The sequence below is a fragment of the Esox lucius genome, chromosome 11 (genome assembly GCF_011004845.1).
Source record: "Esox lucius isolate fEsoLuc1 chromosome 11, fEsoLuc1.pri, whole genome shotgun sequence".
Taxonomy (NCBI): Eukaryota; Metazoa; Chordata; class Actinopteri; order Esociformes; family Esocidae; genus Esox; species Esox lucius.
Genome location: NC_047579.1, coordinates 8,771,461 through 8,893,356, shown reverse-complemented (window position 1 = coordinate 8,893,356; position 121,896 = coordinate 8,771,461). Strand labels below are relative to the sequence as shown.

Below are 121,896 nucleotides of genomic sequence, written 5' to 3'. Positions count from 1 at the left end.
TTGAGGTCAACAGCTGCCCACCTCTACTGTAAACAGCGTTAGTAGGGCACTGTTTCCCTCTCCTGAGGCGCCGGACGGTTTGCCAGAATCTCTTCGAGGCCAGCCGATAGTCCTTCTCCATGGCCTCACCGAACTCCTCCCAGGCCCGAGTTTTTGCCTCCACAACCACCCGGGCTGCAGTCCGCTTGGCCTGTCGGTACCCGTCAGCTGCCTCAGGAGTCCCACAAGCCAACCAGGCCTGATAGGACTCCTTCTTCAGCTTGACGGCATCCCTTACTTCCGGTGTCCACCACCGGGTTCGGGGATTGCCGCCTCGACAGGCACCGGAGACCTTACGTCCACAGCTCCGAACGGCCGCTTCGACAATGGCGGTGGAGAACATGGTCCACTCGGACTCAATATCTCCAGCCTCCCTCGGGATCCAGTCGAAGCTCTGTCGGAGGTGGGAGTTAAAGATCTCTCTGACAGGAGACTCGGCCAGACGTTCCCAGCAGACCCTTACCGTACGCTTGGGCCTGCCGAGTCTGTCCAGCTTCCTCCCCCGCCATCGGATCCAACTCACCACCAGGTGGTGATCAGTTGACAGCTCCGCCCCTCTCTTCACCCGAGTGTCCAAGACATACGGCCGCAGGTCAGATGAAACGACAACAAAGTCGATCATCGACCTGCGGCCTAGGGTGTCCTGGTGTATCTCAGGCTCCTTCCCCGCCAGCGAGGTGACGTTCCACGTCCCTAGAGCTAGTTTCCGTGTCCAGGGATCGGGTTGCCTAGGCCCCTGCCTTCGACTGCCGCCCGATCCTCTACGCACGACCCCTTATGGTCCCTCCTGTGGGTGGTGAGCCCACAGGAAGGCGGCCCCACGTCGCTCCTTCGGGCTATGCCCGGCCGGGCCCCATGGGGAAAGGCCCGGCTACCAGGCGCTCGCGTGCGAGCCCCAACCCCGGGCCTGGCTCCAGGGTGGGGCCCCGGCTGCGCCATACCGGGCGACGTCACGGAACTCAAATAATTTTTCATCATTAAGGGGTGTTTTGAACCGCTCTTAGTCTGACCCGTCGCCTAGGACCTGTTTGCCTTGGGAGACCCTACCAGGGGCATATAGCCCCAGACAACATAGCTCCTAGGGTCACTCGGGTACTCAAACCCCTCCACCACGTTAAGGTGGCAGTTCATGGAGACAAATTGCCATCTCAGTGCTTACATGCCTAACAAATGACAACTATATATTTGTGTTCCTTGCATACAGGCCTGGTGCACTGGGGCAGATCTTGCACCTCGTCCTCTTCACTTGTCCTGCCTGTCTGAGGTCCACCTGTGGCTATGTGGTGGCTGTATTTAGTTTTTTGATCCTACGTCTTCCCATTGCCTTCGTAATATGCTTTTGGAGGTGGGCTGTGACCTCCATGCGTCTCTTCATATGTGACATGACAAGCTGTTTGCCCAGCTCCTAAATGAACAGCCTCTGTGCATTGATCACACCACCCATGCATTCAGGGTGTTGTGCAGAGAAGTTGGTCAGTGTTCTCCACTTACATGTGTAAATGCGAACCGTCTGATCCACTGTGTCCACTGCTTTTGTTTTCTTATAGTACTGGGTCAATTCTGGTTTCTCCTTCACACTGTTGTCATCAACCCACTCTCTTCCTTTTGCATACATATAACACGGGTTCACACAATGTCGTGCTATGCATACGCCAAAGTCATTTTTTGCGTGCAGTTGAGACGCGATCTCCTCCCATTAATAATAATGGTGGTCAATAAAATCGTTTCATTGACACGCACCAACTGAAACTTATTTGACGTCACCATCATCGAGGCACGGATTTCCTGAAAAGTGACTTATCGTTTAAAAGCCGTAGATTAACCTTTTTGTTGAAAGAACGTAAAAGGGTAAAGGTAAAACTTTAATATCGCATTTATTCACCATTGTTCTTATTTGGAGGAGATCGCGTCTGAACTGCACGCAAAAAAGTACTTTGGCGTATGCATAGCACGAAAATGTGAAGTGTAAACCCGTTTTATATGTACGCAAAGGGAAGAGAGTGGGTTGGTTGTCATCCACTGCGTTGTCACTGTGCACGGTGCTCAGGAGGACAAGTCTTTCCCTTCTTCAGGACACATCTCACCATGGTCATGTTGCCATTTAATCCAAATTCTGCGCTATGCAACTCCCTCGATTTGGATGGCTTCATGAAAGGGCGGTATGTCCAGTTTGTTCTGGCGAAGACCCCACAATGCTCAGGTTCTTCTCAAGGAGCTTCTCAGCCAGAGGGACACTGCTGAAGAGGTTGACCATTATAATGTTGCGACCTATGATATATGAATAGTTGTCCGTAGTGAATATGTTCCTAATTGCAAAACATTTACAAATATAATAATTTCCAAAACATTTCCAAATATCAAATTCCATAGTGAATACATATGGGAAATGTCTTACCCATGTGTAAAATGTATGTAGAAATTATTTATGTTGAAGATATTTAATAAATACCTGGAATATTAATACTATAATACATTTATTAAGATAATATAGCTAAGAACCACTAAATCATGCATAAAATTACATAGGGAATGAATATGGGTCATTTTTGACCCATGTTGTTCATTAGAAGGATAGTGATAAAAAAAAATGAAAACAAATATTTGTGATGATAAATAAGTTAATTGCGGAATAAAAAAATGAAAACAAATATTGAATGAAGAAAATAATTTACTGCAAAGATATAGAAAATAAAATCTCAGTCGGGTCACTTTTGACCCATGTTGTGCATCAAAGGGTTAACACAACAAATAAGTGCTGACTTACTGAACAAAAGAAGATAGGAAGTGATGCCTGTTTCTGATGGGCCCCACACATCCTGTCCATACCTCCTGATAGGAGTTTTCCATGTGATTATATGAATAGACCCATGGACCGTAGGTTGGAACATACTATAAAAGGGTATTTTGTAGGATAAACCTTTCTTATTGGAGGATAATGGACTGTGAAATGGTTTGCTGTGACCACTGACCACCTCCTGTGTGTCCTGGTATTAAATAATATGTTCACTTTCAACTCTTTGCTTTCTGGGCACCACCATCAGCCAGGACCTCAAGTGGGAGCTGAACATCACCCCGCTCACAAAGAAAGCTCAGCAGAGGATGTACTTCCTGCAGCAGCAGAAAAAATTCAACCTGCCAAAGACTATGATGGTACAGTTCTACACTGCCATCATAAAGTCCATCCTGACTTCCTCCATCACAGTCTGGTGTGCTGTAGCCACTGCCAAGGACAAGGGCAGGCAGCAATCTGACAAATCTTTACAAGACCTACACACCTCCAGGATGCGGAGGCGAATGGCAAAGATTGGGGCTGATCCCTCTCACCCTGGAAATTGATTATTCAGACCTCTCCCCTCTGGTAGAAGGTTTAGGTCTATCAGGACCAAAACCTTTCGTCACAAGAACATATTCTTTCCTACAGCAGTAGGCCTTATGAATATGCCCCTGAAGTCAGACTGACTATAGCCCACTCCCCACCTACCCACACAACCCCCAACTGGACAATTATTCCACCCTACATATTTTTCGTAGTATATTTTAATAGTTTATTAATGCTCATTCTACTGTTTTTATGCTCAGTTCACCATTCTTATTTGTTTTTATTTCTTTTGAACAAAATTGCTATACCAACTAATAAGAACAAATTCCTTGTTTGTTGCGAAACTTACTTGGCAATAAAACGTTCTGATTCTTATTGGAGGATAAAAGACTGTGTAATGGTTGGCTATGACAATTGCCTGCCTCCTATGTGTCCTGGCATAAAAGACTGTTAACTTTATAATTATTGGAGAACATGTAAGTACTATGGAAGACCAACATCTTGGATTCATGCAAGTAAAGTTCTTCCCTGACTTCTGGTTTCATGATTTTGTTCATGGATCAAAAATGGACAGACGATAACAGCACGACTATGATAGTTGGATTTTGCACTCTGATGGTAAGTCAAACCACACTATATGGAAGAACAAGTCAGTTTAAAGAGCATGAGCATCCAGATTGACAGATCTGGAACAAGAGGACCTAGAATGTGTTTTTGCCATGTAAACCCTTGGTGAAGATACTTAAGACTTACATTGACACTGAAAGATGTGTGTGCTTCAATCCAGTGGAAGTACTGGAAAAACAAAGTCCTCATAGGCCACTTTTATAGTGATGAAACCTTCATGTTATCTGGAAGTCATTGATAAAAGAGTATAATGTTTGTACAAAAAAAACATCGTAATTAAAATGGTGACTGCAGCCTCAGATGTTGTAATGGTGAAAATGGCAAAATCATTGGCTGATGACATCAAAAAGAGCTTGTAAATAGATGACTTTCACCAAGAGATAATACAGAAATATGCCATTGTTCCAGATATATTTTAAAATACAGAAAACTTGGGAAGAATTTTAATGAATGCCTGAAGAATAAAAAAAAGTGTGGTTGATTTGTTATCAGACATAGAAAAATAGAATGATAAATTCCTCAAAGATGGTCTTGAAAGAACTGTTAAGAAGGGGAAAGAATTTGGGGCGTCGGCTGAACAAAAAACTGAACTGGATAAGCTTGATTACATTTAATAATGGTTAATGGTATGGCTTTACTTTGAGTTTAGCATTTTTAAAAACTTCCTAAAGGAACTCTGAATTCAAGACAAACTGTTGGTTCGCAGTATAGCTTAAGTGGTGTCTTTTATATTAATCTGATAGTCAACCATTTGCTCAGTAAAGGTGACTTCCTGACATTGTCAGAACACAGCTATCTGGGTAATAACTATGTGCTTAAAAGGTAATTGAGGAAGGTAATTATATCTGAAATTACAATATTCACAAACACACTCGAGGCAGCCGAGGCATTTCCGGATTCTTCAGACAACCCAGGGGACTGCGGTTTGCACTGCATGGTGAGTTAAAGAGAAAGTATGACCAAGAAATACTGTGTGTGGGGTAGCAAAAACTCTCACAATGTGGACTCAGATACAGCTAAGAAATGCACAAGAAAGGCACAGATCCAAAGATTAAAGCAAGAAGAACCAGTAGACAATGCAAGTTTGTTATGCCTGCCAGGTGGCCTTGTGTACAAAGGAACAAGCTCCCAGAAGTGGGAGCATTCAAACCGTCATCATGTGTGTGGGAGGCACTTGTCACAAGCAAGTTGACAGAATACATTTTTTACTTTTATTTATTTTAAGTTGGTCAAAGATGCTGTTCAGGCTAAGCTTGCACGTGTCATGCTTGTGTGGTAGCTAGTTACTGAAGTCAAGCAACTCAATGTAAATAAATTGCTTGTTATGCTACCTGTTCTTGTCATCTTGGTAAAATAATTAAGTAGCGATGGCCATTCGAGGCTTCATTACCGTTCTTCTAGCAGCAGGACAATTATGTTAGCATCGCGATCTCAGATTGTATTTTTCAAATTAAAAGCAATCATTGTAATATACACTCAGCTAAAGGATTATTAGGAACACCATACTAATACTGTGTTTGACCCCCTTTCGCCTTCAGAACTGCCTTAATTCCACGTGCCATTGATTCAACAAGGTGCTGAAAGCATTCTTTAGAAACGTTGGCCCATATTGATAGGATAGCATCTGGCAGTGGATGGAGATTTGTGGGATGCACATCCAGGGCACAAAGCTCCCGTTCCACCACATCCCAAAGATGCTCTATCGGGTTGAGATCTGGTGACTGTGGGGGCCATTTCAGTACAGTGAATTCATTGTCATGTTCAAGAAACCAATTTGAAATAATTCGAGCTTTGTGACAAGGGATGGACATGGTCAGAAACAATGCTCAGGTAGGCCGTGGCATTTAAACGATGCCCAATTGGCACTAAGGGGCCTAAAGTGTGCCAAGAAAACATCCCCCACACCATTACACCACCACCACCAGCCTGCACAGTGGTAACAAGGCATGATGGATCCAAGTTCTCATTCTGTTTATGCCAAATTCTGACTCTACCATCTGAATGTCTCAACAGAAACCGAGACTCATCAGACCAGGCAACATTCTTCCAGTCTTCAACTGTCCAATTTTGGTGAGCTCGTGCAAATTGTAGCCTCTTTTCCTATTTGTAGTGGATATGAGTGGTACCCGGTGGGGTCTTCTGCTGTTGTAGCCCATCCGCCTCAAGGTTGTGCGTGTTGTGGCTTCACAAATGCTTTACTGCATACCTCTGTTGTAACGAGTGGTTATTTCAGTCAAAGTTACTCTTCTATCAGCTTGAATCAGTTGGCCCATTCTCCTCTGAGCTCTAGCATCAACAAGGCATTTTTGCCCACAGGACTGCCGCATACTGGATGTTTTTCCCTTTTCACACCATTCTTTGTAAACCCTAGAAATGGTTGTGCGTGAAAATCCCAGTAACTGAGCAGATTGTGAAATACTCAGACTGGCCCGTCTGGCACCAACAACCATGCCACGCTCAAAATTGCTTAAATCACCTTTCTTTCCCATTCTGACATTCAGTTTGGAGTTCAGGAGATTGTCTTGACCAGGGCCACACCCCTAAATGCATTGAAGCAACTGCCATGTGATTGGTTGATTAGATAATTGCATTAATGAGAAATTGAACAGGTGTTCCTAATAATCCTTTTGGTGAGTGTATAAGGCAATATAGTTAATCTACTCAGTACATTTTATGTTTAATGTCCATTCCAATGTTGTTTTTGTCAGTTCTTTTTTTACAGACTATATTGTTAACTATATCGCCTTGTAAATTTCAATAATGGATTTTATTTTGAAAAAGAAAATCTGAGTGCTGCCAGCATAATATCCCACTGCTAAAATAATGCTAATGAAGCCTTATTTGGTCATCACTATTTTTAAGTCAGCATGTTTAACTATGATTCAGAGAGAACACTTTTAAAGTTGACAAGACCCATTCTTATTGATCAAATGTGAGTTTCATGTAAACCAATGTTGCGTCAAAGCACCCAGATTTTGCCCCCTCTTTGTTTCTTCATCCAGAGGATTATGCATGCAGCCCAAACACTCTGAAGAATCTTCTAAAAGAACACTGGATCGGTAAGACAGGGCAGTAGAGATAACATCCTGAGCTGAACAAAGACCCTGAAGCAGTTAATGGTCCTGGCGTTGCAGACAACTTGGATCCAGCCACAGTAGTAGAGATGGTGTAAGCAGATGAACAGGAACAAGGCATGTGTTCCTGTGATGTCTTGAAGAAAGACTTGCAAGATTTGCAGAATGGCATGATGCTTTGCAGGATGAGGCTGTTTGCCTGAGATCTGAAAGAGACTTTTAGAAAGCATCAAAATCAATTTGTTCTGTTGACCCCTCTTACCATCCAGGTGGTGATAAGAAAAAACAAAAATGTTAAGAGAAAATAGTTTATTTTCATATTACTCAGGTGTTCCCAGTATGGCTGTTTTTTTGTGGATCTTTAATATTGGGCAGGCAGCAATCTGACAAATCTTTACAAGACCTACACACCTCCAGGATGCGGAGGCGAATGGCAAAGATTGGGGCTGATCCCTCTCACCCTGGAAATTGATTATTCAGACCTCTCCCCTCTGGTAGAAGGTTTAGGTCTATCAGGACCAAAACCTTTCGTCACAAGAACATATTCTTTCCTACAGCAGTAGGCCTTATGAATATGCCCCTGAAGTCAGACTGACTATAGCCCACTCCCCACCTACCCACACAACCCCCAACTGGACAATTATTCCACCCTACATATTTTTCGTAGTATATTTTAATAGTTTATTAATGCTCATTCTACTGTTTTTATGCTCAGTTCACCATTCTTATTTGTTTTTATTTCTTTTGAACAAAATTGCTATACCAACTAATAAGAACAAATTCCTTGTTTGTTGCGAAACTTACTTGGCAATAAAACGTTCTGATTCTTATTGGAGGATAAAAGACTGTGTAATGGTTGGCTATGACCATTGCCTGCCTCCTATGTGTCCTGGCATAAAAGACTGTTAACTTTATAATTATTGGAGAACATGTAAGTACTATGGAAGACCAACATCTTGGATTCATGCAAGTAAAGTTCTTCCCTGACTTCTGGTTTCATGATTTTGTTCATGGATCAAAAATGGACAGACGATAACAGCACGACTATGATAGTTGGATTTTGCACTCTGATGGTAAGTCAAACCACACTATATGGAAGAACAAGTCAGTTTAAAGAGCATGAGCATCCAGATTGACAGATCTGGAACAAGAGGACCTAGAATGTGTTTTTGCCATGTAAACCCTTGGTGAAGATACTTAAGACTTACATTGACACTGAAAGATGTGTGTGCTTCAATCCAGTGGAAGTACTGGAAAAACAAAGTCCTCATAGGCCACTTTTATAGTGATGAAACCTTCATGTTATCTGGAAGTCATTGATAAAAGAGTATAATGTTTGTACAAAAAAAACATCGTAATTAAAATGGTGACTGCAGCCTCAGATGTTGTAATGGTGAAAATGGCAAAATCATTGGCTGATGACATCAAAAAGAGCTTGTAAATAGATGACTTTCACCAAGAGATAATACAGAAATATGCCATTGTTCCAGATATATTTTAAAATACAGAAAACTTGGGAAGAATTTTAATGAATGCCTGAAGAATAAAAAAAAGTGTGGTTGATTTGTTATCAGACATAGAAAAATAGAATGATAAATTCCTCAAAGATGGTCTTGAAAGAACTGTTAAGAAGGGGAAAGAATTTGGGGCGTCGGCTGAACAAAAAACTGAACTGGATAAGCTTGATTACATTTAATAATGGTTAATGGTATGGCTTTACTTTGAGTTTAGCATTTTTAAAAACTTCCTAAAGGAACTCTGAATTCAAGACAAACTGTTGGTTCGCAGTATAGCTTAAGTGGTGTCTTTTATATTAATCTGATAGTCAACCATTTGCTCAGTAAAGGTGACTTCCTGACATTGTCAGAACACAGATTGACAGCTATCTGGGTAATAACTATGTGCTTAAAAGGTAATTGAGGAAGGTAATTATATCTGAAATTACAATATTCACAAACACACTCGAGGCAGCCGAGGCATTTCCGGATTCTTCAGACAACCCAGGGGACTGCGGTTTGCACTGCATGGTGAGTTAAAGAGAAAGTATGACCAAGAAATACTGTGTGTGGGGTAGCAAAAACTCTCACAATGTGGACTCAGATACAGCTAAGAAATGCACAAGAAAGGCACAGATCCAAAGATTAAAGCAAGAAGAACCAGTAGACAATGCAAGTTTGTTATGCCTGCCAGGTGGCCTTGTGTACAAAGGAACAAGCTCCCAGAAGTGGGAGCATTCAAACCGTCATCATGTGTGTGGGAGGCACTTGTCACAAGCAAGTTGACAGAATACATTTTTTACTTTTATTTATTTTAAGTTGGTCAAAGATGCTGTTCAGGCTAAGCTTGCACGTGTCATGCTTGTGTGGTAGCTAGTTACTGAAGTCAAGCAACTCAATGTAAATAAATTGCTTGTTATGCTACCTGTTCTTGTCATCTTGGTAAAATAATTAAGTAGCGATGGCCATTCGAGGCTTCATTACCGTTCTTCTAGCAGCAGGACAATTATGTCAGCATCGCGATCTCAGATTGTATTTTTCAAATTAAAAGCAATCATTGTAATATACACTCAGCTAAAGGATTATTAGGAACACCATACTAATACTGTGTTTGACCCCCTTTCGCCTTCAGAACTGCCTTAATTCCACGTGCCATTGATTCAACAAGGTGCTGAAAGCATTCTTTAGAAACGTTGGCCCATATTGATAGGATAGCATCTGGCAGTTGATGGAGATTTGTGGGATGCACATCCAGGGCACAAAGCGCCCGTTCCACCACATCCCAAAGATGCTCTATCGGGTTGAGATCTGGTGACTGTGGGGGCCATTTCAGTACAGTGAATTCATTGTCATGTTCAAGAAACCAATTTGAAATAATTCGAGCTTTGTGACAAGGGATGGACATGGTCAGAAACAATGCTCAGGTAGGCCGTGGCATTTAAACGATGCCCAATTGGCACTAAGGGGCCTAAAGTGTGCCAAGAAAACATCCCCCACACCATTACACCACCACCACCAGCCTGCACAGTGGTAACAAGGCATGATGGATCCATGTTCTCATTCTGTTTACGCCAAATTCTGACTCTACCATCTGAATGTCTCAACAGAAATCGAGACTCATCAGACCAGGCAACATTCTTCCAGTCTTCAACTGTCCAATTTTGTTGAGCTCGTGCAAATTGTAGCCTCTTTTTCCTATTTGTAGTGGATATGAGTGGTACCCGGTGGGGTCTTCTGCTGTTGTAGCCCATCCGCCTCAAGGTTGTGCGTGTTGTGGCTTCACAAATGCTTTACTGCATACCTCTGTTGTAACAAGTGGTTATTTCAGTCAAAGTTACTCTTCTATCAGCTTGAATCAGTCGGCCCATTCTCCTCTGAGCTCTAGCATCAACAAGGCATTTTTGCCCACAGGACTGCCGCACACTGGATGTTTTTCCCTTTTCACACCATTCTTTGTAAACCCTAGAAATGGTTGTGCGTGAAAATCCCAGTAACTGAGCAGATTGTGAAATACTCAGACTGGCCCGTCTGGCACCAACAACCATGCCACGCTCAAAATTGCTTAAATCACCTTTCTTTCCCATTCTGACATTCAGTTTGGAGTTCAGGAGATTGTCTTGACCAGGACCACACACCTAAATGCATTGAAGCAACTGCCATGTGATTGGTTGATTAGATAATTGCATTAATGAGAAATTGAACAGGTGTTCCTAATAATCCTTTTGGTGAGTGTATAAGGCAATATAGTTAATCTACTCAGTACATTTTATGTTTAATGTCCATTCCAATGTTGTTTTTGTCAGTTCTTTTTTTACAGACTATATTGTTAACTATATCGCCTTGTAAATTTCAATAATGGATTTTATTTTGAAAAAGAAAATCTGAGTGCTGCCAGCATAATATCCCACTGCTAAAATAATGCTAATGAAGCCTTATTTGGTCATCACTATTTTTAAGTCAGCATGTTTAACTATGATTCAGAGAGAACACTTTTAAAGTTGACAAGACCCATTCTTATTGATCAAATGTGAGTTTCATGTAAACCAATGTTGCGTCAAAGCACCCAGATTTTGCCCCCTCTTTGTTTCTTCATCCAGAGGATTATGCATGCAGCCCAAACACTCTGAAGAATCGTCTAAAAGAACACTGGATCGGTAAGACAGGGCAGTAGATATAACATCCTGAGCTGAACAAAGACCCTGAAGCAGTTAATGGTCCTGGCGTTGCAGACAACTTGGATCCAGCCACAGTAGTAGAGATGGTGTAAGCAGATGAACAGGAACAAGGCATGTGTTCCTGTGATGTCTTGAAGAAAGACTTGCAAGATTTGCAGAATGGCATGATGCTTTGCAGGATGAGGCTGTTTGCCTGAGATCTGAAAGAGACTTTTAGAAAGCATCAAAATCAATTTGTTCTGTTGACCCCTCTTACCATCCAGGTGGTGATAAGAAAAAACAAAAATGTTAAGAGAAAATAGTTTATTTTCATATTACTCAGGTGTTCCCAGTATGGCTGTTTTTTTGTGGATTTATAATATTGTATCAGAGTTTATCATGGATTGGAGGTTTCTTTCAAAACAAAACTCTGACAGCTACCTCCACTCTCCACGCCGTTCTACAAACCCACCTGAATACTTTCACCCTAATACCTCACCAACCGTACCCACTTCATCTCCCTCAATGACACGCATACCTCACCACTTCATCTCCCTCAATGACACTCATACCTCACCAACCGTACCCACTTCATCTCCCTCAATGACACACATACCTCACCAACCAGACCCACTTCATCTCCCTCAATGACACTCATACCTCACCAACCAGACTCACTTCATCTCCCTCAATGACACTCATACCTCACCAACCGTACCCACTTCATCTCCCTCAATGACACACATACCTCACCAACCAGACCCACTTCATCTCCCTCAATGACACTCATACCTCACCAACCAGACTCACTTCATCTCCCTCAATGACACTCATACCTCACCAACCGTACCCACTTCATCTCCCTCAATGACACTCATACCTCACCAACCGTACCCACTTCATCTCCCTCAATGACACTCATACCTCACCAACCGTACCCACTTCATCTCCCTCAATGACACACATACCTCACCAACCAGACCCACTTCATCTCCCTCAATGACACTCATACCTCACCAACCAGACTCACTTCATCTCCCTCAATGACACTCATACCTCACCAACCAGACCCACTACATCTCTCACAATGACACTCATACCTCACCAACCGTACCCACTTCATCTCCCTCAATGACACGCATACCTCACCACTTCATCTCTCTCAATGACATGCATACCTCACCAACCAGACCCACTTCATCTCCCTCAATGACACTCATACCTCACCAACCGTACCCACTTCATCTCTCTCAATGACATGCATACCTCACCAACCAGACCCACTTCATCTCCCTCAATGACACTCATACCTCACCAACCGTACCCACTTCATCTCCCTCAATGACACTCATACCTCACCAAACAGACCCACTTCATCTCCCTCAATGACACACATACCTCACCAACCAGACCCACTACATCTCTCACAATGACACGCATACCTCACCAACCAGACCCACTACATCTCTCACAATGACACTCATACCTCACCAACCGTACCCACTTCATCTCCCTCAATGACACTCATACCTCACCAACCGTACCCACTTCATCTCCCTCAATGACACACATACCTCACCAACCAGACCCACTTCATCTCCCTCAATGACACTCATACCTCACCAACCAGACTCACTTCATCTCCCTCAATGACACTCATACCTCACCAACCAGACCCACTACATCTCTCACAATGACACTCATACCTCACCAACCGTACCCACTTCATCTCCCTCAATGACACGCATACCTCACCACTTCATCTCTCTCAATGACATGCATACCTCACCAACCAGACCCACTTCATCTCCCTCAATGACACTCATACCTCACCAACCGTACCCACTTCATCTCTCTCAATGACATGCATACCTCACCAACCAGACCCACTTCATCTCCCTCAATGACACTCATACCTCACCAACCGTACCCACTTCATCTCCCTCAATGACACTCATACCTCACCAAACAGACCCACTTCATCTCCCTCAATGACACACATACCTCACCAACCAGACCCACTACATCTCTCACAATGACACGCATACCTCACCAACCAGACTCACTTCATCTCCCTCAATGACACTCATACCTCACCAACCGTACCCACTTCATCTCCCTCAATGACACTCATACCTCACCAACCGTACCCACTTCATCTCCCTCAATGACACTCATACCTCACCAACCGTACCCACTTCATCTCCCTCAATGACACACATACCTCACCAACCAGACCCACTTCATCTCCCTCAATGACACTCATACCTCACCAACCAGACTCACTTCATCTCCCTCAATGACACTCATACCTCACCAACCGTACCCACTTCATCTCCCTCAATGACACTCATACCTCACCAACCGTACCCACTTCATCTCTCTCAATGACATGCATACCTCACCAACCAGACCCACTTCATCTCCCTCAATGACACTCATACCTCACCAACCGTACCCACTTCATCTCCCTCAATGACACTCATACCTCACCAAACAGACCCACTTCATCTCCCTCAATGACACACATACCTCACCAACCAGACCCACTACATCTCTCACAATGACACGCATACCTCACCAACCAGACTCACTTCATCTCCCTCAATGACACTCATACCTCACCAACCGTACCCACTTCATCTCCCTCAATGACACTCATACCTCACCAACCGTACCCACTTCATCTCCCTCAATGACACTCATACCTCACCAACCGTACCCACTTCATCTCCCTCAATGACACACATACCTCACCAACCAGACCCACTTCATCTCCCTCAATGACACTCATACCTCACCAACCAGACTCACTTCATCTCCCTCAATGACACTCATACCTCACCAACCGTACCCACTTCATCTCCCTCAATGACACTCATACCTCACCAACCGTACCCACTTCATCTCCCTCAATGACACACATACCTCACCAACCAGACCCACTTCATCTCCCTCAATGACACTCATACCTCACCAACCAGACCCACTTCATCTCCCTCAATGACACTCATACCTCACCAACCAGACTCACTTCATCTCCCTCAATGACACTCATACCTCACCAACCGTACCCACTTCATCTCCCTCAATGACACTCATACCTCACCAACCAGACTCACTTCATCTCCCTCAATGACACTCATACCTCACCAACCGTACCCACTTCATCTCCCTCAATGACACTCATACCTCACCAACCAGACCCACTACATCTCCCTCAATGGCCATAATTCGGATTCCACTGCAGACACTCAGGTCTCTGTTCTTGGCCCCTTGCTCTTCATCATCTACATCCTCCCCCTTGGTCGGATCCGCCGTCACATGAAACTTGACTTCCACTGCTATGCAGACGAAACTCAAATTTACCTAAGCACCAAATCTCTCACCAACCCACCTTTGGACCTTTGGTCTCTCACTTGCCTGTCAACAATAAAATAATTTCCTCAAGCTCAACAGTGATAAAACGGATCTATCACTCATAGGCACTAAATCCACATTGACCAAAACTGGGACCTTCACTCTCACCCTTTGACGACACTGTTGTCTCTCCTGCTCGCCATGCACACAACCTAGGCGTCATTCTGGACTCCTCCCTCAGCTTGGAACAACACATAAAACAGTCAATTCCTCATTCTTTCACCGCCGCAATATTGCTAAGCTAAAGGCCTCCCTCTCCTGTACCGCCGTTGAAACCTTAATACAATAGTCTAAGCAGGAGATGAATGCAACTCGCTGACTTGAACTCTTCATCTCTCCATATGCTAAAAATGGTCCAAATCTCAGCAGCCAGACTTCTCCTGGCAGCAAAGCACCCCTATCCTCACTCGCAGACGTTTCAAAACAACACGCCCAAAGATCCCGGAAGAGTGGCTGTTTTGTAACGTCACAGTAATTTCTCTTAGAGAACAAATTAGGCAAATTTGTCATTGTGAGATAAATAAAGGCCATGAAATTAGTTTCAAAGTAGGTTTATAGACTTTGTTAGTGTTTGAAAAGCTTTATTAGAAAATATGAATGCGAAGACAATTTTAATGTCAAAGAGACTTAAAATAGAAAAACCTGGGCGTGATCCTAAACCATCCCACTCAGTAAGACACAAATCAGTATAAAATTACCAATAAAGCATTGGTTGCCGAAACCCTGTTATAATTCAAAATATTGATTTCAATTACTTTAAACCCTCTCTTCGCATGGATGACTTTAATACCAGGCCCAAAGCTGGTCTCCTAGATAATACAATTATTTTTCCTAGAGAAAAAAGTTAATAGTTCTCATAAAAACTCAAAACATTGGCAGAAAAAAGTCAAACATAGCCTGAAATTTGTCTTTTAATACATTACCTACTCTGAAATTGCTAAATATTTATTTAAAAAAACATTATCACTCAATGGAATTCACATCAGTCTGATTTCCTGTTCAGAAGTGTAAATTAGGGAATGTAAATACCAATTTAGTTTTGCATCAGTCAAATATTAGACTCGGAACATGATTGATTGATGCGAGGAAAGGTTTAGTGATTGCAACTCTTCAATACGTAGCCCCCTCTTTTTCAAGGGACCAAAAGTAATGGGCCAATTCACTAAAAAGCTGTTTCAAGGACACTTGTGGGATATTTTTTTGTTATCTCTCAGTCAATTAAGCAGGTAAAAGTGCAGTTGATTCCAGGTGTCGCGTTTGGAAGCTGTTGCTGTTAACACACAACATGCGGTCAAAGGAGCTCACAATGCAAGTGAAACAGGCCATCCTTGTGAAACAGTCCAAAAAAAAGAAAATCCATCAGGGAGATAGCAGGAACATTATGAGTGGCCAAACCAACAGTTTGGTACATTGAGAAAAAAGAACACACTGGTGAGCTTTGCATCACAAAAACCACAGAACAACCACGGAAGACAGTTCATTTCCATAGCAAAGAAAAACCCCTTCACAACATCCAGCCAAGTGAAAATTCTCCAGGAGGTGGGCATATCATTATCCAAGTCTACCATAAAAAGAAGACTTCATGAGAGCAAATACAGAGGGTCCACCACAAGGTACAAACCATTCATACGCCTCAAGAATAGAAAGGGCAGATTAGACGTTACCAAAAAACATAATAAAAGCCAGCCCAGTTCTGTACGGAAGTGGATTAGTGCCAAGCAATAAAAAAAAAAAAAAACATCTCGACATTAAAGTCATTATAATGAGAGATTAAACTTGTTACATTTCGAGAAATAAAGTCGAAATACAATCTTGAGAATAAACGAATTAAATATTGAGAATAAATTTGTTGTGTTTCGAGAAAAAAGTCAAAATACAATCTTGAGAATAAACTCATTAAATACCGAGAATAAAAGTTGAAATTAAATGTAGAGAATAACGCATTCGATCAGTGTGCATTGCATAGCCTACTGATAGAGGACATGGCAGAGTTGGATCAATTAGTCAAGCTATATTATAGACTTTCTTTCAGTAACAAAGAAATACTATCAACTTTAGCTTATTATGACAGAATTATAATTAGCATATGAACTTTAAAGAGAATTTGCAAGCGGCTAGGTCTTTTTAGAAGAAAAAATATTTCCAATTTGCTCTATGTACTAGCTTTTGTCCAACATGAATTGACAACCAGTGGACAAATGCAAGGTTATCGCTGGCTTCACCTACGCGCGATTCATCGAGGTTTCGTAGTTTCCCAGGATACCATAACACGGATTATTAAACTTTATTCTAGATATTTAATGAGTTTATTCTCAAGATTGTATTTCGACTTTTTTCAAAAAAGATTACGAGTTTAATCTCGAGATGGTATTATTTTTTTTATTATTGCTTGACACTAATCCTCTTCCGTAGTTCTGTCCAACGAATGCTGTTCCAGATTAAACTAAGATCAACCTGTAAAGGGAAGAAAAAAGTATGTAGAAGGCTTGGAACGGCTTATGATCCGAAGCATTCCACATCATCTCTAAAACATGGTGGAGGCAGTGTAATGGCATGGGCATGTAAGGCTTCCAATGGCACTGGGTCACTAGTGTTTATTGGTGTGACAGAAGCAGCCGGGTGAATTCTGAAATATATAGGGATATATTGTCTGCTCAGACTCCTACAAATTCAGCATCCAAGTTGATTGGACCACGCTTCCCTTTACAGATGGACAATGACACAAAACATACTGCGAAGGTAACCCAGGGGTTTTTAAAGGCAAAGAGGTTGAATATTCTGCAATGGCCGAGTCAATCACATGATTTCTACACGATCAAGCAAGTATTTAACTTGCTGAATACAAAACATAAGGCAGAAAGACCCACAAACTGAAGACAGCTGCAGTAAAGGCCTGGCAAAGCATCAGAAAGAAGGAAACCCAGCATTTGGTGATGTTCATGCCTTCCAGACGTCAAGCAGTAATTTCCTACAAAGGATTCTTGACAAAGTTTTTTTTTTTCTGATTGTGCTATTTTGTCCAATTACAATTAAGCCCCTGAAATAAGGAGACTGTATGAAAATGGTTGCAATTCCTAAACGTTTCATGCAATATTTATGTTGAACTCCTTGAATTAAAGCTACAAGTCTGCACTTCAATTGCATCTCGATTGTTTCATTTCAAATCCATTGGTGACGTGCAGAGACAAAATTATGAAAATTGGGTCAGTGTCCAAATATGTCCAGCCCTAACTATGTACTGGTGAGCTTTAAGGACAGCTAATTGAGAGAAACTCTTCCCACAGTCAGAATAGGAGGAAGTCTTCTCACCTGCATGCACTCTCTGATGTCTAGTAAGATCAGATGATCTAGTGAAACACTTTCCACAGTCAGAACAGGAGTAAGGTTTCTCACCTGTGTGCACTCTCTGATGTCTAGTAAAATCAGATGATCTAGTGAAACACTTTCCACAGTCTGAACAGGAATAGGGCTTCTCACCTGTGTGTACTCTCTGATGTTTAGTAAGTTCAGATAAAGAAAAAAAACACTTCCCACAGTCAGAACAGGAGTAAGGCTTCTCACCTGTGTGAACTCTCTGATGTCTAGTAAGTTCAGCTAATGTAATGAAACACTTCCCACAGTCTGAACATGAGTAAGGTTTCTCTCCAGTATGCATGCGCTGGTGAGCTACAAGGCTACCTGATTGAGAGAAACACTTCCCACAGTCAGAACAGGAGTAAGGCTTCTCACCTGTGTGCACTCTCTGATGTGTAGTAAGTTCAGATGATGTAATGAAACACTTCCCACAGTCTGAACACAAGTAAGGTCTCTTACCAGTATGTATACGCTGGTGAGCTTTAAGGTGACTTATTTGAGAGAAATGCCTCCCACAGTCAGAACAGGAGTAAGGCTTCTCACCTGTGTGCACTCTCTGATGTGTAGTAAGTTCAGATGATGTAATAAAACACTTCCCACAGTCTGAACACAAGTATGGTTTTTTTCCTGTATGTATGCGCTGGTGAGATTTAAGACTACTTAAGTGAGAAAAACTCTTCCCGCAGTCAGAACAGGAGAAGGGCATCTCCCCTGTGTGCACTCTCTGATGTCTAGTAAGTGCAGATGATCTAATGTAAACCTTCCCACAGTCAGAACAGGAGTAAGGTTTCTCACCAGTATGTATGTTAACATGTCTTTTGAAAAGTGATAGAGATGAGAAATGTTCTTCACAATGGGGACAGTGGTGAGACTTCTTATGATTGTAGTCTTCTTGTTGTTTCTCTCCAAGTGTCTCCTCTTTAGGAATCCCATCTGTGTGACAGACATCAGACGAGATTTATGGACACATTTTGGGACACAATATTATCAAGGATTCAATTAACTAGCGATATTCGGCAGCAAAGTGATAGACCTTAATACTGCAGTTAGGGTACTTTAATTGTTACATGATTTTGTGGCAAAGAGACCCCTTGGACAGCTTTGAGACAAAGCCATTTTAAGTGTACCTGGGATTAGCCAAACATGCAGACATGACAACCATCGGAGAATGAAATGCAAACATTTGCTGATGAGAGTAGACAGCAGGATGTTATGTTTGATGGAAGACAAAAGTTTCAAATAGATATGTTTAATGTTGCCATTAAATCTCACAAAAAGGCCAAGAGAAACCTGGACAATTTGTTTAATTGTATTACCTACCGGCCTGTGAAACAGTTTTGAGAAGAAAAAATAATTCACCAGCCCATTGTTATTCATCTGAATATGAATTTAACATTTACACATTACAATGGACCTGCTGTATGTTTTCATCACTGCCTTTTTCTGGCCAGAAAATTATTTATGATTAACAAGTTACAAAACAAATGCAGCCCTTCATTTAATTTCATGTGGCTCCCGAGCCAAAAAAATTGCCCTCCCCTGATTTAGCTGATCAACTTGTTCAGAAAAGTTCTCAAGGCACTTTCTCTTATGGCAATTGAAAATGAACTCATAAATACATTGGACTTTGATGACATTGTGGAGGATTTTGCAAGTAGCAGAGCCAGGAAAAAAGGCATCATACAAGGTAAGTTAATTTACGGTGTAATATTAGCTGTGATTTTACTAATGGTTTAGAGAGGTATTGTGTTAATGAGCTGTTTGCTTTGAGTGTATAAGTTCTACATTGTAAATCCAGTTTCTGAGATACAGAGGAGCCCATTGTTTCTTTATCTGTCTGACTGTATAAAGTGTTCAACCTTTTGTTTTATCATACAACGCTTAAACATACCCTTTATTAATAAAACAAATCTACTTTCCAATCTTAAAAAACATCACCTCTCTCCTGTTCCCATCATAAGATACTATTTCTAATTCACCCCTTACTACTTTAATACAATTGCTTCTACAAGAACTCTAACCCTTCATTAAGTTAACATCACCACTTCCTAGTTGTACATGAGTCCACTATATTCTTTCCCACCACTTCCTCTGCTAACACTCAATATTAGAAAAATCTATACTTTAAGTGAAAAATGGTGAAGAATTTAGTTAAGATTAAAAGAAAAACGTATTTAGTCAGATGACAAATCTAATAGATTACAGATTTTTTCTCCAGATATTTGAATGTATGAATGAATGATAATTGTTCAGTGATCTTTCCTGCCCAGCCGGTGTTTAAGGAAATCTGCATTAAACTTGATTTTGTACATCAATTAATTGTATGTATGTGTCAAAGGGTGTTTGTTGCTCCATGTCTTCCAAGGTAGATCCACTTCCATTTCTGGATCCACTTTCTAATACCGAACAGTGGTCCAAGAACTAAAATATTCATTTCCACTGCTTTGGTTTTTATACTTTTTACTTACGTAGCCAAGCGGGAAAAACAAAGTCAGATTTGTTTAGTTCCACTAGAGAGTACTGCCCTTGGTAGAAATGTTAGGCAAGGGCTGATGGGATTGCCCCTGCACAATGGGTTGGGAAACCTGTGCTAACTCCTGTCGTTGTACATTGTGGGTCCAACGCTGTTTTGTTTAGTAAATATCATTTATTATTGCTCCCAGGTTAGCTCAGGTAAGATAGTTGCAGATTCACATGAGATATTGGCCAATTTCAAATTAAGGTGTAACAGTACAACACTAACATGTTCTGAAGCTAGATTAATTTGCATTATATGAATTTCATATAAAGCTTAGGTCAGTTGTATTGTTTGGAACTGTACCTTAAAACGTGTTACTGTGATTTATTTTAGTGCTGTTTGGTGATGAAACGTGTGAGGGCACGTTCACTTATCTGAATAGCTCAGTCAACTTTTGAGAAGGCAGACCCGCCAAAGGGAAGCTAATTTACAATACCCGTGGGTCGTCCCAGCCAATTTTCATTAAGGCGCATAGATAAGGCTCAGACCTAGACTGGAGTGGAGAGCATCTTTAAAACATTCCGTATTTCTTCGTTTCTGAGACGACAATAAGTATAATATGAATACTGACAGACAGCATGAAAAATCATCTACCCTTTAATTGGTAAAAACAACAAATTACTACATTGACAATGACAACAGTAAACCAGTTCTTACCTTGATTAAGTAAATGCCCCTCTTCGTTTTTAATGATAACGCCAGCCTTCTCCTCCTCCTCTTCATCATCATCTTCATCTTTAATTGTAACATTCATTCCCAGCGTTTGACTTTTGTCTTCCAGCTTAACGGATGTCATCTCTGAATCCACCAATGACCCCTGAGCTTCAATTTCACAATCCAGGGACTCCAGGGACTCTTGTTTGGGCTCAGTGTGGAAGGGGAGCAGCAGGCTGGGTTTGTCCTCCCTCTGATAAAATAAAGACCAAATCAGAGTCATTCATGACTGATGAACATGTTTGACGGGAATAAAATACACTGATCAGCCATAAAATTATGACCACCTGCCTAGTATTGTCCACCTTTGCCACCAAAACAGCCCTGACCTGTCGAGGCATGGACTACACTAGAACTCCTTGTCGTGTTCCTCAACCCATTCCTGAACCATTTTTGCTTTGTGGCAGGGCACATTATCCTACTGAAAGAGGCCAATACCATCAGGAAATACCATTTCCATGAAAGGATGTACATGATCTGCAACAATGCTTAAGTAGGAAGTACATGTGAATGTGACATCCACATGAATGGCAGGACCCAAGGTTTCCCAGCAGAACACTGCGCTTTCAGCAGTGGACAGGGGTCAGCATGGGCCCCTGACTGGTCTGCAGCTACGCAGCCCCATACGCTACAAACTGCAATACACTGTGTGTTCTGACACCTTTCTATCAGTACCAGCATCAACTTTTTCAGCAATTTGAGCTACAGTAGCTTGTCTGTTGGATCGGACCACATGGGCCAGTCTTCGCTTCCCAAGTGCCTTTTCTCCCCCCATGACCCTGTCACCAGTTCACCGCTTTTCCTTCCTTGGACCACTTTTGATAGGTACTGACCATTGCAGACCGGGAACACCCACAAGAGCTGCAGTTTTGGAGATGCTCTGACCCAGTCATCTAACAAGCACAATTTGGCCCTTGTCAAAGTCACCCAGATCCTTACACTTACCCAGTTTTCCTGTTTCTAACACATCAACTTTGAGGACAGAATGTTCACTTGCTGCCTAATATATCCCACCCAGTGACAGGTGCCATGATAATGAGATTATCAGTTTTATTCACTTCACCTGTCAGAGGTCATAATGTGATGGCTGATGGGTGTATATATTTATATAGATTATCAGTGTTATTCACTTCACCTGTCAGTGGTCATAATGTGATGGCTGATGGGTGTATATATTTATATAGATTATCAGTGTTATTCACTTCACCTGTCAGTGGTCATAATGTGATGGCTGATGGGTGTATATATTTATATAGATTATCAGTGTTATTCACTTCACCTGTCAGTGGTCATAATGTGATGGCTGATGGGTGTATATATTTATATAGATTATCAGTGTTATTCACTTCACCTGTCAGTGGTCATAATGTGATGGCTGATGGGTGTATATATTTATATAGAATATCAGTGTTATTCACTTCACCTGTCAGTGGTCATAATGTGATGGCTGATGGGTGTATATATTTATATAGATTATCAGTGTTATTCACTTCACCTGTCAGTGGTCATAATGTGATGGCTGATGGGTGTATATATTTATATAGATTATCAGTGTTATTCACTTCACCTGTCAGTGGTCATAATGTGATGGCTGATGGGTGTATATATTTATATAGATTATCAGTGTTATTCACTTCACCTGTCAGTGGTCATAATGTGATGGCTGATGGGTGTATATATTTATATAGATTATCAGTGTTATTCACTTCACCTGTCAGTGGTCATAATGAGGAAAAATGACAGAAACAATCACAGTCATAACAGACCTGTGTCGTACATAAGGTGTGCTCTCCTTAACATGACCCCATAATAGAGGGAAAATACTTTTCACTTATATCACAGTTTATCATATCCTTGGCAAGTGACAACAGTTAGTATTTAGAAAATATTATAAAAACAAGCAATATGTTTGGTCACAGACGTGAGCCAACTACATTGCAATGTGTCTCCCATTCCTCACAAGGCTCAACAGGAACAAGCACATCCGTAGGCTGGACAGGTAAACATGTATCAACGCTTAGATCCAACCTTAGATCCAAGCTGCTTGCTGTAATTTAAAAGACATTAATAGAAAACAGGCCTTATTCTGGAGCTTCCTATCAATTATATTAAGCGCTATGGCACCAACTACTTCAGAACGCGTTCCAAACTTTCTAATTCCAGCCAATTGTTCTACATCACAGTACCATACTAGCCAGTAGTCAACAAGCTTTTAATGCACCATGAGTTTACCTCACATTTCTTTTAACAAAAGGTGGCTTTCTGGCACCTACCCATAAAACGCAAAACCTTTCAATGGGAAACACAGCAAGACATTAATGGCAATCCGCTACACAGCAATACGACATTTAACACTATAAAGCGGCAAACCAACTACAACTACTACTACTACTACTATATTAACTACTATATTTTCACATAATTCACAGTCATCAAATGCAAATCCCCAAAAGGTTTTTTCCTTTGAAACTCAGAGCTCCACCCATTGGTTTCCTATGGAGACATGCTGCTATCCTGAGGCGAATATCTCAAAATGTATATTGGTAAATTCCTTCGAGTGGGGCATCATTTTAATCAGGAGAATCTCTTTGTATTGAACTATGGTTTGGCAGCGCCATTTACTGTCAACTAAAAATAGTCAGAAGTTGCATTTTTTTTTATACTAACGCAGGTTTAAGCCCAAATAACACAACTAGCGTAGAAGCTGCAGATAGAATGCATGGGAATAAAGATACTAACACAAGATCAGTGAAAGTATGTCTGAAGAACAGTTCAGAAAACCTCCTTTTTGTATAGGTAACATCTCACAAAACAACTGACATTTCATCAATACATGTTAATCTGGTCTTAACCAGTTAGGTTTATTCCTCTTATCAGTTTATTTCCACCCAAAGGTTTTACCCAAATGCAGGTTGCATTTTACAAATACTTCGACTTCAATTGTCCACCCATGTCTTGTCATGAATTAGCGCAGAGATATGTATGAATTCCCTTACATTAGCCAACGTCTTTTCTTACACTGGCTAAAGTTTTCTGTCCATTACTCCAAAATGTATTTGACCCTCTAATCAGCAGTTTTTTATATACAGTCCCCTAAAACTATAGTTTCCAAACGAAACTACACCTAATATATATACTAACAGAGTTATGTTACAGTCTGCATTAAATCAAACAAACCTACTGATGTGTTCCAGTTCCAGTGAATAAAAAATATCATTGAAAGGAAGCTTAATAAGAATAAATTATATAACATTCACAAAAACTAAACAAAATCCAGCTATCGCATCCATAGATGCAAGACCTTAGGCAATGTCCATATTATTACGATCATTCATTCTTGTTTCCAAAAATGAGCATGTTCGCGTGCTCCGGGAGTACAGTAGACGAATAGGCTTACGTAGTTGGTTGTCTATCAGGCCCGCAGCCGACAAATACCGGGGGGGATTCTGCCACAGAGATGTAGATAAGCGACCTACCGTCAACTTGCTCCCATTTAACGTTGCCATGAGTGGATCTCTTTGGCTTTACGTTGCCGTGAGTGAAATTCTTTGGCTTAACGTCGTCGTGAGTGAATTTATTTGGCTTTAGTATATTACAACTTTTGGTTGTTCATTGCATACTGCACTTGTTATCTACACAAATTGAAGGTTGGGCTACATCAACATTCAAATTCTGCAATTCCTCTAAGAATAACAAGAATAGCTCCTATATTGAGCACTGTAAATTAGAACTTTGAACGTTCAATATATATTGGAAGAACATCAAGACAGTAACTACAGGTATTGGAACTCCACCTTATGGCTCATCCACCACAGCCCAGACATGTGGACCATGAACAGCCATTATTGTACAGGTGTAGCGGAATGTCCTTTTAATGCACTGTATACAGGTGCATTTAAAAAAAAATTAATATTGGTTCTTCCTATAACCATTCTACTAGAATAACTACCAGTTGGAGGAATGGGTTTCTGAGATAACACTATGTCCCAAATATCTCTTGGAACCTAAACACTTTTCATAGTCAGTAAGGGGAGAGTTTGCATGGCCATGAAGGCCTGGGGTCATCAGTCAAGCCATGTTTGACAGTATATCAATGGATAATCCCCCCTCCCCATATGTGGAAACAACCTCTACAGTTCCTGCTTGTTCTTGGTGCCTTTTGCCCTCAGGTTTGTCTCCAGCAAAAACATCCATGCAGGTCAGATGATTGACAGGTGCTTTTTTTCTACAGTCACATCATTGGCAGCCATACATGCACATGCCACTTCACAGAACAGGCGCCATAAAACTTCCTCCAACACGCTTCACAGAACAGGTGCCATAACACTTCCGCCACCACACTTCACAGAACAGGTGCCATAACACTTCCTCCACCACACTTCACAGAACAGGTGCCACAACACTTCCTCCACCATGCTTCACAGAACAGGTGCCATAACACTTCCTCCACCACGCTTCACAGAACAGGTGCCATAACACTTCCTCCACCATGCTTCACAGAATAGTTTATTTGTATTTTTTATGTAACCGTTATTTAACCAGGTAGGCCGATTGAGACAGATTCTCATTTGCAATGGCGACCTGGCCGAGACAAAGCGCAAACGTGCAGGACAACATACAGTTACATACAGAGTACACAGAGTACAAAGTAATAATATCTCAGTGTCAGTTGTTGAATTAAGTTGCCTTTATCTGTTCAAGTTCGAAGTGTTTGTATTTGTCATGAAATGCTTAGTTTAATGTATGATTTGTTCATATCTGTACACATCTGAGCAAAAACTAATTTTCTGGGGGTGTACATACCTATATACAAATGCACCTTTAGCAGCATATATTCTGATTAACCATGAGTAAAAATATATCTTTAATAAACAGAAATGGAGGTTAATTAACAACAGTGTATTTTGATCAATAGTAATACCACATAATTTGTGGTGTATTATTTTTGATATTTTTATTGTTATGTTTGTTAATATGTTTTATAATTGTCTTACTACTTGCGCTGTTTGCCTGGTACACCATGTGGCTAAACAAGTAAACTACACACCGACTGATTACAGCGCCTGTACATTTAGGTTTTGGATTTAGCTGTAAATATGTGGTGATCACTGTACATTTCATTGTATTCTGTAACATTAACTATTCAGTATTTTCATGAATAGAGAGTGTATGTTTCGGCTCAGTGATATTTTGACCTAGGCTTGTGTTATCATTTTATGTTACTAGCTATTCAGACAGTTAACCAAGCAATAATATAAATAGGCTACCTGTTATGAGTAGAATTCCTTATGTTGTAATATCATGTTGTTATAAACTATTTGTGTGACAATTATTTACACTGACTACACTAGTATTTTACAAATATGTTGTTTAACCCATGATGGAAATTTTAAATCATTATTTTCCTACACTTCAGACTTTGCACATAGTTAATCACTCACGGCGACGTTCAGACGTTGCACATGTGAATCACTCACGGCGGCGGCGTAAGAAATGTTGACAACTTCTGAACGTCGCCACCGTGAGTGTAGCAAAATAAAGATTTAACATTTCAACCATGGGGGTTTAACAACATATTTGTAAAATAATTACAAATAATAAAATAATTGTTTACTCTCTTTCCACTATAGCTATGTCACTATCGGTAAGAAAGCAGTGGTAAGAAAGCAGTGGTAATAACAAACCTTTATCGGCACAAAAGGAGCACAAATGGTTGAGCCTATTTTGATTTAATTTTACCTATAAAATATCATTATATATCTAAGAAATCATAGCATCACAAACAAACCAGCACGAACGATTAAGCCTATTTCTCCGTAGATTTGCGCTGGATGGGAGACCATCTTTACACAGGTAAAAACCTTTAATCGCTTCTACTCCAGTTGTGCTGCTGTCATTTTAAGTATTAGTCCTAAAAAATATTTTATAGTTAATTCTAAAGTCACTCAGCCCCCCCAAATCCTCCAAATCCACCCATAAAAGTCTTGTTTGTGCTGCTTTCATCTTTTGAATATGAAATAATATGTTATAGGTCAAATTCACTCAATCATTTGTGTTCCTTTTGTGCCGATAAAGGTTTGTTTTTGCGACTGGTTTCTTACGGATAGTTACAGACCTATAGTGGAAAGTGAGTATAAAGCCATTGCGCTATCCAGCAGGAATAGGTATGTACCAAAAACTGTAGAAGCACAAACAAACCTTTCAGCGGCACAAACCGAGCCTAAATTATTGAGCCTATTTTGAGGCAGTTTGGAGCAGGTTGTGGGGCTGGTGACAGCGATGATTAAATGTATAATATATAAAACGCTGCATCAGCACAAACGAAACTTAACTGCGACCTAAAACATAAGAGATTCACTCACGGCGACGTAAAGCCAAAGGGAATCACAGACAGCGACGTTAAATGGGAGCAAGTTGACGGTAGGTCGCTTATCTACATCTCTGTGGCAGAATCCACCCCCCATAGACAAAACCCTTTCTGCCAGTATAGACACGTCGCCAGGACGCCCAGGTATGCATTCGCTAGCCATGTATTTCCTGTAATTGGCCGTTAGCCAGATTTGTTTAGTCTATAATAATCCGTCAATACTGTCGCCAAGTGAGTCAATCGGTATTACAGATTTTTTTTTGTAGCTTTCGAAAATTTGATTAACTTGTCCATAAATTCCATCCTTGTTTACATGTCAACAATTCGACTATTTGTTCTCACCCCTAACAGTATGAGGTAATATTTAAGACAAAAATATGTCCACTGTTATGTCTATATTTTTGTTCAAATGGTCGATGTCGTTGTGCATATCGTCTCTGCACCGTCGTCTGTTTTGTCGTTGCTGTGTGAGTTTGGTATTGCATTTCCTGTACGTTTATGTCGTTGGCCTTGTTGACTACAGAGTCGCAGTTGTTACCACAGGCATTTGTAAAAATCGTTGTCCACTGAGTCGTTACTCCTTGTTTTACACTATGTCCACGAACTCCCTCACTTTTGATCACGTGACGTGCACTACACCTCTGGATTTACCAACTCATTCTGAAAGGGTTTTTGTTTTACAGTTAAAATTTTGAACGATTTGTTACTCTATGCTCTTAACTTCGGGTGGATTATACTTTATTTTTTACTATGTGTCACTGAACAATTAGTATGAGCTATTAGTATATACAATCAGTATTTGGTTTAGTGCATTAATGATTGCTGTACACACAACCCTGCTACCTGCAGAATGAGTCTCAGGGACAGACATCCTGTACCACACAACAAACCATATAAAAATTCTGCATAATATTTCAATAAAGAAATAACGTGATAATTTAGATCCCACAAAAAACTTGCGCAAATCCTGCATATTGATCTCACTAATCTTGTCAATAGTAATTGCATAAGCATTCACTCCCTTTGTTTCATTGTGTTATGAGTGTGAACTTGAATATCCTACAAATGTTTAGAAATAACTATAGTTGTGGCATATTCATTCAGAATCTTTTGTTTTTAGACAACCTTATGTTTGTTCAGGAGTCAAACTTAGCCAAGTTACATATTCAATTATAGGACTAACATCATCTTTGTCCCCCATATACAATACTTTAATAGTAAGCCTAGATTCAACTAAGTCACATAAAGGAAAATAATTGGGAGATGTTTGACAAAAACAAATAAGACATTTAGTTTGTCTTTAAGCATGGTGAAGTTCAAAATAATGTTCTGGATCATCCATTAAACCACCCAGAGACAGTACTGATCAGAGAATGATAGTAGTTAATTCTCTGATCTAAGCTGAGGACAGTGTGATAGAGACATTACACAACAACAGGAGGGCAGGTCACCATGAGGCTATTGGTGATTATCAATCAACTACACGAAGGCAGGTCACCATGAGGCTATTGGTGATTATCAATCAACTACAGGAAGGCAGGTCAACACGAGGCTATTGGTGATTATCAATCAACTACAGGAAGGCAGGTCAACACGAGGCTATTGGTGATTATCAATCAACTACAGGAAGGCAGGTCAACACGAGGCTATTGGTGATTATCAAGCAACTACAGAAAGGCAGGTCAACACGAGGCTATTGGTGATTATAAATCAACTACAGAGTTCAGTTGTTGTGATGGGAGACAGAAGATTGAAAAGAATATAAATACAGAATTCAACTACAGTACCAAAAATTGTGACATGCCTACTAATTATTTCTACTATTTTCTACATATGGTAGATTGTAGAAGAGATCAAACCTATGAAATAACATGTATGGAATTATTTATTAAACAGAAAGTGTTAAACAAATTAAAATCCCTCCCTGTCTGAGATTACTTCACCCCTTCTCCCCCAGACACAGCACCCACTCTGCTAGTCACACCCACTCTGCTAGTCACACCCACTCTGCTAGTCACACCCACTCTGCTAGTCACACCCACTCTGCTAGTCACACCCCAGTTAAAAATCCCTTACGCAAACACATCTCTGTCACTCCTCCTTTTAAGTTCTCTAACACGTAGCGATTGGAATCAACTACAAAAAAACGATAAAACAATCTACTTTTTTCAACATTCAACATAGTTAAGTGCAGTCTCTCCATGTGCTTGGTGTTAATGTACACAGCTCAAAAAAATTAAGGGAACACTTAAATCCCACATTTGGTCTCGATGAAAGAAATATATTAAAAGATCAAAATCTTTACTGTACATTGTGTAATTCATTGAGAACAAAATGACATAACAATGGCCAATGGCAATCAAAACCCCCAACCGATTGAGGGCTGGATTCAAACTCACCCCAGAAAATCAAAGTAAACAATTGAAATCCCAGGCTGTTCCAACTTGCCTGAATTTCATCACAGCAACTAAATGTGACTCAGTAGTGTGTATGGCCCCCATGTGCCTGTTTGCACTCCAGACAACGTCTGGGCATTCTCCTATATGAGACGACGGATGTGTCCTGGGGATCTCCTCCCAGACCTGGATCAGGGCATCAGTGAGGTCATAGACAGCCTGTGGAGCTACTTGGCGGCATTTGATTCACCGATACATAACGTCCCAGAGGTTCTCAGTTGGATTCAGGTCTGGGGAACGTGAGGGCCAGTTATTGGCATCAATTCATTCATCATCCAGGATCTGCCTGCACACTCTGGCCACACAAGGCCGGCATTGTCCTGCACCTGGAGGAACCCAGGGCCCACTGCACCAGCTTAAGGTCTGACGATGGGTCTGAGGATTTCATCCCGGTACTTTACCGCAGTCAGTTTACCGTTGGCTAGCAAGTGGAGGTCTGCGTGACCCTCCAAGATATGCCTCCCCAGACCATCACTGACCCACCACCAAACTGGTCATGCTGGATGATGTTGCAGGCAGCATACCGTTCAATACGGCCTCTCCAGAGTCCTTCACATCTGTCACATGTGCTCAGTGCGAACCTGCTCTCATCTGTGAAGAGAACAGGGCGCCAATGGCGGACCTGACAATTCTGGTGTTCACTGGTAAATGCAGATCGAGATGCACGGTGCTGGGCTGTGAGCACAGGTTCCACTAGAGGACGTCAGGCCCTCATGGAGTTTGTTTCTGACAGTTTGGTCAGAAACATGCACACCAGTAGCTCTCAGGAGGTCATTTTGTAGGGCTCTGGCAGTGCTCCTCCTGTTCCTCCTCGCAAAAAAGAGCAGATACCGGTCCTTCTACTGGGCTGATCTCCTGGTATCTCCTCATGCTCTTGAGACGATACTGGGAGACGAAGCAAACCTTCTCGCGACGGCACTTATGGATGTGCCATCCTGGAGGAGCTGGATTAGTTGTGCAACCTGAATGGGCTGCATGTACCACCTCATGCTACCAGTAATGACAAGGACACTAGCAAAATGCTAAACTAGAGAAGAATCACTCAGGAAGGATAAGGAGAGAGCAATTCTCTCTGGCCACCACCTGCAAAATCATTCCCTTTTTGGGGGTTGTCTTGCTGTTGCCTCTCCAGTGCACCTGATATCGCTTTCATCTGCACCAAAACAGATTACATTGATTCACAGTCACTTATGCGTCCTAACTGAACAGATTGATATCCCTGAACTTTAATTGACTTGGTGTTATACTGTGCTGATTACGTTCCCTTAATTTTTTTGAGCCATGTAGTTTAGTGAAACTGATCTATATTTTAGTGTAGCGCACTTCACGTGATCAAAAAGTTAGGTCGGGTGATGCAACTAATTAGGAGTGGACAACGATTTAAACAAATGCCAGTGTTAAAGACCGCAAATCCGAAGAAGTCAACAACTCCAACAACATAAACTTACAGGAAATGCAACACCAAATGCACATTGAAACGAAAAAACCGCGACCATTTGAAAAAAAACATTAACATAACAGTGGATTTTTTTTTCCTTAAATGGTACCTCATATCATTCAGCGAAGGTTAGTTTGGATTCATTTGCTGTTCCAGATCAGCCGGCGTTCTTGGGTCGTTTTAGTTGTGTGGGTGAATTTGAATTCGTTCTATTGTACTCCACGGAACCACAAATTATGTGCGGTTGCATAGTATTCCCTACTTAACGTTAGAAAAAATGTTTTAACCCTTACCTAATGTTCTTCATAAAATGTCTTTTGTCACAAAACTACCACGACCAGGACCATAAATCAAAGCAGTACAGATAATTGGACAAAACTTGGACAAAAAAACGATATTTAAACAAGTTGGAGGGAACGGTTACTATGCACAGTATTTGTATCGAATTAAACAAAGACCCCCCCCCAACAACAAAAAAAAAGTACTGTTCTTTAACCACTTACCATTTTAACGTAATAGATTTCTGTTCATATTTCACGAAAAGTCCCTGATGCTTGGAAACTAAATCAACTGCATCAGCGATCAGCGTCTTGTGAGCAACAATAAAGAAACACTTCCGGGTCACGAAAATCTGGACATTTTCAAATTAGAAGAAACCAACGAATTACTTAAAAACGGAGATAAATTTAATTTATTAATTGTTTGAGAACATGTACCTCTCAAAACATTGACAACAATTCAATTATGATCCTATTTAAGAGTAATTTCGATAAAAAGTGGGTGTTAGAACATGTTCCAAGGGTCAAATTCAGACAATGCGTGTAACAGAATATGGAATACATTGCCTCATAGCTCTTAAACTATTGAATATTCCACAGAGAAAGCAGTGTAGGAAATGTCCAGGAGAATGTGTAGAGTAAGACAAACCTGTCTAATCATGGGGAACGGTGTGCTACATCTAGCAACACAATATTTCCACACTCTCTTTTTCCACAATGTAACTTAATGGATATGAAATTTACTCATACAGAAAAAACTATTCTATATGCCTCAGTGAATGTATTGTAGGAAATGTTCAGGAGAGTCTATAGAGTAATTATATGCAAAGAAAATCAAGGGGGACTGTGTATTTGCAATTGTTGCTGGCATTTCACACCGCCCATATCATTGACCACAATGTAACTCAGTGGATATGAAACACATATTGACTTATACAGAAAACTCTATATGCTGCAGTGAATGTATTGTAGGAAATGTTCAGGAGAGTGGATATACAGCTCCGTGAAAAATTAAGAGACCACTCTCTTTCATTTCTTTCCAAAAAAGTTGAAATGTAAGGTCTTGAGTGAGGAACAGAAGGGTTAAAATTAAGAGACTATTGCAAATTGAATGCTTGTCTTCCTCACTCAAACTTTCCTTTTAAACTTTTTTGGAATAGAAAGAAAAATGTACAGTGGTCTCTTAATGTATTTTCTGGTCTAATGCTAGACTGAATCATCCCTATGAATTGGACCAGGGGTGATTCTAGGGTCAGAGCTTTAGGGGTGCTGAGCACCCAATGAGCCCCACTGCCACCACCCACCCTCTTTTCACAAAAAAACAAAAAATATGTCTATTGAAAAATAACTTTATCATTTTAACATTGGTTCAACTAACTCCAAAATCCAGATTATTTTTTTTCTTTTTTTTGAGACCTTTCAGAGCACCAGCCTAATTGTGAGAGTTCACACAGACAACACCCTGTAACCAACACAAAACCTTCTTCACTCAGCTGGTTTCCCTACCGTTAACTCCATGTGCCTCCTTTTATATCAACAGTCATCAGATTGGTTAGATTAGATTCAACTTTATTGTCATTGAACAAAGTAACAAGTACTTGGACAACAAAATGTAATTCATCTTCTGTAAATTATTTACAAATGGCCATCTCTAACATATCTGGTTGCACGCCTGTCTGAACTTTCATAAACCAATATAAGTCATCAATAAATAATAATAAAACAAGAGCAAAAAAAAAAAGAAAAAAAAGAAGGTAAAACCAAAAGGTCCAAAATATCCAGATTATTTACAGAGGTCTTGAAAATACTTAGAAAGTAAATATATAAAAAAAGAAAGAGAGGGAAATCTTTGAAGTACTTCCCCTGAATCCTCATTTGGCTCTACTTTGGGAGAGTTCATCTATGTCGCCACACTTTGAGGGTGGCAAACCAGTCAATTTCAAGCAACACCTTCTCAATAGACATCACAGTTAGGTGCTGGAGTCTGCTTTGGCCTGTGGTCCTCCTGAGCCATGTATGAGCCATTACCTAGATAAGTAATTTGATACAACAATAGATAGCTGGTTTGCATTATCTGTTACTTTTGCTTAACACTTTTCAGAAGAAAAAAACTAAACAAGACAGAGGTCATTATGGACTGTCCCTAGTCTCTCACTTGAATCTGTCTTTTTTCTTTTAAAGAACTGTCGTATGTCCATTGCTCAATGGCAGGCCACACACACACAGAGAGAGAGAGAGTAATGCTAGGAGTTCAGGGGTTAAGCCTGGTTCAGGTTAAATCCTCTGTGTGTGAGGAATGAATAAATACAGCAAAAGAAAAACAACTTTCTTTTATTGTCTAGTTTGATAGTCAGCCACAACTGAAAAAGAACAGATATACATTTAGGAATGACTAACAATTCATTTAAAAAGCCACAGTGAATGTTTTCACACATACTGGTGGTATACAGTGATATGTTTGTTTTCACTCTGGTCCAAACGCCAGGGATTCATGTTTCCATGACGACTGACCAGTTTTCATGTTTACATGACTCCCGATTGTTAAAATGAGTATCAAATTAACGATAAACTTTAACAACAGAGACACACGTAGGCACTACACAGGTACGCAGCTCATTTGTCGCGCTGCTGTTTTTGTTTCACGCTCTAGCAGTTAATAAACAGAACTGCATGCGTCTTGCGGAAGAACATTGTAACTGGCGCTTCTTCTCTCCGTTTATGACTATGGATGAGGTCCTGTGCTACTCCACAGCGGAGGGAACCCGATGGACTAAAATAGTCCGAAAATAAACACTTATTATAGGTGTACCGTGATTCAGGATACTGACTCCAGTACTCACAGATATGGTTTCGGAATCAGAACAACTCTAGGTAAAAGGAAAGAAGTGTGAGACACAGTTTTGGAGCAACTTAGTTGATTATCAACACTACATAACGGGTTCTCACTCTGCGTGTTTCGCGCTGGATGACGGTCGTGCTGAGCGGAGATGTAGAAGTAGAAGAAGAAGAGAAGAGGACGACACCATTTGCTAAGCGGGGATGTTTTAATTTTCATCCTTAACACACATTTTAAACCACAAACTACGGAGTATGTTTTGGACATTATTCAACCTTGTCAAAGACGACAACATTTTTAGAATAACAACATTACTTACTCCAAGTTTTAGGGGTGCTGATCTCCTTTTTAGGGGTGCTGAAGCACCCCTAAAAAGGGGCTAGCCTCGCCCATGAATTGGACATCATTTAAAAAATATATATAATCATATTTCTACTATGTACTGTATGTTTGCATGGTAATGGTAATACCTGAGTATAGCCCTGTGTCTATCTTGAAAGGATCATATACTATGGACATGTAGTGCCAGGGAAAGGGTGTGGCCCCTGGGACAAGGGGGTGGCTCCCTGAGCATTAAGACAACTTTTCTTCATTTGTGGTAATTTCCAAAAATTTATTTTGTAAAACACTGGCTTATCCACTCTGTTAAATGTTCAATATTATTGTCCAGTATATATGTGCTGGTGAACTTTAAGGCAACCTAACTGAGAGAAAACTATTCCCACAGTCAGAACAGTGGTAAGGCTTCTCTCCAGTGTGTGTGCGTTGATGAGCTTTAAGGCCATCCATTTGAGATAAAACACTTCCCACAGTCAGAACAGGAATAAGGCTTCTCACCTGTGAGCACTCTCTGATGTCTAGTAAGTTCAGATGATGAAATAAAACACTTCCCACAGTCAGAACAGGAGTAAGGCTTCTCACCCGTGTGCAGTCTTGTATGAGTAGTAAGAAAAAATTATCTTAAGAAACAATTCCCACAGTCAGAACAGGAGTAACGCTTATCAACAGTATGCACTCGCTGATGTCTAGTAAGTTTAAATTATGTTTTAAAATACTTCCCACAGTCAGAACAGGAATAAGGTTTCTCTCCAGTATGTATGCGCTGGTGAGTTTTAAGGTGACCTAACTGAAAAAAACTCTTCCCACAGTCAGAACAGGAGTAAGGCTTCTCACCTGTGTGCACTCTCTGATGAACAGTAAGTGCAGACGAAAAAATAAGACATTTTCCACAGTTAGAAAAGGAGTAAGGCTTCTCACCAGTATGTATGCGCTGGTGAGCTTTAAGGTGACCTAACTGAGAGAAACTCCTCCCACATTCACAACAGGAGTAAGGCTTCTCACCTGTGTGCACTCTCTGTTGAACAGTAAGTGCAGATAAGAAAGAAAAAAACTTCCCACAGTTGTAAGGTTTCTCTCCAGTATGTATCTTAATGTGTCTTTTTAACAGTACTAGAGATGAGAAATATTCTTCCCAATAGGGACAGTAGTGAAACCTATGCTTGTAGTCTTCCTGTTGTTTCCCTCCAAGCGTCTCCACTTCAGGAATCCCATCTGTGAAAGACATCAGAAGGGATTTATGGACACATTTTGGGACAAAATTATCAAGGATTCAAGCAGCTAGCATTATTCCACAGCGAAGTGATATTGACCTTAATACTGCAGTTAGGGCACTTGAAACCTTTAAAAGTATTGCTGGGATTAGCCACGCATGCAGACATGACAACCATCAGAGAAAGAAATGTAAAATATTTGCGGATTAGAGTGGAGAGCAGGATGTTTTGCTTTGATGGAAAATAAAGGTTTCAAATTGATTTAATATATAGTTTAATATTGCCATTGATATGCTTTCTCAGAGTCCCAGACACAGTCTGGAGGCCAAGAGAAACATGGACAATTTGTTTAATGCACTCCTCTGTAGAAAATCTAAGTCCAAGGCCTCAGTGACTGAGAAGCCCCACATATCTGCATTCCCAGATGACAATTCAGGCCAGGGGTAGGCAAATTAAGGCTTGCAAGACAATTCCATCTGGTAGTAAAATTGTTTTGAGTGGAAGTAAAACATTGCTAAACCATTCTTAAAGATCAGAATTTGTGGCCTGCAAATCATTTATGATTAACAAATTACATAACAAATGCGGCCCTTCGTTTAATTTCACAATCTTGATGTGACCTCCGAGCCAAACGGTTTGCCCTCCACTGGTTTAGGCAATCAGTTAATTCAGTTCAAATTATTTAAGCCTATAGATGATAAAATCCCAGCTATTGAAAGTTTTTATAAAAACATTAGACTTTGATGACATTGTGAAGGATTTTGCAAGTAGCGAAGCCAGGAACAAATAAGGTAAGACAATTTAATTATTAATTAAAAACACTTTTTAGAGAGTGAATTCTTTAATAAGCTGTTTGCTTTGAGTATGTAAGTTCAATGTACACCACTTAAACATGCCCTTTACTTTCCTATCAGTTCCAGGCAATAAACTAATCCTGATAAACTTCCTCCTCTCTCCTGTTCTCATTATAAAATACTATTTCTGGTATTTCTAATTAAGTGTCTCCCCTTACTACTTTAATACCATTGCTAACCCTTTATTAATAAAGTTATAACATCACCTCTTCCTAGTTGTACACATGTCCTCTATATTATTTCCCTTTACTTCCTCTGCTAACACTCAATATTAGAGTGAAACATTTTACAGAATTTAATTAGTAGAAAATAATTGTCTCAAAAACATGACAATTAAAAACAAGGCAAGTGTATTTAGTCAAGATGACAGAGGTTTTAGATTATTATTATTTTTCTCTAGATTCATGTTAATTGTTCAGTGATCTCTCCATAACTGCCCAGCCGTTGTTTAAGGAAACGTGCATCAAACTTTTTATTTTATACTTTTGAAATAACTGCATTTATGGGTCAAAGTGTGTTTTGTTGCTCTCCCAAAAACAGATAGCTGAAAGCAACACATTCTTATAGTCTTCCAAGGTAAATAAACAGCGGCCCAAGAACTAAACTTTTCATTACCACTGCTTTGGTTTTTATACTTTTAACTTATGTAGCAAAGTGGGAAAAACTAAGTCAGATTAGTTTAGTTCCACTAGAGAGTACTGTCCTTGGTAGGAATGTTAGGCAAGAGCGGATGGGATTGCTCCTGCACAATGGGTTGGGAAACCTGTGCTAACTCCTGTCGTTGTCCATTGTGGTTCCAACGCTATTTTGTTTGGTAAACATTATTATTTATTATTGTTCCCAGGTTAGTGCTCAAGTAAGATAGTTGCAGATTAATTATTGACACTGTAATCATTTCATATACAGATGCATCTCCAAATTCGAATATTGTGGAGAAGTTAATCGTTTTCAGTAATTCAAATGAAAAAGTGGCACCATATATTCTAGATACATAACACAGTGAAACATTTCTGTATTACACATTTTTTATTCTAATATTTTGAGATACTGGATTTTTGATTTCCATGAGCTGTAAGCCGTAATCATCAAGTTTGAAACAAAAAAAGGTTTGAAATGTTTTACTTTATGTGTAATGAATCCAGAATACATGAAGGTGTCACTTTCTGATTTGAATTACAGTACAAAATGAACTTTTCCACGTTATGCAAATTCCTTTAGATGCATCTGTAAAGCTTCAGTTCTTTGTGTTATTTTCTGTGTTGAACTATAACTTAGAACTTATTGTCATTTCTTTTAGTGCTGTTTGGTGATGACACGTTCACTTATCTGACAATTTCAGTCTGCTTTTGAGATGGCAACAGAGGGAGTGCACAATAAGACCTGGGAATCCCTGCTGACCATGCCTCCTCTGCAATTTGCAATTCCCATGGTTCTTCACAGCCAGCCAGCAAATCTAGACTGGACTGGAGAACATCTTTAAAATATTCTGTCTTTTTTGGTTTCTGAAATGAAAAAAAGTATAACAATATGGAGAAAACTGACAGATAGTGTGATAAATCATCTTCCCTTTCACTGGTAAAAACAACAAATCACTACATTGACAATGACAACATTAAACACGTTCTTACCTTGAGTGAGTAAATCTCCCTCTGCGTTATTAATGATTCTTCTCCACATTCTTCCCCTCCTCTTCATCTTTAATAGTAACATTCAGTCCCAGCGTTTGACTTTTGTCTTCCAGTTTCACTGATGTCATCTCTGAATGCCCCCTGAGCTTCACAATCAGAATCCAGTAACAAATGTTTGGGCTCAGTGTGGAAGGAGAGCAGCAGGCTGGGTTTGTCCACCCTCTGCTAAAATAAAGAACAAATCAGAGCCATACATGACTGATCAACATGTTGATGGGAATAAAATATAATCACAATGGGGTTTGTTTTTTAATCCTACACTAGGCTTAATCAGCAAAACTGTCCCATAAGGATTTTTTAAAGCAACTTATTGCCAATATTGATTAAATTACCTTGTCCTATATACAGCTCTGGAAGAAATCAACAGACCACTGCACTTATTTCTTTCCTTTCCAAAAAATTTGAAAAGGAAGGTTTTGAGTGAGGAACAGAAGTGTTAAAATTAAGAGACCACTGCAAATTGGACAATTCTGTTCCTCACTCAAAACTTTCCTTTGAAATTTTTTTGTAAAGGAAAGAAAAAGGTGCAGTGGTCTCTTAGTTTTCCGGAGCTGTATATTGACACAGTTAAGAAAACAAGTTGGTGAAAGCCAGAAACACAGACCTTATTTTTCAGTGGGTTTAAAAATCTCTTAAGAGAGAAATTAACGGTAGAATAACGCAAAGAATCAATATCATACAACTTGTCGAAAGGTCTTATGGAGATTATGACTCAAACTGTGCTGCTCAATACTTATGTGGCATTCTATGAAATGCATGTTGTCAGGAAAATATTTTTTAAAAGGCTCTTGAATATTCAGTAGGTTTAGATGGTGCTTTTTGCTATGCCTGTACCAAACATTTTACATATGTTGGCCAAGACTTTGAAGGGCTGGGTAATTCAGCAAAAAATCTAAGAACACCAAACCTTAATCCACCACCTGAACTCTCACTGCAAAACAGGTACGATCCACTGACTTGTGTGTAAATGGACCTAGGGAAGCTAACCACAACACTAACATTAGAGCGAACCAAAATCAAAGAAATAGCCCTAAAAACATTGATAGGATGAGGGAAAGAAGAAATGTCGCTAACTCCACATTTAACAAACCACATACTATCTTGATTGGGGACAATATAACCAAGCATATTAGAATGGAAAACACTGAAAACCTAACCGTGGCTGACACATCGGTCAGAGAGCTAACAGAAATGTTGCCAGTTATTCTCTCTACACATCCAAGCAACATGCAGATTATTATCCACACTGGATCTTTTGACATTCCACAAAGGAAAACTGGATCTGGGATCCTGAAAAATGATTTTTCTATGCTACTGGAGAAAATAAACAACTTTCAACAATATGTTTTAATCTCAGGCCCCATTCCAGACTCCTTGGGCTGAATACGTGGCTGACATCGGCATGCCTCAACCACAGGATTAAGTTTATTGACAATTTCAATATCTTTTGGAACTGTAAAGAACGCTTTAGACCGGATGGGGTTCATCCAAACATCATGGGATGCAGGCTGCTTGGTGCCAACATACGTCACACTCTTGGAATGCCATTTCCAAACAAGATAAGCATGAAGGACGGTACTCATAGGCAGAGTATTCACCCCCCCTCCTGACCCTCTAACTAAAATCACCCAATGATTCCAGAAGTTGTCCTTGTCCCAAATGGGGCACAACAACTCTCACCCGCCCGCTCACCACCACACTCCCCCTCTCCCACACTCACCAATTAGGGAGCTAGTTCTACCCAAACAGAGCAAAGCTCATCTTCCCCTATTGTGGAATCTGAGCATTAACAATTACAATATGAATGTAAGTTTCATTGGAAGTGAATGTGCCTAGATAATGAGAACAACAGAAACCTCTCTGTTTAGATTATCTCTCTGTAGGTTGCGCTCTACTAACCCCAGGAATGTTTTACATTGACCATTTGGCGTGGGGGTTACTGTTTTGGAAACCTGATCTTTGCTAGGTAGACACACCCTTCAATGTATATACATTAGCTTGTAACCAACATTGCAGTGAGAAGAGATTGACTGAGATGAGATTGAGGTTGTGTAAGGAAGACCAGGTCCGTAACCTCATGAACAAGACTTTCTAATGCTGCAATAAATAATATAATTTCTCTCTCCCTTAACAAACGGTTATGCTAATTATTACAACCACTATATGAAACGGCCGATTTCTAACACCACCGTTTAAAATGATTGCTTAGACAACTGTCACATCGTCAACAACCTTGTCCTTTATTTTCACAGAGCACAGAATATATTTGGTGATTTGCTTCGGGTCCCTGCTATTGTGAAAATAGGAATGCAGACTGTTTTGAGTACAAGCTAGGACCCGGTATCTCTATTCCTGTGTTGATTAGAAATAGAAAGAATCGAGTGCATGCAACTTATCAAGTAAACTTGTCTAATCTGTTAACTCTAACTCGTCAACCTACAAGTCCAGGAACCCCTATACATCTATTAAGCTGGCTTTACTTAATATCATATCTGTCGTCAACAAATCATTCTTGGTAAATTACATAATGATAACCTAGAACCTAGAATGTATGTTTCTCACTGAAACGTGGCTAACAGAAGATTGTAGTGTTACTGTTCTTAATGAGACAGCACGTGAAATATTTGGTTATATGAATATGTGTCGAAATGGTAGGAAAGGAGGCTGCCCTATTCAAAGACAGATTTCAGTCCAAAGAAAATACATTAGGCAATTGTATTTCTTTTGAATACCTCTGTTTTACATTGAAGGGTACCCCCAAAAATGTATTTGTATCCATTTACGGACATCCACAATATTCTGTAAATTGTATTGATGATTTTGCAGTTGATTATAACTTGTTTATTATTAGAGGGGATTTTAACATCCACATAGATAATAGTACGGACAATAATGCCAAAGAGCTTTTTGCACTTCTTGACACTTTTGATCTCACTGAACATGTGAAAGAGTGTACACACATTCGAGGCCACATTCTAGATCTGTAAACATTCTAGATCTGTAAAGGAACATATTAGACAGACCATCAGAACTACACAGTCTAACCAAGAAATTGTACCGTCATCACGACCACCAAGACATTACATGGTTATTATTTCAAATTTAATACAATTGATCAATTGATCATCCCTAGAAGAAACAGTTTGACATCTTAAAGATTCAACATGTTTTCTCCAACACACTGTCATCAGACTTTTTTAAAACTCTTTTAACTCCATAACAATGGATCTACAGCAAATAGTTAATAGCTCTCTGCAATCAGGCATTTTCCCAACGTCTCTAAAAACAGCTGCCATTAAGCCCCTATTAAAAAAAGAGAACACTGGATGCATCTATAATGAACAACTATAGACCTGTATCTAATCTCTCTCTTATAGCCAAGATCATTGAGAAGGTTGTCTTCAACTCAACAATTTTGTGAATTCAAGCGGTCTCTGCCCTGATATTTTTGTTTAATGATATACGGCTGAATACTGATTACGATAAAATAACAGTTCTGGTTCTATTAGATCTCAGTGCAGCATTTGACACTGTAGATCAAGGAACACTAATAGATAAGCTGGAAAATTGGGTAGGACTCTACGGGACAGTCCTTGATTGGTTCAGATCATATCTAGATGGCCGGAGTTACTTTGTCACTATTGGTAATCATGAATCTGACAGGGTGGCTATGACATGCAGAGTTCCCCAGGGATCTGTTCTCGGGCCACTTCTGTTCAATCTCTATATGCTACCTCTGGGCCAAATTCTACAGAATAACTACAGGAACCACAGCTATGCCGATGATACTTAAATATACAGGTGCTGGTCATAAAATTAGAATATCATCAAAAAGTTGATTTATTTCAGTAATTCCATTCAAAAAGTGAAACTTGTGTAATGTATACATTCATTCCACACAGACTGATATATTTCAAGTGTTTTTTTCTTTTAATTTTGATGATTATAACTGACAACTAATGAAGACCCCAAATTCAGTATCTCAGAAAATTAGAATATTATTTAAGACCAATACAAAAAAAATATTTTTAGAAATGTTGGCCAACTGAAAAGTGTGAACATGAAAGTATGAGCATGTACAGCACTCAGTACTTAGTTGGGGCTCCTTTTGCCTGAATTACTCCAGCAGTGCGGCGTGGCATGGAGTCAATCAGTCTGTGGCACTGCTCAGGTGTTATGAGGGCCCAGGTTGCTCTGATAGTGGCCTTCAGTTCTTCTGCATTGTTGGGTCTGACGTATCGCATCTTCCTCTTCACAATACCCCATAGATTTTCTATAGGGTTAAGGTCAGGCGAGTTTGCTGGCCAATTAAGAACAGGGATACCATGGTCCTTAAACCAGGTACTGGTAGCTTTGGCACTGTGTGCAGGTGCCAAGTCCTGTTGGAAAATGAAATCTGCATTTCCATAAAGTTGGTCAGCAGCAGGAAGCATGAAGTGCTCTAAAACTTCCTGGTAAACGGCTGCGTTGATCTTGGACCTCAGAAAGCACAGTGGACCAACAGCAGTTGATGACATGGAACCCCAAACCATCAATGACTGTGGAAACTTTACACTGGACTTCAAGCAACATGGATTCTGTGCCTCTCCTCTCTTCCTCCAGACTCTGGGACCTTGATTTCCAAAGGAAATGCAAAATGTACTTTCATCAGAGAACATAACTTTGGACCACTCAGCAGCAGTCCAGTCCTTTTTGTCTTTAGCCAAGGCGAGACGCTTCTGATGCTGTGTCTTGTTCAAGAGTAGCTTGACACAAGGAATGCAACAGTTGAAACCCATGTCTTGCATACGTCTGTGCGTGGTGGTTCTTGAAGCACTGACTCCAGCTGCAGTCCACTCTTTGTGAATCTCCCCCACATTTTGGAATGGGTTTTGTTTCACCATCCTCTCCAGGATGCGGTTATCCCTATTGCTTGTACACTTTTTTCTACCACATCTTTTCCTTCCTTTCGCCTCTCTATTAATGTGCTTGGACACAGAGCTCTGTGAACAGCCAACCTCTTTAGCAATGACTTTTTGTGTCTTGCCCTCCTTGTGCAAGGTGTCTGGTCGTCTTTTGGACAGCTGTCAAGTCAGCAGTCTTCCCCATAATTGTATTTCCTACAGAACTAGACTGAGAGACCATTTAAAGGCCTTTGCAGGTGTTTTGAGTTAATTAGCTGATTAGTGTGGCACCAGGTGTCTTCAATATTGCACCTTTTCACAATATTCTTATTTTCTGAGATACTGAATTTGGGGTTTTCATTAGTTGTCAGTTAATACACTCACCTAAAAGATTATTAGGAACACCTGTTCAATTTCTCATTAATGCAATTATCTAATCAACCAATCACATGGCAGTTGCTTCAATGCATTTATGGGTGTGGTCCTGGTCAAGACAATCTCCTGAAATCCAAACTGAATGTCAGAATGGGAAAGAAAGGTGATTTAAGCAATTTTGAGCGTGGCATGGTTGTTGGTGCCAGATGGGCCGGTCTGAGTATTTCACAATCTGCTCAGTTACTGAGATTTTCACGCACAACCATTTCTAGGGTTTACAAAGAATGGTGTGAAAAGGGAAAAACATTCAGTATGCGGCAGTCCTGTGGGCGAAAATGCCTTGTTGATGCTAGAAGTCAGAGGAGAATGGGCCGACTGATTCAAGCTGATAGAAGAGCAACTTTGACTGAAATAACCACTCGTTACAACCGAGGTATGCAGTAAAGCATTTGTGAAGCCACAACACGCACAACCTTGAGGCGGATGGGCTACAACAGCAGAAGACCCCACCGGGTACCACTCATCTCCACTACAAATAGGAGGCTACAATTTGCACAAGCTCACCAAAATTGGACAGTTGAAGACTGGAAGAATGTTGCCTGGTCTGATGAGTCTCGATTTCTGTTGAGATATTAAGATGGTAGAGTCAGAATTTGGCATAAACAGAATGAGAACATGGATCTATCATGCCTTGTTACCACTGTGCAGGCTGGTGGTGGTGGTGTAATGGTGTGGGAGATGTTTTCTTGGCACACTTTAGGCCCCTTAGTGCATCGTTTAAATGCCACGGCCTACCTAAGCATTGTTTCTGACCATGTCCATCCCTTTATGACCACCATGTACCCATCCTCTGATGGCTACTTCCAGCAGGATAATGCACCATGTCACAAAGCTTGAATCATTTCAAATTGGTTCCTTGTGTTTTCAAGTCATTTATTTTCTTCAGAAAAGGTGTTGCAAGACTCACTAGTCTTTCATTGTGTTCATAAAACTGACACATTCACAGGTGAGATTGATTCACAATTGCTTATACTTCCTAACTGGACAGATTAATATCCCTGAAGTTTAATTGGTGTTATACTGTGATGATTATGCATTCCCTTGTTTTTTTTTAGCAGTATATATCTTTCATATTGGAACAGACAAGTTACTGTGGCCGACAAGTTTTAATATTCACTAAAGGAGCAGCTCTTTTGGGCAAGGCTTTCCAGCGAACACAGCATTCACAGGTCTTGACTTTCACTTTAACTGCTGAGAACATTTTTGGCCAATAGAATCTGGCTCTTGCTAGGTCCACTGTTCGCTGGTAAAATATATGCTTATTTTAAATTTGATACCAGCAAAAGTTTCAAAACGATTAGGACAGGGGCATGTTTATTACTGTGTTGCATCTCCTTTTCTTTTAACAACATTCAGTAAGTGTTTGGGAACTGCAGAGCCCATTTGCTGTAGTTTGAATGTTTAAAATATTTAGCTTGATATATGATTTCAGCTGCTCAACCATTCAGGGTCTCCTTTGTCGTATTCTTCGTAATGAGCCAAATGTTTTCAATGGGGGACAGGTCTGGAATCCAGGAACCCGGACCCTTTTACTACGGAGCCATGCTGTTGTGATACATGCAGAATATGGTTTGGCATTGTCTTGATGAAATAAGCAAGGGCTTCCATGAAAAAGACGTAGTCTGCATGGCAGCATATCATTCTCGAAAATAATGTAACTGAAGATATGCAGATTTCCGGCCTTACTGGCATTCCCAAATGTAACTGCAATTTGTGTGTACTTATGTTGTCAGGACAATCAAGGTATCCTGTACAAAATCTACCTGGGAGATTATGAGGAAGTGATCAGAATATAAATCAGAATACTTTTTTCAATTTTTTCATGGACAAGCTATAACACAAATATTGACGATTGGTGCTAAGAACCCATCATATGGTTTCCCAAACATGTCAACATTATCAGAAAGGAAATGGGGATTGATAGACATAAGAGCTAGAGCTGGGCAAATATTTTAATTAGTGGTGTCAAGAGACAATTCCAAGTGTCTGAATATTACATTATTCTACTGTTATTGCACATCTGTAATTTCTATGCTTTTTGTTCTGCATAGAAAACCATTTTCTTCACTATAAACACAGACATTCTGGTGCCATTGGCTATCTAGGGGACATTCGACCTTGGTTATTATTGCGCAATGCAGACATTCAATATAGTTTATCAGCTGTACATTATCGGATAACATTGCCAATAGGCTGGTTATGTTCCTAACAACCTAAAAATTCATTTGGCACCGAAGCTGATGCTTTATCTCAAGCATAGACCAAACCTGAGCTTACCTTGTAAGAGGAAAGGTATTTGATGAAAATGGATTTTCCAATAAAGATGTTGACTCTCGGATGTCTGGATCGATATAGGTACAGTGGATATAAGAAGTCTACACAACCCTGTTAAAATGCCTGGTTCTTGTGATGTAAAAGAATGAGAAAAAGATAAATCATGTCAGAACTTTTTCCACCTTTCATGTGACCTATAACGTGAACAATTCAATTGAAAAACAAACAGAAATCTTTGAGAGGGAAAAATAAAAACTCACAATAACCTGGTTGCATAAGTGTGCACACCCTCTTATAACTGGAGATGTAGTTGTGTTCAGAATTAACCAATTACATTCAAACTCATGTTGAATAGAAGTCATTACACACCTGCCATCATTTAAACTGACTCTGATTAACCACAAATAAAGTTCAGCTGTTCTAATAGGATTTTCCTGACATTTTCGTAGTTGCATCTCGTAAGTTACTACATTTTGCAGACATGCCATAGTGTTGTGATAGCTATCTATCTATACCCCAAACTATATACCCCAAACTGAACTTATTAATGTAATTGACAAGCATTTTCCATTTAGAAATGTTAGAGTTAAAGGGAAGCATTTACCCTGGATTAGTTCTCACTTAATTAATCTTTTTAAGCAAAGAGATAAGGCATGGGCTAAATATCGAGCTAGTAAATCTGACCCTGACTGGGATTATTATAGATCTCTTAGGAACCAGTGCAAGACTCACACTCGAAATGCTAAATCCAGTTACTACAGAGACTGTTTTCTTAAAGATTTTAAAAACCCTAGACAGTTCTGGGATCATTTGAATCGAGTTCTCAATAGGAATACTAAAAATCCTGTTAATCAACTGAAAATAAATAATGATACAATTTCTGATCCTTCTCTTATTGCTCATGCTTTTAATCAGCATTTTACTGCAATTGGTGATTCCAATCATGTTTATTCTCATACTAATGACCAGGTCTCAACATCTTCTTTTATGCCTGGTTTATTTAAATTTAACAAAATTATGCCCATTGACGTGTTTAATGCTATAGCTGATCTGAAGGAATATAGTAGTGCTGGTCCGGATGGGCTTGAGGCTAGGTATATTAAACTTGCAGCTCCTATACTGATATTTCCACTTGCTGATCTTTTTAATCTGTCTTTAAACACATTTACTGTCCCTGCTACATGGAAATGCCCGAAAGTTATTCCTTTATTGAAAACTGGTGATGCTTCTATTATGAATAATTATCGTCCTATCTCAATTATCTGTTCCACTGCCAAAATATTTGAGAAAATTATTTTTAATCAATTATCGAAATTCATTACTCAGAATAATATCTTATCACCATTTCAATCTGGCTTTAGGCCTAATTTTTCAACCACTACAGCTTTATTAAAGTTCACCAATGATACTTTCTCTGCCTGTGACAAGGGACAGTTAACTGGTGCTATTTTTATTGATCTTTCCAAGGCCTTTGACATGGTGGATCACTACATTCCCCTTGATAAGCTTTATGGAATTGGTTTGAATCAAAGTGCTTTATTTTGGTTCAACTCCTACCTTCATAACAGACGGCAGTGTGTTTTGTTTAAAGGTTCACTGTCTGATTACTTACTGGTTGATAAGGGTGTTCCTCAAGGTTCCACTCTAGGACCACTTTTGTTTTCGATCTTTATTAACGATTTATCACACATTTGCACCATGAGTAAGATACATCTCTATGCTGATGATACAGTGATTTACACTGCTGACCCCGATATTCACCAGATCCAGAATAGGTTACAAGTTGACTTTAATATGATTCAAAAATGGCTTCACAGAAACAACCTACTGCTGAATACTGAAAAATCGTGTTGTATGCTGTTTGGGACGAGGCACAGAAGACCATGTGCTCTTAATTTACAACTGTATTTTGCTAATGGGTCTTCTATGATGAATTCTACAAAATTTAAATACCTTGGGCTGTTGTTGGATTCTGAGCTTACTTTTAAACCTCACATTGACTATATCATAAAGAGAATATACGGGTGTCTCAGTACACTTTATAGATCTGTCAATTGTTTTACATTGGAAGTCAGGAAAAGATTAATTTCTCAGTTGATTTTGCCGATTATGGATTACGCTGATATTATTTATATTGACACCAATGATGCTGCTCTTAAGCCGCTTAATGTTGTTTTTAATTCTCTATGTAGATTTGTTTTGAGGTGTCCTTTTAAAACACATCACTGTGTAATGTATGCATCATTGAATTGGCTTCAGTTGAATGCAAGAAGAGACTTTCATTGGTTTCTTTTTGTTTTTAAGTGTGCCTACTTTGATTGTCCTCCTTACCTGAGAGAACTTTTGGTTCCAAGTAGTTCGCTGTATCTTCTTAGAGATATGCAAGCTCTCGCCTTTACTGTACCAGGAATCTTTTCAGTCATTGGTCGTAAATCCTTTCATTATAAAGCAACCAGTGATTGGAATAACCTTCCTCTTTCCTTGAGGTCTATCTCTTCTTTTCATAGATTTAAGTTATCTATATTCCAATATCTAACTAAGGTGTGTGCATGTTATTAAAGCCTGACTTTCTATTATGTATGTATATACGTATGTGTGTGTGTGTGTGTGTGTGTGTGTGTATGTATATATGTGTGTGTGTATATATGTATATGTGTATATGTAAGTGTATGTTGATATGTATATATGTATATATATATATATGTACATAGGTATATAACTGGATAATTGATTTACCTCTCGTGAATCCAATCTTTGTCCTTTTTATGTGCCACTCATTGTTCAATGAATTGCTTGTACTTTTTTGAAACTGTCATAACATGTCAAAGCTTTGAGGCCTAAGGTAGTGATGTAAGGTGTATATTAGTTGTTGTTGTATTTTTTTTTTTTTTTTTTTTTTTTTTTTAGTGCTGTGGATTTATGTTCTGGTACTTGGACCCTCTTGAAAATGAGATGCTGCATCTCAAGAGGATATCCATTAATACATTGAATTGAATTGAATTGAATATACAGTATCTCACAAAAGTGAGTACACCCCTCACATTTTTGCTAACATTTGATTATATCACTGAAGAAAATGATATTTTGCTACAATGTACAGTAAAGTACAGCTTGCACAACAGTGTACATTTGCTGTCCTCTCAAAATAACTAATGTGCTCAGCGTCATATCCAGAGGTTGTCTTTGGGAAATAGATGAATGAGTGCTCCCAGCATTGCTGCAGAGGTTGAAGTGCTCAGACCATACGCCGCACACTGCATCAAATTGGTCAGCATGGCTATTGTCCCAGAAGGAAGACTCTTCTAAAGATGATGCACAAGAAAGCCCACAACTATTTGCTGAAGACAAGCAGACCAAGGACATGGATTACTGGAACCATGTCCTGTGGTCTGATGAGACCCAGATAAACATATTTGGTTAAGATGGTGTCAAGCGTGTGAGGAATACAAAGACACGTGTGTCTTGCCTACAGTTAAGCATGGTGGTTGTTGTTTTGGTTATTGTGTATTTATGTGTACTGTATATTGCAGTCTGTGACTCTTGTTGAGTGTCCTTTGTGTAAGAGTTTTCTATGAGTAAGCACATCATGAGCCTGTATTATCAAGAGTCAAATTCCTGGCAAAATAAGCTGATTCTGATATGTAGTAGGAATTAAGAAATATATTACATAACAATATACATATACAACTATAACTTCTTAATAACATAAATAGTCACACTTTACAATAAGAAACAAAAATGCCCATAATTAATGTGCTACTGTTATTAGGTAATGCTAATGAAGACTCCACAAGTGTTAATTATCCATTAATTCCTATTCATTTAAAGTTGGAAGCACCGAATTGTCTAAAATGTCTTTGTATCCTGTAGCATTAAGATGACCCTTCACTGGAACTAAGGGGCCTAGTCCAAACCCTGAAACACAGCCCCTGACCATAATCCACAAGCCCAGAACGGCAGGGTTCTCGTCAGCTACAGGAGCTAGGTTTTTCAATGGTTTACTATGTCATGTCTACGAACATTTCTGTGTGTATTATTTTTTGTAGTTCATATGGTATGTGGTTCTCCCACCCTTAAAATGTATGGGCTGGGTTGCCAGATTTCATTGACAGTATACAAAGCTAAAATCCTGTGGAATCCACCCAAATGCTATTTCTTTCTACACTCCCCTATTTGTAGATTGAGCCAATTTCAGTTATAGTCACCGTGAGCTATTTTGCATGCCCCTAGCCCCCTCCTTTGTAGATGTGTTGCAACCCCCCTTTGTAGTGATGTGTGTTGGGATTATCTTTACCATGGTGTGTTAATTCCTATTTACACAGTTTGCTGAGTGTGTCTTCTAACCCAAGATAGAAATGGTTGGTGCCCCTGCCAGTCTTTGGTTCCAATATCTGTATGTGGAGGACAGTCTCCCTGGTTACAGCATGTTGCCCTATGAATTTGTATGTGTAAATAAATATTGTTGGTTTTGTATCCATCATGTGCAGTGGTTTGTCCAAGCTTCTGACTACCAGACCTGCCGGTTTATCGAATGTGGGGGCAGCATTCACGTTCCTTTGCTCTATCCAGTAATTGCTTCACCTGCTGGTGTTTCTTGGTTCATTACTATAGTAAAATTACTTATTGTGGTTTAATTAGATTTGTGTTTGGACTTTTTGGGTTGGTTTCACAGACACGGATTAAGCCTAGTCTAGGGCTAAAAAATTGAGTCCAATAGAAAACTCCAATTAGCTTATTTTTTTAATCCTATAGTAGGCTTAATCTGTGTCTGTGAAACTGGCTCTTTATTTGTATCATAAAGGGATTCATTCTCCAGTGGGTTTCTACATGTATTATGACAAATAGTTTTCAACAGATCAGTCTGTTGAATGGAAAGACTACCTTTAGTAACACTACAAAATGTCTAGCTTTGGAGTTGTGCTAAATGTATTCACTTCAATATGTGAAAGCCAGTCCTCTGTTGTCTATGGGAAAGTCACTTACATTTGTTTCTATGGGGGAAGTCTGGAGTTCACCCATAAATCTCAAATGTGTCTGTAAAAGAACTCTTGGCAGCGTGTCATGGGCCATAGCATAGAAAATGAATGTAATTCCGTACTTCAATTATGCCAGGATCAGCCTTTTAGGACTGTATTCATAATTGCTTTTAGTCCCGGACCAAATGTCCATATAGTTGCTTTCTAGTGCTAGATCAAATCAGACATGTTATGGATCCTTAAGATAATTACAAATAATATGGAGTAAGACTGTACATAACTTAAAACTGTATGTCGATAGTTATATTCTTCTGAACTAACTAAAATTACTATTTCTACCGTCTTTCAATTTATGTTTGATACAAATAAAATGATTTAAAACATTTCCCATAATTGATGAATTGGTGAATAGGCTATCTGATATCTGAAATTCCAACATAGGAAATCATTGAATATACAGAGTGATTTGTAGTTTAAACGGTTCTGCCGAGATGTAAAATCTCAAGCTGCAAATAAGGAATTGGGATAGTAGTTGCTCTGCATTTTGCCAATATCATGAAAACATGAGGAAAATAGAGACCCCTAAGTTGGTGATAATATATATATCTGTTTATAATGGCTACTGAGATGTTAGAAATCCAGATAAAGAACTGCAATTATATTGCAATGGTATCTTTTCTTTGCTGACCATTTTGTTAAACTACTAGAAGAAAACACTTTTCTTTTATAATGAACAGCCAAGTCCAGTGGCTACTCTAAACATTAAGTGCTTTTCCAAATCTTCAAGTTAACATTCAACCTCTTCAAATGTGAGCACTATGTTCTTAGTCATACTTCTCTGGTAAAATAACTACAAAGAAATGTATCCCATTGGCTGACGGTGAATGTCAGCTGATGATCATGAAGAACACTTTGACAGCCCACAGGATGTCTCTTATCTATAAATTATCTTGCATTTAGAAGATGTATTAGTTGTTCTGTATGTAGAAAACTAGCTACCCACTTAAGACATCTATCAGGAGAAAAAAGGACCATCTGAAGACTGTGAGTAGGCTTAATATGCTGTTCTGAATAAACTATCGATGGGAAACGTAGTTAAGAATGTTGCCATTACAATGAGCTAGTTCTTTTTAATTGGTGAGTAATTAACTAAACATCAGGTGTTTGCTTGTCTCAAGAACCTGCACATCCCAATACTTTACATTGACAATTTAACATCATCCATCCATCTTCTTCTGCTTATCCGGGGTTCAGGTCACGGGGGCAGCAGTCTAAGCAGAGATGCCCAGACTTCCCTCTCCCTAGACACTTCCTCTAGCTCTTCCTGGGGGACACCGAGGCGTTCCCAGGCCAGCCGGGAGACATAGTCCCTCCAGCGTGTCCTAGGTCTTCCCCGGGGTCTCCTCCTGCTGAATGTCCGCGTCCACGTCCCACAGAACCGGCGCCACAATGCACAAGGCGGGCAGAATCGGTGTCTCATCTGCCCGCCTTACACCCGCGTCGCACAACCGAGACAACGCGTCTGCCTTGGCGTTTTTCGTACCCGGCACGTATGACAGCGTGAAATCAAATCGGGCAAAAAACAACGACCACCTGGCCTGACGAAGGTTCAGTCTCTTCGCTGCCCGGATGTACCGGGGCCCGGTGAACATTCTCTTAAGGGTGCGAAATGCCTCGTCTGCCTCGGCCGTCCAGGTGATCTGGCTCGGCCCACCCTTTAATAAGGAGCTGCTCCCTTGCCAAAGCCCCGACCACCCTGTCAACACTCTCTGCGACAATGGACCTAGGTTGAGACAATGGCACCAGCGCAATGCGCAGTCTCTGTGCATAACCGCTGTCCATAAAATTCCCAGCTGCGCCTGAGTCTACGAGCGCCTTACACTGAGAGTTAGCAGGAAAATCAGGGAAGGCCACCAAAAGTGTCATGTGCTTCGCAGAGAGCCCTGACAGTGTGTGTGGTCTACTCACCTGACTCAGTGTAGGGGTGTCAGGCTTCCCCCGCTAGACCCTTTCCCGCTGGAAACGGTAGGAGGCAGAGTGTCCCTTCCTCCCACAAAAGGAACACTCCCTAGACCGCACCGTCTCCCTTCGTGCGGCGCCTCCCACTTCCATGGGTTCACCAGACACTCACCGAGCTCCCTGCCATCGGGCGGGTGATAGAAAACGGCCCGAAAGAGGCCGACGAACGCCACATAATGGGCACACTCCGGCCCGTTAGTGGACCAAACGGAGTTGGCCCAGTCCAACGCCTTGCCCCTCAGGCAGGAGACAAGGGCCGAGACCTTCTCCCTATAGCTCCAACTGCAACAAAAACCCAGAGCACTGGGCTGCGTCTCCGCTGAATCCCTGAGGAAGGCTAAGTTGAATGGTCCTCCTCTGCGACGGTGGAGACGATGGCAGGGACACTCCAGCCAGGTTGAGTGTTGGTGGTTGCTGCTCAGGTGGCAGCCTCACCTCCAACCGCCGCACAGCCTGGACCATCTTGGTCCTGGCCTCCCCCAGGTACGCAATCATGTTGCCGTGTTGGTGGAGCAGGTCACTCCCCGCTGACTCCATTCTGGTGTGGTAAACTTGAGTCAAACGCAGGGAGGCGATTAACGTAACTTGTATTTTTAACATACAAAACCAAAGGCACGCTATAAAACTGTGCACAAGCACTAAAACAAACATGCCTATCTCCAGTAATAAGACATAGAACAATACCACACAAAGACACCCAGAAACACAGGAACTAATATAGGCAACATAAGGGAATAAGGGAATGGACACCAGGTGTGTGCAATAACAAGACAGGACAGTGCCGTGGGAGGAGGAGCGGCGTGGCTAGAAGGCCGGCGATGACGCGCGCCGAACACCACGTCGGGAGGGCTGGCGCGTGTCCTACACGCGCGTCCTCGTTACAATTAAGTTCCAATCGAGATTTGGCTTTTGCATTTCACTGAACTTGTCCAATTGTGTTAGGAGCTGAGACAATGAGCGCGGATATGCATTTATAGTTAACTGCCTTGCAGTTAAGGACATTAAATGCATATTTTTTTTCAGATTGTGTTTTCTAATTAGATAGCAGTTCACTGCACATTAAATTAAATGGGATGACTTTTGATATTCACTTCAAGAGAGTAAGCTGGCGTACATTGGCAGGCACTTCTCCAGTTGGGATTTTTTTGATTTCCTGATGTACCCTGAGAAGCTGAGAATCGACCGGCCGATGAAAAAATATTTGCAAAAATGTGAGGGGTGTACTGTACATAAACATGTTATCTAATATTTTTGGGTACTATTAACTATTTTCAAAATTTCACAATTGTGTATGTGGTAATTAATTACTCCTCCAAACGTCTTTCTCCTGACTCGAGATCAAGCGAACCAAGTCTCCAAATGAAGTGAGACATACCTTTGACATATTGAATTTACATAATTCTCTTGGGTTATTTATAAACTAATTTAATTCTGGTTGTTCTCTATTAGTGTTGTTTTTTAATGCTATTATACATGAATGAAATACTCTCAGTGAAATACTGAAACATTCTGTATTTTATCGAACAGATAGCAACCCTAAATCTGAATGTTGCTCTTTCATTTGCTAGATTCTGTACATTTTTGATCCATGAACAAAATAACTGCAATCGGCTTTCAGCGGAGAACCATCTTTATTCAGCATGAGTCCAAGATGTTGATCTTCCATAGTTCTTACATGTTCTCCAATAATTATAAAGTTAACAGTCTTTTATGCCAGGAGACATAGGAGGTGGTCAGTGGTTATAGACAACCATTACACAGTCCATTATCCTCCAATAAGAAAGATTTATCCTACAAAATACCCTTGTATGGTATGTTCCAACCTGTGGTCCATGGGCCAATTCATAGAGTCTATGACAGTAACACAGACAACTCCTATCCGGAGGTATAGACAGGAGTTATGGACAGGATGTATGGACAGGATGTATGGACAGGATGTGTGGGGCCCATCAGTAACAGGCATCACGTCCTATGTATTGTCCTTTGTTCAGAGTTAGTCAACACTTATGTGTTGTGTTAAGTTTCTCTTACCCATATCCAATCATATTGCACAACCTTCACTGTTATGTCATAATTATGTCAGGCAAATGAATCATGGTTTTTGTTAGGAATAATTGATCTTCACACAGTTTATAAAGAGCCTGGCTGCCCAAACTGCTGCTGCCCAAACTACCTCCTGATTTTGCTTGCACTTAATGCAAGAGAAGTGACAATTTGCCTGGTTAATATTGCCTAACATTAATGTATTTTAACCAGATATGCAGGTCTAAATACATTTCTGTTAATTGATTTTAAGAAAGGCATTGATATTTATAGTTAGGGTACATTTGTGCAATGATTGTGCTTTTTTTTCACAAATCTGTGGACTTCTACTCTCCATACCATGTAGCTAGGCAACCCTGTTTTTACGAGCGCTGCCTGGATAACCTCAACTCTTACTTGTGGACTTACTCCATTCCAATGAATGATTGCACCTCCAGGCTGCCTGATGTAAACAGTACCTCCAGGCTGTCTGATGTAAACAGTACCTCCAGGCTGCCTGATGTAAACAGTACCTCCAGGCTGCCTGATGTAAACAGTACCTCCAGGCTGCCTGATGTAAACAGTACCTCCAGGCTGCCTGATGTAAACAGTACCTCCAGGCTGTCTGATGTAAACAGTACCTCCAGGCTGCCTGATGTAAACAGTACCTCCAGGCTGCCTGATGTAAACAGTACCTCCAGGCTGTCTGATGTAAACAGTACCTCCAGGCTGCCTGATGTAAACAGTACCTCCAGGCTGTGTCCATACCTCTCTGGTGCCTGATTTAAACAGTACCTCCAGGCTGTGTCCATACCTCTCTGGTGCCTGATTTAAACAGTACCTCCAGGCTGTGTCCATACCTCTCTGGTGCCTGATTTAAACAGTACCTCCAGGCTGTGTCCATACCTCTCTGGTGCCTGATTTAAACAGTACCTCCAGGCTGTGTCCATACCTCTCTGGTGCCTGATTTAAACAGTACCTCCCGGCACCAAGAGATAGATAAGACAGTTTGTCTATTTAAGCAGAACCCATCTGACTCCCTCAGTACTCCTCCAGCACATTCTTTTACATTTCCTAAACCACTTGTTAAATTCAATAGTCCATTTCATGTTATACTGTACCTGAACTCCCTTCTGCAATATCTAAAGAAATGTAGTAGACTGTGGTCTCTTAAAGTAGTACACATACAAATTCTTATCAATTTTGCTCTTCTGGGAGTGTCCAATGGTTTTTCAGAACTTGTCCATCTCTGCTTTCCAGAGATGTCCCAGCCAGGCACGACCCAAACTTGCCTGACTGGTAAATCATTAAGATGCATCCTCTTACAGAATGTGCTTAACTGAAATGCTAGTTTGTTCATTCCTACATGAGTATATTCTAAGACACGCAGAATTTGTCAATTGAATGAGTCAAATATGAATCCCAAGTGTGTGATTACATTTGGCATGAACAGTAATAAAAACAGTAATGAGGCTTTAATAAAACTTTTATTTAGTTAATAACATAATAACACAATTAGTAAATACTGTTATCATTGGAACAAGCAGAAATGCTCTTCACCATGCTAGCTTTTACCAGAACATTCTATTGATTATATAATTGTACTGTATATTACTGTAGACTATACAGAATTATATAAAGTATTTAGGATTTGATTAAATGAAGACATTGATTGCTAACACCAGTGTCTCTGGTAAATATGATAGGAGTACTACTGCAACATTATGTTATAAAGATGCATGGCATCTTTTGAGAGTGTAGACTTCAACCACAATGCGGAGACTGTTGCACAGAACATCAACACCTGGGTGGAGAAGCAGACTGCTGGTAATGTATTCATTGTATTTTTCTTTGAATGGTTTAATTGTGATAATCAAAAGTACTAGAATTAAGAATTAATTGATTACCTCCTTTTTGTTTCTAAATACAAACCTGATTCCAAACAAGTTGGGACACTGTACAAATTGTGAGTAAAAAAGGAATGGAATAATTTACTAATCTCATAAACGTATATTTAATTCACAACAGAATATAGATAACATTGAATGTTGAAAGTGAGACATTTTGTAATGTCATGCCAAATATTGGCTCATTTTGGATTTCATGAAAGCTACACATTCCAAAAAGTTGGGACAGGTAGCAATAAGAGGCCGGAAAAGTTAAATGTAGAGATAAGGAACAGCTGGAGGACCAATGTGCAACTTATTATGTCAATTGGCAACATGATTGGGCATAAAAAGAGCCTCTCAGAGTGGCAGTGTCTCTCAGAAGTCAAGATGGGCAGAGGATCACCAATTCCCCCAATGCTGCGTCGAAATATAGTGGAGCAATATCAGAAAGGAGTTTCTCAGACAATAATTGCAAATAATTTGAAGTTATCATCATCTACAGTGCATAATATCATCCAAAGATTCAGAGAATCTGGAACAGTCTCTGTGCGTAAGGGTCAAGGCCGGAAAACCATACTGGATGCCCGTGATCTTCGAGCCCTCAGACGGCACTGCATCACATACAGGAATGATACTGTAATGGAAATCACAACATGGGCTCCAGAAAACATTGTCGGTGAACACAATCCACCGTGCCATTCGCCGCTGCAGGCTAAAACTCAATAGGTCAAAAAAGAAGCCGTATCTAAACAGGATCCAGAAGCGCAGGCACCATCAATGCTGACAGTTATATCCAAGTTCTAGAACAACATATGCTCCCATCCAGACGTTGTCTCTTTCAGGGAAGACCTTGCATTTTCCAACATGACAATGCCAGACCACATACTGCATCAATTACAATGTCATGGCTGCATAGAAGAAGGATCCGGGTACTGAAATGGCCAGCCTGCAGTCCAGATCTTTCACCCATAGAAAACATTTGGCGCATCATAAAGAGGAAGGTGCGACAAAGAAGACATAAGATAGTTGAGCAACTAGAAGCCTGTATTAGACAAGAATGGGACAATATTCCTATTCATAAACTTGAGAAACTTGTCTCCTCAGTCCCCAGACCTTTGCAGTCTGTTATAAAAAGAAGAGAGGATGCCAGACAGTGGTAAACATGGCCTTGTCCCAACTTTTTTTTAGATGTGTTGAAGCCATGAAATTTAAAATCTACTTATTTTTCCCTTAAAGTGATACATTTTCTCAGTTTAAACATTTGATTTGTTATCTATGTTGTATTCTGAATAAAATATTGAAATTTGAAACTTCCACATCATTGCATTCTGTTTTTATTCACAATTGTACGGTGTCCCAACATTTTTGGAATCGGGTTTGCATGTTAAATCCAATACGTGTCCATGACATATCTTATTTCCGTGGTTACAGTATTTCATAGGGAAAATCAAGGATCTGTTGCCAAAGTGGATTTTTTATGAACTGACTAAACTGGTCTGGCTGAATGCCATGTACTTCAAAGACAACTGGGAGAATAAGTTCCAAGAGAGCAGCACCAACATTGTCAACTTCAAACTGAATGAGGTAGCTTTTTCCCCACTGAACTTCACAGGACTTAATCCTGACCTGGGCAGTGGAGTGTCTAAAAGAAATCAGACTTTTTTTCATGCCTGCACATTGGTAATCAGTCATTGTAAGTCTTCAAGAAGGCTCTTTCAAAGCGAAATGCAGACTTTCACTGAACCACTGTATATGCATTTATTATGAAAACTTAACTGCAGTGAGTCTGTCATCCCCTCTATGATAATACAAAGTTAGTACTTGCTGCATTTACAACTTCTGGGTGGCTGAGGGTAGACTGCATTGGTAATATATAATGTTATTTGAAAATGAATTCCACTAAAACTGCCTGGCTATAATGTGAATCATTATAGTTATTTAATGAAAGCTTTTCTTCACCAAGATAGGTGGATGTTTTTGAGCAGTATCAGTGTTCACTTCTCTGATGAAACACTGAGAACATTATCAGAGCGTGCTTCACTTTCATGAATAACAATGAGTAGTGTTGAGTTATATGTTCTCATTAATCATATATTTTATGTACCTTACTATTATTTTGTTTGTTTTTTTAGATTATGTTACTGACTGTTGTATAATGTGCAAGAGTTCATTGTGCGCATATGTAAACAAAACGTGACTGTGTTGCTGCTCGCGTGTATGTGCGCTGATGTTCCCTCGTGTGCTGATGTTATGCCAGTGCGTTGAGATGTAAACCAACAAATAAACAACACAAAGAAGTGATATCTGGATTACTCTTAAATAAATGGATGACAACAACATATTGCACATCGACATGACAGATAGAAATGAAACCTTAACAAGTAGCATTTTGTCGCAATGAAAAAGCTGTGTAACAAAATAGTCTATAACCCTCAAATTCAACTCTGGACCTCATGGTCAGTTCCACTCTAATCAGTGAGTTATTCAGACCAGGGACACCGGGTGGGTGACATTAATAATGAGGTAGATCAGAACCAGCAGGATCTGGAACTTTGTGGGGTAAGAGTTGAACCCCTGGTCTATAAGCACATTCTTTTGCTATGTTTTCCGGTACAGAGTGAGAGTAAGCCAGTAGAAATGATGAATCAGAGAGGGAAATTCGCCTTGAACTACATCCCGGAGGTCAACTGTCAGATTCTGGAGCTGGCCTATGTAGGGAACCAACTGAGCATGCTCATCATGCCTCCCAATGACATTGAGGACCACACCACTGGCCAGGAGAAGGTAGGACTCCCAATTTCACACAATTGTCTACAGGATGGGTTTGTGGCCAACTGTACAGCATTCAATTAAAATATTTCCACTGGATTTACCTAATCATGTTGTTTTTAAAGGATTGGTTATAGGGTTGGCTTGCTCTGCAACCAGTCATACTGACGTGTACTGAAATGAGTCTGTAGCCTGAGACATTTAAGAATTGGAGTCTAGGTACCAGTATAACAGAATTAAAACCCTAATAAGCAGTGTGCCTTATTGTTCAGCTGTCCAATTTACACCAAACAGAAGTGCCATGTCTTCCTCAACACAGCTGGAGATGAAGCTGACCTATGAGAACCTTGGACCAGGTGCAGTGGACCAGGTCTGACAACATGAAGACGGAGAAGGTTCAGGTGGGTCTTCCCAAGTTCAAGCTGGAGGAGACCCTGGACCTTGGGGAGATGCTGGAAAGCATGGGAATGACAGATGCCTTTAATGATTCCAAGAGTGACTTCTCAGGAATCTCACCCGCCAAAGACCTGGTTCTTTCCAAGTTGCTTCACAAGGCCATTGTGGAGGTCAATGAGGAGGGTACAGAGGCAGCAGCTGACACAGACGTAGTTTCTAAAGGCACCAGCATGCAGACAAACGATACCATAAAAGAGATTAATTGCCGACCACCCCTTCCTCTTCTTCATCCTCCACAACCCTACCCAGAGCATTGTGTTCTATGGCCGCTACTGTTCCCCTAAGATGTATACTAATATCTCATATGGAGGAAGGAATGGATGTTGAAGTAATGTATCGTAATGTGCCGTAGCTTAAGATTCCAGTCAACACTTTTCCCATTACCTAAGGGAAATCCCTATTCAATAGACTATAACTGACTGACTGTTTAAGCCTTATCATTTGCATTGCTGTTTGATGATATGCATGCCCCTTCAGAATAAAAATCCTACATTCATTTCATGTTGTTGTGCTTTTTACACTTCATCTCTCTCTTGAATTCCTTTGTTTATATCTAATCAGTCTAGCTTTTGATTTCGAGGGCTGGTGGTAATGACAACTTTTCTGTTGACACAAATAATATTTCCAAAGCAGGTCACCTAACAAAAATCATTGACTAAGCAGTAATTAAACAGGTTTCTCTGGACACTGTATGTTTCTTTCGGCATAAATGTACTTACTATTAAAAGTGTGGTATGGCAGGGTTCCTATATCAAGGGCTACCCATTGATTGATGATATTAATGCATGATATAAAATCTTTTACTAAATAACTTTGGTCTGATGATACAGTATGAATTACCTAATACAAATTAGCCTTACCATGTTTTCCTCCATCCATTTTAACACAATGAAGTGCAGCTAGAATAATATACAAGTCTTCTGTTGAATGCTGGCAGTTTTTTCAATCAAGCAACTTTTTGAATGTAAATAGTATGAAATAAATTCAGGTGCATCTAAAAAATCTTGGACAATTACATTTGTTTCTGTAATTCAGATCAAAAACTGACACCTTATATTCTAGATTAATTATACATAGTGAAATATTTCAAGGTTTTTTGGTTTCAATCTTGATGATTACGGCTTACAGCTCATGGAAATAAAAAATCCAGTTTCTCAAAATATAAGAATACATTTTTTTAAATATGGACATGTCGACGTGAGAAGAGCTTTAATCAACTAAATCTTCTAGAATTTATGAAGGTGTCACTTTTTGATTTGACTTACAGTAAAAAATGAACTTTTCAAAGATATTCTAATCTTTTGAGGTATAAGATACCTGTAGATATAAACAAAAGTGTTTCATATCTTCAAACTCTGAATTACAGTGCTGTTTATTAACTAAACGGTATGAACCTTTGGTCTGTGCATTTCGCCAAGCACTACTCCAGCACATTATCACCAGCAAAGTGTCATATGACAATGTTTTGAGTGAAGAACAGAAGCGTTCAATTTGAGGTGGCCTCTTAATTTTAACCTCTCTGTTCATCACTCAAAACCTTCCTTTTCGACTTTTTTGGAGAGGAAAGAAAAAGGTGCAGCGGTCTCGTAATTTTTTCCAGAGCTGTATATTTTGAAGAATGAGCTGTATTTCAAGTGTATTAAAAATCTATATTTCTGCTTGTATTGATAGGCCTACTACCATTTCTTATTGTGGCAAAATATGCCTTTTAATTTGGATTTTATAAACTTTATAATAATTTAATTCAGATTCAAATATGTTACAGGGAGGATGAACAGTCGATCAATTAGGGTTAACTGTCTTGTTCAGGGACAGAAATTTCAGCAATGGCCAAGGTGTTAGAGTCGGCCTGTTTTGGAGTCCCAATTCATGCCAGGCACAGGCCTGTAACTCCTGCAAGAGGAACAGCCCTGACAAGACCTCACCTTTTGACAGCAACTCCAATTGGCAAAAGAGCTTCTTTAGGATGAACCCTGATGAACAGATTACTTCATTTCCGGCACACAACTCTCATACAAAGAACCATGACAAGTGACAGAAAAATGCATTATTACCAAAGAGTCCTAGACTAGAACAGTACAACAGTACAACAAATCATAAGGCACATCTTTCCCCTCCCACAACCTCCTTCTGTATTCCCAGTGGGCACAGCGTAGATTCCCGTGGGTGGCTACCATCCCATCTGCTAAGGCATACAAAAGGCACTCTACACACTCTGCACTCAATATTGTACAGTTAACACTGCAGGTGGGGATTGGTTCCCATTGGCAGCTTCTTGAGAATCAAATCTCCACAAGATAATATACACTGTCTCTGGTATGGAACGCATACAGTCAGCCAACGCTCAGTTCAATACGTCTTCCAATGGTTCTGCCTTTGCCTTAAACAAGACAAGGAAAACCACAGGCATACTGCTAATGGAAAGGTGCTTGTAGTGATGGAAGAATATCTACACCATCGATCCATCAACAGTCGCAGCAAACATACAAGAAACAGGGAGGAACACCAACACCTACAACATTTTGGCCTCCAGGTAACAACCAGGGAGGAACACCAACACCTACAACATATTGGCCTCCAGGAAACCACCAGGGAGGAACACCAACACCTACAACATATTGGCCTCCAGGTAACAAACAGGGAGGAACACCAAGACCTACAACATATTGGCCTCCAGGTAACAACCAGGGAGGAACACCAACACCTACAACATATTGGCCTCCAGGTAACAACCAGGGAGGAACACCAACACCTACAACATATTGGCCTCCAGGTAACAACCAGGGAGAAACACCAACACCTACAACATATTGGCCTCCAGGAAACAACCAGGGAGGAACACCAGCACCTACAACATATTGGCCTCCAGATAACGTCCCATTGTTATTCAATGGGACGCGAGATCAACTAAACAATTAAATTACCCTTCAAATATATTTTTTCCGAAGCTGGTTTCTGTCATTTACTGTAGTTTGTATCACCCTAATGTAAATTCAAGAGTTTGTTTTTAAAATAAGTTTGTTTTTAGTTAGTTATTTAATGCTCTAAAAACGGTGGTGTGACGTCGTGATTCACAGCTGTGATTGACAGCTATCTGAGCCGAGGAGCCACTGAATCTTCGGAGGACTGAGGAGATTGGAACTTTACATTTAATCTCAAAATTTCTATAATTTCACACGGACATAATGGGTTGTTCTGCAGTACATTGTGCTAACCGATCTGGCATTTCCAATAGATCTTTGAATTTTTTTTGGTAAGTTAAATTTATAAGCTATTTAATTAGTAAATAAATGTAATGGGCTAGCTAACGTTAGCTAAAAGACAACAAGCCTCGTTAATAGCCATGTTAATAGCTAGCAGGTGATCGTTAGCTAGAAGTTACCAATTATTTTTGTATTATGCCTATTCTAAATTAAGGTTAAACATGATGTAAGTTAGGCTATAACATATCGTCTAGGTTTAACAAGCAAAGGTTGTACTGTACTTGGACTTGCGATTGATTACGGTATGCGCATTCTGCGAGGGAGAGTGAGGGCGGGGCACAGGGGTGGGGCCGTTGATTTCGCGGCTTTAGGGCTTTACTTCCTTCTCGCTACTGCGCATAACTACTGCGCAGAACTGGTCCCAAGATCGCTATCTGCGCAGACGCAAGTCCAAGATGTCAGCGCCATATCAGGACACTGGTGGCTTCATTTTTCACCAATGGAAAAGAGCGAAAGGGCGTCGTCCATTATATATACAGTCTATGGTTCAGACAGCTATACGATTTCAACGTCCTGTTTTACAAGCAGTGGGCAGCCTGTTGATTATTGTTATTCATGGGATTTAGAAAGGACAGGGCCTAGAGCTGTTTCCCATGAGTTGTTATATGGGCGACTTCAGGAACATGGGTAGGTGCGGCAGTTTGCCATTGTTCGTCCCTCGTAGTTACGTGGACCGTGACAGAACCAACTGAGTGTTATCTGAGGTTTATGGTGTTTGGACATGTGAACAAATGTTTCTTTGAGTGTTATTAGGTTTTCCGGTGGCTGGCGTTTCCGTTCGGGGACGGATGCGTGGCCTGGTTGGAGGATTATGGCCGAGTTGTCATATGGACGTTACAGAAGGTATACTATAAGGTTGTTTGGCAGGGGGATGACAATATACACGTTATTGACTACTGCCTTAGCCGCTATTGCCATCTTGTTTGTTTGTGGTATATTTTTGTCTTGTTTAATAAAAATTTGTGTTTCTAAGTTTGCAACACAGGTGGTCCAGACGCATGTAAATGAGGATACAGATGTTTCAGAGATGTTCCAGTTCCCAAATGACTGGGATGATGATATAAAAGATCATGCTGTTCAAGAGCATTGTCAGTAGTAGTTTGAAGTTTAATGAGTTGATGTTACCTGTTCTGCGAATAATTTTGTTTAATAGTTGCATGGTGACACTACATGTTATTTTATGATATAGGGCGGATTGTTAGGGAAGTTCTGAAACCTGATGTATTCTTACCGAGTAAAGGACAGAGTCCTCATGTTTAGATAAGTAGAGGAATGTGGGAGAGGGGGATCTGGTATTTGTCTTAGGGGGCAGTAGATTGGTATAAGTAGATTATAGGGCTAATCGTTAATCTGCCTATCTGGTGTTTGTCCAGATGCTTTAAGTCCTCCTCAAGGGTTGAGAAGGTTACCCAGACAACATGTGACTTGTGTGAAGTTTAGGAACAAAGGGAATGAGTTGTATTGACATAAAACAGATGGGCAGCATCTTACCACACCCCTTTTCCTCCCTTAAATAATTAGACGATTTTCCTGTGCTAATTTAGTCATTGTTACATTGTAACTTGTGTACTCACTCTTTGCAAGAATAAACTGTTGATTGTGCATTTGAGTTTTCCTCTCTTACCCCAAATTCATAAATCGTTTTGACTTTTGGCCCTAAAACTGGTGGTGAAAGCCACCCAGCAAATCACTGGTACCCAACTCCCAGCCATTGTAGATCCCCAGAACAAGCAGTGTCTGGCACAGGGCGTGTGGCATCATCTGGGACCCTTCACATCAATGCCACAAACTCTCTGTCCTCCTCCCATCAGGCAGGCAGTACAGGTCTCTTCGTTGCAGCACCAACTAGCTCAGGAACAGTTTCTTTCCATCTACTGTAACCCTGCTGAACTTGGACTCATCACTAACCAAACCCACTCTTTGTACTACTGGACTCTGTCACTGCCTTGCAGAGTCTGATACGTTTTCAGTTGTTAAAGGTACATGTCTACATCAGGAACCTCATTGCTGCTATTCCTCCATTTCAGTTTCACATGTGATCTTGCACCTTCAATTTGCCTTCATTGCACATTTAGAATTGCCACTGTACTTGCACTTTTTCTCAGGTGTTACATACACTTCTACCTCGGGAACCTCATCCCTGAATTTCTGTTGCACATGTTACTCTACAACTTCAATTTGCCTCGATTGCACATTCAGAATGCCATTGAGAATTGCCATTTGTACCCACACAACTATTTATCCCACTTGTAACATACACTATACTTAATACTTGTACATTTTCTGACCTCCTCTATTGCCTTCATTGCACATCTAGAATTTCCATTTCTACTGTATTTGCATTCTTTGCATATCAATACATTCCAGTCATCACATTCATACTCTGCTCTCTTCTTTTCTCACTTCTGGTTAGACGCAAAATGCATTTTGTTGTACTGTAATTGTTCAATGACAAAGTTGATCTAATTACAAATTGAAGTTTAGATTAGGATTTAGAGTTTATTAATTTACAGAAAAACAATGACCATCCCTTTAGCACTATCAATCATACAACATTTGTGCTCATCTAATTCCTCTTAAGTCCCTCCCCCAGTCAGGAAATAAATCATATTGCACAGCTCAGTTCCTCTTGATGTGGAGAATTACATTTGATATTTGACCAAATAATGAACAAGCCTTTGTTTAAAGGTCATTATCTGTGAAAGTGATCTTGATGCGACCTGGATCAATAAGCACATAATTAACAGATCATAGGGCTCTCAATCTTTTGATGAGATCTTGGTTTGATCCGAGTATAGGCTTGCATCTATCTTGAAGGTAATTTACAATGAACATTTAGTGTCCTGTGACGGGGTGGCGGTAACCTGGGCAATCAGGTTAGATTCAGTCCACTTTTGATCCATGAAAAAAATGAATGCAACTAGTAGTCAGGGGAGAATCTTTATTTAAAACATGATGTTGATCTTCCATAGTTCTTACATGTTCTCCAATAATTACAAAGTTAACACCGTATGTTATGCCAGGACACATAGGAGGTGGTCAGTGATCATAGCAAACCATTATACTGTCTATTATCCTCCAGCACATCTCCAAAATCTGGCCTGCTTCCACTCACATAAGTGTATTCTATATCCTAACCTTAAATGGCCTGGTATGGTTTAATCTCTTGAGTTCTTGGCTCCACACACGCTTATCAGGTTGTGTGGGGCCCCTCAATAGTGGATACCAACTGTTTGTGACACAGTACCTCCTATCGCACAAGATAACGAAGGACCACTCCTCTAACTAGAGAATAAAACTAAAATACATGTGTATAATCAGGTAAAGACAGGCTTCCTCACAATGGCATGTCCCAACCTACAGTCCATGGGTCACATGGAAAACTCCTATCAGGAGGTATGGACAGGATGTGTGGGACCCACATCCCATCTATTGTATTTTGTTCAGAGTAAGTCAACACTTTGTGTTGTGTTATGTTATGTTTCTCACGCCCATATTCTAACACAACATATCTTCATTTGTGGTGATTTCAAAAACAGACAGTTGAACTGCTTGATGCTGTAAAACACTTATCCTCTCTGTCAAGTCTGTCAAAATTAATCTCCAGTGTCAAATGTCCGGTATTATTGTCCAGTATGTATGCGCTGGTGACATTTAAGATTACCTAAATGAGAGAAACTCTTCCCACAGTCAGAACAGGTGTAAGGCTTCACACCTGTGTGCAGTCTCTGATGACTAGTAAGACTAGATGAACTAGTATAACACTTCCCACAGTCAGAACAGGAGTAAGGCTTCTCACCTGTGTGCAATCTCCGATGACGAACAAGATGAAATGATCTAATGAAACACTTCCCACAGTCAGAACAGGAGTAAGGCTTCTCTCCAGTATGTATGCGCTGGTGACATTTAAGGCTACCTAATCGAGTAAAACTATTCCCACAGTCAGAACAGGAGTAAGGCTTCTCACCTGTGTGCAGTCTCTGATGCCAAGTAAGACTAGATGAACTAGTAAAACACTTCCCACAGTCAAAACAGGAGAAAGGCTTTTCACCTGTGTGCAGTCTCTCATGACTAGTAAGACTAGATGAACTAGTAAAACACTTCCCACAGTCAAAACAGGAGAAAGGCTTTTCACCTGTGTGCAGTCTCTCATGACTAGTAAGACTAGATGAACTAGTAAAACACTTCCCACAGTCAAAACAGGAGTAAGGCTTCTCACCTGTGTGCAGTCTCTCATGACTAGTAAGACTAGATGAACTAGTAAAACACTTCCCACAGTCAGAACAAGAGTAAGGCTTCTCACCTGTGTGCAATTTCTGATGACTAACAAGATGAGAGAAACTAATGAAACACTTCCCACAGTCAGAACAGGAGTAAGGCTTCTTTCCAGTATGTATGCGCTGGTGACATTTAAGGCCATCAATTTTAGAGAAACTCTTTCCACAGTCAGAACAAGAGTAAGGCCTCTCACCCGTGTGCACTCTCTGATGTATAATTAAATCTGATGATCTAATGAAACACATCCCACAGTCAGAACAGGAGTAAGGCTTCTCTCCAGTATGTATGCGCTGATGACATTTAAAGCTACCTCTATGAGAGAAACTCTTTCCACAGTCAGAACAAGAGTAAGGCCTCTCACCCGTGTGCACTCTCTGATGTTTAGTCAAATCTGATGATGTAATGAAACACTTCCCACAGTCAGAACAGGAGTAAGGCTTCTCTCCAGTATGTATGCGCTGATGACATTTAAAGCTACCTCTATGAGAGAAACTCTTTCCACAGTCAGAACAAGAGTAAGGCCTCTCACCCGTGTGCACTCTCTGATGTATAATTAAATCTGATGATCTAATGAAACACTTCCCACAGTCAGAACAGCAGAAAGGCTTCTCATCTGTATGTATATTAATGTGTCTTTTTAACTGTGATAGTGATGATAAATTATTTTGCTTGTAGTCTTCCTGTTGTTTCCCTCCAAGCGTCTCCACTTCAGGAATCCCATCTGTGAAAGACATCAGAAGGGATTTATGGACACATTTTGGGACACAAAATTATCAAGGTTCAATCAACTAGCATTATTCCACAGCGAAGTGAAATAGACCTTAATACTGCAGTTAGGGCACTTGAATCGTTACGTGATTTTGTGGCAGAGGCCCTTTTGAAAACTTTGATACAAAACCTTTAAAAGTATTGCTGGGATTAGCCACGCATGCAGACATCATAACCATTGGAGAAACACAAAACATTTCCTGATGAGAGGGAGAGTAGGATGTTGTTTGATGGAAGAGAAAAGTTTCAAATAGATACATTTAATGATGCCTTTGACATGCTTTCTCTCATGTCCCAGACACAGTGTGGAGGCCAAGAGAAACCTGGACAATTTTTTTAATGCACTCCTCTGTAGAGAATCCAAGTCCAAGGTCTCAGTGATTGAGAAGGCCCACATTTGGGTATCTGCATTCCCAGGTGACAGTTTTGGACAGGGGTGGGCAAATGAAGGCCTGTGAGGAAATTAAATCCGGTAGTAAAATAGTTTTGAAGGCAAGTCAAACATTATTCAAGCCCATTCTTATACATCAGAAACTGAATTTTAAGTATTTAGACATAATTAGACATAAGGGACCTGCTGCATAATGTTTTAATTATTGCCCTTTTGGACTGAAAATCATTTATGATAAACAAATTACCAAACAAATGTGACCTCTAAGCCAAACGGTTTGCCCTCCACTGGTTTAGGCAATCAACTAATTCAGTTCAGATTATTTTAGCCTATAGATAATATCCCAGGTGGACTAGAGAAAATAATGGATTATAGCCTGCAATCTTTGATTGGAAATGTTGTTGTTGCTCTGCAGATATTGCCTATGACTAACTATGAGGGAGAACGGTCTTTCTCATTGGTAAATATTAATTATTGTTCCCAGGTTAGTGCTAAAGTAAGATAGTGGCAGATTAATTATTTGAATTGTATTAATTTCATATATAGGTGCATCTCCAAATAATAATTTCGAGAAAAAGTTAAAAAAAAGTGACACATTCATATATTCTAGATTCATTACACAGTGAAATATTTCAAGCTTTTTGTTTGAATCTTGATGACTACGGCTTACAGCTCATGGAAATCAAAAATCCAGTATCTCAAAATATTAGAATGAAAAATGTACAATACAAAAATTTTGACCAGATTAGAGCTCTAATCAGTTAATTAACTCCCTGAACATTATACCTCTGCCTGGTTCAGTACACACAACCAATCATGGAAAGTAGACTGGAAGGAAAAGGTGTGGTAGGAAAAGGGGCACAAGCAACAGGGTTGACCGCAGCCTTGAGGATTGTCAAGCAAAGCCGATTCAAAAACTTGGGGGAGCTTCATAAGGAGTGGATTGAGGCTAGAGTCGCATTCCTAGTGTCAAGCCACTCCTGACTCAGAGCCAACGTCAGAAGTGTCGTACCTGGGAGAAGGAGAAAAAGAACAGGACTGAAGTGGTCTCAAGTCCTCTCTTCAGATGAAAGTACACTTGGCACTTCATTTGGAAATCAAGGTCCCAGAGTCTGGAGGAAGAGTGGAGAGGCACAGAATCCAAGTGGCTTGAAGTCCAGTGTGAAGTTTCCACAGTCAGTGATGATTTTACCTGTGTGAAGTTGGCCCCCCCCAACGCAAAACGTCGTCAAACTATGCTCGTTCGTTTGTGCTGTAAAAAGTTTTGTTTGTGCTGCTTTCGTTTTTTAGATATTAAAATAATATTATTTGGTCAATCGGAGGTCACTCAGCCCCCCCACATGCCCCAAATTCACCCACAATTGTCTTGTTCGTTTGTGCTTCGTTTGTGCCGGTAAAATTTTCGTTTGTGCTGCTTTGGGTTTTAAAATATTAGACATTAAATTATAGACGATGACGTCACCAGCCCCCACATGCTCGAAATTCTCGTTCGTTTGTGCTCCGTTTGTGCACAACTAACTGAATGGGAAAGACACTGAATGAGGGAGAATTATAGACGGTGCACCAGCCCACTTTTTTTTTAAACAGTAGGCTTGTTGAAGCAACAAGGTAAGACCTAAAGAATCGGCAAACCAAATCACAATATTCACTTATAGGTTACTGTTATCCTGTGCGTTTTCAACGTTTAACGAACTGATGCGGATCACAGGATGTGTGGATGCAACATAAACTTCAAGGTAAGTGTTTTTACTTACTGTATGCTATGTTTTGTTAATAATATAAACATTGTCACAAATACACGCACCATAATCGGTTTGCTGTGTTTATACACGTGTGTATTGTAAAGGCCATAGGCCTATATGTCTCTTAAGCTCACTATGGCTTTTTATTGAACATACTGATATTGTGAAATATTATTACAAGCTATTTGCTATTTTGTAGCTATTTTTGGTTATATATTATATTATATGTATAATTCCAATGTCATTTATTCCTGTGATGTAAAAGCAGAATTTTCTGTATGATTAGACCTACTCCAGTTTTAAATTCCACATGATTCATTAGAAATCATAGTAAAATGTTGATTGTATTATCAATTATTATTGGTGCTCAGTTAAGAAAGGTTCTTAATTTTGATCAATGTTGATCAACCTTTTATTAATTTATTACGTCCTTGCTAAATAATATATATATATACACATAGGCTACATTACTTAACTAAAATCTTTGAATTGTTGTATATATTGGTTTTCAGAAGAAGAAAATAACTCTTTTCAAAATGTATAATGTTTCTTGAGCATCAAATTGATAACATCAGTAGGCTAGCTATTTTAGAATGTTTTCTGAAGGATCATGTGACACTGAACTAATGATGTTAAAAATCAGCTTTGATTACAGGAATAAATTACACTTTACTATATCCATCCATCCATCTTCTTCCGCTTATCCGGGGCCGGGTCGCGGGGGCAGCAGTCTAAGCAGGGATGCCCAGACTTCCCTCTCCCCAGACACTTCCTCTAGCTCTTCCGGGGGGACACCGAGGCGTTCCCAGGCCAGCCGGGAGACATAGTCCCTCCAGCGTGTCCTAGGTCTTCCCCGGGGTCTCCTCCCGGTGGGACGGGACCGGAACACCTTCCCAGGAAGGCGTTCCGGAGGCATCCGAAAAAGATGCCCAAGCCACCTCAGCTGACCCCTCTCGATGTGGAGGAGCAGTGGCTCTACTCTGAGCTCCTCCCGGGTGACCGAGCTTCTCACCCTATCTCTAAGGGATCGCCCAGCCACCCTGCGGAGAAAACTCATTTCGGCCGCCTGTATCCGGGATCTTGTCCTTTCGGTCATGACCCAAAGCTCATGACCATAGGTGAGAGTAGGAACGTAGATTGACTGGTAAATCGAGAGCTTCGCCTTGCGGCTCAGCTCTTTCTTCACCACGACAGACCGATACATCGACTGCATTACTGCAGAAGAGCGGTTCAAAACCCCTTAATGAAGAATAAAATTTTGAGTACCGTGACGTCGCCCGGTATGGCGCAGCCGGGGCCCCACCCCGGAGCCAGGCCCGGGGTTGGGGCTCGAATGCGAGCGCCTGGTGGCCGGGCCTTCCCCCATGGGGCCCGGCCGGGCTCAGCCCGAACGGGTGACGTGGGGCCGCCCTCCCGTGGGCTCACCACCCACAGGAGGGACCATAAGGGGCCGGTGCAAAGAGGATCGGGCGGCAGTCGAAGGCAGGGGCCTAGACAACCCGATCTCTGGACACTTTACTATATATTCACATATAAAACTGCAGTATTATTGGAATAATATTTCACAATATTACTGTATTTTTGATAAAATAAATATAGCCTTCGTGAGCATAAGAGAACATAAAACTTTGAGAAACACTTTAATACTTTTCACTGGTAGGCTACTCTGTGTGTAACTACTACTACCACTACCACTACCACTACTACTACATATGTGGAAACTCATGACTCAATTAAGTCAAAATGATTTAACTTTTCAAATTTTATTATGTACTATCGGACATTCCATTAACCACAAAAGAAATACCTTTAAAAATTTAAAAACACTTAATACTGACAAGTTACAAACGGTCTTCAAAAGATACCAAACAAAATAATAGACTTGAGTGCAAACTTCCATAAAATAGCACACTACTTCTCCTAACAGGAGTAGGAAAACAAGAGACATACAAAATGTTCAACAAAAATAATTAAAAAAATAAATAAAAAATACAATCTGATAAGAAGTTGCTTGATGTTCTATTAAATCATCTTTATTAGCATCTAACATTTTAGAGATTGAATAGACAAAACCGAAATAAAATGCTCATATACTATTGGCTACTGACTAACTTCACAGAAAAATACAGAACTGTCTATAACTATTTTTGATCTTGTGACCATTGATTTATCTATTTTATTCAGTCAGCCTTATTTGTAGCCTATAGGTCTAATAAAAATATTAACATTAATTTGATTTAATTTCTGATATTTTAAAACCCAACGCAGCACAAACGAAAATTTTAATGGCACAAACCCGCACAAACGAAGCACAAACGAACGAGACAATTTTGGGTGAATTTGGAGCATGTGGGGGGGCTGAGTGACTTCAGATTGACCAAAAGATATTATTTTAATATTAAAAAAACCGAAGCAGCACAAAAAAAAATTTTTACAGCACAAACGAAGCACAAACGAACAAGACTATTTTGGGTGAATTTGGAGCATGTGGGGGGGCTGGGTTGACCTCAGATTGACCTAAAAATATTATTTAAATATCTAAAATACTGAAGCAGCACAAACGAAACTTTTTACAGCACAAACGAACGAGCATAGTTTGACGACGTTTTGCGTTGGTGGGGGGGGGGCAACATCACACAGGTGGTGATTTTGGGTGTCCAGTCATCTGCTGGTGTTGGTCCACTGTGTTTTATCAAGTCCAGAGTCAATGCAGCCGTCGACCAGGAGATTTTAGAGCACTTCATGCTTCCATCAGCTGACAATTTTTATGGAGATGCTAATTTACTTTTCCAGCAGGACTTGGCAACTGCCCACAGTGCCAAAACATTTGCTACCCATGTAATACTTGCCACTGTGCTTGATTGTCCAGCCAACTCATCTGACCTGAACCCCATTGAGAATTTGACAAGAGGAAAATGAGATACATCAAACCCTACAACACTGGCGAGCTGAAGGCCACAATCCCAGGCTGATTGCCTCCATGCCACGCCGCATTCATGCAGTAATTTGTGCAAAAGGAGACCTGATCAAGAATTTAGTGCATACATTAACGTTCCTAGGAAACTTTTGCAGTCGTTTTAAGTTAATTAGCTGATTAGAGCTCTTCTCAGATCGACATTTCTGTATTACACTTTTTATTTTCATATTTTGAGATACTAGATTTTTGATTTCCATGAGCTGTAAGCTGTAATCATCAAGATTGAAACAAAACGCTTGAAATGTTTCACTTTATGTGTAATGAATCTAGAATATATGAAGGTGTCACATTCTAATCAGAATTACAGAAGAAAATGAACTTTTATACGTTATTCAAATTTTCTGAGAAGCACCTGTAAAAAGCATTTTGTTCATTGTGTTTCCTTTTGTGTTGAACTGTGCCTTAGAACATGTTATTTCTTTTAGTGCTGTTTGGGGATGAAAAGTGTGTGATGGCATGTTCACTTATCTGACTACCTATGTCAGAATTTTGGATGGCAGAGCCACCACAGGGAGCCGCTAGAGCACAATGAGACCTGGGAATCCTGGCTGTCCCTCCCTCCCTCCCTCCCTCTCGCTGTAATTTGCTGGACAATTTACATTTCCGTGAGTCTTCTCAGCCAATTGTCATCGAGGCGCAGAGACAAGGCTCAGAACTACACCCTGGACTGGAGAAGATCTTTAAAAAATATCTGTATTTTTTGGGTTTCTGAGACGACAAAAAAATAAGTATAACAATATGGAGAATACTGAAAGACAGCATGAACAATCATCTAACCTTTCATTGGTAAAAACAACAAATTACTACATTGACAACATTAAACCAGTTCTTACCTTGAGTGAGTAAATCTCCCTCTCCGTAATTAATGATAACCACATTTGTCTCCTCTTCATCTTTAATGGTAACATTCAGTCCCCACGTTTGACTTTTGTCTTCCAGCTTTACTGATGTCATCTCTGAATCCACCAATGCCCCCTGACCTTCAATTTCACAATCCGAATCCAGTAACAACTGTTTGGGCTCAGTGTGGAAGGAGAGCAGCAGGCTGGGTTTGTCCTCCCTCTGCTAAAATAAATACAAAATCAGAGTCATAGATAACTAAAGGACATGTTTGTTGGAAAAAATATATAATCAATGACAAAAATAATTTTTGACAAAAACAATCACGGTCACAAAATCAAAAACAGACCTGTGGTCTACGTGTTTTCCTTAAATTGATCCCAGAATGGAGGGAGAATACTTTTCACTTACAGCTCTGTAAGTGAAAATTAAGAGGCCGCTAGAAAATTATCAGTTTCTCTGGTTTTACATTTGATAGGAATGTGTTTAAGAAAAATAAAAATAAATGTTTCATTCTATAAACTACTGACAACATTACACCCAAATTCCAAATAAAGTGTCATTTAGAGTATTCTTTTGTTAAAAATAATAAGTGGTCTCAATTACCAAAAAGGTATGCTGTTTTCAGACCTCAAATAATGCAAAAATAAATTAAATGTTAATTTTTCAACAACAAAATACTAATGTTTTAACTTAGGAAGAGTTCAGAAATCAATATTTGGTGGAATAAACCTGATTTTTTTATCACAGCGTTCATGGGTCTTGGCATGCTCTCCACCAGTCTGTCACATTGCTGTTGGGTGACTTGATGCCACTCCTGTCACACAAATGAAAGAAGCTTGGCTTTGTTTGACAGCTTGTGACCATCTTCCGCCTGATCAAATTCCAGAGGTTTTCAATGGGGTTCAGGTCTGGAGATTGGGCTGGCCATGACAGGGTCTTGATCTGGTGGTCCTCCATCCACCACTTGATTGACCTTGCTGTGTGGCATGGAGCATTGTCCTGCTGGAAAAAATATTCTCAGAGTTGGGGAACATTGTCAGAGCAGAAGGAATCAGGGGTTCTTCCAGGATAAACTTTTACTTTCGTCCTTCACAAAGACAAATCTGCCCGATTCCAGCTTTGAGGAAGCCCCCCCAGATCATCACCGATCCTCAACCAAATTTCACATTGGGTGTGAGACACTGTGGCTTGTAGGCCCCACCAGGTCTCCGTCTAACCATTAGACGACCAGGTGTTGGACAAAGCTGCCTACTCCATTCCTCTTTGGTCTTTAGCAAACTTCAGCTTGGCTCTTCTATGCTTCTCATTGATGAAGGGCAATTTTTCTAGATTTGCACAACTTCCGCCCTGCCCCTGGGAGCCTGTTTCGAACCGTCCTCGCCATGCACTTCACCCCAGGTCATCCAACGGTTGTTGAATGACATTCGAATGAGTTGACGTCATCTCGGTCAGTGGACAGATGTTTTAGCCATCTGCCAGTCTGTTGCTTTGTTGTCCCAAATGTCTGTTGCTTGACCTTGTTCTCTCTCAAAGATTTTCTTTTCAACTCTTTTCTTAATTATTTTTATTCAAATTATCTTTGAGGTACTACTTGGACTGTTTTTACCATCCAGCTGGTCCTATTGCAAGAGGATTTTCATGACCACAGCAGTGGTTTTTATACTTTTCCTCTGTAAATTAGATAATGTTCAGGTAATCAAATAATCAGAACCTCATTAAGTAAAATGAGGTGTGCCTGTGTTGGAATCTAACAGACACTGGAATGGAATGGCTGCCATACATGTAGAGATGCGGATTTAAGAAAAATTTTGAGTTTGAATGTTATCCACTGCTCCTATATCACGGTTTATAATTTCCTTGGAAACTGACAACAAAAATAGATTTCTGAATAGTACAGTTGAGAAATGTACAGTTTTACATTTGATTATCCGTTATAAAATAAAAATGAATGCTAGAGCATCCTGGATGCAAGATATTAGGAGAAATAGTTAAAGCCTTGCATTTAAAAACAGTAATTTAATTAACTTCTCTTGGTTTAATGCAGTGAATACAGTCACTATATAGTTAGAAAATATTATAAATAACAAGCATTATGTTAGGTCACAGACATGAGTCAACTACATTGCGATGTGTCTCCTACTCCTTGCTGGGCTCAACATGAAGCACATCTGTAGGCTGGACAGGTGAAAATGTAACAACTCTTTTTCCAGGATGAAACTTATATTGTTTTGTTCATCATGGAGGCCAGTTTCATCATGGAGGCTGAACTAAAGGGAAAAAAATTATTGTTGCGCAGTTTGATGTCAGAATAGGAATGCAAAAAATATGGATTTTTATAGAATATTGTTGTCAAAACCTCCCTTTGAAGCTAAATGCAGGCATTTATGGTTGACAGCCATTAAACAGACTGGACTGATTAAATCATCCGGAATGCTCGTGTCTGCAGTGCTTATTGTATATCAGGCTGTTTATCACACTCAGGCAAAATCAATGATGTAGTTATAATAATAACGATAAAATAGTAATAGCAAGTAACCACAAAGCTGGCATTCTCAGTAGGCTTTTTCACAATGGTAAACACCATGTGTTAGCAACATTAGCTAGCATGCAGGGAGAATTTGCATGCAAACATTCATATTCCTCATACTTAGTTTAGCTTACATCACTCAGTACACAGGTGCTGGTCATATAATTAGAATATTATCAAAAAGTTGATTTACTTCAGTAATTCCATTCAAAAGGTGAAACTTGTATAATGTATACATTCATTCCACACAGACTGATACATTTCAAGTGTTTATTTCTTAAAATGTTGATGATTATAACTGACAACTAATGAAAACCCCAAATTCAGTATCTCAGAAAATTTGAATATAGTGAAAAAGTTCAAAATTGAAGACACCTGGTGCCACACTAATCAGCTAATTAACTCAAAACACCTGTAAAGGCCTTTAAATGGTCTCAGTCTAGTTCTGTAGGAAACACAATCATGGGGAAGACTGCTGACTTGACAGCTGTCCAAAAGACGACTATTGACACCTTTCACAAGGAGGGCAAGACACAAAAGGTCATTGTGAAAGAGGCTGGGTGTTCACAGAGCTGTGTCCAAGCACATTAATAGCGAGGCGAAGGGAAGGAAAAGATGTGGTAGAAGCAACAGGGACACAAGCACTTCATGCTTCCTGCTGCTGACCAACTTTATGAAGATGCAGATTTCATTTTCCAACAGGACTTGGCACCTGCACACAGTGCCAAAGCTACCAGTACTTGGTTTAAGGACCATGGTATTCCTGTTCTTAATTGGCCAGCAAACTTGCCTGACCATAACCCTATAGAAAATCTATGGGGTATTGTGAAGAGGAAGATGCGATACGCCAGACCCAACAATGCAGAAGAGCTGAAGGCCACTTTTAGAGCAACCTGGGCTCTCATAACACTTGAGCAGTGCCACAGACTGATCGACTCCATGCCACGCCGCATTGCTGCAGTAATTCAGGCAAAAGGAGCCCCAACTAAGTATCGAGTGCTGTACATACTTTTCATGTTCATACTTTTCAGTTGGCCAACATTTCTAAAAATCGTTAAGTAATATTGATATTTTCTGAGATACTGAATGTGGGATTTTCATTAGTTATAATCATCACAATTAAAAGAAATAAACATTTGAAATATCAGTCTGTGTGTAATGAATGAATATAATATACAAATTTCACTTTTTGAATGGAATTAATGAAATAAAATCAACTTTTAGATGATATTCTAATTATATGACCAGCACTTGTTTTTGGAAGCAGTTAATAAATAAATGGAAAATATGGTCATACTATATCTGTGATATGAATTTTTCTTTACAAAATAGAGAAGGCGTACGGATGACCCATATTCCTATCATAGACTAAAAGAAATATGGACGTATTAACCATGACATCGTCCACTGGTGTCTGAAGACCTGTTTTGTAGCTCTTTTTTGGTGGAGAAGGCCGTGGCAATCTTGGCAGAGCGTCACTCAGCCTAACTCCCAGATAACCAAAAATGGGCAAAGAGGTGGGGCGTGGGTGCAGCTTAGGTGCCTGGTTGCTGAAACAAAGCTGACCCAACACGACATTACCAAGTTAGCAAAGGCTAAGAAGCTAGGCTAAATGCTACTGTACCAATATGCTACTCTGCGTTGCTAGCGGATGCTAGCTGGAGGTAGATAGACAGCCACCCTAATGTTACCAGCTAAAACTTGAGGCAAGTTCACCTGAAAATATACAACAAAACTCAACTGCTTAAAACACTTCAGCGTTTGTTGTATACATATATGTGGTTATTTTGCAACTGTACATTTTTTTGAGACTATAGTATAGTATAAAAATAGGTTATATAGGTTATGAGCATAGACTATATGTTTACGTTTATTTGGATGTCACTTGATTATAACGTTACTTGTCAGTGACTGGAGTTAGCTGAGGCGATACCAGTAACGACAAACCGTTAGGAGTGACAGTGCCAGCACCACCCGTCACTCAATTGCTCACACCCCCTAAATACAAGACTTAAAGTTGCCTTATGCAGCATTTAACATTTAAAAAAATCCAATAATAACCCTTACATACCATCAGCTAACGTTGAAAATCAGTCTCTGGCAGAGTGTCAGGACTGACACTATCCCCAGTGCCATGGTTGCAAATAAAACGTAGAAGGCTGAGACGTTTGTAGGAATGCACCTACTTGAAGGTGTGTGAGGTGAAAGTCAATGACAGGCTTTGTTTGGGTTCATGTAGCCTACACTGAACGCACCAGAAATGAAAATATACAGAATCATAAGACATAAGAGGGTACATTTTGCATTTGATGGCGAAAGCTGAAGTTTGTGTGAACAGTGACGCAGAGTTGGATACCTTTCTACTTCACAAGTAAGTAAAATTGCCTCATTTAGCTAGTTGGCAAGATAATCAAGGAAATCTATGTGTAAGTTACTAGATTGATGATGTCGGAGAAACAATTATACTACGTAGAAAATCATTCAATGTTCTTGTTCATTCTATTTGTATGAGCGCAGATACGTTTTAGGAATGTTTCTCCACAGTCTCTGGTTGAGACTGATAGGAAACGGCATGAGAAACTTAACACAACAGAGATGTGCTGACTTACTCTGAACAAAGAATGTGTTGCCCGTTACTGATGGGCCCTATACATTCTGTCCATACCTCCTGCTAGGAGTTGCCCTGTGACTGACATAGGCTATATGGATAGATCCATTGAACATAGGTTGGAACATACCATACAAGGGTCTGTTGTAGGATAAACCTACATTGTACTCTGTCATTGTTCTCTTGAATTGGTAGTAGGCTGTAGCAGAGAAATCTACTGTTTTGTTTATGTTGGGCCCGCCTTTTTTCATTGAATAGGCTACTCATCTCAGCTTAAAGTAACTGACTGATTGGTCAAAACAGCAAAGGCAGCAAAGTTTGGTTGGCAAGAATGTGGTCTTATCCTAATTTGACTTTATTGTTGCAATAGGAGCACATTATAAATATAACTTATTAAATGAAATAAACTTTTCAGGGCAATGATGGCAGAATTAGAATCCTTACACTTTAGAAAACACTCGTTAAATAAGAAATGTGAGATATGACCGATTTTTCCAACGATTTGTTTATAGTTACACACTTAAAACAAAATGAAGTCCAGCCAAACGTGGTCATAGATTGCTGCCTTGATGTACAGTTAAAATAAAGCTTTTTCGTAGCAATGAGAATCGAGAGTGCGCGTTCACGCGAAGGGGGGCGGGGATTTCTACACAAACACCCACTTATCACAGATCGGGTGCGCATGACTTGTCTTTTTCTATCACTGTGTTCGCTTAGCACTGTAGATATTCTACTAAACGCCATCAGAGTTCATCGAGTTAACTATACCTGCAGCTTCTTGTAGACTCAGCACTGCCTGACAAGAATGTGAAAGATTTAGCTTTTTGTTTTCCACTACCGATGTGCTGTAAACCTATTTGCGTCGATTTGCCAACCGGATCCATATCTCTCGCGCCCCAATGTGATCAGGTACCTCCCGATTTACAAATTAAGCACTGCCTATATCAGTCTTTATTTTTCAGTTTCGTCATGAAATTAGGTTAAAGTAGTACAATAAGATTTTCTGGTGCCATTTTGAGGAAATTGAGTTTTAAGCTACATCAGCGAAGGTTCGTTTCGATTCATTTGCTATGGTCTCGCGCAAGATCAGCCGGCGTTCTTTGGCCGTTTTACAGGCGCGGGTGAATTTGAATGCGTTCTATTGTCCTCGACGGAACCAAAAATTGTGCCGTTTCATTCCCTGCTAAACATTAACAAAAACATGTTCTTCATAAATGTATTTTGTCACAAAACTATCACGAACAGGAACACATCATAAATCAAAGCTGTAAGGATAGTTGGACTAGACAACTATATTTTAGCAAGTTGGAGGTGGAAAGGTAACAACGCATTGGGTATTTTTATCAAACCAAACAAAGGCACGAAAAAAGCAAAGTTCTTTAAAAACTTACCATTTTAGCGAAATTGACTTATATTTGTATTTCACACAAACGTAGCGTCATGAAAACTAAACCTACTGTTCTAGGATGTACTCGTGCGTTGTTTCTTCTTCTTGTCATTTGTTGGCGGATCGCAACCATACAAAAGGTGCATATACTGCCACCTACTGTACCGGAGCGTGGGGCCGTCCACGGCCTACCTACACTCACCTAAAGGATTATTAGGAACACCATACTAATATTGTGTTTGACCCCCTTTCGCCTTCAGAACTGCCTTAATTCTACGTGGCATTGATTCAACAAGGTGCTGAAAGCATTCTTTCGAAATGTTGGCCCATATTGATAGGATAGCATCTTGCAGTTGATGGAGATTTGTGGGATGCACATCCAGGGCACGAAGCTCCCGTTCCACCACATCCCAAAAATGCTCTATTGGGTTGAGATCTGGTGACTGTGGGGGTCATTTCAGTACAGTGAACTCATTGTCATGTTCAAGAAACCAATTTGAAATGATTCAAGCGTTGTGACATGGTGCATTATCCTGCTGGAAGTAGCCATCAGAGGATGGGTACATGGTGGTCATAAAGGGATGGACATGGTCAGAAACAATGCTCAGGTAGGCCGTGGCATTTAAACAATGCCCAATTACAGTACAGAGAACAGCCCTGTCCTAACCCTCCACACCTCCAGTACAGAGAACAGCCCTGTCCTAACCCTCCTCCCCTCCAGTACAGAGAACAGCCCTGTCCTAACCCTCCACACCTCCAGTACAGAGAACAGCCCTGTCCTAACCCTCCACACCTTCAGCACAGAGAACAGCCCTGTCCTAACCCTCCACACCTCCAGTACAGAGAACAGCCCTGTCCTAACCCTCCACACCTCCAGTACAGAGAACAGCCCTGTCCTAACCCTCCACACCTCCAGTACAGAGAACAGCCCTGTCCTAACCCTCCTCCCCTCCAGTACAGAGAACAGCCCTGTCCTAACCCTCCACACCTCCAGTACAGAGAACAGCCCTGTCCTAACCCTCCACACCTCCAGTACAGAGAACAGCCCTGTCCTAACCCTCCACACCTCCAGTACAGAGAACAGCCCTGTCCTAACCCTCCACACCTCCAGTACAGAGAACAGCCCTGTCCTAACCCTCCACACCTCCAGTACAGAGAACAGCCCTGTCCTAACCCTCCACACCTCCAGTACAGAGAACAGCCCTGTCCTAACCCTCCACACCTCCAGTACAGAGAACAGCCCTGTCCTAACCCTTTCAAGGATAGATTAGAGGAAAAAAGAAGAGAAGTGGGGTACAGGAGAGGGAGGTACAGAGGTAACTGGATCAGAGGGGACAGAGACACCCTGAAACACAGGAGAAGATGTGTGTGTGTTTTCTATCCATGTTTCTATCAGGTTCTGTTCACCTGGTGTGCTACATGGTTCTCTTTCTTCATGGTTAGTAGCCAAGTTAACAGGAGGAGGTTCACTAAGTTTCTGTTGTTGGACGGTCAACTGTCACATCAATCCAATGGCTTTGGTGGTCTGTGTTTAGAAAACTAGTTACAGCACTTTCAGTACACACACACGCACACACACAGAATTATCATTGCTGTTTTAAAACACTTTTATTCTGTCCCATCTGGGACACTAATTCATTTATAGATGCAGGAATGTTTTGTCAACTATTAAATAAATGAACATTCTACAGACATCAATGTTTACTAACACCAGTGATAAACAATAACCAGATTAATGAAGGTTTTACAGACCAGTGTGGTGATTAATTATATTGATTAATGACTCTAGTTTACAGGTTACATCTTAAGTGGTGTTTAATCAGGAATATTTACAACCACATGATATATTTACTCACTACTAAAGAGGTCCACCTGAAAACATCACATATTAGTTCAACCATTTATTGGAACATGAACAACAATAATTTTACAGGTCTTGGCGTTAGGTTCTGGTCCTCTGGGGTAACTCACTGTCATCACATGATCATGTATACGATACTACTAATAACAATATCCACACCATAATTTCATTAATAGTAATCCCCAAAGACAATGAAGAAGGTACTCAGTACAGATCCCCCATTAAAATAACACAGAACCAAACAGGTCGAGGCAGGGATGGAGTCAGGGGGTGTGGGCGGGTTCACACCCTCATGTTAATAAGACCATTAACACATCAGACTGAGGGAGTAACCTGATGATTAAATAGTAAGTATGAAATCTGATATTGTGATTGGATAGATCCCCAACATCAGCTGATATGTCGCTGACCAATGGGGTGTGCGAAGAGGTGTTCTTATCGGGTTTCGCTACTTTATTCTCGGTGTTTTACTACAGTGTCCTACTGAACATGACCATGATTTGAGTGAAACTTCATGTTGTGTTTAATACAGGGACCATCTGACTCAGAGACACTGAGGAGTCATACTTAACCCTAAACCCTGGATAGAGGGGCTCAGTGAATGTGGTGTTGAATGTGTACAGGTGGGTCAGAGTGTCAGAGGAGACCCTGTAGAAGGACAAAGTGCCGGCTGGCCAGTCCAGATACACTCCTACTCTGTGGGAGTCTGAGGAGGTGACAGGTATGACAGTTCTCTTATTATTGTGCCTGACAGAGTAACTGTTACCATCACAGTTCAGACTCCAAGACGTATCATTGTGTCCAAGACAACAGTCACCACCCCCTCCTCTCCTGCTGATTCCTTTATAAGTCACTCCTATATCAGCCACCCACTCACTTGACTCAACCTCCCAGTAACAGCGTCCAGACAGACCCTCTCTACACAACAACTGTGGTCAGTCCTCAAATCTCACTGGGTGATCAGGATACTGCTGCACCTCATTCCTCCATGTCACCTCCCTGTTCTCCTCAGACAGAGAGAGGTTTCTGTTTACAGTGTTTGGGTCCAGTAAGAGATCACAGACATCTGAAGGATGAGACCAAGACACTATTACACATCATCATTCATATTATACACACGCATGCATGTTTTATTTTGTTATTGTCACATACATGGATATTAAGACACACACAAAACACACACGCGTAGTGAAACAAACACACCCTTACACACACAAACAAACATACATACATGTGAACACAAACACCATCAATAAATATGTTCTGTATAATATAAATCACTTACATTTCTTCAGTCCTGATTTCAACCTCCACTCTCCACCATGATCCATACTGTGGAAGAAGCAGAGGAGCAAACTGACATTCAGTGACACACAACTGGTCTTACCCACACACACAAACACTCATACATACACAACCCCCCTCCCCCATCACACACACACACACACCACTGGGGTTGGACGATCAATCTCATGATAAACTAAATTGCGGTGTAGACATGGTCCACATGGTTCTTTAATCCCTTAACCCACTAAACTAGTGTCAAGCTCTAATGGAGACTAGGGATGTGCATAGGACAAGATTTCACCATCTGAAATGTGTTATTACTCAAATAGTATTTGGTTAACCGAAATACATGTTTTTAAAAACTACCAAAACAACATGAGCCCCACTGCATAACGCGCAAAGGAGTGGGTGTCGTTCTCATGGAACATCGGCTCAATAACCGTTTGAGTGAGAAAGGAGCCACCGAGCGTATGGAGGAAGCTGTGTGGTTGACATACAGGACTCGCCTACAGAACTAGAAGACAATATTTACCAACACATAACATTGAGTTTATTGGATGAAAGAATGTAGAGAAGTTAGTTAGCTATGCTAGCCAGCTACAGTAAGGGAAAAAATTATTTGATCCCCTGCTTATTTGGTACGTTTGCCCACTGACAAACAAATGATCAGTCTATAATTTTAATAGTAGGTTTATTTGAACAGTGAGAGACAGAATAACAACAAATAAAACCAGAAAAACACATGTCAAAAATGTTATAAATTGATTTGCATGTTTGACGGTGGGGATGGTGTTCTTGAGGTCATAGGCAGCATTCCTCCTCCTCCAAACACGTCAAGTTGAGTTGATGCCAAAGAGCTCGATTTTGGTCTCATCTGACCACAACACTTTCACCCAGTTCTCCTGTGAATCATTCAGATGTTCATTGGCAAACTTCAGACAAGCCTGTACATGTGTTTTCTTGAGCAATTGGACCTTGCGGGCACTGCAGGATTTCAGTCCTTCAAGGCGTAGTGTGTGACCAATTATTTTCTTGACCTTGAGATCATTGACAAGATCCTCCCGTTTAGTTCTGGGCTGACTCCTCACCGTTCTCATGATCATTGCAACTCCATGAGGGGAGATCTTGCATGGAGCCCAAGAACGAGGGAGATTGACAGTTCTTTTGTGTTTCTTCCATTTGCGAATAAACACACCAGTTGTTGTCCCCTTCTCACCAAGCTGCTTGGCGATGGTCTTGTAGCCCATTACAGCCTTGTGTAGGTCTACAATCTTGCCACTGACATCCTTGGACAGCTCTTTGGTCCTGGCCATGGTGGAGAGTTAGGAATCTGATTGCTTCTGTGGACAGGTCTTTTATACAGCAACTGGGTAACAAACTGAGATTTAGAGCACTCCCTTTAAGAGTGTGCTCTAATCTCAGCACATTACTTGTATAAAAGACACCTGGGAGCTAGAAATCTTTCTGATTGAGGAGTAAGGCTTCTCACCTGTGTGCAGTCTTTTATGACTAGTAAGACCAGATGCTCTAATGAAACACATGCCACAATCAAATCAGGAGTATGGTTTCTCTCTGCTATGTGTGTGTTGGTGAACTTTAAGGCTACTCGTTTGAGAGAAACACTTCCCACAGTCAGAACACGAATAAGGTTTCTCTCCACTGTGTGTGCGTTGGTGAACTTTAAGGCCAACTAACAGAGAGAAAGTCTTCCCACAGTCAGAACAGGAGAATGGTTTATCACCTGTGAGTTTGCGATGGTGAACTGTAAGGCTACCTAACTGAGAGAAACCCTTCCCGCAGTCAGAACATGAGTAAGGCTTCTCTCCAGTGTGTGTGCGTTGGTGAGATTCTAAGCTATGTAACCGAGAGAAACGCTTTGCACAGTCAGAACAGGATATCTCTCCTGTATGCATCTTAACATGTCTTTTTAACAGTGATACAGATGAGTAATGTTTTTCACAATGGGGACAGTGGTGAGACTTCTTATTGTAGTCTTCCTGTTGTTTCTCTCCAAGTGTTTCTACTTCAGGAATCCCATCTGTGTGACAGACATCAGACGGGAATTATCGCCACATTTTGGGACACACTATAATCAAGGTTTCAAGCAACTAGCACTATTCCGCAGCGAAGTGATATAGACCTTAATACTGCAGTTATTGCACTTGCATTGTAACTTGATTTTTTGGCTAGAGACCCTTTCAACAGCTTTGAGACAAAGCCTGTTTAAGTCTACCTGGGATTAGCCATGCATGCAGACATCACAACATTGGAGAAAGAAACAAAAAACATTTGCTGATGAAAGTGGAGAGCAGAATGTTATGTTTTAATGGATGACAAAAGTTTCAAATCGATATGTTTAATGATGCCAGTGACATGCTTGATCAGTCTCAGACACAGTCTGGAGGCCAAGAGAAACCTGGACAATTTGTTTAATGCACTCCTCTGTAGAGAATCCGAGTCCAAGTCCTCAGTGTTTGAGAAGGCCCACATTTGGGTTTCTGCATTCCCCGATGACAGTTTAGGACAGGGGTGGGCAAATTAAGTACTGTGAGACAATTCCATCCGGTATTAAAATAGTTTTGAGGGAAAGTAAAACAACTCACTAGCCCATTCTCATACATGAGCATCTGAATTTAAATTAGACTTAAGGCACCTGCTGTTTAAATGTTTAGATTATAGCCTTTTTGGCCTATATCATTTATGATTAACAAATTACAAAAACAAATATGGCCCTTATTTAAATTAAAAAATCCTGATGTGGCACAGAGCCAAAAGATTTGTCCTCCACTGGTTTAGGCCTGTGAAGGTGCTGTAGAATTGTATGAATGTATGTTTAGATCACGACAGAACCTTTATCCGTGAATCCGTACACAGGAAGTCACGTTCAGTTAAAGCACAACAGTAATTAGCCAATGGGCTTACAGTACTGTGTTGTGTTTTCTGGACTGCAATGTCTATAAAGTAGAGGACAAATGGAAGATTCTTTGAGATCAAGTTTGTAAGATCGATTTTAACGTCATAAACAATAGACTATCAAATGCTACAATGAATAATTAAATTACTCTCTCCCCCTTGATGACCGGGTACGTGATAACTACACGAAGGGCTGAATTTCTTACAGTGCTGTGCCCAGGGGCCAACTGTTTCAGAATCCGTCAATGACTGTAATACATTGTTCAACCTTGTTTCATCATACAGCACTTAAATATACCCTTTACCTTCCTATCAGTTCCAGGCAATCAACTAATCATAATAAACTTCCTCCTCTCTCCTGCTCCCATTATAAGATTTATTAATAAAGTTTTAACATCACCTCTTCCTAGTTGTACACGTCCACTATATTATTTCCCACTACGTCCTCAGCTAACACTCAATTAGAAAAGTTAAAGTGAATAACTTTACATTAAGTGAATAACAACAAAAACATGGGACAACTAAAAACAATGCAAGTGTATTTAGTCAGATGACATTTTAAATGAAGGATTTTCTTTCTCTATATGACTAATAATTGTTCAGTGATCTTTCCATAATTGCACAGCCGTTGTTTAAGGAAATGCGCATCAAACTTTGATTTTGTGGCCGTCTGACTCCATTCTTCTTGTTGTTACCCTCAGATTGTTTGTCTCTTGTATCTCTGGCCCACTCCATTGTACAGTGTCCTTGAGTCTGTGAAAGGCGCTTTAAAATCAATCTATTAATAATAATATTATTATTAGTACTTCTGAATTAACTGTATTTTGCTCTTCCACAAACAAATAGCTGGTAGATCCACTTCCATTTCTGGATCCACTTTATGACACCAAACTGTGGCCCAAGATCTAAACTCTTCTAATTTATGTAGCCAAGCGGGAAAATCAAAGTCAGATTTGTTCAGTTCCACTAAAGAATAGAGTCCTTGGTAGGAATTGTAGGCCAGGGCTGATGGGATTGCCCCTGCACAATGGGTTGGGAAACCCGTGCTAACTCTAGCAATTGTCCATTGTGGGTCCAACACTGTTTTGTTTGGTAAATATTATTAATTACTATTGTTCCCAGTGCTCAAGTAAGACAGTTGCAGATTATTTGCGCTGTATTAATTTCATATAAAGCTTCAGTGTGTTGTGTTTTGTTGAACTGTACCTTAAAGCGTGCTATTTCCATTTAATTTAGTGCTGTTTGGTGACTGCCTCAGTCAGCTTTTGAGCGCAATGAGAACTGGGAATCCCTGCTGACCAAGTCTCCCTGTCTCAGCGATTTCCTGGCCAATGTACAATTCCCATGGGTCTTCCCAGCCAATTGTCATCAAGGGACATAGTTAAGGCTCAAACCTAGACTGTGGACTGGAGAACATCTTTAAAACATTCTGTATTTGTTGGTGTCTTAGACAACAAAAAATAAGTATGACAATATGAAGAAAACTGACAGAGAATTAAAAATAACCTACCCTTTCATTGGTAAGAACAAAATTACTACATTGACAATAACATTAAACCAATTCTTACCTTCATTAAATAAATCCCCCTCTTCTTTTTTAATGATAACCCCATTCTTCTCCTTTTCTTCATTCTTCTCCTTCTCTTCATTTTTAATGCTAACAGTCAGTCCCAGCGTTTGACTTTTGTCCAGCTTTACTGATGTCATCTCTGAATCCACCAACACATCCTGAGCTTCACTTTCACAATCCAATGACTCTTGTTTGGGCTCAAAGTGGAAGGAGAGCAGCAGGCTGGGTTTGTCCTCCCTCTGTTAAAATAAAGACCAAATCACAATGGGGAAAAACGACAAAAACACTCAGGGTCATAACAGATCTGTGTCCTACACAAGGCACACTTTCCTTAACCTCACCCCAGAATAGAGGGAAAATACCTTAGTTAGATCAAAGTTTATCATTTCCTTGGCAAGTGACAAAAAAACACATAACAGAATAGTACAGTTGTGAGAAATTGAAAATATTACTAGCCTTTTTTGATTATCCGTTAGAAAATGTATTAAAAACGAATGCTAGAGCATCCTGGTTGCAAGGTATTAGGAGAAATCTGAATAGTTAAGGCCTTCTAATCTCAAAGGGTCATTTAAAAACATCTCTCAGGTTAATGCAGTTACGACAGTTAATATACATTACAAAAATATTATAAATAACAAGCAATAAATTTGGTCACAAACGTGAGTCAACTACATTGCGATGTGTCTCCCACTCCTTGCTAGGCTCAACATAATGCACATCAGTAGGCTGGATGGATGAGAATGTAACAGCGCCTTTTCCGGATGAAACTCATATTGTTGTGTTCCTCATGGAGGCCAGTTTCATCATGGAGGCCAGTTTCATCATATTACCTTAGAGCCAAGCTGAAAGCTTTAGTTTAAAAGAAATAGATAGAAAACAGGACTAATTTGGGGGATTATTTTCACCCTGGCTCTTTCTATCAATTCTATTGAGCGCTGTGGGACCAATTAATTACCACAAAACATTATTGCTTTTCAGCTATTAGGAGCAAAAATGCTATGGCCAGTCAAGCAAACAATTATGTTATATAGAAAAAACTAAATAAATAGGGGTTCAGTGTCCTTTCAGTTTGCCTCCATCAAAGTGGACCAACAACCCAACCCATTGGCCGGAGGGGTCATATTTAACCACCTTATTGAATCTCCAAGCAATGCGTTTCTGACATCAGTCACTTCATTTTGCTGTTTTGGTAGTCCGTCCAATTTGATGTTATGGTCAACTAAAGTAGGCTATAACTTATGATCGTAGTCAGTAATAATTCCATCCTCACCCCTGTCACAGAGCTCATCTTTTAAACACACTTTGAACTGATATTATTATGACGATAATCGTGACATAAAACATTCTAAAAAGTCACTTCACTGAAGTGATTCTATGTACTACCCATTTAAAGTAGCATCAACATTCACTTCTTTGACTTTTAACATTATAACTGTTGAATTTAACATAATTAACTTCTCTGTGATTAAGTGTTTGCCACAGACATCAATACAGATTTAAGAACCATCTGTTCATGTATACTTTTTGTGGGATACTCAGGATGTCAGCATGAGCTACCAAAAAGATTATGAAAGGTGCCAGACTTTGAAGTCCCAAGATCCCAAAACTTTGCAGTCCCCTCCCAACTTGCTTAAATTTGTGACTAGAGTCAAATACATTTTGTGGCACTACTAAGTGGATGTTCGGCAGGGGGATATTTTCGGCACAACATCCACTCCACTGACGCGGTCCGGCAAAAGAACCCTAAGGATTTTCATTTGGCATCCTTATGCTCACATCTCTTGGAAGTATATAGTACCTTCATTTGTAAAATATTTCTACAATGTCACTATGTTTAAAGACACCCTTACTGCTAATAAATCAGAATATTCCTATAACTTCAAAGTCATCTAAAACAATGTTAGAAATATATGGAGCCAGACTGGGATCAAATGTATTGACTGTAAGAAAAAAAAAAAAGAAATATTTCATAGTATGAAAAAACTAAATTCAATTGTATGAAAAAAATTTATTGAAGCGTGTCAAGTGTACACTAAAAGATTTTCACGTCAGATCTTAAAATGTCTTCGTTAAAAAAATAAAAATATTCCATGTTCGCATTTTTACGATTACAGTTTTTCCCCACCTTCGTTCGAATCATGTTCTCTCAAAACTTTCATAAATATCTGTGTCCATGACAACAGTGACATCAACCAGGGAATTACAGTTTATTATTATGTTTAAAGGTACACATTTAGCCTATTTTATACAATTCTTAAGATTCTCTCCACAGGTTGCATTGGGAAAGCACTGCATGGAAAGACTAGGATTTCCACCTTATAGTGCTGTGATTCAATTCAATGCCCAGATAAAGCCTTGCCTCCACGCCAAGAGAGGCTCAAAACTTGGCCTATTGCTTTTGCTCTATAGTTCTCACCAAAATGAAGAGAAAGGACAATTTCTTTCTTCCAAAGAAAAGACAAGGCAGACAGTGAGATAGAACCAGATGGTTCAGGTGTGGAGAGAGCAATAGAGAGCCTGCAGAGACAGAGCAGGAAGACTTGAGAGGCTGAGAGAGAAGGCATAGTAGAGCAGGAAAGTGAGACAGATGGAGAGGCTGACAGAGAAGGCATAGTAGAGCAGGAAAGTGAGACAGATGGAGAGGCTGAGAGAGAAGGCATAGTAGAGCAGGAAAGTGAGACAGATGGAGGCTGAGAGAGAAGGCATAGTAGAGCAGGAAAGTGAGACAGATGGAGAGGCTGAGAGGGAAGGCATAGTAGAGCAGGAAAGTGAGACAGATGGAGAGGCTGAGAGTGAAGGCATAGTAGAGCAGGAAAGTGAGACAGAGGGAGTTACTGAGAGTGAAGGCATAGTAGAGCAGGAAAGTGAGACAGATGGAGAAGCTGAGGGGGACTTAAAGGCTGAGAGTGAGACACCAACAGGAGCCACGTGTGTCCACAAGCAGTGGACCATCAGGTTTGTGATGTTAAATAAATCAGTTTATATGGTGTATAGAAATGAGTTAGGTTGTGATTGAATTCTTATTTAACATGCTATCGGGCTGGATATCAGATGGATTTCAGAAGTTGCCTGACTGCCATGGTAGATCTAAAATTACCCAAATAGACAATTACATACTTTTTCTTTGGCAGATATCAGCAAATCCCGGGACCACTGGTGCAGCCAATGATGAACATATACCCAAGACCTCTGATGGGGAACCAGAGGTGGAGCTTCAAGGCAGCCTGGTACCATATCCACCCCTGGCTTGAATATTCAAAACAGACTGTTTCGTTATGCCTGCAGGCATTTTAGCCCTCCCAAAGTCTCAGAGGCTGTATTTGATTCACAATTGGGTTTTAACAACTGGAAGAAGGCAACTTGCAAAGTTGATTCATGCAAGGTCTGAGCGGCACAAACAAGCTATGATTACATGGAGAGACTATCAGGCACAAGGTCTGCTTGCCCAGATACATTTACAATTCATTGTGTGCCTTGTTACACTCCTTAAAGTGTTTGGAGAAGCAACATTTCTATCCGATATGCTACGGTCTTCATCACTTGACCTGTCAAAGGCTGTTGATTTAGTTGAAGCCTTGGTTCAAACTTTGACTGACTACAGGGATGAGCCATTTTTTGATGACCTATGGAATGCAGTGTTGAACACAGCTGAGCAATGTGATACTGCAATACACCCCCCTGCAAAACAACCAAAAAAAAGCTACACTCAATTTAATGGAGACTGTGTACTCAGTGGTCAGTGGTCAGATTCAGAACGAGAAAAAGGCAGTTTTCATACAATACTTTTCTACCCTGTTTTAGTTAATATGTTTAGTGAGCTTAACAGAAGGTTCTCCAGCAAAAACTGTGACATAATGAATGCCATCCAAACTCTAAACCCTACAAGTGACGTGTTTCTCAAAGAGAAGTCCCTTCTTTCCATTTGCTAGAATGTAAGAATCAAATATTGAGGACTTGGGACATGAACTAAATCAGTTCAGAATAATTTTAGAAAGGAAAATACAGAGTGACATGCAGAGACCCTCCAGTGTAGTAGAGCTGGCATTAGTAATTGAGCCTTATAAATACGTTTTTGAGCTTTAAACTGTGCAGGATAGTGGTTTCAATCCCTGTTAGTACTGCTTCTTGTGAACTGAGTATTTCTGCACTAAAGCTGGTGAAAACACATCTCAGATCCACAATGTCAGATGACATTTTAGGATGACAATTTAGGTGCATTAAGTATTGAGTCAAGGAGGGCAAAGTCCTTGAATCTAGATTAATTCGCTGATCATTTTGTAAAAAACCCACAAAAACCATAGAATACAGTTGCTGTGACTGATATTGAATGTAATGAATTCAGGCCCATAATAATCAGGACGACCTCCTCTTAAATAAAATGTGATTGGGCAGAACCATGAAATGAGGTTAACGTAGAAGAATAAGGAGACCATTTTTGGTGCCATTTTGAGGAAATTGAATTTTAAGCGTCATTCGGGTCAGAAGAGGCTCAGCGAAGGTTTCGTTTCAATTAATTAGATATGGATTCGCACAAGCGTTTCAGCTCAGCCGGCGTTCTTGGGCCGTTTTACAGACGCGGGTGAATTTGAATGCGTTCTATTGTCCTCGACGGAAACAAACATTCTGTGCTGTTTCAGATAATTCCGTGCTTAACGTTAAGAAAAAAATGTAAACCCTTTACTAGTCTCCTTTATAAAATGTATTTTCTCATAAAACTACCACGAACAGGACCATATCATAAATCAAACTTGTAAAGTGTGTTGGTTGTAAAACATTTATTTTAGCAAGACGGAGGTGCACAGCAGTGAACGGTTACAACACAGAGTAACAAAGAAAAATATTGTTCTTTAACCACTTACCATTTTAGCAAAATGGATCTATGTTTGTATTTCACGAAAAGTTCTTAATGTCTTGAAAACTAAACCAACCGCTCCGAGATTAACTCAAGCAAATTCTTCTTCATTCGATTTTGGTGGGCAGATAACATCCAACTGAAGGTGCATATACCACCACCTACTGTACTGGAGTGTGAGGCAGGTTACGGTCCTCAAGGAGGGTATATCTGCAGACCGCAGGTTGGGGGCGTAACTTAATATGGGTGTTCCTTAATATTAAGTTACGCCCATTGACGGTTTCCATTGGTGTGTGATGTTTTTGATTTAGTGCATGCGTTTATGAAGGAAAATTACAGGGTCTATGACGAAGATTTCAGTAAGTACTTCCATGTGACGACCTCTAGCTATATATTTAGGGATAGATGATGTGTTCACTAAGATCCCTTATCTACTAAATTCTTTGAATCTGAGATTCGAATAGCTTTCCAGTGACAGAACCAAAAACACGACAACCCTTATAGCTACGTTTAAAGATAGCTAGCTACGCGATGAGGTAGGGTAGTTGTTTGCCAGCTCTAGTCAATTAGGGTACGTTATAACTAACTAAAGATGCACCTATCACTATATGCAAGCAGGCAAGATCCATTTATTTTTAAGCTTCATATGTTGTCATTATTTAGAAATGTGAACCAAAAAATAATTTCTCATGGCGATCTTCTATGCAGTGGTGTACGAAGTAAAACGTTTTTGGCTGTGTTTACCAGTTTTGGGAAGTTGCTAAGGATGAGCTAAATTACCTAAACAAAGTTCATAACTTTACTTTGTACACCTCTACTTCTATATGATTGTTGTGATCTTTCATTTCATTTACCAAGACGTGTTGTTCACCTGGGGGATGCTGTTGCCTAGGTAAATGCCAACATAGGCCTCTTCTGAGAACGGGTACAAGTCCTCACCCCTGAATGATGAGGAAATACAGGGTGCTGTGCAGATGCTCAGAGAGGCCTCAACTCTAGAGGAAGAAAAAGAAGCTCTCTACTCATTCATGTTTTTGTTGAATAATTCTGAAGACACTGAAACATTCATGGATGAAATAGACAAAAGAGGACTTTTGGGCTTCTCTGTTAATTATTTTACCAATTAGTCTTTAAAACATCAGCTAATGCTGGTTTCCACACAACAAAAATTACAAGATCCAGAAAACACAATATAGTTTGACAAGACACAGAGACAAGAAACATCAGTTGTTTAGCAAGAGTAAACTGGACAGTGTTTTAGAAGTGTTCACCTGGCCATACAACATAATAGGATGAAACCAAAGCCTACAGAATCTGGGCAAAGCTGAATACACTGAACATAAAGAAACACTTCTGTCAGTATTAGAATGTAATGTTTTTAATATTTGATCGGGTGAGTAAATGTTTAATTGTCTTACTGGCATATCATTTAATTTTGTATTTTTAGGTTATATAATTAACTTCATGCTTTTGGACTACATTGACTTTCTGTCTGTTCTTTTAGACCTGTTCTACTTTTTATTTATACTATTGAATCAACTTTTAGTATAAGGGTTAAATTAGACCTCAGATAATCAATTCCAAGACATGTAACACTTACACTCACCTAAAGGATTATTAGGAACACATGTTCAATTTCTCATTAATGCAATTATCTAATCAACCAATCACATGGCAGTTGCTTCAATGCATTTAGGGGTGTGGTACTGGTCAAGACAATCTCCTGAACTCCAAACTGAATGTCAGAATGGGAAAGAAAGGTGATTTAAGCAATTTTGAGCGTGGCATGGTTGTTGGTGCCAGATGGACCGGTCTGAGTATTTCACAATCTGCTCAGTTACTGGGATTTTCACACACAACCATTTCTAGGGTTTACAAAGAATGGTGTGAAAAGGGAAAAACATCCGGTATGCGGCAGTCCTGTGGGTGAAAATGCCTTGTTGATGCTAGAAGTCAGAGGAGAATGGGCCGACTGATTCAAACTGATAGAAGAGCAACTTTGACTGAAATAACCACTCGTTACAACCGAGGTATGCAGCAAAGCATTTGTGAAGCCACAACACGCACAACCTTGAGGCGGATGGGCTACAACAGCAGAAGACCCCACCGGGTACCACTCATCTCCTCTACAAATAGGAAAAAGAGGCTACAATTTGCACAAGCTCACCAAAATTGGACAGTTGAAGACTGGAAAAATGTTGCCTGGTCTGATGAGTCTCAATTTCTGTTGAGACATTAAGATGGTAGAGTCAGAATTTGGTGTAAACAGAATGAGAACATGGATCCATCATGCCTTGTTACCGATGTGCAGGCTGGTGGTGGTGGTGTAATGGTGTGGGGGATGTTTTCTTGGCACACTTTAGGCCCCTTAGTGCCAATTGGGCATCGTTTAAATGCCACGGCCTACCTGAGCATTGTTTCTGACCATGTCCATCCCTTTATGACCACCATGTACCCATCCTCTGATGGCTACTTCCGGCAGGATAATGCACCATGTCACAAAGCCCGAATCATTTTAAATTGGTCTCTTGAACATGACAATGAGTTCACTGTACTGAAATGGCCCCCACAGTCACCAGATCTCAACCCAATAGAGCATCTATTAGAGCATCTATAAATATAATATACATAATGTAATAAACATAATATAAAATATTTCTGTAAACAGATGTTGACTTGACTTCTACATGATTCAAATTTAAACTTGCCACCTTTCTGCAACAGGCTATAGAAAATTCAACACTTCCAGTTTCAACTTTCAACTTTCTGAAACATTGTTGTTAAATTGAACAGTGCAAGTCAAAGGAAGGAGAAAATATCACAATGATTTGCATAAAAACTGGTCAGATCTACTCAGTAGAACCCACAGGTCTCAGCAAAAGACCTTCAGAACTGTTTAGCTGACACTCAAGTTGTTGCTCACAGGTCCACCGTACAATGTACCTTACACAGCATGTTCACATTTGTGAAATATGTTGAATCTATGGAAAATGCATAGATGGTAATACTGTATAAACCTGTGCAAAGGGGAGGCCTGTTTCCCCTTGTAACATGTTGAGCTCAGATCAACTATATTGTAACTGTAGTAAGCAGCATTCTCAACTAATGATGGCTCTCTACTGTATCATATATTATAACCAACCAATGGCTACTCAAAGTTAAACTGACAGTGGCAGGCATAGTGAGTATGACTGTGTATGTATGCATGTGTCTGTAATATAACTGCCCTCAGCAGCTTTCTAAACCACCAGTGTCTCATTCTTGACTGTAACGAAAACATTTAAAAGTATTTAAAATAATTTCATATATTTCAGTTGTATGTTATCAAACATTTTTTATGCTGAAACAAAATATAATAAAATGGTATTGGACCTAGTTTTATACAGTGGGGAGAAAAAAATATTTGATAAACCGCCGATTTTGCAGGTTTTCCCACTTACAAAGCATGTAAGTAAAAATCCAGAAAATCACATTGTATGATTTTTAAGTAATTCATTTGCATTTTATTGCATGACATAAGTATTTGATACATCAGATAAGCAGAACTTAATATTTGGTACAGAAACCTTTGTTTGCAATTACAGAGATCATACGTTTCCTGTTGTTCTTGACCAGGTTTGCACACACTGCAGCAGGGATTTTGCCCCACTCCTCCATACAGACCTTCTCCAGATCATTCAGGTTTCGGGGCTGTTGCTGAGCAATACGGACTTTCAGCTCCTTCCAAAGATTTTCTATTGGGTTCAGGTCTAGAGACTGGCTAGGCCACTCCAGGACCTTGAGATGCTTCTTACGGAGCCACTCCTTAGTTGCCCTGGCTGTGTGTTTTGGGTTGTTGTCATGCTGGAAGACCTAGCCACGACCCATCTTTAATGCTCTTACTGAAGGAAGGAGGTTGTTGGACAAGATCTCGCGATACATGGCCCCATCCATCCTCCCCTCAATACGGTGCAGTCGTCCTATCCCCTTTGCAGAAAAGCATCCCCAAAGAATGATGTTTCCACCACCATGGTTCACAGTTGGGATAGTGTTCTTGGGGTTGTACTCATCCTTCTTCCTCCAAACACGGCGAGTAGAGTTTAAACCAAAAGCTCTATATTTGTCTTATCAGACCACATGACCTTCTCCAATTCCTCCATTGGATCATCCAGATGGTCATTGGCAAACTTCAGACAGGCCTGGACATGCGCTGGCTTGAGCAGGGGACATTGCGTGCGCCACAGGATTTTAATCCATGACAGCGTAGTGTGTTACTAATGGTTTTCTTTGAGACTGTGGTCCCAGCTCTCTTCAGGTTATTGACCAGGTCCTGCCGTGTAGTTCTGGGCTGATTCCTCACCTTCCTTATGATCATTGATGCCCCACGAGGTGAGATCTTGCATGGAGCCCCAGACCGATTGACCATCATCTTGAACTACTTCCATTTTCTAATAATTGCGCCAACAGTTGTTGCATTCTCACCAAGCTGCTTGCCTATTGTCGTGTAGCCCATCCCAGCCTTGTGCAGGTCTACAATTTTATCCCTGATGTCCTTACACAGCTCTTTGGTCTTGGCCATTGTGGAGAGGTTGGAGTCTGTTTGATTGAGTGTGTGGACAGGTGTCTTTTATACAGGTAACGAGTTCAAACAGGTGCAGTTAGTTAATACAGGTAATGAGTAAAGAACAGGAGAGCTTCTTTAATAAAAACGAACAGTCTGTGAGAGCCGGACTTCTTACCGGTTGGTAGGAAATCAAATACTTATTTCATGCAAGAAAATGCTAATTAATTATTTTAAAATCCAACAATGTGATTTTCTGGATTTTTGTTTCTGTCTCTCACAGTTGAAGTGTACCTATGATAGAAATTACAGACCTCTACATGCTTTGTAAGTAGGAAAACCTGCAAAATCGTCAGTGTATCAAATACTTGTTCTCCCCACTGTAGCTATTACTTAATGTAGTTGGTTGTCTTTAAAATAATAATGCATGGATCACCAAAGCATCTCCCTAACAATTGCTCCAAATCAGAGTGACCCAAAGCAAAAATTTTGATTGACCAGCAAGCGTAACAATGCAAATGGTTGGTTGATGCTGCCTGAGACGGTCAGAGGGATGACTGTGTCAAACAGCTTGTGCTCCTTTACTCTCTGAATCATTCTTTTAACATGCACCCTTAGCCTGGCATTGGATAGGGTAACCCTAACCTCATCCGCTGGCATCTGTGGAGCCTCGGCAGAAAAGCTGGCTGACAGAACTCACATGGAACAAGATCATCCACGAGGTAGCCCTCATCCATCATAAAGGCCATGATCAGGGATAAGTAAGGAAGGGATTCCTGGCTGCCTAACAATCTCTTGTCACTCACAGAACCAGCCTACAAAGAGGATACAAAAGTGACAGCTCCATGTGGTGACATTCCCAACATGCCCTTGAAGGTACAGTGCAACTTGTAAGAAGAAAACACCTCACTCTGCCGGAGTATGGAAGATGGTGTTTGGCAGCAAAGGTCAGTGCAGTTGATCACAATTTTGGTGTCTGGATAATCATTGAACTCAGGTGGCATGATGGCTTTGATGTTCTCCTTAGGGATCCATATCCATACTGACCCAAGCAGGAAGTAGAGAAAGTTGGTCCAATAGATGATTATCTGGCTCTCTTTTGACTGGTGGATGTTAAAAAAAACATCTGACCCAGCGAACAAGAAAAACAAATTGATTGGTGGGAGTGACTCAACAAAATAAACTGTTTTAGTACAATATATTCCCCTTGCATTGGGTTAAGTCCATAACACAAATAAAGTGAAGAATAATAGATTTTAACACAAGGAAAAATAACAATATGATAAATATTCCATATAAAGTACTGTATTCAATGGAGTTGTCACTTACTGCATTTCGTTAAGGAACACTTATCTTGGACGTGTTTGCACTGGTGACTCTTAACTTGGAGTCTGCTGACCTCAGTCAAATCCCAGTATGTCACCAGGAGGGTGTAGGTTGCAAATCTACAGAAGGAAACAGACCGTGAGTATTTGCTTCAATGAAGACCGAATGGCTTTGAATGGCATTGAGCTGTCTGCTTACTTGAACTTCACTCATTACTATGATTGCCCATCTTCTATAGGTGTCAAGAAGCACTAGACTTGACCTATTTATTTATTAGGATCCCCATTAGCTGATGCAACAAATGCATCCGCTACTCTTCCTGGGGTCCACACATAACACAAATACAAACGCAAAAAAAATAAAATGCACAATCATACACTGAAACAACATATTCTCATGAAATACAAATATACACACACTCACACTCACTTATGCATACATACACATACATCTACATACACATACAGACAAATATTTTGTTTTTTAAAACTCATATTATTTTGAATTTTAACAATATGACCTGGAAGAGAATTCCATTCAACCATAGCTCTATACAACACAGCACGTTGTTTTGAGTTTGTTCTAGATTTTGGAATAATATATTTACCAATAACGGCATGCCTCATGAGATATGTATGTACATTAGAGCTCAGAGTAAGTTGCCTATACAGACAATGCAGAGTTTTCCTTAAATTCATTTTATTTATAAAGCCAAGGAGTGATGCTTTTAACCTCTCATCCACCGGTAACCAGTATAGTTTGCCGTGCATTTTGTTAACATTAGCCCTTAATGAACAGCAAAGGGCTAAACGAGCAGCTCTATTCTGAATCCTCTGTAGTTTCCCTAAATTCTTCTTTGTAGTTCCTGAGCAGTAATCTAAGTGTGATAACACTAGTGTCTGCAAAACATGTTTAATTAAATATGGATTTAAAAATGAATAACACCTTTTAACTACAGATAGATTTCTCCCAATGTTTTTCACCACTTCCTCTATGTCTTGACCACGACAATGTACAGTCTAACGTTACCCCAGGAAGCTTTATTTCATGTACCTGCTCAACAGCAACATTATTTAGTACCAAATCCAACATGGGCCTTGTTTTTAATGAACATTTAGTTCCAAATAAAATACTTTTAGTCTTGGCTATATTTAAGACATGTTTATTATCAGTAACCCAATTTGATACCATCTGCAACTCATTGTTGAGAGCTGCAGTAATGTTTTCTAAAGCTGGTGCAGGCACATAAAGTGTTACATCATCCGCATACATAGACACAGAAGCTCCTCTACAGACCAGTGGGAGATCATTCGTAAAGATAGAAAAAAGCAATGGTCCTAATGAAGACCCTTGTGGAATCCCACATGCTACAGACCTCACTTTAGAGAAGCTTCCATTAAAATACACTTTCTGTGTTCAATCTGTCAAGTAACTCTCTACCCAAGCTAATGCAGATGGTGTAAAACCATAACATTTGAGCTTCCCCAATAATAAACTATGGTCAATTATGTCAAAAGCAGCACTAAAATCTAATAATACTGCTCCGACAATATTTTGGTGATCAATATTCTTTAACCACTCATCTGTCATTTGTACCAGAGCTGTACAAGTTGAATGTCCTTCTCTATAAGCATGCTCGTATTTTTTTAACAATTCATTCGTAGTAAAATAACCTTGTATCTGGTTAAATACACTTTTTTCTAAAAGTTTACTTATAGCAGGTAACAGACTAATTGGTCGACTATTAGAGCCAGAAAAAACTAAGGGGATTACCTTTGCTTCTTTCCACACTTTATTCTCAAGACTCAAATTAAAAATATGACATATGGAAGTGGCAATGTGGTCTGCTACCATCCTCAATAGCTTTCCGTCAAGGTTGTCCGTACCAGGTGGCTTGTCAATATTAATAGACAATAATAGTTGTTTTACTTCTTCTCTTGTCACTTCTCGAAATTTAAATGAACAGTTCTTATCATTCATTATTTCTTCTGATATACATGAATAATTTGACTCACTGTATGATGTTGGCATTTTCTGCCTTAATCTACAAACTTTATCTATGAAGTAATCATTGAAATCATTTGCAATGTCTACAGGTTTAGTTATAAACGATCCTTCCACTTCAATCTATGATGGGGTCAAATTACTTTTTCTACCCATGATATTATTTAAGGTACTCCAGAGCTTTTTTTCCATCATGTTTTATACAATCAATCCTAGATAATACATAATCCATAATACAGTTTCTTCTTCTTCCTATTCGAGTTGGTGACATAATTCCTCAATTTACAATATATTTGCCAATCATATAAGGATCCAGACTTCCTTGCCACTTCTTTCGCCTTTTCTCTTTGACCCATATATCCTTTTAATTCCTCATCAACCCAAGGAGCCCCAGCAGCTCTAACAGTCAGCCTCCTAACAGGTGCATGCTTATCCATAACTGGGGCCAACAATTTCATGAATACGTTAAGTGCAGTATCCGGTTCTTTCTGTTGAATGACATCAGACCAACAGATATTTCCAACATCTTCCACATATAAATCCCAATCAAAACCTTTGTACATTCTTTTATATAAAATTTTTGGCCCCGCCTTTGGAACCTTAATTATTCTAGATAAACCCACCAAATTATGATCACTAAAGCTGATCGAAATTGATACGGTTTTAGAACAGAGTTCAGCTACATTAGTATAAATATCAATAAAAAAATAAAAAAATCATGAATACGTTAAGTGCAGAGTATAAATATGATCTATACATGAGGATGATATGAGTCCTGTCTTATTAATACATTCCCTGGTTGGCTGGTTAATAACCTGAACCAGATTACAGGCCCCAGTTATAGTAAGAATTTTCTTTTTCAGTGAATATTTTGATACAAGAAAATCAATGTTAAGGTCTCCCAGGATATACATTTCCCTATTTTCATCACATGCTCGCTCAAACATTTCTCCCAAATCATCAAGATACTGACTGCCAAACCCTGGTGGCCTATAACAGCATCCCATCAACATAGGCTTTAAATGGGGTAGGTGAACTTGTAACCATAACATTTCAATGTCACATGACATTAGATCTTCTCTGATTTTAACAGCAATGTGGGTCTGAATATACATGGAAACTCCTCCCCATAAACATCTCTATCCTTATAGATACTATATTTCTGTATCTCTACTATAGCATCATCAAATGTATTGTCTAAATGAGTTTCAGAAATAGCTCAAATATTAATATTATGAGATTTTAACATGTTACTTATGTCTGGAATTTTGTTCCTTAAACTACAAATATTTATATGAGCTATTTTTAAGCCTTTCTTGGGAAATGACATTAATATAGTGTCCAAAAAAATTAACACGTTCAAATATATAGTCAATCAAAATTTATTTCAATCAATCAAAATTTATTTATAAAGCGCTTTTTACAACAGCAGTTGTCACAAAGTGCTTTACAGAGACACCCGGCCTTAAACCCCAAGGAGCAAACAACAGTAGTGTTGAATTTCAGTGGCTAGGAAAAACTCCCTAAGAAGGTCGAATTTTAGGAAGAAACCTAGAGAGGACCCAGGCTCAGAGGGGTGACCAGTCCTCTTCTGGCTGTGCCGGGTGAGATATTAAGAGTCCAATTGGAATAATAAATAAATTTCTCTTGGCTAAATCCAGAGTATATTTGATTTTAGACTAGGTCAGAAGTATGACCAGGTGGACAAGGACAGGAACAGCAACGGTCCCCCCAAACCAGGTAATCCGCAGGTGTGGACCAGGACCTCATCTCTTTCTAAAATTTAAAATTGGAGGAAACTGAGAAAAGTTAGTAGTACATCCCTCATGTCCCCCAGCACAATAATATAGCAGCGTAACACCTTGGAAACTGAGACGGGGGGGTCCGGTGACACTGTGGCCCTACCCGGGGGAGGCCCCGGACAGGGCCCAACAGGCAGGAAATCAATCCAACCACATTGCCAGGCATCAACCAAAGGGACACCCACCAACCGCAACCCCCCTGAATGAGGGCCGAGTATTGCTAGTAGCGTACAGCCCAACTGCACAAGTGCGCAATAGAGAATCAACAACAAGCCAGTGACTCTTCCCCCGAAGGGCATTGGAGGGAGGGCATCCCAGTGGCGACGAGAGCCCACCTGGCAAGACAGCAAGGGTGGACAGTATCAAGCCTACTGGTCACCTTCACGCCCCCGGGCCAGGCTACACCTAATTATAAACCGTGCTGTAGAGATGAGTTTTTAGTAGACACTTGAAAGTTTGCACTGAGTTTGCATTTCTAACCTTAATTGGCAGATCATTCCACAGGAGTGGAGCTCTATGAGAAAAGGCCCTGCCGCCAATTGTTTGTTTAGAAATTCTAGGTACAATTAAAAGGCCTGCGTCTTTCGATCTAAGGTTACGTGTAGGTATATATGGCTGGATCATTTCAGCAAGGTAAGTAGGAGCAAGTCCATGTATTGATTTATAGGTTAAGAGTAAAACCTTAAAATCAGCCCTGACCCTAACAGGCAGCCAATGTAAGGATGCCAGGACAGGAGTAATGTGTTCAAATTTTTTTGTTCTAGTTAGGATTCTAGCAGCTGTGTGCAGCACTAATTGAAGTTTATTTATTAATTTGTCTGGATAACCAGAGATAAGAGCATTGCAGTAATCTAATCTAGAAGTAACGAAAGCATGGATTAATTTTTCTGCATCAGTTTTTGATAGGAAGTTTCTAATTTTTGCGATGTTTCGAAGATGAAAATAAGCTACTCTTGAGACATATTTTATATGTTCTTCAAAGGAGAGGTCAGGGTCAAGGGTAACGCCAAGGTTTTTTACAGTTTTTTGGGATACGACCATGCAGCCGTCGAGGTTCACAGTGAGATCTGCTAACAACGCTCTTTGTTTTTTGGGTCCTAAAAGGAGCATTTCTGTTTTATTTGAGTTTAAGAGCAAGAAATTCTCTGTCATCCACTTCCTAATATCTGAAACGCATGCTTCCAAAATAGCTAATTTAGGGGCTTCTCCATGCTTCATTGAAATATATAACTGTGTGTCATCAGCATAACAGTGAAAGTTAATATTGTGATTTCGGATTACATCGCCCAGAGGGAGCATGTATAGTGAGAAAAGTGATGGGCCCAGAACCGAGCCTTGAGGAACTCCAAAGCATACCTTTGACTTGTCAGAGGATATGCCATCCACACTAACGAACTGATATCTTTCAGATAAATAAGATTTAAACCAGGCTAGAACATGTCCACGTAGCCCAATATTGGTTTCCAGTCTCTCTAAGAGAAGGGAGTGATCAATAGTGTCAAAAGCAGCACTAAGATCAAGAAGCAACAGGATGGATGCGGAACCTTTGTCTGAGGCCATTAGAAGGTCATTTGTTACCTTCACGAGTGCAGTCTCAGTACTATGATGGGATCTAAAACCAGACTGGAATATTTCATAAATGTTTTTTGTCTTTAGGAAGGCATTCAGTTGTTGGGAAACACATTTTTCTAAGATTTTTGAGAGGAACGGGAGGTTCGATATTGGCCTATAATTGTTTAATATGTCGGGATCTAGATTAGATTTTTTTAGAAGAGGCTTAATTTCCGCAATTTTTAGTGAGTTTGGTACGCATCCGGAGGAAAGGGAGCAATTTATTATGTTCAGCATTGGCTGACCTAGCACAGGAAATAACTCCTTAAGTAATTTTGTAGGAATCGGGTCTAGCTGAGAGTTTGTGGGTTTAGAACTCATTACAAATTTTGTAAATGTGTCGAGCGATACAGTATCAAAAAACTCAAGTGTCCCCATTGACACCTGATCAGGGAGGCTCCGGAAATTTTCCGGACAACCGAGATTTTTAGGACCATAACTATTTAGGGATTCAGTTATTTGTTTTCTAATGGTGACGATCTTTTCATCAAAGTAGTTCATGTATTCATTACAACTAAAGTGAAGACCCACTTCACATGCTAAGCTTTGCTTTTTTTGTTAACTTTGCAACTGTATCAAAGAGAAATTTTGGATTGTTTTTGTTCGCCTCAATCAGGTTGGAGAAATAAGCTGATCGAGCAGACGTGAGTGATTTTCGGTATTGTACTGTACTGTCTATCCAGGCTAGTCTAAATACTTCCAACTTGGTGGAGCGCCACTTTCGCTCCAATTTTCTGGAGGCTTGCTTAAGTGCTCTAGTATTGTCGGTGTACCAAGGAGCAAGTTTCTTGTCCTATAGTCCATGTGAGTACTCACTCAAACCCACATTCTTAGCTGGTCTTTCCATTTGGACCTGTCATCCTCTGAGAGGGAGAATGAACAATAAGTCTGTCATGGCGAATGTAGGCAATGTTTCCCTTTGCTCGTTCAGCCTTCATTACCGGAACTAATTCCCTTCGCTTAATCCTTACGGCTTCAGAATAGTCCTCATTAAAATAAATGTTCGTACCCCTCAGTTTGTTTACCCTGGTCATCACAGCTGCTATGTCTTTCCATCTTAGAAACTTGACAATTATCAATCCGTGTCGATTTCCTGCTGTTGTAGGATCACCCATCCGACGGACTCGTTCCACCTCGATCCCTTGTTCATTCATTTCTAACTTTTCGGCTATTATGCCGCGGACTTTGTTCTCCGTTTCTTCCTCAATCTCGCGTTGCGATTCAGGAATTCCATAAATAATGTTATTCCTTTTTGACCTCGCCTCAAGATTGTCGATTTTCCCATCCAGTAATGGCGTCACACACTTTGTTTATATCCCCACGTGCTTCTCAGCACATTTTAACAATCTCCTCGGCGTTCTTCTCCTGATTATCCCTCTGCGCTTGTGTGTAATCCAAACTCCGTTTGTACTCTGTGACGTCTTTTACAAGATCATCAACTCGCTTGTTTGTTGTCTCCATAAAGAGTTGTAAAAACGTTTACATTTTTTTTTCCTGAAGATCCATCATGTCCTTAAAGTTTTTCTGTGTTTCTAACATTTCTGTTAGAACATTCACAGTAACATATTCCTCATCAGCAACAGGCTCTTTCTGAGAATTCAGAGCCATGTTCTCTATGAGCTTCCTAGCTAATGTTGCAGCATGTATTAGTCTTTACATCCTGATTCTTTCAGATATTTATTATACATTTGTTTTATTGCAAATGTTTTTTTTAAACAGTTTCAGCACTGCAGTGCATACCTAATGCTAAGACAATATACATTCAATAGGCTTACTTGCTAAGATTGTGTGTCCTAGTTTTGAATAACACAGTAGGAGATACAGGAGGAATTTGGGATTGCTGGATAGTAAACAATTACTGTTTACTATTACTGTTTAAACCTATGTCTTTGTCAGATCCCAGTAAACCACTGTACACGAAAGTGTTGTTGTGTTGTCGGCATTTCCAGCTTTGTTTGAAGCTCCTGAATTTGTCTTGCTTGCTCCTGGTACCACCGTCCTCCGAATTTCCCCTCCGCAAAGTCAATGCTGTTATGTTGTCACTAAATGTTTTAGTGTTGTGGGTAGTTGATTGCTCTCTGAAATGCAGCGTTTTTATAAATGTTTCATTTTTATTAATGTCGTTGTGTGTTAATGTTGTTGTGTTTTCAACTTTGGTTTGCATCGCTAATGTTGTTGTGTTGTGCACATGTGGGCCACCATACTAACCCCCCTAGATGGTTATGTTGATTGTTTGTAAACACAGCCTCCAATCCTCCGGCTTATCGTGATTTGTCCCTGAGTGCTTGCGTCAGCACCTTTGAGTGTAAGTCCTGAATTATTAACAGTTTACCATTGTGTTAGTGAGCGGTTGATGTCAAGTTTCAATTAATCATGCGTCTAATCAGGTAAAGTTTTCTTTAGGATCTGTATAATTTCTATAGGGATCAGGGACAATAATATTAATTACTGCAATGTTTATTCAGCCTATATTTGGTTGAAGGTTTTCATGCTGTTATTATCACTGCATCTCTTAACTGTGCAGACCTCTGTCTGGGGAGAGAAAGAAAGATAGACATTAAGTGTGTGTGTGTGTGTGTGTGTTCTTGGTATTGAAGTAGTGACAACCCCCAGACTCATTAACTGTAGGCCAGGCTGTGTGTGTCTCCGGGCTGATGTTCTTAACCACCCCCATCACACAGATAATAAACCTGTTCTCACACCTGTGTCAGCAGAGGAGCTGATGACGTCACACTGTATTCCTCATTAAAAAGAATACAGTGTACACAATTAAACTGATTCAAACTAGCAAACTCAGAAGGTATGTAAAAAATTTAAAACGTAAGATATTTTAGAGAAGATTTGAATCATAATCTGTACTGTAGCAGCTGTCAGGTTGTTGTATAGTGTGGAAAGGTGTCAGGGTGTCATGGTGTCAGGGTGTTGTGTGGAAAGGTGTCATGGTGTCATGGTGTCAGGGTGTTGTGGTATAGTGTGGAAAGGTGTCATGGTGTCAGGGTGTTGTGGTATAGTGTGGGAAGGTGTCAGGTGTCATGATGTCAGGGTGTTGTGGTATAGTGTGGAAAGGTGTCATGGTGTCATGGTGTCAGGGTGTTGTGGTATAGTGTGGGAATGTGTCAGGATGTCAGGGTGTTGTGGTATAGTGTGGAAAGGTGTCATGGTGTCAGGGTGTTGTGGTATAGTGTGGGAATGTGTCAGGATGTCATGGTGTTGTGGTATAGTGTGGGAATGTGTCATGGTGTCAGGGTGTTGTGGTATAGTGTGGGAATGTGTCAGGATGTCATGGTGTTGTGGTATAGTGTGGAAAGGTGTCATGGTGTCAGGGTGTTGTGGTATAGTGTGGGAATGTGTCAGGATGTCATGGTGTTGTGGTATAGTGTGGGAATGTGTCATGGTGTCAGGGTGTTGTGTGGGAATGTGTCAGGATGTCATGGTGTCAGGGTGTTGTGGTATAGTGTGGGAAGGTGTCAGGTGTCATGATGTCATGGTGTTGTGGTATAGTGTGGAAAGGTGTCATGGTGTCAGGGTGTTGTGGGATAGTGTGGAAAGGTGTCATGGTGTCAGGGTGTTGTGGTATAGTGTGGAAAGGTGTCATGGTGTCATGGTGTTGTGGGATAGTGTGGAAAGGTGTCATGGTGTCAGGGTGTTGTGGGATAGTGTGGAAAGGTGTCATGGTGTCATGGTGTTGTGGGATAGTGTGGAAAGGTGTCATGGTGTCAGGGTGTTGTGGTATAGTGTGGAAAGGTGTCATGGTGTCAGGGTGTTGTGGTATAGTGTGGAAAGGTGTCATGGTGTCATGGTGTCAGGGTGTTGTGGTATAGTGTGGAAAGGTGTCAGGGTGTCATGGTGTCAGGGTGTTGTGGTATAGTTTGGAAAGGTGTCAGGGTGTCATGGTGTCAGGGTGTTGTGGTATACAGTGGGAAGTTGGTGGTAGAGAGTGTTTGTGGCTGGTGCCTCCAAGACACGGGCGAGCTCATATTGTCCTCATCCCAAGCCAGGAGAATGTGTGGTCATGGCATTTGTACAGTCATGGCAGATCTATTTTCAGAGCTATTGAAATTAAGATGTTCTGTAAAATGTTGAGACTGAAGATATTGAAAAAATTAAGGGTGTGCATTGTTCCTCACCCTCCCCTGATCAATAATATATACCTTTTATAGTTATTGTATACTTTTTGTAAGAGCTATTGAAACTAGAAGTTTGAAGAATATGGCTGCATTTGTACACACTTTGAACACTCCCACAACCAGCACTGGCCGGATATGGCTTCCTTTTCGGTTTCGGCTCTGGCACACAGCGGTTAGTTCTCCGTACCTCGCTAACTTTATGCTCGGTTAAAATGTGGGTAAATAAGGGTGTTCTATTCCAGAGTAGCCAACCTGATTACACTTGTCAGCTAATCATCAAGCCCTTGATTAGGGAGTCTGGTGAGCCTGTTAAGAGCTACAAAACGATCTTGAGATGTCTTGGGCCCCATAAGCGTTAAATAAATAGTGAATGTTGTTCAAGAACTCTCACCCTCCTCTGACAAGGACAACATTACTTATTAAGAGCCATGCATATGTGGACAGCTACTGCCTTGCATTGGCGTTGGTTTTCTCCCTCATCTGTTGTTTCAACACCTTGGTCAGCACCACACCCAATTTATCCTGATCCACATTGGCTCTGTTTTCAGCACCTTGGACAGCAGCACACCCAATTTATCCTGATCCACATTGGCTCTGTGTTTTCAGCACCTTGGACAGCACCACACCCAATTTATCCTGATCCACATTGGCTCTGTTTTCAGCACCTTGGACAGCACCACACCCAATTTATCCTGATCCACATTGGCTCTGTTTTCAGCACCTTGGACAGCGCTGCACCTTGGTAATCCTCTTCTTGTGAGCCATGTCAGTGCAGAGAGTTTGCATTTTAAGCAGCTCAGTTCAGACAGGTCCCTGCTGGGAACGTATGATGGATTGGAGGTTCTTTGCAGTGTGTACTCACACCTACACACATGGTGTGTGTGTCTGAGTGTGTGTGTACATTCTGTGTGTGTGTGTGTTTATTGAGAGGGATTTGACATGGAAACGGTGTATTTTAGCTGTACATATTATTATGATTAAGTCTATGACTTAAAATTTCACAGAGCTGAAAGGTAATCTATTGGTAAAATGTATTAAGAAATTACATTAAGTGTTTTTAATATGGTATATCATCGTCAGATTAATCGGTTATCTGCTATTTTGGTATCCTAATAATTGGTTTCGGCCCTTAAAAATCAGAATTGGTTGACCACTAAACTGAAAACAGTAATCTGCTGGTAAGTCAGTTTGTCAGGTAAATGGTTTATTAAAATTTATATTTCAAATTAAAATGTGATTTATTTTCATGCCAAACTGCAATTTGATGTTCTGAGTCAATGTCATGGTGTCAGGGTGTTGTGGTATATGGTGGGAAGGTGTCAGGACCAGCACCGGCCGGATATGGCTTCCTTTTCGGTTTCAGCTCTGGCACACAGCGGTTAGTTCTCCGTACCTCGCTGTTATTTACAGAACAGACCGGTAAGGTGTTGAACCCTATAACTTTGACAAAAGCGATTCAGGTGGAAGTGGGGCGGGTGAAAGAAGTGAGGTGTTTGTGTTTTTGTATGGTACTTATTGTTGTGCTAAATTAGCCCGGCGGTGTTGTTGGAATTTGGAGATCTGTTACCGAGTAGGGTGCAGGTGGGGTTTATCAGTTACTATGGATGGGAGTATGTGCTGCTGCCGTTGCTGTGTGTCAAGTAACCAGCATATGGGACATGTAGCTGTTGTGTGTAGATGGAAAGGTAGGTGTGCAAGATGCGGGGGTCCACATGGGTTTGGAAAATGTGGGGAAGGGGATAAAGTGAAGTGTTGTAACTGCAGTGGGGAACACAGTGCTGCATTTGGTGGGTGTAGGGTGCAGGTGCAGGCAGCAGAGGCTCAGCGGTATAGAGTCATGAACAAGGTTTCATATGCTGAAGCAGTCAGAGTGGGTGGTGTAGCTCCAGTCGAACGAGGGGAAAAGGACCAAGGTGCTGGGTTGTTGTCTCAGGTGACGGTGGATCGGTGTCAGGTAGTGGTGCTGGTGACATGTGAACATGATTGGGGGGGATGGTAGAGATGAATTGGTGGTGGACAGGATCGGCTCCTTGGTGTTCATCTGTAGTATAATGAATGTTAGTGATCAGGTCAAGAAAAAGTCAGCTCTAATAGATTTAGTGGTACGGGCGGCTAGGGAGTTACTTGGTATTTCTGAAGTTACCGGGGCAATGATTCACGAGTTGCCAGAGGTGGGGGACTCGAGTCACAATTTTCAGGACTTGTGACTTGCTTGATTAAAGTATGAAAATGACTTGACTTGACTTTGACTTGAGAACAAGTAACTTGAGACTTGACTTGACTTGAAGTGGAAGACTCGACAATGACTTGAACTTATAATAAACAAACAGCAATAAAATTATTTTATATGTTGTGACATCAGCACCACTAATCAGTGCCTTTAACGCTGCACAATTCAAACCGCGCCAAACATGGCAGACAGTAACGTTAGTCGAGCTCCACAAATAGTATCGTTTGGATACAAGGACTTTGAACTGGACCGTGTGAATAAAAAAAGATTTGCCAGATGCAAAATATGCAAAAACGACAAATTTCATTCGTTATTTTAAGAACCACAAGGAAAGGTAAGTAAGTAATCTCTTTATATTCAGTTTCACTATGATCTATAACGATTAAGTTACTTATGTAATGAATTAATCTTTTGTTTGTCCTAATTTGGCCTTGGTTGCATATTATATATATTTTTTTTTTCTGTATTAAATGTGGGCTGCGTGTGGAAACTAAAAAGCATTGTGCTTACACCATAACAGTTAACTTTACTGCATGAAAGGCTAACATGGAGGCGCCGATGTGATTAATAGCACCTAAACATTTCGAATATTATTTTTTTTTTTACCCGTACAGACAAGAATAATTACAGCGTAATTACATATTAGGCAGTTTTTCAGTCACAATAATTAGTTTATAAGGTTGTTATTATTAGCCCTTATTACATGGATTGACTGAATTCCAGTGCAGAATGCGTGTTATTTCTTGATAACTGACCGTTGCCATGAAAAACAGCGCGTACGCAGCAGGATTCTAACCTGAGACGGAACAGACTATTTTCTTTAGAGGAAGCAATACAGTCGTTTTTAAATCAATAAATTCCTTTTGAAATCAATATTTTGTGTCAAATTATAGATTTATTTGGTAGGTAGCCATGTAATAAGCGGGGTAAGGTATAGTGTGGCGGTTGTTATAGCGAATACCACCCCTTCAGGCTGATTCAAGATCCCTCCGCTTCGTCCCCCCAAATAATTGTACCGCGGAGGAGAAAAATATTTAATTTTGAAATCGAGCTTCGCACCGAGCGCACGTCAGAAACAGAGGACAGTGTGTGTGTGTGTGTGTTCATCTCTTTAGTACCGTGACTTGACCTGACTTGAAACTTATAAGGACTCGACTTGACTTGCTTAGGGTGAACCCTTGACTTGACTTGACTTGCTTGATTTATCTGAACTGTGACTTGAGACTTGACTCGAGACTTGATGGTTAAGACTTGAGACTTGCTTGGACTTGACCATGTGTGACTTGTCCCCATCTCTGCGAGTTGCTGAAGGGGACAAGAAGTGAGCGTGGTCTGACTGCACAGGATCAGGTTGGTATTTGTGGTGCTTCACTGGAACACAAGGAGTTTGGTGGCTAATGGGCAAGAGTTTAAGATGGTTTTGTTTGGTATGGATGTGGTGCCGGATTGGGTGTGTGTACAAAAAACATGAATTTTGTGGTCACGGGCTTCAGGTCTGTTAGGTGTGACAGAGTGGAGGGGGCTGTGCTATGTTTGTTGAAGATGGTGTGAACTATGGAGGTAAAGGTGTCAGGATGTGTAGGGCATAGAGATTGTAGGACATAAGGAGAATATAGGGATAGTGATTTTCTAATGCATGTGAACAACTTGTCTTAGGGATGTTGGAAGAGGTTGAAAGGAGATGCAATGTTGGATTGGTGCTGTGGTGTGGGGTTTTTAATGCACCTAACGAGGTGTGCGGTCGGATGGTAATGGGAGGACAGTAGGTAGTGATCATTACCCAGTTTTGTAATTTAGGGTTTGGGGTGTGTAGACAAGATAGAGAGGTGTGATGGCGATTTCTAAAATCCAAACAATTTACGAAAATGGTAGGTAAGACAGAGGAAAACTCAAATGCACAATAAACAGTTTATGCAAGGAGAGAATACACAGATTACAAAGTAACAATGAATAATCTCTAAATTAACACAGGACAACCGTCAGTATTTAAGGGAGGCAAAGGGGTGTGGTAAGATGCAGATGCTACCCATCTGTCTTAAGTCAATACAACTCAGTCCCTTCGTTCTCACACATATCACAAGGCACCTGTTGTCCTCCCTCCCCCCTGGGTAACCTTCTCAACCCTTGAGGTGGACTGAAAGCATCTGGACAAACAACAGAAAGACACTAATAGGTTATACAGATAGGCAGATTTACGATTAACCCTATATTCTGCTGCTACCAGTCAAGGATGCCCCCTTAAACAAATACCAGATCCCCCTCTCCCACATTCCTCTACTTATCTAAACATGGAGACCCAGTCCTTTAATCAGTAAGAATACATCAGTTTAAGAAATTTCCCTAACAGAGGTGACTCGAAAGTGGTGTTTTCGGGAGACAGATTGGAAAGAGTCTAAGCTGAGTGTGGAGTGTTGGGGGACATTGTGGTAGGGGATGAGTCTGTGGATGTGTGTGCAGAGAGGGTGATGGTTAGAATATTGGTGACGGCAGAGCTGGTGAGACCGGAGTCTAGTAGTAGTGGTCATAGTAGGGAGGTGCCGTGGTGGACGGATGAATGCACCAGAGGAGTGAAGGAGAGGGATGCTGCATTGAGGGTATTGAAGACCGGTCTGATGGAGGATCATTTACGGGATTACCAAAGGAAACGAGCACTGGCAAGGAGGATTATTAAAACAGCCAAATGGGTGGCGTGGTGTGAGTACTGTTCAACTATTGGGAGTGAAATAAATCTGAGTAGGGTGTGGAGGATGTCAAGAAGATGTTGGTGAGGGATGTAGGGGAGATCCCTGTGTTGGTGGAAGGTGGTATTCCTGTGATCATGAATGTGGATAAAGCCAATGTTCTAGGTGGGGCCTTTGAGGCTGTGCGTCAGTGTGATCATATCAGTGAGGAGGGCTTGAGTAATCAAGTGGAGGTACTCAGGGAACATGTGGATGTATTGGTGAGGAAAGAGGAAACTAGGGAGGGAATGGATACAGAGTTTTATATGTATGAATTGGAGAAATCCTTGGAGGGCTGTAGGAAGATGGCCCAAGGGGCTGATCAGATATGTTATATGATGGTTGAGAAAGCGTTGTTCTGTGTGCCGAGAGCAGTTAAGGAGTTATATAATAAAGTGTGAAAGACTGGTGTTGTTCCTGTTGAGTGGAAAATAATGGTGGTGTTGCCCTTTCTGAAACCAGGTAAGGACCCTCTGAAGGCGGTGAGTTATAGGCCCATTGTGGAGACATCTAATTTGGGTACATTTATGGAAAAGATGGTGGTGGCTACGGTGGGGTATTTTCTGGAGCAAAGGGGTTTGGTGAGTGCTGCACAGAGTGGGTTCAAGAGGGGTTGGTCAACAGAGGGGTTGGTGAGTGATACACAGACTGGGTTCAGGAGGGGTTGGTTAACAGAGGAGTTTGGTGAGTGATACACACGGTGGGTTCAGCAGGGGTTGGTCAACAGAGAGGTTTGGTGAGAGATACACACAGTGGGTTCAGCAGGGGTTGGTCAACAGAGAGGTTTGGTGAGAGATACGCAGAGTGGGTTCAGGAGGGGTTGGTTAACAGAGAGGTTTTGTGAATGATACACAGAGTGGGTTCAGGAGGGGTTGGTTAACAGAGAGGTTTGGTGAGTGATACACAAAGTGGGTTCAGGAGGGATTGGTTAACAGAGGGGTTGGTCACGGTAGGTATTGAGAGAGAAACAACGCTGATGATGAAGTAAGTAATGTGTGTGGCTTATTTTTTAAAGGCATGTGATACAATGTGGAGGGAGGGTTTATTGATTATGTTGAGTGGGGTAGGGTGTAGGCGATAGGTTATATAATTGGATTTTGAGTTTTATGTTTGGTATGGTGTTCCAGGTGAAGGTGGACTTGTCCAGGGAGTTTGAGCTTGTTAATGGTACTCCACAGGGCAGTGTGGTCAGCCCAGTTTTGTTTGATGTGATGATCTATGACATGTTTGGGGCAGTGGGTCCGGGGATGGGGGTGGCTTTGTGGCTTTTGATGGGACAGTGTGGAAAAGAGGAAAGAAGGTAGACTGGGTGATGAAGAAAATGCAGGAAGCGTTACAGGGTTGCAGACTGTCGGTGGCCAAGTCCTTGTTCATGATGTATTCTAGGAGAAAGGTTGAAGGGGTGAGATTGTGTCTCTATGGACAGGAATTGCTGAAGATGTCGGGGATCAAGTACCTTGGCCTGTGGTTTGATGAGAAGATGACTTGGAGGAACCATGTGCAGTATACAGCTGTGAGATGTAGGAGGGCTCTGAACATGAAGGTTGTGGTACGTACGTTAGTGTGTATATATCAAACGCTGATTAGGTCAGTTATGGATTATGGGTGTTTTGTGTATGATTATGCAGCTCAGTCAGTATTGAAAGGTTTAGATGTGATTCAGGCGACTGCTTTGAGGTTGTGTATAGGGGCATTTAGGATGATGCCGGTTGAGGCCTTGCAAGTGGAAATAGGGGAGATGCTGCTGGAGCTGAGGCGGGACAAACTGCCACTGGTGTACTGGGTGAGATTAAAGGGGATAAACTGGAACTGGTGTACTGGGTGAGACTGAAGGGGATAAACTGGAACTGGTGTACTGGGTGAGATTGAAGGGGATAAACTGGAACTGGTGTACTGGGTGAGATTGAAGGGGATAAACTGGAACTGGTGTACTGGGTGAGGTTGAAGGGGATAAACTGGAACTGGTGTACTGGGTGAGGTTGAGGGAAGTGGGACCTACGGTCGTGTCGTGTGATGATCCACATTGGTTGATTCCAAAGCCGTGGGTGGATGTCAGTTTGTTAGAGGGAAGGAAGGAGTTGGACAAGGGAAGTATGGGTTGATGTGTGGAAAGGTATGTTGGTGAGGGGTATTTTACACATTTGTTCAGAGGTTAACAGACCAGGTGACAGTGTATATGGCAGAGATGGTAGGGATGATTGTTGGGAGGAGGAGTTGAGAGTGGTGGTCTGTTCTGACTCAGCTGCAGTGTTTAGCAGCTTACAGACTGGAAGGAAAGATACAGGTGAGTTGTTGGGGTTGGAGAGGATGGGTGTGGTGAACTCATCATTGAGGGTGATAGGTAAGCATGAGACAGGTCTGTGTGATGGGTGTCTAGTGGAACAAACAGTTGAACATGTGTTGTATTATCAGCAGTATTTTGAGAAAGAAAGGCTGCATGAGAAGGTGAGAGGGGAGGGTAGGAGTTGGTATTTAATGGGATTGCTGGGGGTGTGTGAAGGGAATTGGGGTGGTGGCATGGGCTGTCTACATTTCTCGGAGAGACGGGCTGAACAGAAGGGTGGACGGCCTCACGCTCCGGTACAGTAGGTGGCAGTATATGCAACTTTTGTATGGTTGCGATCCGCCAACAAATAACAAGAAGAAGAAACAACGCACGAGTACATCCTGGAACAGTTGGTTTAGTTTTCATGACGCTACGTTTGTGTGAAATACAAATACAAGTCAATTTCGCTAAAATGGTAAGTTTTTAAAGAACTTTGCTTTTTTCGTGCCTTTGTTTGGTTTGATAAAAATACCCAATGCGTTGTTACCTTTCCACCTCCAACTTGCTAAAATATAGTTGTTTAGTCCAACTATCCTTACAGCTTTGATTTATGATGTGTTCCTGTTCGTGATAGTTTTGTGACAAAATACATTTTATGAAGAACATGTTTTTCTTAATGTTAAGCAGGGAATGAAACGGCACAATTTTTGGTTCCGTCGAGGACAATAGAACGCATTCAAATTCACCCGCGCCGGAAAAACGGCCAAAGAACGCTGGCTGATCTTGCGCGAGACCATAGCAAATGAATCGAAACGAACCTTCGCTGATGTAGCTAAAACTCATTTTCCTCAAAATGGCACCAGAAAATCTTATTGTACTACTTTAACCTAATTTCATGACGAAACTGAAAAATAAGACTGGTATAGGCAGTGTTTAATTTGTAAATCGGGAGGTACCTGATCACATTGGGGCGCGAGAGAGATGGATCCGGTTGGCAAATCGACGCAAATAGGTTTACAGCACATCGGTAGTGGAAAACAAAAAGCTAAACCTTTCACATTCTTGTCAGGCAGTGCTGAGTCTACAAGAAGCTGCAGGAATAGTTAACTTGATGAACTCTGATTGCGTTTTGTAGAATGTTTACAGTGATAAGACGGATGGAAAAAGACAAGTAATTTCAAGGCAAGGAAATTATAAACCGTGATATACAGCAGTGGAAAAAATTAAGAGACCACTCTTAATTTTTCTTAAATCAGCATCTCTACATGTATGGCAGCCATCCCATTCCAGTGTCTATTAGATTCCAACACAGGCACACCTCATTTTACTTAATGAGGTTCTGATTACTTGATTACCTGGACATTATCTAATTTACAGAGGAAAAATATAAAAACCACTGCTGTGGTCATCACAATCCTCTTGCAATAGAACCAGCTGGATGGGGAAAAAGTAGTACCTCAAAGGTTTTTTTAATTAAAGTATTATTCAGCATGAGAAAAGAGTTGAAAAGAAAAGCTTTGAGTGTGGGTTCAATTCCTGCTTTACTGGCAGAGGGATACAGTGAGCATCAGGTTGCTTCCATACTGAAAAATTTTAAAGACAGCGGTTCATAAGAAGAGAGAACAAGGTCAAGCAACAGACGTTGTGGACAACAAAGCTAATGACTGGCAGAGGGCAAAAACAGCTGTCCACTGACCGAGATGACGTCAACTCATTCAAATGTCACTGAACTGTAGGATGACCTGGGGTGAAGTGCACAGCGAGGACGGTTCGAAACAGGCTCCTATGGGCAGGGCTGAAGTTGTGCAAATGCCCTTCATCAATGAGAAGCAAAGAAGAGCCAGGCTGAAGTTTACAAAAGACCATAAGGATTGGACCGTAGAGGAATGGAGTAGGCAGCTTTGCCCAACACCTGGTTGTCTAATGGTCAGACGGAGACCTGGTGGGGCCTACAAGCCACAGTTTCTTGCACCCACTGTGAAATTTGGTTGAGGATCGGTGATGATCTGGAATCGGGCAGATTTGGCTTTGTGAAGGAAGCATGAATCAAGCCAAGTACAAGGTTATCCTGGAAGAACACCTGCTTCTTTCTGCTCTGACAATGGTCCCCAACTCTGAGAATATTTTTTTCCAGCAGGGAAATAATCCTTGCCACACAGACAGGTCAATCAAGTGGTGGATGGAGGACCACCAGATCAAGACCCTGTCATGGCCAGCCCAATCTCCAGACCTGAACCCCATTGAAAACCTCAGAAATTGGATCAATAGGAAGATTGAAAGTCACAAGCCGTCAAAAGAAGCAGAGCTACTTGAATTTTTGTGCAAGGAGTGTCATAAAGTCACCCAACAGCAATGTGACAGACTGGTGGAGAGCATGCCAAGACTCAAATCAGGGTTATTCCACCAAATATTGGTTTCTGAACTCTTCCTAAGTTAAAACATTAGTATTTTGTTGTTGAAAAATGAACAGTAATTCGTTTTTGCCTAATTTGGCAAAAACCAATGCATATGTTTTTGGTTATTTTCAGCAAATAGATACTAGAAATGACAATATATTTATTTGGAATTTGGGAGTAATGTTGTCAGTAGGTTATAGAATATATATGTATATAATATTTTTTAATTTTTTCTAATTTTTCTTAAACACCTATCGATAGTAAAAACAGAGAAACTGAAGTTTTCTTTATTCTTTCCAGAGCTGAAATTGAAAAGTATTTTCCTTCCATTCTGGGGTCAAGTTAAAAATGCGTTGACCACAGGTCTATTATGACTGTGAATGCCCCACCCCCCCAACAAACATCAGTCATGGATGGCTCTGGTTTGTTCTTTATTATTGCAGAAGGAGGACAAACCCAGCCTGCTGCTCTCCTTCCACACTGAGACCAAACAAGAGTCACTGGATTCTGATTGTGAAAGTAAAGCTCAGGGGGAATTGGGGGATTCAGAGAGGACATCAGTAAAACTGGAAGACAAAAGTCAAACGCTTGGACAGAATGTTACCATTAAAGATGAAGAGGAGAAGAATGTTGTTATCATTAATAATGGAGAGGGAGATTTACTCACTCAAGGTAAGAACTGGTTTAATGTTGTCATGGTCAATGTAGTAATTTGTTGTTTTTACCAATGAAAGGGTAGCTGTCTGTCAGTATTCTCCATGTTGTTATACTTATTTTTTGTCGTCTCAGAAACCAAAAAATACAGAATATTTTAAAGATGTTCTCCTGTCCAGGGTATAATATTGAGCCTTGTCTCTGCGCCTCAATGACAATTGGCTGGGAAGACCCACGGGAAATGTAAATTGTTCAGCAAATTACAGAGAGAGGGAGGGATGGACAGCCGGGATTCCCAGGTCTCACTGCGCTCTAGCGGCTCCCTGTGGTGGTGGTCTCAAATTCTGACATAGGTAGTCAGATAAGTGAAAACGCCGTCACGTTTCATCCCCAAACAGCACTAAAAGAAATGACGATAACGAGTTCTAAGTTGCAATTCAACACAAATGAAAACAATGGACAAATGCTTTACAGGTGCTACTCAAAAGATTTAATAAGTATTGTCTTGACAATCCTCAAGGCTGCGGTCAACCCTGTTGCTTGTGCACCTTTTCCTACCACACTTTTCCCTTCCAGTCTACTTTCCATGAATATGCTTTGATACAGGACACTGCCAACAGCCAGCCCTTTCAGCAATGACCTTCTGTGACTTACCCTCCTTGTGGAGGTTGTCAATGAGTGTCTTCTGGACAATGGTCAAGTCAGCAGTCTGCCCCATGATTGTGGTTGTGTGTACTGAACCAGACAGAGGTGGAAGGCTCAGGGAGGTAATTAACTGAAGAGAGCTCTTCTCAGGTTGACATTTCTTTATTGTACATTTTTCTTTCTAATATTTTGAGATACTGGATCTTTTATTTCCATGAGCTGGAAGCCGTATTCATCAAGATTGAAACAAAGAAGCTTGAAATATTTCACTGTGTAGTGAATCTAGAATATATGAATGTGTCACTTTTTAGAATATTTTTCACCAGATTATTATTTGGAGATGCACCTGTATATGAAATTAATACAATGCAAATAATTAATCTGCAACTATCTTACTTGAGAACTATCCTGGGAACAATAATAAATATTCACCAAACAAAATAGTGTTGGACCCACAATGGACAACGACAGGAGTTAGTACAGTTTCCCAATCCCATCAGCCCTTGCCTAAAATTCCTACTAAGGACAGTACTCTGTAGTGGAACTAAACCAATCAGAATTTGTTTTTACTCACTTGGCTACATAAGTTTAAAGTGTAAAAACCAAAGCATTGGTAATGAAAAGTTTAGCTCCTGGACTGCTGTTCGGTATCTGAAACTGGATCCAGAAATGGAAGTGGATCTACCTTGGAAGATTGAGAATGTATTGATTTCAGCTTTGGAAGAGCAACATGCACACATTGCCCCACAAAAGTTAAAAATCAAACTTTGTTGCACCTTTCTTTAAACAACGGCTGGGCAATTATGGAGAGATCATTGAACAATTTATCTAGAGAAAAGTGTTCTTGTAAGCAATGGTATTAAAGACGTATAGAGACAATTAGAAATACTAAAAATAGTATGTTTTAATTGGAAAAGGAGAGCGGAGGAAGTTTGTTAGGATTAGTTTATTACCTGGAACTGATGGGAAAGTAAAGGTTTAAGTGGTGTATGATGAAACTAAATCTTGAACATCTTATACAGTCATAGACGGATTATAAAACAATGGGCCCCTGGGCACAGCACCTTCAAAGGCCCCAACTCCCCCAAATGAAAATGATGCCACATGCTTAATTATCGCCTTTACCTGCATCTCAACAGGATTTACATTGCATTCACTCTGTTGTATATCAGTATCCGGGAAACAGGATTTACAACGTAGAACTTACATACTCCAAGCAAACAGCTCATTAATGAAATCCCTCTCTAAAATGTATTTTTTTTTTATATGGAGTTAAATTACAGCTAATATTACAGCCTAAAGTAATAATAAAAAATTTCTACCTTATGATGCATTTTTACTTGGCTTTGCTACAAAATCCTTAATGTCATCAAAGTCCAATGTTTTTATGAGTTCACTTTCAATAGCCATAAGCAAGAATTGCCTGGAGACCTTTTTTGAGTTATCTTAGTTCAGTTAATTTTGAATCCTAGACGGAAGTGAGAATGTTCTCCCTCAGTTAGTTACAGGGAGTATCAGAAATATCTGCACAACAACAACATTTCCAATCAAAGATTGCAGGCTATAATTAATAATTATGTTCTGTAGTCCACATGGGATTTTATAATCTATAGGCCTAAATAATCTGAACTGGATTAGTTGATTGCCTAAACCAGTGGAGGGCAAACCGTTTGGCTCAGAGGTCATCATCATCATGTCATCATCTTCCGCTTATCCGGGACCGGGTCGCGGGGGCAGCAGTCTAAGCAGGGATGCCCAGACTTCCCTCTCCCCAGACACTTCCTCTAGCTCTTCCGGGGGGACACCGAGGCGTTCCCAGGCCAGCCGGGAGACATAGTCCCTCCAGCGAGTCCTAGGTCTTCCCCGGGGTCTCCTCCCGGTGGGACGGGACCGGAACACCTTC

The 121,896-nt window shown here is 40.4% G+C and overlaps 2 protein-coding genes and 2 pseudogenes across 4 annotated transcripts; 1 reads left to right on the top strand and 3 right to left on the bottom strand.

The window, feature by feature from the left end:
- Nucleotides 1-1,768: 1,768 nt before the first annotated feature.
- LOC109616258 (zinc finger protein 501-like) lies at nucleotides 1,769-32,067 on the bottom strand. Of its 3 annotated transcripts, none has more exons than XM_020050804.2 (4): nucleotides 31,980-32,067; nucleotides 21,159-21,408; nucleotides 18,779-18,916; nucleotides 1,769-2,276 (listed from the first exon to the last, which is right to left on the bottom strand). In XM_020050804.2, the coding sequence occupies exons 1-4, from the start codon at nucleotides 31,980-31,982 to the stop codon at nucleotides 2,236-2,238; spliced, it is 432 nt and encodes a 143-aa protein (XP_019906363.1). In that variant the 5' UTR covers nucleotides 31,983-32,067; the 3' UTR covers nucleotides 1,769-2,235. The 3 variants fall into 3 exon arrangements, with proteins under 3 accessions (XP_019906363.1, XP_019906364.1, XP_019906360.1); XM_020050805.2 differs by having other exon boundaries at nucleotides 1,769-2,273; XM_020050801.2 differs by lacking the exon at nucleotides 1,769-2,276 and having other exon boundaries at nucleotides 17,793-18,916.
- Nucleotides 32,068-35,280: 3,213 nt separating this feature from the next.
- LOC117595352 lies at nucleotides 35,281-53,806 on the bottom strand (annotated as a pseudogene).
- A 3,135-nt stretch (nucleotides 53,807-56,941) lies between these two features.
- LOC105006045 lies at nucleotides 56,942-60,828 on the top strand (annotated as a pseudogene).
- A 5,809-nt stretch (nucleotides 60,829-66,637) lies between these two features.
- Nucleotides 66,638-81,278, bottom strand: LOC105006046 (zinc finger protein OZF-like). The gene is made up of 3 exons (XM_020050755.3): nucleotides 81,194-81,278; nucleotides 74,658-74,889; nucleotides 66,638-68,667 (listed from the first exon to the last, which is right to left on the bottom strand). The coding sequence occupies exons 1-3, from the start codon at nucleotides 81,194-81,196 to the stop codon at nucleotides 67,292-67,294; spliced, it is 1,611 nt and encodes a 536-aa protein (XP_019906314.3). The 5' UTR covers nucleotides 81,197-81,278; the 3' UTR covers nucleotides 66,638-67,291.
- Between the last annotated feature and the right edge of the window lie 40,618 nt (nucleotides 81,279-121,896).

What these genes read in the sequence shown, in the direction of transcription:
- LOC109616258 (XM_020050801.2), bottom strand. An exon ending in GGGGCATTTACTTAATCAAG is followed by an intron (nt 18,917 to 21,158) that starts GTAAGAACTGGT and finishes TCTGTCACACAG; the next exon opens with ATGGGATTCCTAAAGAGGAG.
- LOC105006046 (XM_020050755.3), bottom strand. An exon ending in GGGAGATTTACTCACTCAAG is followed by an intron (nt 68,668 to 74,657) that starts GTAAGAACTGGT and finishes TGTCTTTCACAG; the next exon opens with ATGGGATTCCTGAAGTGGAG.